This window comes from Rhinatrema bivittatum, chromosome 15 (assembly GCF_901001135.1).
Source record: "Rhinatrema bivittatum chromosome 15, aRhiBiv1.1, whole genome shotgun sequence".
NCBI lineage: Eukaryota > Metazoa > Chordata > Amphibia > Gymnophiona > Rhinatrematidae > Rhinatrema > Rhinatrema bivittatum.
The window spans coordinates 24713155-24835050 of record NC_042629.1 but is presented as its reverse complement, the minus strand read 5'-3'; the positions used below and the strand labels follow the sequence as shown (position 1 = coordinate 24835050).

Here is a 121896-nt window from a genome sequence, read left to right as displayed (position 1 = left end):
TGTCAGGCCCGGCGGGCATTTTTCACATTCTTCCCTGACCTTATTTGGGCATGGAAAAAAAAATGGAATTCCAGACTGTGCCAGGGCTGGCGTATATTACCATGGGCCTCTGTTTAGAGAAGAGCAAATACCGTCAACGTCTCTGAAACACATGGCTAAATATGGCTCGCGTTAAGAGCATTGATTCCGGATTCTGGCGGCAGCCTCTACGCCCCCTGTCACCCAGGGTCCGACGCAGAGACAGAGGGAGCTGCAGGGGTGCTGAATTACAGCGCGTGGGTGGCGGTGCTGCTTCGGAGAGAGCGACACATCACGCGTGCATTGAGAGAAAGGAGAGGCCCATGCTGCTACAGCTGGCGCTTTGGAGAAAAAAAGCAAAACTGAACAGTGGAGCAGATGATGGTGAGATGAGCTGGTTTTCATGGGTACACACAGAAAGGGCCTTTCGCTTTCAGATTTTCGTTTATTCTTCCTGGGAATTTTAATGTTGTTGTAACAACAACAAAAAAAAAATCAGTAGAAAAATGACATTTTTACTGATCCTGTGTGCTGTAAGGAAATAATTTTTCTACTGATGGTTTTTTTTTTCCTGTAACATTGAAATTCCCAGGAAAAATAAAAAGAAAAGTGAAAAAGATCCCTAGCTATAGAGAAATCAGAATTCTGGTAGCCCCTTCTGTCCTGGAGAAAGCCAGAGTCTTGGGCACACTCCCGGCCCTTTCCTTGCCCTCACCTCTGACCTTCCCATAAGAAAGGGGCTGCGGTGGCCAGCAAAGGGGGTAGCAGGGCCTGCGAACTCAGCCGAAACCAAGGGCAGCGCTGCAGGGTCTTCTCCTGCTGCCCCCTTGCGAGTTAATGCTGAGCCAGCGGCACCAGGAAGCGGGATGTGAACGTTTGTTTTATAACCTAAACCAGATTATTGTCCCGAGGTCCTGGGACACCGCGTGGAAAGGCAGCGGGGGTTTTTTTGTACGCTGTGATGTAATCCCTAGTGGATGGGAGGGAGCAAGGGGCACAAGAAGGCGGGAGAGAGGGGGGGGGGAGTTACTGAGGCCTGCAAAAGGATATTTTATTCCAACACACTACATATGTTCCGATGTTTCTCTGTTCTGACCTTCCACGGTAACTCTGCCGCAAAGGCATTCCTGAAACCAGTTCATGTGGGGAGCTGTGCTTTGGCACTGTTGGTCTGGTTTAAGAAGTTATGAGGGGATGGTGGTTTTTTTTTGCTTACGTCCCAGATTTTGCCGTAATTATTGATTTGGGGGGGGGGGGTAGATGGAAGGGAGATGGCAGTAGCAGCCAGCGACGTCCCACGGTTGCCGCCCGCTGCAGATTTTTAAAGGGGGGGGGGGGTAAGCCAGCAGTTAAGAAAAGGCGGGCTTCTGCGAAGTCTGAGAGAGCGAGAAACAAATCCCCTGTAGTAAGGACCCAGAGGTGCCTCCCTGGGACCTTTGCACCTCGAGCTCCTGCACGGGCTTCCTTAGTGCAGCGCTGAAGAGCTCCTGCTTCATGCAGGCCATGCCCAGGCCTGTGGGGCATTTTCCATATCCACTGCTATCTGCCCCCACCCCTCCCAGGGCGAAGCTGCCGGAGTCCATCAGCCCCGTCTGAATAATAAGCAAGCCTAACGAGAAAGGACAACGATTCTTATTGGGGGAAAAAAACATCTTTCCACTGCTGGTGAAAATCCGCCTTCTCTCCTCCCGACCTCAGATACATTTACTGTCATTTTCAGAGGAGGAGCAGATTCAGAAAGAATAAAAGGGAAAATAGAAAGTAATGGGTTCAAATCCCCATCCTCCCCTCCCCCTCCATTGACCTTGCTTGTGACCTTGTCCTCCAGTGCCCGCTTAGATTGCAAGCTCTTGGGGCAGGTACGGCACTGATGCTTGCAAAGCCTGAATACAGCACAGAGGATCTTCACATCCTCAGGCAGGCAGCACACTGACGCTTGTAAAGCAGGAATACTGCCCTGGCAGCTGAAGAATGAAGCAGGAATGTTAAAAAAAAGCAAACCAAACCGTGATGAGTAGCTGTATTCAAGGTGCTCACTGATTATTCCTATAAGTGTCCAAATATGATGAGCAAAAAGCAAGGGAGACCTTGGAATAAGCCCCCAGAGAGGATACAATACAGCCAGGGAAAAGACTTGCAGATATTTCTGGAGAATCTAGCGAGCGCTGCTGCTTTAAAACCTGATTCGAAAGAAGATGCAGTTTGACTTCAGCCAAACCAAAGGCAAACCTGTTATTAGGAGAGGATTAGTGCTTCAGAAGTCATTTGTGGGCTGGCGTGTGAATGTGAGTGCTGTGCAGAGAGCCATCCTCTTTCCAAATGTTTGCAAGGGTAAATAAGACTTGTGCCTCTCCTGCGACAATTTTACTCCCGCCTCTTAAAAAGATTTTTATAAAATTGCACAACGCACAAGTGTCGTCTGCCCTCTTCTAGAAACACAAAACCAGACTGACTGCTGATAACGGCAGGAAGGCCCCCCTCAGTCTAGTCTGCCCACACTCCCGCCTTGATTTCTGAGTTTCCCCTCACTTTATTTCTCTATGTGCTTGTCCCATGCTTTCTTGACTTCTGCTACAGCCGGTGCCCCCTCTAGTCCTAGGGGAATTCTGTGCTACTGCGGAGTGCAGAATTTGCACAGAATTGCCAAATTCTGCACAGAAAATGGCAAAGATGGAGGAGACCCTGGCGTGCCTCAGGTGGAGCTTGTCCTGCCTGCAGCGAAGATGAAGGCACAGGTGAGAGTGATGTGTGGAGAGGGTGTGTGTGTGTGCGTGTGTGCGAGAGAGATTGTGAACCCAGGGAGATGAGAGAGAGCATGTGTGAGGGTGCTCGGAGGGGGTGAGAGAGCATGTGTGAGGGTGCTCGGAGGAGGGTGAGAGAGCATTTGTGAGGGTGCTCGGAGGGTGGTGAGAGAGCATGTGTGAGGGTGCTTGGGGGAGAGAGAGCATGTGTGAGGGTGCTTGGGAGGAGAGAGAGAGCATGTGTGAGGGTGCATGGGTGTGGGTGACAGAGAGAGGGAGACTATCTGAGGAGATTGTGAAAGAGTGTGTATGTGTGTTAGAGACTGGGAGTTGGTGTGTGTGAAAAAGGGATTGTGTGTATGTGAGGTGCTTGTTTGTGCGAGAGGGAGCCTGTGTGAAGGGATTGTGTGTGAGAGAGAGCCTGTGTGAAGAGGTGTGTGAGAGAGAGGCATAGGTAGCCTGTGTGAGGGTGTATGCATGAGAGAGAAAGGGAGCCTATGTGGGTGTATGTGCAAGAAGAGACGGACCCTGTGTGAGGGGATGTGTGTGTGTGTGAGAGAGAGAGGGATCCCGTATGAGGGGATGTGTGTGTGCGAAAGAGTGAGGGAGCTTATATGAGGAGGTGGGTATTTGCACTAGGGAGAGGGAGCATGTGTGTGTGAGAGAGGGAAAGAGGAAGCCTGTGTGAGGGGCAGTACTGAGAGAAGGGTCAGTCTCTGGGAATGGAGAAAGAGTGAGCTTAGAAGTGGAGGGGAGAGATACTGACAGGTGGAGGAGTTGGAGCCTGAGAGGGCAAAGTGGCCAGGAGAGTATGGAGAGAGAGTGGGACACTCTTACAGTGAACTTCTAGGGAAATTCTGCTCCAAATATTTAAAATTCTGTATCTTTAAGTAAAAGCTTTTCTCTGTACTAATTTAAAATGTAATTACTTAAAGACTGTCATATATATATTGTGTTATTTTGACCAATAGAAAGTATGCAGACTTTTTAAGTTTTTCTGTGCAGACTTTTTCATTCCTTTGCACAGAATTGCCCCAGGAGTAGCCCCCTCGATTTCCTGCCTCCGAGTCTAGCCCCCTTCTGGCCTCCTGCCACTTCTGGAACTTCCTTTCCACTGCTCGGCTTTTGTCCTGTCAGTGTAGGTTTCATGGAGCAGGGACTGTCTCGGATGTGCATCTGTACAGTGCTGCCTATGCCTAGGAGCCCAGCATTATGGAAATGCTAAGGAGCAGCAGCATAATTCAGTCTGAGAATTAATACGCAAACTCTGCACAAAGCCTGGTTTGTAATGCAGACTTTACAAAGAATTGTTGTCTTTCTGACAAAGCGAGTCTCTCGCGTCCCACTCCGACATTCTCCCAGTCCCTTATGAAACAGAAAGGAAAGCAGATGGCCAGCCTGAAAGTGTAGCCAAGAGGAGGGTTTGCTGCTCCATAAATCCAGATATTCGCTTCCTGTATGAAGAGGTGAGCACAGCAGGCAGGAATAGCTAAGACGGTGCCTGGCATAGATCCTGCCAGCAACTCGTACACTAGTTCAGCTCCAAAGTATCTTTTCCTTCCCCCCCCCGAGAGAAACTACCACATAGCTGGCAAAATCCAGGAAAGAAAGGATCTTAAATATCTAGACCCCACTTTCAGAAGCTTTTGTTTTTCCCTTTTCACTTCCCAGGTTCACAGAAGTGAGCTCTGAGCTGACCCTCGGACATAATATCCCATGAATGGATGGATTCCACCTATTAAAGGCCCTGTCCTTAAAAACCAAAAAGCATTCTGTTATAAGGACATCCCACAATCCTGCACTTGCATGAAGTTTCCTGTTTTGGGCTTCCTCCTTTTCTGGCCTGGGCTGCTCTCCCTCCCTGGGCCTGCTCTTCGTGCAGCCTGATCCGGAGCAGCAGTCGCCTGCTCTTCGTGCAGCCTGATCCGGAGCAGCAGTCGCCTGCTCTTCGTGCAGCCTGATCCGGAGCAGCAGTCGCCTGCTCTTCGTGCAGCCTGATCCGGAGCAGCAGTCGCCTGCTCTTCGTGCAGCCTGATCCGGAGCGTCGGCAGGACTTGGCCCTTCCCTAACAGTAGGGGCCTGGGAGATTCATCCTCGAGGAGCTCCACCAGAGCAGCTTGGGTGGAGCTGCTGTCAGCTCTGTCGCCTCGGGAATATAAATATAAATCCGAACAGGAAGGATTGGAAGGGTTTCTGTCTTGTCTTACTTGGGCATCTGCTAGAAAAACACTTTTTGCTGGCATCCGAGCAAGAGCTCTTTGCCTGTGGTTGCATTGCACCCCCGCCCCCCCCCCCCCCCCCCCCCAGCATTCCCGCGGAGGGAGAAGGTCAGAAGCGACCGTGCGCTTCCTAACGTGGCCTCATCTGTCCGCATGCTGACTCCTTCCTGCCTGATCTGGCCGAGAAGCGCTGAGATTATGGACCCCGGGCCCGCTCATTCTGCCTTCAGACTGCTGCTCATTACAGTCAGCAAAGGTTCCCAGCAGAAAAGGCCCTGAGCCGCCCACAGAAAGATCAAATTCCTTGGGCTCCGTCTGGATGCCTCCATCAGTTCCCCCCCCCCCCCCCCCCATACCGGGCCAGGGCCAGTGCAAGAGCATGTGGCACCTTTAGGCAAAGCTTTGGCCCTGCACCCGCTCTCCCAGCGGCAGTGACTTCAGTCGAGATCAGCGCTCCCTCCTTTGGCACCCCCACCCCCTCGGAGCCTGCTGCTGGCAGGATTTTGCCACCGTCCCCCTAAAAACTTTGATGCTCCAGGTGAAGGCCTGGTTTGCCTAATGGAAGCAGCGGCCCGGAGCAGATTCTCTTTCCCTGGCGAGAAACTGAGGTGGAAGTAAAGCTGGGCCCCTGTCATTCGGACCACGCTCTTAAATCCCTCTGGCGCTGTGCCCTCCATGGTCCTGGTTTGCAGACAGGGGGGGGAGCCCGTGCGCAGGTTCTGATGACGATCTCCACAGCAGCACCCCTGACTAATTTAAACTCCAGATGCTGGGTGTGACCAGGAAGGAAGGAGCTTGTGAAATCTTCACACAGGAATATCTCTCCAGGATGCAACAAAAGCAAACAGAAGAGAAAAGGGGAATGTTAAGATGGGTATTAACAGCCAACTAAGTATCCTAAAACAATATTTTAGCCTGGCGCTTCCACTTTAAATCTGCCCTGGCTCTCCCTTTCTCAGGATATCCAGGCGGGCGCCAGGAAATCTGCTCTGGTTGCTCTCTCCCCTCCCCCCTTTAGATTAATACCAGCAGCATGAAGTAAGGTTTAGCAGCGACTCGCTCCTGAGCTTTGACAGAACTTGGCAGGCAGAACTTCCACAGAGCGGGGAGAGAAAACGCGGGCTTTGGAAATCAGAGAGGAAGACGGGCGGGAATGACCCAACTGTGCCGACCATCTGCTCCGGGAATAAAATAAGAAGGACCCAGTAAAACATAAGACCCAGTGAGGCTTTCCCCCTGTGTTCTGTGGTTCGCTCTGTGTCTGCAGATCGTGGTGACTGCTGAGTACAACAATCTGTCCTGGAATGGTTCTGACACTGCCGTTAGATAAATATTGATAAAATAAAGTGGAAGGGCCTGGCACAGTCTGCGCAGTCTGAGGAGCTCTGACTTGTCCAGGGTTTCTTCCCATAGGCACAGACTGGGAGTGGACACTTGATGGACTCGGTGCTAAGTGTTCTGAAGGAGGGGGTCTGGTCATTCATTCCCCACGCTAGGGGCTGAGATCACAGAGGGACAATACAGACCCAGCAACCTGATGCTACAGGGATGGGAGTACTCTAAGCAGGATCACCTGAAGGGCTCGGACCAGGAGGAGGTCACCCCTGCTATAAGGAGGCAAAGAGCATTCATTACCTCGTAAAGAGAGTGGACGTCTCGCCGGTCCTAGGCTGGACAAGATGCACGTGAGACTATATACAAAATTCTCAAAGGCGTTCTTCACCTCCGCTACTTAGCCCCACCCATCTGCATCCCCTTCCTCTCTCTACCTCACTAAGGGGCCGATGCAATCATTTTTGCGGAAAGCGGGCGCTGACTTTTCCGCGCCCGCTTTCTTAACGCACGCATGGCGTCCGCAAGGGGGGGGGTGCCATGCAATATGTAAATTAGGGGGGTAGCGCTAGGAAGGAGGCGCTAGGAGTGAATGCATGCGGAGTGAATGAGTAATAGGCTCCTTCACATGCACTTTGCACATGCTGAGCACTATTACATTCACTCCGCGTCCGACGCAGGTTAAATAGGCGCTACAGGGGGGTGGATTAGCGCCTATTTAACCCACGTCGGAGTGCAGGTTGTACAGTGCGGTCGGCCCCTAACCCCCCCATCCCCTGTCCCTGCCTGCTCTTGGGACCCGGGAACCCATGCCCTGCCCCCACTCCCCAGTCTGGTCTCCCTGCTGAAAGTTTCATTTTCAACTCCTCTTAGGCCCTGCCTCTCCCACCTCAAATTTCACCAAAATCCATCTGCTGGTTTCTGCCTGATAGGAGGTCACAGACAGTCAGACATGACCTGCCCATTGGTTTGTTTTCCTGCAGTAAAGAATGTTTAAAAACAAGTTAAGGAGTCATTAAAACTGCAGGAGGACCTCTGTGAGGCCTGGAGACTGCGATTCTAAATGGCAGAGTCTTTAATGTGGAGAGGTGCAAAGTAATGCAGGTGGGGAAAAATAATCCCAACTACAGGTGCACGATGCTGGGCTCCGTGGAAGGATTCAACACCCAAGAAAAGGACTACTCAGTCCCTGTGGACAACACCTTGAAGTCTCCGGCTCGGTATGCGCAGACTGTCAAAACGTCAAACAGAATTATTTGGAAAGGAATCCAGAACTAAACTAGGAATATCATAATGCCTTTGTGTAGATCCATTGTGAGCGAGTCCGGTCGCTGCATCTCAAAAAAGACATAGCAGACATACGGGCCGATACAGTACAGTGCTCCGGCGGAGCGCACTGTTAGCCTCCTATTATTGGATGCGTGTTTTCCCTTACCCCTTATTCATGCAAATACATGTTGATGGCCCTATTAGGTTTGCATGCGGGATACAGAAAGTAAAATGTGCAGCCAAGCCGCACATTTTACTTTCAGAAATTAGTGCCGACCCAAAGGTCAGCGCTAATTTCTTCCAGCACCGGGAAAGTGCACAGAAAAGCAGTAAAAACTGCTTTTCTGTGCACCCTCCGACTTAATATCATGGCGATATTAAGTCGGAGGTCCCGAAGAGTAAAAAAAAAAATTTGAATTCGACCCACAGCTGTCGGGCCGAAAACCGGATGCTCAATTTTGCCGGCGTCCGGTTTCCAAGTCCGTGGCTGTCAGCAGGCTCGAGAACCGATGCCGGCAAAATTGAGTGTTGGCTGTCAAACCCGCTGACAGCCGCCGCTCCTGTCAAAAAGGAGACGCTAGGGACGCGCTAGTGCCCTTAGCGCCTCCTTATACCGCCGGCCCTAATTAGCATATTTTTCTTTACTGGATCGCGCGCCCAGGACACTGGCCTGTGGGCTCGCCCGCTCTCCCGCGTTTCTTTCTGTATCGGCCTGATAGAAAAGATACAGAGAGGGGTGACAAAAATGATAAAGGGGATGGAAAAGCTCCCTTATGGAGAAAGGCTAAACAGATTAGGGCTCTTTAGCTTGGAAAAGAGACGACTGAGAGGGGATAGGATTGAGATTAATAAAATCATGAGCGGGGTGAAATAGGGAAGATTATTTACCCTTTCAAACACTACGACTAGGGGACGCTCCATGAAACTACAACCGGCAGATTTAAAACAAACGGTAGGAAGTATTTTTTCACTCAGCTAGGATGGCACGAGACGGGTAACACCCGACCCATTTATTGAGACGTGAGCCTTCGAGGGCAGAGTCCACCGCGTCGATCAAGCTACGGAAACTGTTGCGAGAGGACGTGCTCAAGGCAACTAAAGTAATGGGTCGAAAAGAGGACTAGACAAGTTCCTGAAAGACAAGTCCATATAAACGGCTATTAGCCAAGCAGACCTGGGCAAGCCAGCACTTATCCCAGAGAAAGGATCAACTCCTGGAGATCCAGCAGGTACCTCTGACCCAGACTGGCCACGTTTGCAGGCCCCATGAACCTTGCTCTGACCCAGCATGGCACTTCTTCTGTTCTTAGGCCAGAAACATGAGACCTATTTTAAAATGTTGTTTCTGATTCTCTAAGGACCGGGAGAGAAGTGGTGAAGGGGCCGGTGAGCTGCCAGTCCCATAGGCAGGTGCCCTCTCACAGCCACACACAGTTCCCACATTCCAAGCCATCAAAAAGATTAAACTGAGGTCTTAAACTCCCCCGCACATGCACGCAAGTCAGAAACACCCCTTATAATAACAAAAAAAAATAAAAAATCATAATTAGACCCTTGAAGGTTTGTGCTAATGAGGTTACAACACTCAATTACTCCTGGAGCCACTCCCAAGAGTGATCTCATGACACCCACCACCCACCCCCCCTCCCCCATTCTCTGCATCTCATGACTTGAACATCTCAAGGGGGAGGGGCCTCTTGGAAAATCTTAGGCCTGCTGTTGCAGCATTTCTTTTTCTGTTTGTCCTCTCCCTTGCTTTATTTTCTCACGGTGGCCCTTCCAGGACCACGCCACATTTAAAGGGAAGCTGTTTCCCAGTGCACAGATAAATCTCCTCCTGGTCTCTGCTTGTCATTAAGCAAGTTGTGTCTGGCAACACTACACACATGTTAGCTAACCACAGAAGTGCAGTTAATTGCCCTGGGTTTTATGGCTGTAGTCAGAAATATTCCCTTTGAAAAAGGTATGAGGGAGGCAGAGCAGGACACCTAAGAGTATAATGGGAGGGCCTTGTTGGTTGCTCGCAGGTTTCCTTCACCCTTGTGCTAATCCAACCTTCTGTCCAATACGCACATCTGTACATCTCCGTGGCATTACAGCAACTACTTTCACTAACGTTATCGCTGTTTCGACATAGGACATCTCCAGCCAGGGTGTTCTTAATAAGCTATTCCAATCCTTGGAACGTTTGGCAATAGTAAGTTTGAGGCAGGAAGAATAGTTTGGAACTTGCTCCAAAGATTGCTGTAACTAATGTCCTTCTGTTCTGCCCGTTTTTGTCTCACATGTTCTTGTATCTTTGGGCCAATGCTATTTGAAACCAAGAATACATTTTTCAGATGAAGCTCAGCCCCAGATGTCCAAGACGGTACATTTCTCTGAAAAGCTCTCGTTTTCCTCCATGCATCTTTCTTTGTTTCTGTCCAGACCCCCGGATCTCTCTTCCTTACTGTTTCTGTTCCCTAGTGCTGAAGGCACAGTTGTGGATGAAGTTTGGGAGGGCCTGCTCTCTGCGATGGAGCTCCCACATCCATGCCCACACAGGGATGTCCCAAAACAAACTATCCCTTCCAGTCTCCTCAGACCCCTGCACATGTACGGACAATCCGGTGTGGAAAGGACTCGACCCTCCATTGCCTTGGGTACAGACTTATAGGGAGATTTATCAAGCCATGATAGGGCTACAACATGCATTAAACAGGGTATACTGCACAATATAGTGCAATATTCAGTTCTGAAACCCACTCATATTACATGACATTTGCGTGCATGAATTTTGCAAATCCGTGCAAAGCAGTTCATGCTTATCTAATTCAATGTTAAAACAATAACACATAAGAACATAAGAAATTGCCATGCTGGGTCAGACCAAAGGTCCATCAAGCCCAGCATCCTGTTTCCAACAGAGGCCAAACCAGGCCACAAGAACCTGGCAATTACCCAAACACCAAGAAGATCCCATGCTACTGATGCAATTAATAGCAGTGGCTATTACCTAACTAAACTTGATAAATAGCCGTTAACGGACTTCTCCTCCAAGAACTTATCCAAACCTTTTTTGAACCCAGCTACACTAACTGCACTAACCACATCCTCTGGCAACAAATTCCAGAGCTTTATTGTGTGTTGAGTGAAAAAGAATTTTCTCCGATTAGTCTTAAATGTGCTACTTGCTAACTTCATGGAATGCCCCCTAGTCCTTCTATCATTTGAAAGTGTAAATAACCAATTCACATCTACTCGTTCAAGACCTCTCATGATCTTAAAAGGGGAGCTGTTCCATCCCCTTTATCATTTTGGTTGCCCTTCTCTGTACCTTCTCTATCGCAACTATATCTTTTTTGAGATGTGGCGACCAGAATTGTACACAGTATTCAAGGTGCGGTCTCACCATGGAGCGATACAGAGGCATTATGACATTTTCCGTTCTATTAACCATTCCCTTCCTAATAATTCTTAACATTCTGTTTGCTTTTTTGACTGCTGCAGCACACTGAGCCGACGATTTTAAAGTATTATCCATTATGATGCCTAGATCTTTTTCCTAGGTGTTAACTCCTAATATGGAAACTAATATCATGGAACTACAGCAAGGGTTATTTTTCCCTATATGCAACACCTTGCACTTGTCCACATTAAATTTTATCTGCCATTTGGATGCCCAATCTTCCAAGCCTTGCAAGATTCCTCCTGTAATTTATCACAATCTGCTTGTGATTTAACTACTCTGAATAATTTTATATCATCTGCAAATGTGATAACCTCACATATATATATATATATATGTGAGGTTATCACATATATATATAAACCGGTATGATGTTGCACACGAATGTCGGTATATAAAAAGCTATAAATATATATAGGTTCCTTTATATATATGTTCATATATAAATGATCCTTTCCAGATCATTTATATATATATTGAAAAGCGCCGGTCCAAGTACAGATCCCTGAGGCCCTCCACTGTTTACCCTTTTCCACTGAGAAAACTGACCATTTAATCCTACTCTCTGTTTCCTGTCTTTTAACCAGTTTGTAATCCACAAAAGAATATCGCCTCCTATCCCATGACTTTTTAGTTTTCTTAGAAGCCTCTCATGAGGGACTTTGTCAAACGCCTTCTGAAAATCCAAATACACCACATCTACCAGTTCACTTTCATCCATCTTTATTAACCTCTTCAAAAAAATGAAGCAGATTTGTTAGGCAAGTCTTCCCTTGGGTAAATCATTGTTGACTGTGTTCCATTAAAACATGTCTATGTGCTCTACGATTTTGATCTTGAGAATAGTTTCCACTATTTTTCCTGGCACTGAAGTCAGGCTCACTGGTCTATAGTTACCCGGATCGCCCCTGGAGCCTTTTTTAAATATTGGGGTTACATTGGCCACCCTCCAGTCTTCAGGTTCAATGGATGATTTTAATGATAGGTTACAAATTTTAACTAATAGATCAGAAATTTAATTTTTGAGCTCCTTCAGTACCCTAGGATGCATACCGTCCGGTCCAGGTGATTTGCTACTCTTTAGTTTGTGAATCTGGCCTACTACATCTTCCAGGTTCACAGTGATTTCATTCAGATCGTCTGACTCATCTCTCCCGAAACTATCTCCGGAACTGGTATCTCTCCAACATCCTCATTAGTAAACACGGAAGCAAAGAATTAATTTAGTCTTTTTGCAATGGCCTTATCTTCCATAAGAGCCCCTTTAACCCCTTGGTCATCTAACGATCCAACCGACTCCCTCACAGGTTTCTTGCTTCGGATATATTTTAAAAAGTTTTTATTATGAGTTTTTGCCTCTAAGGCCAACTTCATTTCAAATTCTCTCTTCGCCTGTCTTCTCAATGTTTTACACTTAACGTGACAATGCTTATGTTTTATCCTATTTTCTTCAGATGGATCCTTCTTCCAATTTTTGAAGGATGTTTTTTTGGCTAAAATAGCCTCTTTCACCTCATCTTTTAACCATGATGGTAATCGTTTTGCCTTCCTTCCACCTTTCTTAATGTGTGGAATACATATGGACTGCACCTCTAGGATTGTATTTTTAAACAATGCCCATGCCTGTTGAACACTTTTAACCTTTGAAGCTGCACCTTTCAGTTGTTTTCTAATTATTTTCCTCATTTTATCAAAGTTTCCCTTTTGAAAGTTTAGTGTTAGAGCTGCAGATTTACTTATTGTCCCCCTTTCAGTTATTAGTTTAAATTTGATCATGTTATGATCACTGTTGCCAAGTGGCCCCACCACCGTTACCTCTCTCACCAAATCCTGCATTCCACTAAGAATTAAATCTAAAATAGCTCCCTCTCTTCTTGGTTCCTGAACCAATTGCTCCATGAAGCAGTCATTTATTACATCCAGGAACTTTGTCTCTAGCAAGTCCTGATGTTACATTTACCCAGTCAATATTGGGGTAATTGAAATCTCCCATTATTATTGCACTGCCAAATTGGTTAGCTTCTCTGATTTCTCTTACCATTTCATCATCTGTCTGACCATTTTGTCCAGGTGGATGGTAGTATACTCCTATTACTATACTCTTACCCAACACACATGGGATTTCTACCCATATAGATTCTACTGAGCATCTAGTCTCTTGTATGATCTTTATCTTGTTGGACTCTATACCCTCCCGGACATAAAGTGCCACACCCCCACCAATTTGATCCTCCCTATCATTGCGATATAATTTGTACCCTGATATAGCACTGTCCCATTGGTTATCCTCCTTCCACTGCCAAATTGGTTAGCTTCTCTGATTTCTCTTACCATTTCATCATCTGCCTGACCATTTTGTCCAGGTGGATGGTAGTATACTCCTATTACTATACTCTTACCCAACACACATGGGATTTCTACCCATATAGATTCTACTGAGCATCTAGTCTCTTGTATGATCTTTATCTTGTTGGACTCTATACCCTCCCGGACATAAAGTGCCACACCCCCACCAATTTGATCCTCCCTATCATTGCGATATAATTTGTACCCTGATATAGCACTGTCCCATTGGTTATCCTCCTTCCACCAAGTCTCTGAGATGCCAATTATGTCAATCTCATCATCTGCTGCTATACACTCTAACTCTCCTATTTTACTTCTTAGACTTCTGTCATTGGCATACAGACATTTCAAAGTGTGTTTTTGGTTTGTATTAACAACCTACTTTTCAGTTGTTAGGGATAATTTGGAAATCATTAGCTTCAGTGATTTTTTTACATATAGGCACATGGACTATGTTTGCTTTTAATGGAACCTCTCTATTGGGATGCCCTAACTCTCTATTGCCCTAACCTCTCTATTGGGATGCCCTAACTCTCCTGTTTCATTAGTATCCTTCAAGGATACATTTCTTCGAACCATGCACTGCTGAGTGACTGTCAGCTTTTCCCCTTGTTCTAGTTTAAAAGCTGCTCTATCTCCTTTTTGAAAGTTAGTGCCAGCAGCTTGGTTCCACTCTGGTTAAGGTGGAGCCCATTCTTTCAGAAGGGTCTCCCCTTTCCCCAAAAGTTTCCCCAGTTCTGTACAAAGCTGAATCCCTCTTCCCTGCACCATCCTCTCATCCACGCATTGAAACTCTGGAGCGCTGCCTGCCTCTGGGGACCTGCACGTGGAACAGGGAGCATTTCAGAGAATGCCACCCTGGAGGTTCTGGATTTCAGCTTCCTACCTAAAATCCTAAATTTGGCTTCCAGAACCTCTCTCTCACATTTCCTATGTCGCTGGTGCCCACATGTACCACAACAGCTGGCTACTCCCCAGCACTGACTTAGACATTTTTCAGCCACGTTATTTTATCTATAACTTTATTAGAAATTTTATTCTATCGGCGGGAGCACCAAGATCCTAAGGCAGGTCTTGATGCTCCTGTGATAGAAATAAAGGGCCATGCAGCCCAACACGTGCCTCCCCCCACCCCCAAAAAAGTGTAAAAAAAGTAAATGGGGGGATCTTACTAGACCCCCACCCCAGGGCTGCCCCACAAAAAGTTTAAAAATACAACAAAGTTTGCCTGCAGTGAGAACCCAGGTCCCTGCCAAACCCCTTCCCCAATCCAGCACCCCCTCCCCCTCCTCCGTCCTCTAGAGGCAATAGAAGCCCCCAGAGCCCCCTTTTCATTTTTAGAAATTGCCAGTAGGGGCCCTCACCCTCAACCCCCTCCCCAAAAAACATTAGCAGCTGCCATAGAGGCCCTGCCCCCACCCTCTGCCTCCCTCCTACCTGTTTGTGGCGCCAAGAAACCTTTAGCACCACTTGGTAGGGTCAAAGGCTGTTGGTCGGTACACATTTTTTTTTCAAGTATATTTGGAGCCTAGCAAATAAAAAGAAGTAATTTTAGAGCTATTCCTAGGAGTATTCAGACTCTTTTAATGAGAAACGTTTTAACAATCTGTTGGGCTCCGCACACAAGTTTTTCGCTTTGAAGTTTATATTACATCCATGCCCCTTTCCTAGCTGTGGGGGAACGGGTTCGGGAGGTACCGTGGGCCCCGAGTCCGGACAGAACCCGTTTGTTTTCCCCCAATAACCGGAGGGCAGCTCGCATTTCAGTTCGCAGACTTGGTGGGCTTTGGTTTCATGGCTGCCGGGGCGGTATCCGGAGCCTCCCCCTGGGCGGAGAGCAGCCCAGATGTGCTCGGCCCCTCAGCTGGAGCCGGACCGGGACCGGGACCCCCTTCAGCCCAATGAAGCCCCGGCTCCTTCTTTTTAACGAGCGCAGAAAGTCCCAGCCCTGCCCTCTCCCCCCTCCATCCCTCCGCCTGAAACTTGCTGGCTGTAAAGTTTGGGGCCGTGCAGGGGGGGCGGGGGGGGGGGGGGAGTGTGCGGCTGGCTCGCCCCTCCCTCGCTGCGGGGGAGGAAGAGAAAGGAGGGAGCCCCCCCCCCCGCCCCTCTTTCTCCGGGAATCGCTAGGGCTGGAGTTAGGGGGAGGGGAGAGGAGGCGCTCCCGGGCGCCAGTGCACGGGGAGAGCGAGGAGGGAGAGCTGCTCCGCGCCGGCGGCTGCTGCCCTTCCAGGTGCAGCGGAGAGGTTGGTGATGGAGGGACGGGGGCATTAGGGTGCGTGGGTTACCCCCCCCCCCCCCTGGAAGTGGGTCCTTCTTCTTGGATTAACTTCGGTCCCTCGGAGTCAGCCTTCCTCCCCCTCCAGCAGGTAAGGGGGGGGGACGGGGAGGGAGCGGGAGGAGTGGGGGTCGCAGTTGCCCCCGCCCCGGGCTCCTGGAAAGCTGCAGGAGGAGACTCCCCAGCTGCGGACGCAGCTCCCAACCTCTGGCCGAGCTTCGTTCCCGGCCGATTCAGGGTAAAGTCCCAGGAAAACTGCGCAGCCAAATGCAGAGGAAGATTAGTGGCGGTGATGGAGCTCCACAGCCTTTTATTTGTTTGGTTTTTTTAAGTGCAAATGTTTTGTTCTGGTTTTTTTCTCCCCCTGCCGGGTCATAAGCAGGGAATGGCCCGATGCAGAGCCCTGGAGGAGGGAGGGAGGACCAGGGCAATGCATTGCATTGCTGCCTTCAGCTCCCCCCAGTTTAACCCCAGTGCACCCGCTCTCTCCGCCAGGGGGGACTTTTCTCTGGAAAGTGTGGGGCTGCTCTGCCAGATGTGAAACTTTTTCCCTTCTTTGTCTGCTAAGCACAGCTCCTCCCCGTTTGACCATCTGTGTAACAGCTGGTGCCAGCTCCCTGGGCCTGACCTCCCCCTGTGTTACAATCCCACTCCTAGGGGGGAGAGGGGCTGTTTCTAAACTGCCCCACCACAAGGGTAAGTGCCTACCTCCAGTGGCCGTGGATTTGGCAGCTGCTTCTGGTTTAAACGTTGGGCCCCTTTTTCGCTGCTTCCCAGATGTGCATCGCCATATCAGATCTTCCAGAGACTCCTTCCCAAACCCCAAGGTGGTTTAACTCCTACAAGTAGTTTTAGTGTATCTCTGGCTTATTTGTTGTTTTGTTTTTTTATAATAACGAAGAATGTGTTTGAGCTAAGAAATTGAAGGTTGAAAACATAGTAATGACAGCAGGTGAAGACCAAATGGTCCATCCAGTCTGCTCAGCAAGCTGCTCTTGGTAGTAACTGCTGCTCCATGCAGGTTACCCCCATGTCTTCTGTTAAGGGTAGTAATTGCCTCTCCGTTGGGTTACCCCCATGTCTTCTGTTAAGGGTAGTAACTGCCTCTGTTGGGTTATCCTCATGCCTTCTGTTAAGGGTAGTAACTGCCTCTCTGTTGGGTTATCCTCATACCTTCTGTTAAGGTTAATCACTGCTACATCGTGCAGGTTACACCTCAAATTAATGGAAGTTACTCCATGTTTTCACTTCCACCCTCGAGCCATCCACAATGTCTATCCCATGCCTTGTGTTCCATCACCATTCTCGTCTTTACCACTTCTTCCTGGAGGAGGAGATTTGGTTTTCTTTTTATGTAGCACTTTGCCTGCCTTAATTAGAAAAGGACTTTTATGTCTATGAAAGGGAAAAAATCTTTATTGGATAAGGTCTATTAGGTATTGGTACCTGTTGAAAATGCTTTTCTTGTATTTTAAGTTTCCTTATTGCAGGAAATGTATTTTGCTTTTTCCTAAAATAGTCTCAAGCTGGATTACATTCAAATTGATAATTAAAATTACAATAAGGTTGATTCTTAGTTTACAATTAGCAGATACACATTGAACATGAAGGTGTTAATAAATATAATCGCATGCTTAGAGATATCAGCAGACTATAGTGATCATCTGGGTTGTAGTAAACCATTGGGGCTACCTGATGGCTGGAGAGCAAGGACAGAGAGAGCTACCAGGGCAGATGCATTGAAATAAGGCAGGCACCTCGTGTTAGACAAAGGATATGGCTGAGGACATGGTATCTTCATCAGGAGATTTAATAGTTAAGAGGAGGAAGGGGGTCGTGGAATTTAAACTAATTGCCCCGCCTTCCTTTCTTCCTCATAAGGGTGGTCGCAGCTGGGTCCAAAGCTTTGGGGCATTGCACCTGAATGCATGAAGTCTTGTACAAGTTAGTCTGGCAAATATGCCAGAGGAGGGCAGGAAAGGAAGGCCATTTGAGAGGAGTGAAGTTCTCTTGTGGAACAGAAGCTGGGGGAGAGAGTCTGGGGTCAGTTAAGGCATTTAAAGACCATGTAAAGAGCTTTTCGACAGGGAGCCAGTGTAACTGAGTTAAGATCAGTAGCTTTGGCCCCTACCAGAATTCTAGTAACTCTACTCTGTAAGAGTTGGAGGTGTTTGATGTTTTGTGAAATGCTGTTAAAGAGTGCTATAGCTAGTGATTAATGCTTGTATTATGGTTGCAAGGTTGTGTTTGTCAAAGCAGTTGTGCAATTGGCAAATCTGGCACATATTTTAAAGGAGGTCCTTACCATCTTTGAGATGTGGATTTTCATTGTAAGGTTGTGATTGAGTTGAACTCCTAGGCACCTTCTTGAGTTATTAGGTTGTAAGGAGGTTCCTAATATGGAGGGTAGTGATAGTAGTGGGAAGCCTTGTCAACTTAAACAGGGGGGGTTCAGTTTGTGTCTTTGATTTTTGAGCCATTCAGTTACTGCTGTAAGACAATTGGTGAAATTAGTGATGGATAATGCTCAGTCCGATCCTGGCAGAGTTGGATGTCATCATTAAAAAGGTTGCATTTGATACTGAAGAACCGGATGAGGTCATAGATTGGACGAATGCAAATGTTGAAAAAGATGGGAGCAAGTACTGAACCTTGCGTTATTCTATAGGTGAGCTCTCCGAGTGAGAATGATTTGTTGGCCCATGAGATGACCTGTGTTCTGTTAGATAAGATTTAAACCATTTGAAGACTATGCCTTCAGTACCAGTGTCGCTTAAATGTTGCATCAGGAGTTGGTGATCGTAATAGGACAAGGATGGAGTCACCACCTTGGTTTGTATTCAGGTGGATGCTGTCAATTATGACAGGACAGTTTCTGTTCTGTGACCTTTCTTGAATCCATATTGAGCAAGAGTCGGAGGTAGAATACTTTTTCTACTAGTCTAGATAGAAAGGGGAGACTTGAGGCTGGACGAACGACTTATTTTGGGTTCAACACCAGGTTTGATTATGGCCTTCTTTTTAGTGAGAGAGGCAGAAGGCCTTGGGATAGCATGGCATGTATTATATTGATTGGCCAGGTGGCTATGACTTGTCTTGACCCACAGATGTATTTGGGAGGTAATGGATCTCTGTCAGGCAAGTGGATCCCCTCATCTTCTGGAGGATGTTTTCTTTCTCTTTGGGGAGATTTTTCTGAATTCAGACGTTGGAATACTGTCTGGAGAGAGTTGAGCTGACGGCGCATCCTATGTTGATTGTTTCCTGTGGAATCCTAAAACATCCTTTTTTTGCCCTGTGAAATCTTTGTGCGGGGTAAAACCTTTCCATACTCTTTATTATTTATAGTCTTATGGTTTTGCTATTTTTAAGACTGTATTTCCTCTTTCACGTTGTCATTGTGAACTAGGCTGAACTTAAATTGTGCATCAGGACTCCAGAGTTCAAATCTTGACTCTTCCGTGCACCTTCAGTGTGACCAGGACCAAGTCACTTTGCTTCACCCCAGCTCCGTGTGCCACCTCTGCTGCCGGGTACTTCCCTCTCGGGCCTCAAAGGCTGCTGAGAGGGAAATCTGTGAGACTGTCACCCCACCCCCAAAAGGTGGTTGCAGATGGAGTATGCCTGGCTGCTGATATATCATTAAGAGAGCATATTCAGGGTTGGTATTAATATTTAGAGTTCTTGTGTTAATTGGGGAGGATGGGGGGTTTTTTTCCCATAAAGATCACTATGCTGTAAAATTCAGAGGTGTGCAAAAGTTATGCATAGGTACAGTGTCGGCTATCGTATGAGCAGGCCCAAATATCTTTCATTGTAGGGGGGAAAAAAAAGTGCTGCTGGCCAGATCTCTCAAAAGATTTGGCCATTTGTGCTTCTCCGGAATTTTGCAGTGTTTAATTGGATTTAATGAGAGTGTAGCATTGTCAGCTGAAGAAAAAGCGAAACCGTAAACATTCCCAGCTGTTTTCCGATGCCTGACTGGCTCAGACTCCCAAATAACTGCGAGCGTGAGATTTCCGCAGGGAATGGAGTAGTGGGGTCAGTCTTGTTCCCCGCTTTGATCAGAAATTTAGAAAGGTGACTATAAAACCTGCATAAATAAGGAGAAAACGACACAGACACCTGAACACGTGCGTGTACATTTATCCTTCCTGTCCTCAATATAGGGGCTGAGTCAGTAAAGCCATTCTTAGTCTATGAGGGAAAGGAAAGCTTCAGTGGCTCCTGCCCTTAGATTTTGCCTCCTGGATGGAAGGGAAGGGAGCTCATTCTGTCACTAAAATACCTGCCATACCTTAGTTAACCATTAGTTTCACTTGTGTGCAATGGCAGCATCACACAAAATGTAAGTTAGATATGGCTAGTTAACTGCAGTGAGATGCAAGCCCTTGGGTGCTACCTAAAGCAATGGAGTTGAGCTAATCAGTGATCAAGCCTGGGTGTGGGAGGGAAGGGTGCAGCTAAGATTAAACAGATTTGAATTCCCACTGCTGCTCTGTCCTGTCTGGATAGATTTGGTGTGTCTGGAGCCCTTTATCTGACGCACTGACTCCCTTATCTCACTGCTGTCACCAGGTGGGATCTTCCAACTCTTTCCCCGGAAAGTCCCCACCTCTGGTTCTCTGCAATATCAGGATGCAGGAATGCAACAGCTGGAAAATCCGTGACGCAGCCGTGTTCGTGGGGGGTAGGGGTGGAGGGAGGCGTGAGCTTAACCCATGCGATTCAACAGCAAAAGGTTGACGCAGAACCCATTTCCTGATTTTGCATCATTTTACTGTGAGGAAATCAGCCAATTCAGTCAATCCCCCTTCATGGAAGACTCGCGGGAGCAGCTGCAAATGGCCAAGAGCTCCCCTAGGCCTGATCACGTCTCGAGCCCTGCTACCCATCCACTGAGACCTGCTGCTTTCTTTCCTTCCTTCCTTGCTCGTAGTCTTGGGGTACCACAGGAGGCAGAGCACTTAACCTCGCAGCCGTATCGGTTTCATTTGTTGATGTCGTCTTCTGGGTCCCGCTAATAAGTGCTGTGCCCCCGCCGAACGGTTCCCAAGAGACGGGGGGTGTGAGCGAAATGTGGCAGTGCCCCGGGGTCTCCTTTCACGAGCACGGTGTCTAAAATTCCTATTTCCTGTCATGAGCTCAATAGAGAAATAAAATGCAGACTTTTACATTTTTGCAGTGGTTGCTCGTTCCCTTGGCTGCGCCTTCTTGTTTGCTCGCATGTTTGCAGGTGCAGTGGGCAGAGGATTTGGATTTGGCGCCGGTGGCGTGTCAGCCATGTGGTGCTGGTGTTGCTGCTTGCATGTTGCTGGTCTGGCCTTGCTCCTTTTTTCGAAGGGTTGTAGAACGACACATCCCAGCCATGTCTGTGTAAGAGATTGGTCCACATTCACAAGTTTTACCTTAGGTTCAGAGGTTGAATTTGAGATGTTGGTAGGGTTCAGTGATTCATTACTTACTTAGGATGTGATGCCATTGCACAATACAGGTATGCACAGAAAAAAAAAATGTTTTTCCATCTATTTGTTTCATTTTGTATTGTCGTTTCATTTTATTTACAACATGCATACTTTTGCCAGTATTTTTATTTATTTATTCTCTTTTTTTCTATACCGCTTATCAATCTAGGTGGTTTACAAATTTTACATACATAAAATTTTAAAATAAAATACAGTAACAATACAAAATAATATAAAACATACAACATGAGTAAGCAACTTGACCTTCCCCTCTTCAGCCTTGTCTCTTTACCTTTTAGATATCATTATACGCCTCCTTAAAAAGCCAGGTTTTAGCGTTTCCTAAATAGCCTATGCTCTCTCATTAGCCGTAACTCCTCCGGCATTGAATTCCAGAGTACTGTCCTGCCACTGTAATCGCTTGTTCACGCACCATGTTCAAGCTGGCCCCCTTCACTGAGGAAGACCGTTATTCACAGACCGTAGTTCCCTTGGCGGCACAAATCAGTGTAATCTGGATCTCAACCATCCATTTTCCAGTTTATAGAGTACCTTATGGATTATTACGAACGCGTTAAAACGGATCCTAAAAGATACTGGCAAGTACAGGCACGATATGTTCATTCCTCCCCACTCCACAAAGTACTCTGGCCGTGGAATTTTCTAACAATTGTACTGATTTAATCTTGTACTTTGGCAGTCCTAGAAGAAGTAAAGTTGCAATAGTCAATATAATTTAGTACCATCATTTGCTTAACCAACCGAACATCATCAAACCCCAAATAATGCACATTCTAAAATGATTCGACATTTACGAAATCATTTGCCATGCCCATATAACCTCTCTTCTCAAGTCACTGCGTTCGGTACCCTATCCACTTCAGCGTAGAGTTCAAGCTTCTCTTACTTGCCTACAAGAGCCTTGACTCTGCAGCTCCCCGTTCCTCTCCTCTCGTTGTTCCCTACATCCCACCTCATGAGCTCATAAGGCGAGCCATTCTTATCGCTGCCCACCATCGCCAGCTCCCCTATGCTTGCAATAGACTTCCTTAGCTGATGCGTCATGCTCCTTCTCTGGCCTTATTCAGATCCATCCTAGCAACTCGCCTTCTCGAGGCTGCCTTTAAACCTTAACCCCTCTTCTCCTGATCGTATCCTTATTAGTTTCAATAAATAAATCATCCATGAAATGCACAGTGCCTCTTATTTGTTCTGTATGTTTGACTTGTCTAAATAATAAGCTTTGCACAGAAGGGACTGCTTCTTCTGTGTATTTGTACAGTGCTGTGTATAAAAGTAGTAATAGGAAAGGGAACTGCAGGCTGTCAGTCCCGGTACAATTGTATATGCCAATACAAACAAGTAAGTGGAAGGCATCTGCGGTTTTAGCTGGGCAGTGCATAACTGGAACCTACTTGGCTTGGTTACCTTTAGTTAATAATGAAATAAGTCCAGGAACAGTCCAGAGTTTATTTGTAGTGCTACAGGATGTCCCTTTTCAACAACTCTAAACTCTTTCTGGGGTGTTTGGTTAATGCATTATTCTTTGAATCTTGTTAAGAGGCTGGTAGTGGGTTATTCTAGTCATCTGTCTGCATGGGGGAAAATAAATGACCGCCTGACATGGGTTTCCAGACAGGGCCAGTGCTTCCATTAGGCAAACTAGGCGATCGCCTAGAGCAGCACAATTTTGGGGGCGGCAAATTCCCACCAGCACAAAGCCCAGGAGGGAAAGCCAATGCTGCCAAATAAGGGAGCGCAGTGCTGGAGCTGCCACCAAGAGGTCAGTTGGGGGTGGGGAGGGTGCATGACCAAAGATTTGCATACACTGCCTCCATTGTATGCAAATCTATCTCATGCATATTCATAGTTGATATCCTGAAAACCTGGCCTGTTTGTGGCACTCAAGGACTGGAGTTCACCATCTGTGACCTAGGGCATCAAATACTCTTGCATCGGCTCTACTTCCAAGCTGATTGGCAGAGCCCTGGCAGGGGTGGGGGTGGGGGAGGAGAGCCCCTCTGTCTAGTCGGCACCATTCATTCTCTCGCTGCCATGAGCCCAGTGTGCTGCATGCACATGTGGCTTGGCCCCTACACGGCTTGATCAGTTCTTTTTCTTCACCCTTCACACCCAACCCAGGTCATCGGAGATTAATTTGCTTATCTGGTTATGCTCCTGTCCTCCGTATGTACAAACCCAGCAGACACTTATGATCTCTACACAAATGCCTCCTGGACGTTCCATCTATCCGCTTAGCTAGACTTAATATCACCAGGAAACGAGCCTTTTCAGTCGCTGGTCCCCTCCTCTGGAACTTCATACCCAACTCCCTCCGTCAAATCTCCAATTCTAAAGATTTCAAGAAAAATATAAAATCGTATCTATTCTCTAAAGCTTTCAATGTTTGTTTCACAACTTACCTAATCACAGTCAGTCACAAGCTACTCCATCTTTTATTTTTTTTAATCGCTGTTTTTAGTATTTTACCTTGTTTTTGCATCTGATTTTCATGTATTTTTTAACTGTAAACTGTTTTGACCAATTGGCATTGTAAAGGCAGTATACAAACAATTTTAAATAAAATAAATCCAATAAATGATCCAAATGGCTTCCATCAGTTTTGCTGGTATTCACAACGGGTCAGAAGGACTAGGCTAGGACGCTACATGGAGACTCACAGTCTGCTTCATAAACTCAGAAACCAAATGTCCCCTGGGTAAAAGTGTTTTGTTTGACAGTTCAGCAGTGTCTGCGGCTATGATTGGTGCCGGCTTTACTTTTCACCTGGGGCGTGCATCAAATAAATGAAGCTGCCCCAGTGGGAAGATGTTGCTGGTTTCACTGGGTGTTAAATTGATAAAAACAAGGTGGGAGGTGGGGACAAGGGATATGACTGCTCAGCTGACGAAGGAAGGGGGGTGGAAGAGGCTTCTAATACTGAATCCCAGAAAGAAAAAAGCAGATCTGGCAATCAAAATGAGCTCCTGAAGAGCTAGTAAAGCAGGCGTGTAATACGAAGCTGAGTGTGGATATCATATCACACCCTATCATACATCCTCTCTCGTCATGCCTTGCATATCAGCTGCCTTCTGGGTTAATGAGTTGACGGAAAGAAGAAGGACTTTAATCTAGATCTGCATGGCTTCTGGAAAGGAGATGACCTGGTTTAGTGTATGCAGGATTTCCATGCTTTGTCTGTGCTCAGTTTTTCTGGCTAAATCATTCCCCCCCCCATTATTAACTGTGTAAGAGTCATAGTCATTGTTTCCTGCACATGACAGAAGTCGTCTAGACTCATCCTTGATAATTGTACAATAAAAATCCGAGATTGCAGCCCTCATAGAAACATACAAATAGGATGGCAGATAAGGAGTTTGCCATCTCATAGATAGACCCCGGCTGATTGCTGGCTTTCCTGTCACTTCTTTGCCGCCTGGGCTTCAGCTGTGCTTATCCCAGGCTTTGTCTAATTCTGTTACTGTTTCTGTCGCCACTGAATCCTTCTCCAAATAATGTTGCTCCTGAGTCTTCTCCCTTTTGAGTCTCATACCAATGACTTCTGGTTCCAGAACTTCCTTGCCAGCGAAAAATATTTGTTTCTTGAGCATTATTTACATCTCTGAGGTACCAGGATATATCATAGCGCCCCTTCCTTGCTGCTTTCATAAAGGCTGTACATATTGAGGGATGAAGTCTCAGTTTATAAGGCTTTGGCGCAGACTCTGTACCATTTTGGTAGCCCTTCTCAGGACTGCCTCTACCCTGTTTAGTTCCTTTTCTAGGTACAACTTCCCAAACTGGACACAGCGTTCCACGTGTGAGGTCTCACCAAAGACGTGTACAGAGGCAAAATTGCACTATTTTTATAGCGGCCGTGCCTTTCTTTGTGCTTGTTGGCGTTCCTCTGGCAACGGCCATCACCTTATCGCAGCGTTCTACAACCTTGAGATCTCCCTTGGGATAATATCTCCACATGGGGTTAGTTTTGTGTATACTATGACTGGCTCGCAAGCATGTCAGATACAATCTCAATTGTTCAGATTTACTGCAAATGTTTTTCTTAATATTTGCATCATGCCAAAGACAGCCTCCTCCTGGAGTTTATAGGATGTAATATGTATATGCTGCATATCAAGGGTTTCCCTTGAGAGTGTTTTGGTTTTTTTTTTTATCAAGCTGGTGGCACTCAATACAACTGGGACTGTGTCTGTCTTTCTGTCACATTTTCTTGGGTTCTGATTGCATCATATGGTACTTGGGGGCTCTTTTCTTTCTCCTTCTGTTACATGGAAGGGTCTCTCGCCTGCTTGGTGCGCATCAGTATCTCAGCTTCACTACCTTGTGCTGTTTCCTTGGAGGTCTGCATTCCAGATGCATTGACTATGAGCTTCAGGCCACTTGACCCTCCTGTGAATATTTCAGGTCCATCCCATACCAAAAGCTTATTGCAGGTGTTCAGTTTGCCCCATTCTGTTGTTAATTGATGTTGCAACTCTTCATGTCCGTAGCACAGGAATTTGTTCCTTCCCCCGTTTGTGCAGGCTTTGCATTTTGCTAGGTCCACTTAAGCAAGTGTCTCATCCATTCAGCGGCCATCCTTTGAATAAAGAAGGTCATTCCAAATAGAAGCAGCTTTTCCTCCTTTCAAAGCCTGGCAGCATGTGAAAAACCAACAACTTGATACTGGATCCAGCTGTGGGAATTTTGGCAAATAAAAAATCATTTTGTTCTGTTTGATCTGCTTATCAGAACAATACCTTAGATGTGGAGCTGCAGAAAACATTGATCTGGAATGTCGGCATTCTGGGAGGACTTGCAGAATTAATGAATACATTTGGAAGGTTCAGGCCGTCATCGGTTGTATGGAGAGTAACAAGTGCTTGATCTCCATGGTCCAGGAAGAAAACTGCAGTTTAACAAAGTTAGACAAAGGTTGCCTTTATAATGCTACTTTATATCATGATGGAGACTGCAGTTTTTCATGAGCATGTCACAGGAACTCCCACGCTTCCGATTTCTCTGGTCTCTTTTTCTGACTTGCCATTGGCTTCCTGATCTCCAAATTAGTAGAGTCCAGGAAGGGTTGGATTTCTACTGAGGGCAGAGAAGTCAAGCTCGCCAGAAAACTTAGGGATAAGATGATGGGATTCTGTTTGTTTTTGCTTAATTACATATAACTGCTTAGACCTTATACAAATATTTTTAAATACATATTTAAAACCTCTGCTTCCCTCTTCCTTTTAGCCCAGCCATTGCCACAACACTCCTTGGCTTAGAGGCCACGCACTGCATCTCTTTTTGGAACATCAAGTAAACGTGCATTCTGAATCTGGCCACTAGATGTCACCATTGTGTGATAGCTGAGACCTCTCCCCTTTTCCCCCACTCCCCCCATCTGATGGTTGTGCACGTTCTCTCTGCAGCATCCCCAGCCCTGAGGGCCAGGGAAACAGAAGCTGGATTTGGTCTCCTGCCACTTAGCCCTTGGATGGCCCCATCTGAGCCCCTTTTTGCTCTCATACCGCTGTTGCTTACCTTGTGCTCCACTGATTAGGAAGCTGGGTAGTTTTAGAGGTGACTTTGCTTGCTCAAGTCTGAAGGAATTTTTCTTTTGTTTACAGAGCGAAGGAGGGGACGTTTAGTGTACAGCAGAGCCAATGCAAACTAAGGGCCTGATTCACTAAGGTTTTTCTCCCATTCTGTGTCTACGGGTAAAGTCCTTGATGAATGAGTCCTAAATTAGATTTAGCTTCTGAGTGGATCAATTTTGTTTTAATTTGTGCAGGGCAATAGACATGCAGCTACTTAAATTGTTACTGTTTCTAAAAGAATTAAAAAGGTAAATGTTGAGGTGTATGTATAACATTCTGGGTGTGTAAATAATATTTACTAAATATATATTTTACATGTAAGGCTGGTGATAGATCTGTAGATATTTCTGGCCCAGAATAATAGCAAAGCTGAGGGACCTAGATGATGATCCAATCTGCAGGCAGCACCTTTAGTTTTTGGATGTAAAATATTTGTTGCGCAGGAGGTAGACCCTTGAGCCAAGGTGGGGTTGACGCTACCCGCAGGGCAAGCCCTACGGGTCCCCACCGTCGGTAGGCGGAGCTGGATGACTGACGGAGGCCGGCTGGAGCTTTGCCAATACCAGCCCTCGTTCCCCACAGGTTGAGCCCTTGGGTACCGGGGCCAGCTGGAGTTAGGTGGGCCTCAGTCCGAGGTCTTCTGATGGACGAGGAGAAGGTCAGCCAGGGGCCAGCAGCGGTGAGGGTAGCGAGTCTGATCTGGACAAGGCAGAGTCCCAAAGACCCGGACGCCAATTGGAACGAGAGGCAGACAGGGGGCGCCCGAGCAAGAGCAGGCCGAAGCCTGAGAAACCAAGTTCAGAAAGAGTACAGTAGAGGCGTCATTGAACAGGCTAAAGTCAGGGCAGGTGTCAGGCAAGGTAGAATGGTAAGGCAAAGCAGAGGTCCAGTCCAGGAGATGATCAGTAGCGCGGTCAGGCAAAGCAGAGGTCCGGTCCAGGAGATGATCAGTAGCGCGGTCAGGCAAAGCAGAGGTCCGGTCCAGGAGATGATCAGTAGCGCGGTCAGGCAAAGCAGAGGTTGGGTCCAGGAGAAGATCAGTAGCGCGGTCAGGCAAAGCAGAGGTCCGGTCCAGGAGATGATCAGTAGCGCGGTCAGGCAAAGCAGAGGTTGGGTCCAGGAGAAGATCAGTAGCGCGGTCAGGCAAAGCAGAGGTTGGGTCCAGGAGAAGATCAGTAGCGCGGTCAGGCAAAGCAGAGGTTGGGTCCAGGAGATGATCAGTAGCATGGTCAGGCAAAGCAGAGGTCGGGTGCAGGAGATGATCAGTAGCGCGGTCAGGCAAAGCAGAGGTTGGGTCCAGGAGTCAGTCTGTAGAACAAGTAGAATAACACAGGAACAAGGGAGAATACCGGAACTAGGATCAGGAACACGAACAAGACAGGAACCAGGAACACGAAGGAATCACCAGAGGAATCAATGAAGTACACAACCAGCGTGGAGACTTGTTGCAGAGGCAGCTAACTGTGGCTGCGCCCGCCCTTACATACCGGGACCCAGTGACGTCATCATCTGGGACCGCGGGTTGGATTCCCGCCGTGGCCCCTTTAAAAGGAGAGAAGATGTGCATGCACCTAAGGAGGGGCGCGGGGAGGCCTGCCACGGAGAATGGATGTCCGTCATGGAGACAGGAGTACCGGGGGTGGCCCGAGGTCGTAGGCTGTGGCCCATGGCCACAAGAGAAGTGGAGCCAGACGGTGGAGCAGGCAAAAAAGGGTAAGAGGGCCTGGCCGGCACATGCAACTATATTAGGGGGTGGTGAGAAGAGCAGAGTGGCTGGGTGTTGGATTGAGTATGGGATTTTGTCTGCTCATCTACCCCAGAGGGCAGACAATTGAGGAGGCATAAAAAAACCAAAACCTGCCTGGATATCCTACAAGCAGTTTGCACCCATGGCTGGCAGCCGGGGATACCTTTGCAATGCACGTGGGCCGTCGGTCTTTTTCTGCTCTCACCTGCTATGTTACTCTCGGCTGGGACTCGAGGCCACAAGGCTTAACTGGCTAAGGACACTGCGGAAGTCAAGGGGGTCAGCACAGCACAAACAGAGCAATAAGAAGTTTTAAGGGAGGTGTATGCTGTAAATAATGATTAGCCAGACCTGGCCTCTGACTCCTGTAAATTTCCTGAAAATCCCTAAAGCCCAAGGCTTAGATTGGTGCCTGCTAGGTTAGCGAGCTGAGATAATACATTAACTGCCCAAAATATAAAGGAGCAGCCTCCACCTAAGAGATCTTGGCCGTAGTTTGTCACCATGTTTGAGAAGGATCAGCACAAATCGCTGAATTACTATGAAGAGATGCAACCCCCAAATCCCAGAGGAATTGCAGTCCATTAAAATAGTGAATTATTCTAGTTCTTAGCCGTGTGGCCTTCTGCAGTTTGTTGATCATTCCTTCAGATTTGGTTTTGCTTGAAGCTGATGTTATTAAGATGCCTTTAGAGGAAGCCGGGCAGTGTGCTTTCAGAAAAAAAACCAAATTACCGGAGGGTTTCTGTTACTCTGCTCAGTTCAATGCGGGCGGCTGCACTGGTGCACGCACCCACAGCGTAAGCAGAAGGATGCATGGAAGTGTGAGTGGAAGCCACCCCAGGGCCGCAGCTTTTTACAAACTGAATACTGGAAGCAATTTGTTACTACTGAGGGGCCATCGGGAAAGAGCTAGGGGCAAGGGACGGGGTCACACACTTTTGATCCTCACACCCTGCTCCTTGGGTCTGCCTGGAACTGGTGGCACTAACAGCGGCAACTTTCCCAGCCCCTGGGAGGAAGGGGGTCCCGACCAGCCCGCGAGCAATGCCAGGTACCAAGGGGGAGCCACGGTTCCTGCATCTGTCCCTGCAGGGCTGGAGATGGGAGGGAGGTAAAGTTGAGGAAGACCCCCCCCAAAAAATGCCTGTGAGTGATGGGTGGAAACTGGGGCCGGTTCCGACTGAACCGGAAGCCCAGATGAGCAGGAGGAAATTTAGCAAGGAAAGAAAAATGATAGATTCACCAGTTTTAAACGAGTAGCCTGCTTTCTTCAAGCCTTGCAGACCTGGTTAAGCTGAAAGGGACCCGGAGACTTCAGAGCCGGAGCCGGGCAATTTTGGTGCCTATGGCCAAGAGAAAAACTGCGCCCTCGCCCATTACACAACACAGGGCACCACGAGTCGGGAGACTCTGCTGAATGTTTGTACAGCGATGCCCATGGCCAGTGCAAGGGTATTAGAGGCCCTAGGAAACCTTACAGCCTTGCATCCCTGCCTCACACACAATTACAAATTCTGCATTTATAATAACAGATTTTACATGAAAAAGTCTTCTAAGGCAGTGGTCTCCAACCCTGTCCTGGGGGCCCACCAGCCAGTCGGGTTTTCAGGATAGCCACAATGAACATGCATGAGAGAAAATGTGCATATTATGGAGGCAGTGCATGCACATTTTCTCTCATGCATGTTCATTGTGGATATCCTGAAAACCCGACTGGCTGGTGGGCCCCCAGGACAGAGTTAGGGACCACTGCTCTAAGGGAAAAATATCACTTACAATATGTTTATTATATTTTCATGCACTGCTGAGGTGCCAACCAGAAAACCCTGCAAAAAAGCAAGGGAGACTTGGAACCTATAAGGTATTAGGCCTAATGTAATGCATCTCGGGCATGGGCATGACCCTCAGAGAGCCACGAGAAAAAAGAATTTCTATATCAAAACAGCACTAACTGCCAGCAACAACCCTACCTATGACATACTACAAATATTACACCAGGCCTAGAATAATAATACATCCCCTATTAAGAAAACAGAACAAGCCAAGCTACTATTGAGCCTTACATAGAAATTACAAAGTAATGGAATAACTAATTTCAATCACACCCTCAAATACAGAATAGAGATCATACAGTATAAGTAGAAATGTACAGACAAAAACTGAACTGGAAGCTGCAACAAGCAAAGAACACCCAAAAAAACCTAACAATAAAAAGGTTGTAAAATATATCTGAAGCAGAAAGCCTGCGAGGGAGTCAGCTGGACCGTTAGATGATCGAGGGGTTAAAGGGGCACTTAGAGAAGGTAAGGCCATCCCGGAAAGATTAAAGGATTTCCTTGCTTCCGTGTTTACTGAAGGGGATGTTGGGGAGATAATGTTTCAGATGAATTGAACCTGGAAGACGAGGTAGGCCAGACTGACTAGCACTGGACTACGTCTGGCAAGGTGCACTCCTCCTCCTTGAAGCAGTGTGGCTCCACCAAAATTGATGGTGTGGTAGGCACAGCCTTAGTAAGTGGGAAAAGCAGCGCGGCCCCACCAGAATCAGCAGCATAGCCAGCGGGGCCGCGCTACTTTTCCACTTTAAGGCCACGCCGACCATGCTGTTAATTTAGACGGGGCTGCGCTGCTTTTCCTTTTACTGAAGACCCCCTGGCCGCACTGCTTTCGTTGGCACACGGCAGCGCTATGGCGCCTTTTGGTAGTGGTGCCTATGGCCACATTGGCCATAGGCACCACGCTACGGCTCTTCCCGGAGTGGCTTGTTTGTACATCTTGAATACTGTGTACAATTCTGGTCGCTGCATCTCAAAAAAGATATAATTGCGATGGAGAAGGTACAGAGAAGGGCAACCAAAATGATAAGGGGAATGGAACAGCTCCCCTATGAGGAAAGACTAAAGAGATGAGGACTTTTCAGCTTGGAGAAGAGACGACTGAGGGGGGATATGATAGAGGTGTTTAAAATCATGAGAAGTCTAGAACGGGTGGATGTGAATCGGTTATTTACTCTTTCAGATAATAGAAAGACTAGGGGGCACTCCATGAAGTTAGCATGTGGCACATTTAAGACTAATCTGAGAAAGTTCTTTTTTACTCAACGCACAATTAAACTCTGGAATTTGTTGCCAGAGGATGTGGTTAGTGCAGTTAGTGTAGCTGGGTTTAAAAAAGGATTGGGTAAGTTGTTGGAGGAGAAGTCCATTACCTTCTATTAATTAAGTTGACTTAGAAATTAGCCACTGCCTTTACTAGCAACGGTAACATGGAATAGACTTATTTGGGTAATTGCCAGGTTCTTATGGCCTGGATTGGCCACTGTTGGAAACAGGATGCTGGGCTTGATGGACCCTTGGTCTGACCCAGTATGACATGTTCTTATGTTCTAATACAGCCTGGATGCTGGCAACAGGATCTTTTTAATCCTTTAGCTCTGTGAGCAGATCGGCAGAGGCGAGCTCCACGATGCTCTATATTGGGCCCCTTCCCAGTGAGTCTGCTTGAGTAGAACATGGCAGCATAAACATCCCACAGTCCAAACTCACAGATCAGACTGCCCTGGACTAACTTCATTTAATAGAACAAAGCAATTGTCCCCTGGTCTTGCAAAAGGCCGAGATTGTCAGCAGCACAGGGTAGAAACTGAAATATGAAAAGGGAAGACAAATCCCCAGAAAGAAATAAAGGTTTGCCAAAGGGTGCATTCCATGAAGTTAGCAAGTAGCACATTTAAGACTAATCAGAGAAAATTCTTTCACTCAATGCACAATAAAGCTCTGGAATTTGTTGCCAGAGGATGTGGTTAATGCAGTTAGTGTAGCTGGGTTCAAAAAAGGTGAGAAGTCCATTAACTGCTGTTAATCAAGTTTACTTAGGGAATAGCCACTGCTATTAATTGCATCAGTAGCATGGGATCTTAGTGTTTGGGTAATTGCCAGGTTCTTGTGGCCTGGTTTGGCCTCTGTTGGAAACAGGATGCTGGGCTTGATGGACCCTTGGACTGACCCAGCATGGCAATTTCTTATGTTCTTATGAAACGTATAAATACATTATTCTCTGGTCTAGTGACAAATGAGTAACCAAATGAATTGGCTGAAATGTTGGGGGGAAAAGTGATAATGAGAAAAGCAATGGAGGTATAACTAAAGGAAAACCATGGAGAGGTGCCAAAGGGAGGAAAAGCATAGGATTTCTCCAGAAACCTTGCATATAAACCCAGGAATGTTGGGCAGAACGGAAAGGATTTTGGGTGCATTAAAAATGAGGTAGCTTCTCTGATGCTGAGTCCAAGAAGGTTTATGTGAGGTTTCAGCCTGTACTGGGTACTCGCACTTACAGAACCGCATGGTAGAGAAGAAATAATCACATCAGCATGTGCTGAAACTTCATTGATTACATGAGCAGCGGAGATCTCTCTGCTCAATTGTTTATAAAACTGTTGATGTCTCCCGTACCCCCAGCAGGTTCTTAATGAGCACAATTAGCTGCTCCTGGGTGTAGTGTAAGACAAGGGAGATGGAGAGAGGGTACAGGGGTGAGGCTTCATGTTGGTTCATGCACCCCTGGGGTACAGGTGACTTACTGCTTACATAATGGGATTCGGTGACGCTCTCCTTATCATTTTTGGAAATGCAGGGTAGCCCATGGCCTTGCATTGGAAGGGTCAGGCCTTCATTGCGATTGGAATGGTCCAGATTTCCCCCCTCACTCTCTTAAAAAGCGATTCCATCCAGTGCCGTGCACATCACTTGGGATTTATGGCCCTATCCATCATCCCAGTTTTGCTGTGTCCTAAAATGCCCCTTGCTGTTGATGCCCAGCCCTACCATCTGTATAATGGTGAGGCTATTGAATCCCACGCTCGCCAGTTCCCATCTTGCTGAAATCCAATCCTAAGTGATGTGGCTGTAGGGATTGGCAGTGGTTTACAATTCAGCAGGTACCTACAGAGCAGCTGTAAATTGCAGCGTCCTGTTATTTTTATGTTACCCGTTTTGATCCTGTGCATGTCTTAATTGTAATCTGCCATGAAACTACCGTATTTGTGCAAAATATAAAATAAAGACAGAAATGCCCAAGATTTTCAAAGTCTTGGCTCGGGAGCAGTGCTGGGCACTGCCTTGAGGAAGGACCTGGGTTGGGTTCTCTGTTCCTCAGGATGACTGGGCCTAGAGATGCTGCGAAGGTGGCACTCACAGCCCCCGAGGTGGAGGGAGTGCCGGTCACTGTTCACCTGGAACACCCAGAGGCTGGATTTGGGGTTCTGGAGGGAGCCGTGGTCCCCAGCCAAGGACTGTCGTTCCGGGGGACTGGGCTAGGTGAGTTGGGAGTGGGATACAAAGTGCAGGAGGAAAGCAATTGCCGGCTAGCTCAAGAGGCGGCAGCCCCTGTTCAGCTGCAAGCCGAAATGTGCAGCAGGAAACTGCCCAGACAAAAAAAAAAAGAAAAGGTATTTCTCTAGGGTGGCTGCCAGGAGTCTGTTAATTTGTAAGCCTAGGTTGAAGTCATTACCGTGACTGCTGATTTATCGGCATTCTGCATCTCGCATCCCGTTACAGGGTAAATACTTGTACGCAGACATATTCAGAGGCAAAGTCACTTTCAACATCCCCCATTACTGCTTGTTTTTTGCACAACAGCTAAAGTTTGTGTTGAATCATCAGATGTTTCAGCCATGAATCACTGCGGGGTTATAAATCCGAGGGTGCCCAACGCAAAGGAGAGGCGTATAATTTATGAATGAAATATGGCTGTAATGAACCACAAGGGTGTATTAAAATATTTTAATATGAAAAGAATACAGCCTAAACATCTACGTATACCATGCTCGGGCTGAACGCTTCCCTCTGCTCCATCATGCATGGGCATGGAGAGGAAATGTGTTTTATTCCCCAAGGTGTTTAGTTGGGTAACTAAGCAGCTCGGGCCGGATGAAAAAGCAGCGTCCTTAGGGGTGTGTTTAGGTCGGGGCGTACACAACGGGCCTGCATTTGGATTTTCAGATGGAAGCACGGTGCTTTCTCTCTGTTCCTGTGGATAAATCTCTGTAACGTATGTGAGTACCTTGTTTTGTGCCTGCCTACCTTTTTTTCTAATCATTTTTTCAAAGGGAAACTCCCCATGTGTGTCTTTGGAAACCGTCTGCAAAGTTCACTGGTAAAACAAACTACCTCATGTGCTTTACCACCATGCAGGCTACTGAAAACGATGCCCATAGTATTAGATACAGTGTGCATGCAGCAAAAATAAACCCAAATGTTAATATTTTCCAAAAATGTTTTGATTGTAAGAGCCAAACGGGGGAACTCTTATTTCCCTGATGATGATTTTGTTTAGTTTTGCCTTTTTTGCGCTCTCTTCTTCCTCCAAGCTCTCACTTCGCCTCCTCCCTTTCTCTCCATTCCCCTCCCCAGCCTCTCTCTCCAGCCTGCAACTTTCGCTGAGGCAGGGCTGGTGGCAGCAGTGGTGTCTTTCAGATTTAGGCAACCTGATGCCTAGGGATTTTTCCAGCCCTGACAATAAATGTGCAATTGTAGTTGGTTTGTCAGAAAAATAATCAAATGTATGTGCATTTGTGTTGTTTACAGATATCGGCAAGATTATGTCGGACTACGGTCTCATCCAAAGCTTGGATTTCAGAAATGCTGCTTTAGGGAAACAATCAGGGATGGATGCTCTTGAAAATGATCTCCAGAATATCATGGACACCCTAAAGCAAAAAAAGTACCTGTACACCTCAAGCCCTCAAAGTCAAGTGAACGGGGACTCCTTGGATTCTTATTTCAGTTTGTCGCAGTTTGCGCCTCCGAGCTCCAGTACTTCTGCGAGAAGCGCCCTGCCCGCTTCCAAACTCCAGAGCAGCAATCAGTTTGCATACGATGGCTCCCATCAGGCAGAAAAGACTCACTCCACAAAACACGCAGCTCCCGTTGCAGGTCCCACGGTGGACCATGGCTTCAGCCTGGCAAAAACGGATTTTGACATTCATTCTGGCAGAGGGCTTGACCCCGCCTGTCGGCTCCTGGATATGCCTCCCTATTCCAAATACAGTCCCAAGAATAAATCGCACGACAATGTATTTTCGGGGATGTCGGAGGGGCGGAAGACCTCGGGCTCTCTCCTAGCCATGTGGAATGGCAGCTCAGGGAGTGAAGCGATCCTCTTGCCTGTTGGCAGTTCAGGGGCAGCGAGCATGCCGTCTAGCCCAAAACAGATCCGAAGAATGAACGTGCAGGATAGTCAAACCCTTCAGCCGCGGCTGGCAAAGCACAAGGAGGCTACCGGAGAGACTCCCCTGAGCTTGAGAACCAGGAAATATTCTGGCGGTTCCCTGAGTCACATGGGAGTTTATAGTCGCTCCCTGCCAAGGCTGTACAAGTCCATGGAAAATCAGGCCGCGCTCTTAAGTTTACCACCAAGAAGCTCACTTGGGAACTCCAAAAGGAAAAATCATGGAGAAAAAGATCTACCTCAGAATGTTCTAGATACAGATAATTACCTTCACTTCACCACTTCTAGCTCAGTGCCCACATCGTTTGCAAACTCCACACCTGATGGTACTAATTATGCTAGTTCCACACTTAGTGTTCCTGGAAGTCCCCGCATAGCCCGGAAAATGCTCTTGACGTCGTCATCTTCATGTGGGAGCGACGACCTTGATGTCCACGGACTCTTGGGGACCAGCCCTGGCTACTCCTTTTCTCCTGCAGATGTCGACCGAACATTTTCTGTAAGAAGAAACCTTTCCAGTTCTATGGAGTTTAACAGAGGAGATCTGGAGAGCCCCCAGCACCCCCAGAGCGCACTGTCTCCTTGCTTACGTGAGAGGAAGAACAGCATTGGATCGCTAACGGGCAGAGAAGACTTGATGGACTATCACAGGAGACAAAGAGAAGAGAGGCTGCGGGAACAGGAGATGGAACGGCTGGTAATTTAATTTTTCTCTTCCCTTTATCTTAATGCTGAATTATGATTCTATAAATAGTTTATATTCAGTAAAGGTATATTGTCTCTAGAGTTGATTTACCATACCCTGCATGTATGGTATAGGGATATATTCTAAAAAATTCCCAACTAAATCTTTAAGTAGTGAATCAAGCCCTACCCCAGGGGTCCTTTCAGGGGGGAAAAATACCCCAGATCCTTTTTGGTAAAGATTTCAGAATTCTGACAGGGAATGTATCCTTTCACTGACATGTGACATGGGAGGGACCAATTAGCTGCCAAAAGGGAGCAGTCCAGCTGGAAGAGGTAAGGTCTTCTCTGACTGGGGTTCCCCAGGTGAGGGGGGATTTCAGCAAAGGTCAGAGGGAAGGGAAGGAGAGAGATCCCCCAACCACTTATTTTTAAAGTGATGGAGGAGAGTGGTTTATACATTCATGGGAGGGGCGAGAGGGGGAAAGAGTGAGAAGAGGAATGACTAGCTGGTGGCTGATAACAATCAATAAGTTCTGCTTGGCAAAATGTTCAAAACTTTAAAGGATTGGGGGAGAAGAAAACTATGGGGGTATATTATTTAGTATCTTTGTGTGTCTGCATTAATTAGCTTTCACACACAAAAAAAAAAAAAAATCAGCCTTTTAACCTAAATTCAGAAATTCCCAAACCTTATCAAGAGTTTGATCATTCCCTTGTAGGTCACTACCAGATAAATAGTGAATTCACTAATGCATTTAAAGGACCCTAGTTGTACGCATTCCCACTCCCACAGCAACCTAAAACTTAACTAGGAACTGAACAAATTTGAGTTGAAGGCAGCAGCCCAGCAGCAAGAGGGGGGCCTCCCAGTCTTTTGCATCGAGTGTCACATGTATGATTTTTTACCCACCAGTGAGAAACCGTACATGTGCATGCGATGCAAAGAGCTCCTGGCTCTCAGAGAATGAGGCAGGCAGAGCTTCGGAGTCTCAATGTGAGGGTGAGATGAATGGCAGACAGAGAGGTATATAGATGAGACCTTCAGGGTCATAGTAGCCAAGTCCCAACTCCAATCTGGCAGCCCTGGTGCTGCCTTGGAGGAAGAAGAAGGTCTCATGATGGGAGAGCATCAACCTGGTGCAGCAGGAAATGATCCTGTAGCAAGGACCTGCTCTCCAGGTGATGCATTGTCCTCTCGCACCGAGGATGGGTCTCCAGGGCTACTGCCCAGGAGGGAAGGGTTAGGTCGGCCATCATAGTTGTTGATTCAGTTATTAGGAATGTAGACAGCTGGGTGACTGGTGGGCGTGAGGATCGCCTGGTAACATGCCTACTTGGTGCGAAGATGGCGGACCTCATGCGTCCCCTAAATAGGATTTTAGACAGTGCTGGGGAGGAACCAGCTGTGGGAGGGAGATTCTGGAAGCCAAATTTAGACTCTTAGTTGAAAGCTGAAATCCAGAACCTCTAGGGTAGCATTCTCTGAAATGTTCCATGTGCAGATCCCCAGAGGCAGACAGAGCTCCAGAGTCTCAATGCATAGATGAGATGATGGTGCAAAGAAGAGGAATTCAGTTTTGTAAGGAACTGGGGAACTTTTTGGGGAAGGGGGAGTCTCTTCCGAAGGGATGGACTCCACCTTAACCAGGGTGGAACCATGCTGCTTTAAAAAGGAGATAGAGCAGCTTTTAAACTAAATCAAAGGGGAAAGCCGATAGTCGCTCAGCAAGCAGCACATGGTTTTGGAGGGATGCATCTTTGAAGGATACTAATGAAGCATTAGAGTTAGGGCATCCCAATAGAGAGGTTCCAATAATAATAAAAATAGACCAAGGGCCTATAATTAAAAACTCATCTGAGCTAAAATATTCCAATTTATCCCTGTCGAATGAAAATCAGAATGTTAAATAAAACACACACTTTGAAATATTTATATGCTAATGCCAGAAGTCTAAGAAGAAAGATGGTAGAATTAGAGTATATAGCAGTGAATGATGACATAGACTTAATTGGCATCTCAGAGACATGGTGGAAAGAAGTTAACCAATGGGATAGTGCTATACCGGGGTACAAATTATATCGCAATGTCAGAGAGGGGTGGTGCTTTATGTCTGGGATGGCAAAGATACCAGATTCTTATGTCCTTTGCCAGGTTCTTATGGCCTGGATTGGCTACTGTTGGAGACAGGATGCTGGGCTTGATGGACCCTTGGTCTGACCCAGTATGGCATGCTCTTATTAGGGATGTGCAGACAAAAAGTTTTCATTGCGTTTGTGATACGTTGTCGTTGAGGGTCGATTCCGTTGAATATGGAAGTATGGAGAAATCCATAAGTTGTGGATCTGTCCATACGTTTCCCGGTTCCCTAAATAAAAATTTAAACCCCCCCCCCCCACCCTCCTTAATCCCCCCCCCCCCCAAGACTTACCAAAACTCCCTGGTGGTCCAGCGGGGAGTCAGGAAGCCATCTCTGCACTCGTTTGCGATTTCCTCATGGCACCGATAGCCTGTGTCACAGGGGCTGCCGATGCCATTGGTCAGCTCCTGTCACATGGTCACCGGCGCCATCTTGTGCTCCTACCACGTGACAGGTAGGTCATGTGGCAGGAGGTCGCTCCGGGACCCCCGTTGGACCCAACCGGAACTTTTGGCCAGCTTGGGGGGTCAGGAGGCCCCCCCAAGCTGGCCAAAGAAATAGGTCTGAAATTTCATTTTTTATTTCAAGTCATTTGTAGTCTTTCATTAAAATCATCTGTGTACCTGAAGATCGGAAGATGGCCAATATAACCCAGATATTTAAAAAGGGCCCCAGAGGTGATCTGGGAAACTATAGACCAGTGAGCTTGCTTTCAGTGCTGGGAAAAATTGTGGAAACTGTTATAAAGAATAAAATCACAAAACATTTAGAAAGACATGGTTTAATGGGATACAGCATGGATTTACCTAAGAAAAGTCTTGGCTCACAAATCTACAATTTTTTGAAAGGGTGAATAAACATGGAGAAAGCTGAACCGGTAGATGTGGTGTATTTGGATTTTCAGAAGGCGTTCGACAAAGTCCCACATGAGAAGCTTCTAAGAAAACTAAAATGTCAGGGGATAGGAGGCGATGTCCTTTTGTGTATTGCAAGCTGATTAAAAGACAGGAAACAGAGTAGGATTAAATGGTCTGTTTTCACAGTGGAAAAAGGTAAACAGTGGAGTGCCTCAGGGATCTGTACTTGGACCGGTGCTTTTCAATATATTTATAAATGATCTGGAAAGCGGTACACTGAGTGAGGTGATCAAATTTGTGGGCGACACAAAATTACGTAGAGTAGTTAAATCTCAAGCAGATTGTGATGAATTGCAGGAGGACCTTGTGAGACTAGAAGATTTTGTTTCCAAATGGCAGATGAAGTTTAACATGGACCAGTGCAAGTGATGCATATAGGGAAAAATAACTCTTGCTGTAGTTACACAATGTTAGGTTCTATCTTAGGAGCAACCACCCAGAAAAGAGATCTGGGTGTCATAGTGGATAATGCATTGAAATTTTTGGCTTGGTGTGCTGTGGCGATCAAAAAAGCAAACAGAATGTTAGGAATTATTAAGAAGGGAATGGAAAATAAAATGGAGGATGTCATAATGCCTCTGTATAGCTCCATGGTGAGACCGCACCTTGAATACTGTGTGCAATTCTGGTCGCCGCATCTCAAAAAGGATGTAGTTGCAATGAGAAGGTACAGAGAAGGGCAACCAAAATGATAAAGGGGATGGATCAGCTCCCCTATGAGGAAAGGCTGAAGAGGTTAGAGCTGTTCAGTCTGGAGAAAAGACAACTGGGGGGGGGGGGGGGGGGAGTAATAATAGTAAACCGTTATGATGGCTTTATAATGAAGCCGAATGACGGTATATAAAACCTGTTAAAATAAAATCATGAAAGGACTTGATCAAATTAATGTAAATCGGTTATTTACTCTCTCAGATAATAGAAGGACTAGGGGGCCCTCCATGAAGTTAGCAAGTAGCTCATTTAAAACAAATCAAATAAAATTATTTTTCTCTCAGCGCACAAGTTAAGCTCTGGAATTCATTGCCAGAGGATGTGGTTACAGCAGTTAGTGTAACTGGGTTTAAAAAAGGTTTGGATAAGTTCCTAGAGGAAAAATCCATAAACTGCTATTATGGTAATTAATAAACAATAGTAGCTTGTGATTTATCTAATGTTTGAGTACTTGCCAGGTACTTGCCATTTGGATTGGCCACTGTTGGACACAGGATGCTGGGCTTAATGGACCCTTGGTCTGACCCAGTATGGTTCTTAAGTTCTAGACCAGGAGCAAAAAGAGCACATTTTTTCAGTTTAGTGCTTTTTTTTTTACTCCTGGTCTATTTGCATGTAACTGGCATCCTGCATTCCAGGAGAACTCGAGTTTTCACGTGCACATTAAATGAACCCCCTGCTAAAATGTAACTGATTTTAGTATAGGCCGTATTACATCAGCCCCCCTGTGCCGGAGGTCCGTTCTCGGCAATCTACCTGGATAAAAACCTTTGGACCCTGCTTTCATATTCTCTACTGCTGCTTTACAAGGCACCAAGATTTGCATGTGGAAACTGATAAGACTTAAAAAAAAATAATAATAATTAAGGTGTTGTTTTTAAAGACTACAGTCCTTGTGGCATCAGAGCAACTGAAGCAACGCGATGTTTCTCGAGTGGCTACCCACTGTTTCTGCAAGCCGGTCACTTCAGTGGCTCCCATTTTATAATCAAAGGAGAGAAAGAGGCTGATTAAGAAAAGGAAGAGCTTTGGGAAAAATAAAACATGTTGTTCAGTAGTTAACTGGACTGAAAGAGAATGCAACGTCCCGCGAGCCCTGACGGAGGAGAGGATAACGTGCTGTGGGACGGGTGCACCCGTGCAATGCCAGCCCAGGGGTGTGCTGTAAGCAACGGAAAACCAAAATAATCTGTGCCACCGCCTGCCGGATCTATTAAAATGAGACACCTGGTCTATGAATGAAGCGACAAGAATAGCAAATGTCAGCAGGAAGGGCTTCCTGTGCCCTGGAATCTGAATGTCACTCTCCGTGTGCTGAAGCAGCAGTGGCATTACCGTGTGACCAGACACCCTGCTCGCCTGCCAGCCGGGTCCAAGCTCCGGCGTTAATTCCAGGGCCGAGCTCGGGTCTCAGTACGTAACAGGTGCTGCCAAGGACTTTGCACAGATTGCACCACAAAGCACCCGGCAGCACCCACTATAAAAACCCTGGCTCAGGTCCCTGAGAATTCAGCCCTGCAGGTATGAATTTCACGGTTTTCTTTCATTCAGGGTCGGTTGAGATTCTAATTGATAGCCCCTGCTACAGTGATTTCCCCACTCCTCTCCCCACCACCAAGTTGCTCTCTTGGGAAGTAGTAGGAAATGTTTTCTTCAGGATTATTTGAAAGAGAGAATTGCCCAGACTAAAATATGCAAAGAACGTCATATGCTATGGGCCAGCATCTTTCAAATGAGCTAGCCACAGGGCTGGTGGAAGCATTAGGCAGGCGAGGCTGCTGCCTGGGGGGGGGCGGCAGGACTGGACGGGGCTGGCACCCGTTAGGGTCTGAGCCTTCCCAAGAGTGGTAGGGAACTCTCAGCGCGCGCCTCGCTGCTTCCTCCACCTCTCGCTCTGTGCCCGTCTCCCAGCTTGGCTGAAACGGCAGCCACGCTCCCAGGATTTCACCTGTGGTGGTGGTGGCCGGCAGAAATGCTCCCTGCTGCTCTCTCAGCACATCCCAGGTCCTGGGGCTGGAATGGGGAGGGGAGGGGGAAGGAATGCTCCTGGGGCTGGGCGGGGTGGAGAGAGGAAGAGGAGGGAGGGGGTGGGGGAGGCATGGCTGAAGTTTCACCTAGGGCATCTTATACCCTCGCAGCGCTTCTGACTAGCCATGTAGTGTTGCAGCGATACGGCAGTGAGTAGCAAGTTCTCAGATAATCCTCGGGTCCTGCTGTGTCTGGGAAGTGCATTTTGGCTGGATCACGGTATTTCTCTCTGGTTTGTCTGAGGTTATTAAGTGGCGTGAACAGAAGACCGGGGAGGAGTGCACTGGAATGACTGCAGGCTGTGGCTCCTTCCTTGCAGCTGGAGTGCCCCGAGTCTTGGATTAGACCAGGTCGTATCTAATGAATTTGATGCATGGTGAGTCCTTTGGGTGATTAGTTACGGGCTGTGCTGGTGGGAGGGTGCTGGTGCTGTAGCTGCGCACTTTACTACCGAGGACGCCTATGAAGGCCAAGGGTGGGGAGAAGTCTGTGCAAATTAAATCGTGCTCAGCAACATTTCGGTTAGTCAAGTTTAAAGGTAAAATCACGAACGAGAATAGATACAGAGCAGCAAAAGCAAATTCTGGGTCCTATTTCCAGCAGTGAAGAAAAATTGTTTTTAAGAGTAGAAAATAAGGAGCTGTTTCAATGGCCAAGATTTCCTTATTCAGGTTAGAAAGGCTGACACTTAGCTTTGCTTACATCCAACTGCCTAGAAATTCATTTTAGATTATAAGGCAGCCTGGAAAATTGTTAAAGGATCTTGGTGTCCTTGAGGATAAGACACTGAAATCCAAAGCTCAGTGTGCGGCGGGGGTAAATTAAATAAATAAAAGAAATAGATCTTCAGTAATTATTCAGAATAAAACTCGGAGCACGCTGACTCCTCTGACCTCTCCATGCCGCGGCCGCACCTCGAGTGTTGCTTGCATGCGGTCCTGCTCTCGCATCTCAAGAAAAGAGCAACCAGAAACGATAAACGGGGATGGAGCGGTTTCTTTATGAAGAAAGTCAAAACCAGTTGGAGAAGAGACGGCTGAGGAGGGACAGGGTAATCGTGCGTGGTGTGGATCGGTATTTATCCAGTCCAGTAGTACTGAGACCAGCGGACAAGCCTTGAACAGATCTAAAAGAAGGATGTGGTCAAGATGAGTGGCGTAGCTGGGTGAGTTCCTGGAGGGCAGGTGCATTAACCATTATTAGTCCGGTAGATATGGGAATTGCCGCCTCTTCAGAGAGGGAAGGAATCTGCCCATGAGGCTCTCGGGGACCCCCAGCTGAGCCGGTTTGGATGCTGGGCTTGATGGGAGGGGGTGGTCTGGCCCAGAATGGCCCTTCTTATATTCGGTGACAGCGCAGCCTGCTTCCTCTTCAGAGCGGCGAGTTGGAGGGACCCTCGTTATTAGAGCAGCGAGCTGAGACCCAGAGAAGCCCAGGGTCCTCAGCTCGCCCATCTTCCTTGTGAACCTGGATAAGTCACTTTGCCCTCCCTTGCCTCAGGTAGAAATTTAGGGATACGTTTTACTAAGCCACGGTTTGTGAATCCTGCAGTAAAATACAACGAGGGAAAAAAATACCACAGCCAAGCAGCCCCGAGGCACATCCGAGAGCTGCCATGAATCCCGCCAGGTGTTAAAATCAAGGGGGCGGTCTATTGGGAGCCCTTACTCCTCCTTCCCCTCCCCCGCTGAAGGATTTAGGGGGCAAAGTGGAAACGAATGAGGCAAAGGAGCCCCCTCACTCATTGGGCTCATAATCATGCAGCAGGGGCTTGCAGGAGGCAGTGGGGAGGTGCCCTGGGGCCCCATGGCCCTTTTGCGGCCTGAGCCCGGGAGTCGGATATGCATTAGCATCCTGGTGCTGCTGGGGAGCGTCACTGCCACCTCTTGAGCTGGAACGAACGTTTGATCAAATAAAGTGGCTTGAGAATTTGCATCCAGTTTTTGTTTGATTTGCATCCAGTTGTTCTAGCAACGAGCTGATGCATTTGCATGCAGATCAGCTCATTTTAATACCCACATTGCACTGTTTTATTTAGGGAATGGATAATGTACTAAAGCCCTCCTGTACCCTCAGAAGAGTTTAATTTCTCTGGGGGGGACAGGGAAATGTCGACTGTATCTGATTGTAACTCACCTTGTGCTACCCATAAAAAGGTCTGAACTCAAAAATAAACTAGCAACGCAAATGAAGATGGCTTTCTTTGAATAGGCAAATGGGACATATGCCAAGAGAATTTAAAGAAACTCTTGAGCCGTTTAGAAATGATGAACTTACCTTTGGATCCCTTTTGAAGTTGAGATCGTGGGGTCTCCTGGGCTGTAATTAGGGATTGTCCTACAGTGTTGTGTGGGAAGCCAAGTCTTTAACTCGGGCACAGGCAGGCTGAGGTCTCCGCTTATTGGATTTCACCATAGGTTAGTTGGAGCCATCCTACCGAGTGTCCTGCTTCATCATAGGAGCCAACTTTTCAAAACAATTGTGTGTGTGTGTGTGGGGGGGGTTAACTCGACAGAATGTACCCCTCCCTGGACACAGCGAAGGACTTTGCTCAGTATTGGGGATGCTCGAGCACCCATTCCACCCACAGAGCTGGCACCGACGTACTTCTTAACCATGCAGGAACCTTCTGGAAACTTTCATCGCTTTCCACACAAGCAAAGATTTATTTGCCTGATAATATTTTGGTCTCCAAAAAAAACCAACCCCACACAGATGCTGGTCATGGCCCATGATGTTCTGGAAAATGGGAAAAGAATGTGAACCTGCTGTCGAGTTTAATTTATACGATGATTTAAGGTTTGTCAGCAGCAGATAATCTGTTCCCTTCAGCACCCTTCCTTCCCAGTTCACTGCAGCTATCCTACGTATGCCTAGCTCTGCAATGGATATAGAAGTAGACTAGGCAGGTCCCCAACTGTCTTCAAAACTGAATTTAGAAAAATAATATAAATGTGTAATATCGCTACCTAGACCACTTGAAGAGTGTAGGATCACTGGAACCATTCACAAAATTGACCGTGTTCCTTTAAAATTAGCAGTGTTGCGTATATAGTTTCATATTTTAAATTAAGAAAGCCCTTTGCCTTTGTTATGTAGTAACTCAGTAATTGACAGCAGATGAAGACCCACATGGTCTATCCAGTCTGCCCAGCAAGATGTTTAGGGTTGTAACTGCCGCTCCATGCAGATTATCCCCCCCCTGCGGAAATGTTGCATCTAAAGTTAACATGGTTAACCCCCATTTCTTCATTTCCATCCTGTAGGCCTCCTCTGTGCTTATCCCATGACCATTCTCGTCTTCACCCCTTCTTCCGGGAGAGCGTTCCCGTGCATCCACCACCCTTTCTGTGAAGAAACATTTCCTGGTCTTGATCCCAAGGCGATATTGTGACCCTTAGTTCTACAGCTGCCTTTCCATGGGGGAAAAGTTTGATTTTGTGCATCATTAATTCCTTTCAATTATGTAAAGACCTGTATCCTATCTCCCCTGTCCCTCCTCTCCTCCGGGGTAGACATATTTAGGTCCTCCACTCTCTCTTCTCTTGGGTCTTTCAGTGCCCATCCCTCATCGTTTTGGTTGCCTTTCTCTGGCCTGTCATGTTCAGCCACCTTATGAGTGTTTACATCCAGTTTTTCAAACACTGCAGGACCCATTTCTCTTATGGGACACCAAGGATTTTCTTCTCCGGTGCTCTCATTGGGTCTGTAGCCTCTCCCTTTCACCCCAGCTTCAGGCTTCTGATGCTGGTCAGCAACCAAAGCCAGGCAGTTACTTATGGTGGGGAGCACCATGGGCTTGGCTTATGAAGCTGTCATGTACAGCTTTTGTATTCTTGTCGTTTTCCTCCGAATCTCTTAACAGCTCCACGAAACGCGTCAGTAACATTTGGTGCACAGAGATGAAGCTTGCATTGTTTGGTGAAACCGATCTATAAGAGGAGCTCCAGCAGTGAAGGGGTCCACGATCCTCACAGGCTGCAAGCTTTCTCTGCAGAAGTCCCGGCCACCAGCACTCCAGGGAGCAGGAGCTTAAGTCATGATTCGAATTCAGTCGCTTCACTAACTTTTGACTTGGTCCTTCCACTCCCATGATTTTTAATAAGCATTACATTTTTTCAAGGGGATTGCTAGCATAACAGCAATGCTTCCCAGGTTGTTTTTACTGTCCGCCTATCAAAAATTATTTTCCCCACAAGGAAAGTTATTTTTTTGTTCAGATAAAATGTGTTTGAGCCAGGGAAAGGAGCGAGTTTGAACCCGCTGTGTTATCACGAAACATGTGTCAACCAGACTTTTGTAGCATTTGATTTTCCGATTTCTCAGTAATGGGAGATGTGATGCTGTCTGCAGATCTGAGGTTGGTCTTGATGCCGATTCTGGCTGGGGCCACTCATCTCCTCTTATCTTCTCAATTTGATTAGCCCGCTGATCTTCCCCAGATGGTTCCTGCCTGCAGTCACTGGGCTCTGCTTTCACTGACAGGCTGCTGGATTCCTGGGATGTTTAGACTACATCAGTCAGGGATATGGTACTTGTACAGGAGTAGAAATAAAATAACGATCATGCCCCCGAGAATTTTGATATTCTGCAGACAGTTGAGAGAGGCATTTCTTTCAAATGAACATTTGTGGGACAAGGTAAAATATTTATGTTGGTAGACTACAGCTCGGTCCGAACATTTTGGCACTGTGCTTCATAAGAACTCCTGCTGTAAAGGCGTCCTTCTGATGGGTGAAATTCACTATAAAAGCCCTCCCCAGTGAGGGCCTGAACTTGTTAGCTCTCAGATACTAAGCAGAGTCATGACAGGCCGATAGGCAAGACCAGCTGCTGACAATAAAACGACACAAGTGTCATGGTGAGGCCTTGATCCCCTCAACACCCAGAATCAGGAAGAACAAGGATAAGAAAAATGACAACCAAAATGGCTGCTTGGTCTTTCACTAAGGGTTCTGATGTGGATTCGCTACAAACTATTACTATATGTCCTCATTCATTTATTTTTTTTATTTTCAGGCAAACTTCTCATTTCCAGAGGTCACTTTGCAAAATGAAAGTGGTTTTTCCTAGCAGGACCAGACTAGTTAACAAGACCCTTTTGTTCCAGCTTCCTTGACACTCACTTGACCTCTTGACATTGCTTTCTCGAGCGATAGCTTTTAATGCGCACCTCTGCCCAATTCTTGAACTTAGCCATTTTCTGGGAAAATCTCCCCTTGGAACAATTTGTAGAAGTTTTTGTTTAGTTTTGGTTTAAAAATTATTTTCTGAGGAGTTAATTTCTTCCAGCTTCAGGAAGGGGAACAAAAGATCCTTGAACAAAGGATGTACCATCTCTACACGGAGTAAGAAAACTGATACACAGGACTTTTCCACACTTTTTCCTGAAATGTAGGTCTGCCTTTTTGGCTCGTATTAATTACAGTGTCTGTTTATAAGACACAGGCTGGGAGGTAGTAATGCAGCAATTTTGGTATCTAAATTAGGAACACTAAAATGGATTTCATACGATGTGCCTGAAGATTTTAAAATGGAAGAGCTAAAAAACTAAGTTCTTGTCTTTGTTCACAAAAATGTGCCAGCAGTAGTGTAATTTATGTCTGAGATGGATTATTTGAAAGGGAGAGGAGGTGAGGCAGGAAGACTGCAGTAAACCTGGCCTTTTGGACCACAGCATTTTCTCAAGGGGCCTCTGGGTTCTTCCACTGGGCTACTCTTTAATCCTTGGCCATGTTGATCAAAGGGAGCCTAACCTTGGGTTGATCCTCAAAGAAGGGTCATGAATGGCTAGTGCTTGAACCGGAGACTAGAAACACAGTTGAAAGGGTTGAGCATGGGACCAGCGGGTTAGAATAGTGCTCAGCTCTGGAAACAGACACCGCTTTCTCCTGGACCCCTTATGTGCCATAAGAAGATGGCAAGATGGAGCCATTCTGTCAGGGAAGGTAGAAAGGAAGGTTCTTTTTGGTGATCCAGAGCTTCATTACTCCCGGATGACTTTTGCGGAAGAGAACCGGAAAGAAAGAGATAGCTGCAACTCCTATATTTGACTCTTGGCTGCGTTTGCTCCTGCTGGGATAGTGTTACAGACACAGTTGTTCTCAACACTCTTGCTTCGAAGCCAATTGGAATTTGGAAGCCAGAGGACCTTTTATGCATCAGCAAACTTTTATTTATTTTTTTTTAAACCCCTGCATTTCTAGCAGGTTTTATTACTTTTTTATGCGTTTTCATAGATGGGCACCAGCACTGACATTTAATCCCAGAAGCTCTCTGCCATGAGGATTATTCCTGCCTCCTCTTTGCTTAGCTGCGGGGTGAGTAGTGCTGAGATCGTGAAGGGTCTTTACGTAAAGAGACAAGGCTGAACATGGATCTGCGGCCTGCAGAAAGATTGTGCGGGCACAGATTTGCTGCTACAGTGCTGCTGGGTTTTGTTTTTCATGTAAATTATAGCTTAGTGCTGACTAATTGTTTTTCTCTTGTTTTTAGTTTTTATGCCTGCAGGCCTGTTCTAGGTAGTCACAAACAGCAGGCGTGATCAGGAAAAGCACTCCTTTTTACCACTGATTTTCAGTATGCACAACTCTGATCCTCTCACCTGAAGTTTTTGCATTGGCGATTTTCAACTAAGGTCCAATTCGACCAAGCTTGGGGCACCATTACCAACTGATCTCGATTCTCCCTTGCAGTTTTTAAACCTTGCCCATAATCCGGGTGCCCCCCTGTCAGGCAGGGTTTATTGGATGATGCAAAGATCCTGGAGAAATCCTTGATCCGGCACCGAGAGCCCTCAGTTTGCAGCTATCCTAGGCTATGCATGTTGACCCGGATGCCGGATGCTGGCTTTGATCTTATCTCGGAACGATGGTATAGGAACACCTAAATAAATAAATAAATGGAGATGGCCCCCTTCTTTGATATTTCCTCCCCGCTCACTCGGCCCGGTCGTTGCTGCGACTCCGAAGCTCTGCGACAGTGGACCCTAAATGAATGTGCTGTGCCCAGGGCTGCCTTGCACAGAGGCTGGCGAACAATGAGCAGCCTTCACTATTTACAAAAACCACGTAATCATCCCCTCGTTCTCCCAGGGCTACGTTTGTCGCCCACTCTGTATGTGGAAGGAGTAGGGGAGGTGCTTCCTCTTACGCCTTCACTACAATTCCTGTTTCTGCAAGAAGAGAAGACCAAATGCTCCCGCTTTACTTGGCCCCAAACAATTTAGGTTCAGGGTTTAATAACTTGTGTTTGAGCCAATGTAAGAAATATTCCGAGATTAGGCGGACAGCACCGACCTCACAACTCTTCCTCCCTCTTGACCCCTGCCATGAAAACAATGTTCCACCATGTCCCCCCTCACCCCCTTACTCTAGGGCAGTGGTTCCCAGCCCTGCCCTGGGGACCCCCCAGCCAGTCGGGTTTTCAGGATATCCACAATGAATATGCACATTTTCTCTCATGCATATTCATTGTGGATAGCCCAAAAACCCGACTGGCTGGGGGGGTCCCCAGGGCAGGGTTGGGAAGCCGAGCTCTTTAGAGGCAGGAGCGCTGCCTAATTGCTTCTGCCCCGCTTGTCCGCACAATTCAAAATGGTGCCGGCTGTCCCCCAGTATCCACTCTGCACGGGTATTGAGGCACACGGCATACACTGATGGCAATTAGTAGCGGCCGGAAAATGCACAAACGCGACAGGAACATGCACAATGCCTCAGAGAGAGTGAGAGCTTGCAGTGCACGCGTTTTCAAAACCTCTTCTCGGATTTGAGCGTGCAGAGCAATGCTGTTGGTTAATAGCCGCTGTTGTCGATGGTGCTAATCTAATAAGAGACGGCCAACAGCATCTGTTAACCAATTACAAGACATCTACAAATCCATATTTCATGGCATAATTAATGTTGGCTCACCATGCCACAGGGTCAGACATGTAGATTAAATAATTCGTTTTCTCCTTAGCACAGTGAATTTTCTGGGGGTTTTTTTTCAGATTTTTCTTTGTTTTATTTTCAATTAATTGGTATTTTTTTTGTTTCAATTTAGGAACGACAGCGTCTGGAGACCATTCTTAACCTGTGTGCGGAATACACCAAACCTGACGTCGACCCTGCCCTCAGAAAAGTAACAGACGTTCAGAAAATTAATAAGGAGCTGGAAAAACTCCAACTGTCGGACGAAGACTCTGTCTTTGAGGATTCTCAGGTGGGGCGGGACAGCAGGTTCCAGGAGTACTCCAGGTCTCCCGGCAGCCCTTCCGCCACCTTGGAGTTTGGAAGCTCACATCGGAGCGCCTCCGGTTTTTCTGTCCCTCGAGGAGCACGGACGGAGGAGTACCTTGGTAACATGACCCGGCTTTCACAGCTCTCCTCCCCTCTTCTGCTGAAGGCCTCCAGCGCGTCCTCATACTCAAGTGCGCCAAAGGTAATATTTTTTTTTTTACAGACAGCAGAAATGAAGTACGCTGCTTAGTTACTTGTTTGTTACTTCTGTTCTCTAACTCCTAGAAACACCCCTTGCCTTATTCTTTCCCTTCTGAGTTTCGTTGAAGCTTTGTATTTTGTTCTCCCAAGAGGTCCCCCTACACAAGGCCTTATGATAGCAGAAGGTAGAACCTTCCTGTGTTTTGCTTTTTGTCCAAATCTTGACTTGGCCTTCCTATTGAGGACCATGACTATCATGTTACCAGCACTGCATGTAGCTCAGGTGATTTGTTTCTTTCCCCGTGTGATCGTGCCGTCACGTGGCAAATGGACAACTTCATTCACTTGTTCCATGGCTTAAGTCAGAAGAATATTCACCCCGATTTGGCTGAGCTTTGACATCGGTTTCCTATCTTTATTCGGCAGCAAGGCTCATCATGCGTGATGTCACATGATGAGACAAACCACGAATGCCCCATTCCTAGGCTGATATAGGAAGCAGCCCTGACTCTGTCAGGCAGGGCACAGTAAAGTAGTCTGAAGCTGGATGCCTGGCAGGCAGAGAGGTATATTTGCCTCATTTTTATATTTTCAGAGGACAGTTCTCAAAGTATTTTATGCAGGTAAAAAGCATATTATCTGGGTTGTCTGGCCATCTGAAAACTACTTTTCCCTTCAACATGGCTCCTTGCAGCCAACGTTTGGCCACACCGAGAGGAGGAGTCCTTCCCCGTGGCGAGTCGAGGTCTGGAGGGACGAAAGGTAATATGCGTAGAGGACGCTTTCAAATCTCAGGGTGGACGTTTCCAGCAAAAACGTACCCACAGGAAAAAAGCAGCCCCACCTGACCGTGTGTCCTTTCTACCCGGGGCAAATTTCTAGGCAAAAGCAAGGTGTGCGCGTTCCCTTTAAGAGCTGATGCAAAGCCCAGGGGTAGAAAGCACGCGCAGTCTTTGTCGCAGTGTGGATGTACAGTATGAAGCATTAGATTGTGTGTGTGTGTAGGCCACGTTTGTGGCTGAGACCTTCAGAATTATAGACTACGGTGCATCAACGTGAAATTCGTTATTCGTATGCACAGCAGCTCCAGGCTTAAAAACTGGAAATGATGAGGGTCATTGGCGTGCTTCCTTGGGCTCACAGGCCTGTGGGTACTTTGTACCTTATTTATCCAGGGGAAGTGCCCCATGGTATTTCCCATTCACAATCCTGTGGCAGGCCAGTGCCATGGGGAATTCTTTATGCTGCGTACATCGCACGTGCAAAATGCGATCCCATGCGTGCACTTTACTGGGTCTTCCTTAACCTCGCCCCCACGTTGTCCCTTTTTCATGTCTTGGGGAGGGAGGGGGTGCAATTTTCCAAGGATTTATTTTCTGTGGATAAAGCTCCATTTGCCCTCAGGAATCCCTTTGATGATTGTTCCCACCGCCTGTTGGTCCTAGTCACCTTTTGCACTCCCCAGTTCTCCCTACGTCCTTCCCCACAAGGATTTTAGGCTGAATATTCAGGCACTCGCAAACCTCCCCCATGTTTTGTGCATACAAAAGCTCTCTGCACTCCTGAGGCTTTCTCGTCTTCTGCTATTTGTGACTCATATGTTCCCCGCAGTCGTGCTCGCTGTTCTGTCACAGTTACAAGAGCAGAGGTTTTCCTTTTGTAAACTAGAAATTCCACATCTGATCCCTGTTGGTGATGGAGGCTGAAATCCAAGATGTGAGATCAGCATTAAGTAACCAGCCCAGCAGGAGAGCCGGACTTCTCTGCTAGGGTTACTTCAGCTGGTGCTTGCACAGGGTACCATAGGTTGGGGTGCTGAGGCACGAGGGCAGTGCTTACCGCTGGCCCAGTATGCACTGGAACTGCTGGACTGGGAGTCCAGTGAGTCTTCCCGGGATTGACATTTTGGTGTTGTATAGTGCCACACATGTCAACACCACAGAACTAGGTGGCTGCTCACAAAACAGTAGCCCTGGTGTGAATCTATGTGAAACTGCAAGATAATTCAAGTTTACTTCATGGAAAAAGAAGAACGCGTTCAGTGTTGTTCTGAGGGCCCAGATGTGTGAAAACGTTTCTTTTCACCACCCCATTTTGTGTCTGTGGTAAACCAGTTTGGTAGGTTCCATCCTGACTAATCTTGAATACATCTGTTTTCGAATATCCTAAGGGACACTTATCTATCGCAGAAATTTTGTAATGGCAAGGAGTTTCTTTAATGGTTTGATTTTGTGTTGCATATAATCAGTACTACTGAGTTGGCAATGCCACACATCTTCCTTTCCTGAGAAGCCCCCCATTGACTGTTTCCAGTGGAGTTAGCGGAGATGCACAGATGATTCAACTGGGTCAAAAAGGATGGGAATTGACTCAAGAAACTGACATGTTTTTTGAAAAAGGCATATGTGTGATGTGGCGCTCTTGTTTCATTTGCTGTTTTAATTGTATGATTTATATTTTATTGCTTGATTTTAATGTTATATGTATTGTAATTTTATGATTGTTATCTGCACTGGAAGATGTTCTCGGAAGCTGAAGAAGATAAGATTTTAAAATAAATAAAATGAGATTTTCCGTGTGACCTGTGTTTAGGAAAAGCATGTTTTGTCTGCAAGCTCTTACAAGTATCATTGGTTGTCAGTTGTTATGCCTTTTTCTATCCATATTTACAAATATATCCTTATATCCTATATATCCTATCCATATATCCTTTCCAATTACAAAAGACATAATTGGCAGAACTGGGGGTTCTTGGATCAATTGACAAGTAGCAAAATGAGTTTTAATGCTGGAGTGAAGCAGAAATATCCATACATACAAGCCATTGTGATTGTTGGTAATTGCAGGCTGCTGAAAACACAGCTGATGAGCAGGGAGGACAGGAACTGACTCGTTTGGAAGAAGAGCGTGTATTAATTCTAAACCGGCTGGAGGAACTGGAGCAGAAAATCAAAGATTTAAACAACCAGATGGAAGAATCTTCAAGAGAGGTACAGTAGCAGATCTTTCCACTGAAGATCCTGCATTCTTTTCAAATGTGTTCCCAATATATTCCAAATGTTATGGGCCTATATAGACTGTGCTTCCAGGATGCAGTGTGCGAGATTTAGTGAAGGCGTGGTTGGCGATCGTTCCTTAATAAGTAGGTTTTGTGTAGGAAGGGATTTTGTTCTCTGTATTCTAATACGACGCTAGATCCTGTGCACCTGGAAGAAAGCTCCAGCCTATCAATCAATACAGCTTTTTCCGTTTTGGGGGGGATTTACGTAACATTATGTCATAGACCTTCTTATAAGTCTATTGGCAAAGCCGCTCTTCCTCCACGTAACCCTTCATCTGACAAGCAAGCATTACATCTTTGCCATATGTGAGCACCACTTTGATTAGACCAGCATTAAACTGAGCCTAGCGGAGGGTTTTAGACTGGTTTGGTTTGACTGGAGCCAGCGTGATGAGCTTGTCTTCAGATGGTTTGGTGTCACTTGGCATCCACTACTGCCACAGATGCTACCTTCAAAGAGTCGCCTTTGATCACAGCTGATTGGTTGAATTGATTTTCACGTCACTACAGACCAATTCAGCACAAAATTTAAAGTTCGGGAAGTCAGCAAAAAAAAAAACCAAAAACCCCAAAACATCAAAGAACTTAAAAAATCAAAGAATCTTGATGAGCAGTTTTCAAAGCATTTGCATTGGAACAAAGAACTGGTAGACCTGGCACCCGTTGTCAAAATGCATGCATGCACTTTAGCTTTCAAACTTGCTGTGGCTACCAAACATCATCAGATTTTTTATTTTTTCCCGGTACTTTATTCTTGGGGGGGGGGGAAACATGTACATTTGAAAGTTCAGCCTACGCATGAACGTTTCCTCCCCCTACCTGAACCCAGTGCAGGAGCGCCTCCTCTAAATTCCTCTGAAAATAGCCCGCGCTGTGGGACGATGCACTTGTTCTTTTAGCTGCATTAGGGGATCGCTCCGGCCAGGCAGCCGGTTTATGCACATAAATGGCGATTTGTTGACCATTCAAATGAAAATATCTGTTTTGGGGCGGGGGTGGATGTCGAGCTGACGTTCTGTTTTTTACACGAGTTATTATAAATGATGGGATTCTGAAACAGATGATGCACGATGTCAGCAGCAAACAGATTTAAAGGGGGAGGGGGGGAAGCCCCCTAGTTAGCCAAAATAGTTGTGAAGGCTTTAAGGAGGGACCTGGAAAATGGTTTTGTTTCCGCTCGCTTGTTCTTTTGGGGTCCTAGGTGGACATGGAATGTGCGTTGCTAGAAGGGGAGCAGGAATCCGAGGCTGTGCAGCTCCAGAAAGAGAGAGACGTTCTGGATCAGCTCAACAAGAAGATCGCCGAGCTGGAGAGAGACGCCGTGTGTGAAAAAGCAAAGGTAAGGGGGGAGGAGAAGCTGCAGAAGCCGTTAGGGCCTCTCCGCAGATGCATTTTATTCTCAACCAGGCTAAGAGCCCCATTTTGCTGAGGGCCTGATTCCTGCAGGAATGCACCGCCCTGGGTGGTTAATGTGAGGAAAAGTCAGAATCTGCATGCAAATCTGGCTGATTTTTTTTTAGGATTTTCACGCATGTAAAACTTGCTTATGACTGAAGGTTTCTGTCTGTATTGGGCCCTAAATTAGGTCTCTCATAGGCCCCCGAACGGAAGTAAATCGCTGCTGAATAAAAAGAAAATCCAAAGAAAGTGTGCTGTATTTAATAACAGCGATTCAGATGGTGTTCGGGGTCACAATGCACGACGTCGGGGAGGTTAGACCTTTCTCAAGGTCGCACCATGAAAAAAGGACAGGGCCTGGCCAGCCCTATCTGTGCAAGTAAAGGTGAAGGAGAGATGTCCAAAGCAGCAAACGCCAGGGTCAGTTTTAAGGGGTGGGTTTTGCTGGAACAGGATGAGACAGCAGCAGATCTGCACATCCCTTGCTGCTGCACCACTGGGGAAAAATGGAAGGAGAACTGGAGATTCGAATAAAGATGTAAAAAAATAGAAATGTACTTGCATTTAATATTCGGCTCCAGTTTTTATAGCGACTGCAAAGCGGATTCTGCTTTTAGATTCCTCTGTGGTGCAGCGGCAGAGACGTGCAAATTGAAGTGATTATAATTACCAATCCCGGTGCCAGTTACCACACAGTGAGGCGCTGTGATCCCTTCAAAGGTGTGCGGGGGAAAAAATAACGCGAAGCTCCACTCGTAAACTAAAGAGGCCTCTATTTTCCGGTGCTCCTGCTGTCTGCGTCCGCTCTCCACGCATGTGCGTTGTGGATTAAAAAAAAAAAGCCAAAACGCCTCTGTCAGAGTCCACGTCTTCCCTTTGACATGTCCTGGAAACTTGGTGTGGACAGGGCACCAGAGAAATAAGTTATTAGCAGGTTAGACATGCCCCACACAGACGTAGCAGCCTCATAAGCTGCCTTTTTCCTTTGCAGAATTTGCTAAAAATGAAAATATTATTTAAATGCTCTGGATATCAAGATCCTGCCTTCTTTTCAAAACTTTCTATGTTGAAAATCCTGTTTTGTTTTGTTTTTTCTTTTAATTGAAAAGATTTGCATTTCTTCATGGTAAAAATGACTAAATAGTGAATTAGTCTCGAGTGTTGATGCACAGAAAGGTATTATATATACATTGAGGGGGATAATTTTGGTAATTGCTCGCATTGTTCTAAAGTCCATAGGAGGTTTTCCCGCGGACCCTGCACCAATTTTCAAAGGGAAAATACGCACGTGGTTTCTCTAAGAAAATTATCCCAGAAAAAAATGCCTGTGCACGTTTCCGCCCTGCTAAGGAGTGCGTGGAGTTTCTTGGGGAGGGGGAATAGCACGCAAGCTTATGAAAATTCAAAAGCGCCCATGTAGCTCCCAACCCCTCCCAGAACGCCCCTTCACACTGCGGGTAAAAGCCGGTGCATACGGGTCGCCATGCATATACTTCAAGCGCCATACCAGAGCGGGCAGTTTTGTGAAAGCCCATTTCTGCGGCAACGCTTTTGAAAATGACCCCGAGGAGGGGCAATTTTCAGAGTTTTTGCCCGTGTAAATAGCCCATCTGAAAACTTGCCCGCCCTACGTGCAGGCAGAAGCGCGCGCATTGCTCCGAAGGCGCGTGACTTTGATGCGGAGGCATCCCTGGGTTGGGGTTAGGTAAAGGGAGAGAGCTGCATGCCTGGGTTGTGATTTTCAAAACTCTGTGCATGGTTTTTGGTTGGAGGGGGGAAAAGTTGCTGTAGAAGAAGTTGGGCGCCAATCCTTTGCAGGCACTTTGTCCTTGGGCATTTCTCAAAGTGGAAGCTCGTGCACGCCGTCACCTTCCAAACTGGGTACCCTGTGCACGTGGACTCTCCAGCAGCGTGGGCAGATTTTGTTAATTTGCCTCTGAATGTGTTGTAATTTCATTCTGAAGAAGAGAAGGCGCAGTGCATCTTTTAATGTACAGTCGGAATGTATAAGCGAATGAAATATTTTATTTTGTAGGGAGGCCTTGTTTGCATTGCTCGAATTTTGCTGTATTAAATTCCAGCCAGAGAGAATCCACTTCCCTCCCTTCCTTTCCCTCTCCCGTTTGCTGACAGATCCTGGTATTTTTAGCCCGAGCTGCTCGGGCGATGTCCCGGCCTCAGCCTTGGTACCAAAGGGATGCAGCAGCGTCTTCCGGAGGTTGCTTGTTATCCTCTGCACCTGTTTGACATCAACACCCTGGCTGCGGATCCCTGCTCGCTGCAGCTGTTCTTGGCTGCCTCCTGAAAAGCCCATGAAAACGCTGTATAAGAATAGTCCTAAGCTGAATGCGCCAGCCGGCCATTGCTTTGCTTAATAGATAATAATAGATAATGAATAGGAATCCTGGACGGCGCAGGTTAGAAGCCAGAATTCTTAGCTACCCTGCAAGCGTTGGCAGAGCTCTGCTAGAGGTTTGGGGTTTTTTTGTAGGACTTTTGCTGGAGATCTGTTCTATACCTGAAATGGATTCATAGCGGCTGAAAATGTTGGCGATGTCACTGGTGCAAGGACCAAAATGTTTAAAATAGCAGAAAAGGCTGAGGATTTGGGGTATGGTGTTGCTTATCAGATGGAGGAGGATGTTAGAGGTGTCTTCTGCTCATGTCTTACGCATGGCTAGAGGAGGAGAACTGACAAATGACGGTGACTAACCGAAAGGTAAATGGAAGCAGGAAAGCGAGAATTGCACTCAATGGGTAGGACTTCAGAAGTCGTCCCAGTAGCTTGCTGGTGAGTCTTGCAATTCAGAGGGGCCTGAGTTGTATTTCTCACAGGTTAGGATCCATAGCAGGAAGTGGTGGGTGCTGTAAAAACTATTGGTCCTGGGGAATGGGTGGCAGAGAGTCACAGTGGGAGCTGTAAGGATGACCAAAGAGCAGCATTGAGCTGGTTGAATTCCAGCGCTCGGCTTATGTATGGGCAGCGGATGGGATGGGATAGAATATGGGGGAAGCACTGGAGATGTGCCTTGCTGATGCTCGGGTGGAGAACCGAGTGGGAAAGGAGTTAAGAGATTAAGTCCTTGTTTATCTGATTCCTGCGTCTTTTCTTCAGTAAGGGCCTGATTCACTGAGCTGGTTCTCCCATCCTGGGGGTCGTTGTCTACCAGTGCACATACATTTCAAATCAGTTATGCGCATAATTTCCTCCACTTTTGGAAAGGGTCAGTAAAGTTCAGACTTTGAAAATGACCCCAGCAAAACATAACCGCACCCTTTGAGGGGTGAAAATGTAAACGGAGACCCCCCCCCGCTCGCTGCAGATAAACTGTTATGCACCTACAGACAGCCAATTTTGTGAAAGACCATTTCCATGGGAAAAGCACGGTTTTTACTTGCAGAATCGACTTTGAAAACGACCTCACCCATGCCCTTGACGAATCAGGCCCTGAAGGCGGAGCACCTTTGACGGCTTCGTGTTCCAGAACCTTTCGAGGCAGGGACAGATCCCCCCCCCTCCCCCCCCTCTCGCTGTCGTTTTGAAGGATTCTGCCTCTAGTTCTGGGACAGACCAGGGGGTCTCGCTCTGCACTCGCTGGCACTGTTTCAAGGACTTCCTTAAATAGCACCAGACGTTCTTTCTCCTGGCACAGTGTGACACCTGAGCATGGTCCCGGGCTTCTGCAATAACCTCATGGCTGCTCCTCTGACAAAGTAATCCTAGACCGGAAGCTGGGATGGCTGCGGACCAGGTTTAATTTTATTCAGTGAAGCGCATGCTCTCTGCGCTCAACATTTCGAGGGTGAGCAAGCTGAAGGATAGCTGCAAACTGCCTGCTGACTAACAGGATTTGCTCTAGGAAGAGAGGAGAACCTTACTGAGAGCCATCGCAGAAATAGTATGTATAAAGGGCGACGCCATCAAACGGAAACATTTTAGGTAAATGCCAAACCCTACACAGAGCTCTGTGCTAAATTTCTTAGTTAGAGCAGCCAAGCTTAGACATAAAGGGGCCATGCCTTGGTACTGCATGCTGAGGTTCCTCCTGCAGCGCCACTGCGCCTGGGTGCAGGCAGAAATCTTTCACGGAAGGACAGAAGGAGGCGCTGTTTCCCAGGGTACATCGCGGCGTCTATGGAGGAGGATGAGAACGGCAGAGACCGATTTCCCCAACGTGCAGGTACATAGGCTTTGACTTGAACGTCCTTTCACGCCTTTCCCACCGCTCCAGCTGCGAGCACGGATACGGGGAGGCTCGGAAGGACTGCGGCCAAGGCAGTGGAGTAAGATTCACCTCCAGCCGGTATCTGTCTGCCGGCGTTCTCACCAGGATGAATTACAATAAATCCATGCTCGATATGATGTGTCGCGCTTCTTGGCATAATATCCTCAGCCCTTCTATCATGCGGGAAAATCTAGAATAGGGTAAAAGTAATTTCAGGAAAGAGATCCATTTTGCCATGAAGATTGTTCATCTGATTTCCAACAATTTGCCTCTGTTTAACGCTTCTTATTTCTCCTTATGTATTTTTATGATGTGTATTACATCTCAGTAGTGTTTAATTTTAGTTGGGTTTCTCTAGTATGGCTATCTTTTTTTCTTTGCTCTTGCATTGTAATTTTGCTTTTTTTGTCATCTTCCAGCCTTAAACTGGATCCACGCCACAGTCTGATCCCCAAAAATATCCGTTTTCATCCCAAAACACGGAAATCCACCAGAGGCTTTTTTCTACTTAAAATAATGAGCCAGATTGGCCCAATACTGTCCTGACTATTGCAATGGCTGCAGCCACCTAATTTTGTAGGCAAGTCTCCTAATGTCTTTGCTCTCTAGCCGGGAAGTCCCATCACTGGAATGTAACTACCTACTGGAACGAATTCCCTGCCACAAAATCAGGGGGCAGTTGTATGCAAATGTATTATAATCTGCACTTGTGACTCTACTTAGTTTTTCCATGTTCCCTCTTAAGGTGCAACTATTCGTAGACGTCTTGTGAGAGGGTGAGAAGAGGAACATGGGGATAAGATTCTGGTAGTGAAATAAGAGGAATGGCGTCTATTTGTGTTAAACTGAATAGTTTTAGAATGTGCGTGCTCATGCATACTGTATATACACGCGTGTCTATATATGTATGCACCCAAAAAACAAATCGGTAACCGATCCAGTGAGCTGTGTAGCAGTGACGACAATGAGAATCGGATAAAAGAAAGCCCTTTATTAAAACGCCCGACTCTGGCCGAGTTTCGCTCTTTTTGCACAGAGCTGCCTCAGGGGCAACTAGAAATGGACATATAAATAATTAATATACATATATATGAAATAAAACAATATTTAACATAAATGAATAAAAAACTGAATATAAAAATATATTAATTTGAATTATGTCATAAAATCATTGTATTATAAATAACATAAAATCAGAAAAATTAATACATATATATGTGTTTGGACTTATGGATACAATAACTTAAAAGACAACATGTATATATGAAAAAATAACTTAAAAGACAACATGTGTATATGAAAAAATAAATAAAATGCAGTGTATCAAGGAGTAAAAAATGTGACAATGTAAAAATGCAAGGAATTGAGAGGTGGTGATCCTGTGTCATATACAATGTATGAAACTATAAACAACATGGAGTCAATAATGGTTTTTGAATAATACAATCATTATATATTTCATGCTTACTTCATTCAAGCAGGACTTGGAAAAGTCAATATCGTATTAATTATCCTAAATATGAAAAAACAAACAAAACAAATGAATATATACAAAAATCAAAAAAATTAAAAGTGAAAAAATGAAAATGACATGAATGTAAATGGCTGTCATGAAAAAAGGAAAAGTAAAAAAATAAAAAATGAAAAAAATCAAAAGTGGATTGTTTGAAAGAAAATGTTGGAATAAAAGATGAATGATTAAAGAACCAAAATGACAATGGATGGATAATTGTTAATGTGACTAGAAAAATCTACCTACAACGCAGATGGTTTCACTCTAAAGCAATTAAACTTTCAATATATATGAACTGTAATAAACAAATGATATAAAATGAATGTAGTGTGCTGAAAAACATACAAACGGCTCATTCAACTACTACTGTATGAGCTGCGATAACTATAGTTAGAAAAGTGCTTAATTTTCAATTGCCAACTTAAGATTAATTAAGTACTTACAGAATACGAGAAATGTATGTGTGGAAAATCTATATTATGCTTAGAGATGGCTTATTTACTGACAGAGGATCTTTGATATAAAGCATTGTAAAATCTGATTGCTCGGATGCTGTCTAAACCACCTTGAATATGATATTTACAGGGAAATACGCTAAGCATAGTAAGTAGTAAAATTATTGCAAAATAATGTATGTTGAAAAATTGTACTATAAGCTGGAATAAAACTATTAAAAAGCCTTTTGATTAAAAATCTAACTGTCATCTTTGTCAGGTTAATTGGAAATAATACATGTTAAAATGAAAAAAATGTTTGATAAACATGAGTGAAAAACCAAAATGACAATGGATGGATAATTGGGAAAATCTACCTACAGCGCGGATGATTTCACTCCAAAGCAGTTAGACTTTCATTTGTTCACGTAGCGATGCTGTGTGATGTCAGTAATGAAATTGAATGCATTGACTGTAACTTTCATTTGTTCACGTAGCGATGCTGTGTGATGTCAGTAATGAAATTGAATGCATTGACTGTAACAAACAAATGGTACGAAATGAATGTAGTATTCAGAACGGCAAAAAACATAAAAACGGCTTATTCAACTACTATTGTATGAGCAGCTCATACAATAGTAGTTGAATAAGCCGTTTTTATGTTTTTTGCCGTTCTGAATACTACATTCATTTCGTACCATTTGTTTGTTACAGTCAATGCATTCAATTTCATTACTGACATCACACAGCATCGCTACGTGAACAAATGAAAGTCTAACTGCTTTGGAGTGAAATCATCCGTGCTGTAGGTAGATTTTCCCAATTATCCATCCATTGTCATTTTGGTTTTTCACTCATGTTTATCAAACATTTTTTTCATTTTAACATGTATTATTTCCAATTAACCTGACAAAGATGACAGTTAGATTTTTAATCAAAAGGCTTTTTAATAGTTTTATTCCAGCTTATAGTACAATTTTTCAACATACATTATTTTGCAATAATTTTACTACTTACTATGCTTAGCGTATTTCCCTGTAAATATCATATTCAAGGTGGTTTAGACAGCATCCGAGCAATCAGATTTTACAATGCTTTATATCAAAGATCCTCTGTCAGTAAATAAGCCATCTCTAAGCATAATATAGATTTTCCACACATACATTTCTCGTATTCTGTAAGTACTTAATTAATCTTAAGTTGGCAATTGAAAATTAAGCACTTTTCTAACTATAGTTATCGCAGCTCATACAGTAGTAGTTGAATGAGCCGTTTGTATGTTTTTCAGCACACTACATTCATTTTATATCATTTGTTTATTACAGTTCATATATATTGAAAGTTTAATTGCTTTAGAGTGAAACCATCTGCGTTGTAGGTAGATTTTTCTAGTCACATTAACAATTATCCATCCATTGTCATTTTGGTTCTTTAATCATTCATCTTTTATTCCAACATTTTCTTTCAAACAATCCACTTTTGATTTTTTTCATTTTTTATCTTTTCCTTTTTTCATGACAGCCATTTACATTCATGTCATTTTCATTTTTTCACTTTTAATTTTTTTGATTTTTGTATATATTCATTTGTTTTGTTTGTTTTTTCATATTTAGGATAATTAATACGATATTGACTTTTCCAAGTCCTGCTTGAATGAAGTAAGCATGAAATATATAATGATTGTATTATTCAAAAACCATTATTGACTCCATGTTGTTTATAGTTTCATACATTGTATATGACACAGGATCACCACCTCTCAATTCCTTGCATTTTTACATTGTCACATTTTTTACTCCTTGATACACTGCATTTTATTTATTTTTTCATATACACATGTTGTCTTTTAAGTTATTTTTTCATATATACATGTTGTCTTTTAAGTTATTGTATCCATAAGTCCAAACACATATATATGTATTAATTTTTCTGATTTTATGTTATTTATAATACAATGATTTTATGACATAATTCAAATTAATATATTTTTATATTCAGTTTTTTATTCATTTATGTTAAATATTGTTTTATTTCATATATATGTATATTAATTATTTATATGTCCATTTCTAGTTGCCCCTGAGGCAGCTCTGTGCAAAAAGAGCGAAACTCGGCCAGAGTCGGGCGTTTTAATAAAGGGCTTTCTTTTATCCGATTCTCATTGTCGTCACTGCTATATATGTATGCATGCATGTTGTAGGCTTGGAATACCGGCTGTCTGCTTTTCCTCGTGTGTAGCGATGGATGATATTCTACAGTGATGGTGGGGCCAAGGCCGTTGGGCATGTTTGTTACTGAGCATGAACTCAAGGTGCTTGAGAAATGTTCTGTAAACCAAAGCAGCTTAAATTCCTTCCTAACAAGTCCTGATTTTTCTGTTCTGCACGTTCTTGCCGCATTTGTGCAGAGCTTTTGACGAGCAGCTCTGCTAGAAGATCCACAGAATGCTCCGGCTGGGACCGCATGGTTCTGCCCATATTTGGATCCACAGCCCTCAGTGCGTCCGTGCAGCTCCCGATGGGAGGTGTAGTGCTGGGGGCAGGCCGCTGCAGTGCCTGCCTTTGGCAGAAGCGCACAAGACCCCCCGCTGACCACTGTGATCACCGGCGCAGGAAACTCACAAAGGAGGGGAGGAGTCCAGAGGGATAAATGAGAGGACTTCAGGGCATGAGTGAATGTATTAAAAAAAAAAAAAAAAAAAAAAAAGTCATCTCTGGGAGAAATGCGGAGCTGCTGCCCCTTCACTTCCAAGACTGGCAGTCTCTCTTGATTTTATATTCTCCCTTATTGCATTAGGGCAACCTTGTCCTGCAATCGGGAACTCCAGAACGTGAAATATCAGACTTTCATGGGTGGCTCTGTGCCTCTGCCTCTAGCAGGCGGTTTCTTGTGCCCATGGCCTCTGATTCTCCCATAATAGGGGCTCAGCCATTAAAACCCCTTAAACCTGTGACGTTTTGTAGAAGAACTTTCAAGATCACAGGGGGGTTCCCCCTCCAGATGTTAAAAGGACTGCTTAACTTCTTTGCATTTTTTTCTTCTGTTTGAGAACGTTGTCTTTCCTCCCTCCCTCCCTCTCTCCCCTTAATCCCTAGAGGCTTGGTACAGACCTGTTTTAGAGCTAAGTGCAAAGGTAGACGCTGACTAATGATGTGCGACCAGGTTCCTTCTCTCTCCGCAGACTGGGAGGGTTCCCCCTTCACAAACCGTGTCAGAGCTAATGTCTGACTCAGAGGCCCAACCAGCTTGTGGGTTTTATCATCCGCTCTTTCCTGGGTGCCTCACTTAAAGGGGAGTGAAATATCGGCAGGCCATTCTGGAAAATTGCACGGAGGATTTATTACGCTTCCACTGCCTGTGACCAGTTTGAATGGCTTCGTGGGGAAAGGGTCATTAGTGGCTCGGGTGGCCTAATGAATGCAAACTCCGTAGGTTTATCCTGCTTCTCAAACTCCAGTAGCTTTTAGTCTTGCAAACTGCGTAGGAGCAGGAAACATTTCTATATACTCTCCTTGAAAAGTGGACATTGGGAAATTGGCATAAACATCCCACTTCCTCTGGTGACACTGGCGACAAGTAAAGTTAACATGTACAAAAAAAAAAAAAAGAGATTTCAATTTTGTAGAGAGAGATTTTTCTGAATTTTCAAAGATGTTTATGTGGGTCCACGACAAACCTGTGATGGTATTTTAGCCTCGGACTCCATAAGGAGGCTAAACGCACTCGGGCTGCGTGTGTGCCAATGGTTTCATGAATGGATGGACCAGCATAAAACGCAGCACTTGTGGGCATCTTCTGCCTAGAAGTGGACCCGAGGAGCGTTCAGGCCTCCGTGGTCCTCCACGTTTTTAGAGCTGGAGCAGCCCACCCAGCACCGCGACAGAGGGGATGCGGGGATATACGAGCTGCACAAAGTTATACAGATGCTAAACATTAAACAAGACAGCTGCAGGGGGCTTACCAAGAGTCTTAATATTTCTGTCACAAGCAGCCTGTCCGGTGGGAGCTGAACCTTTCCGCAGTTAATGTTAGTGGGAATCCTCCCCACGTTCAGACATTCACTCCTGTAGCCGGCTGAGCATTAATCCAGCGAATGGAAACCGCTTTGCTTGCTTTTGTCGCCTTTCAGCGTCTGCTGGTGTGACCTGCTCCCCCGGGCCACTTCAGGAGTCATTACTAATGTTTTTGTCACCCCCCTCTGTTGTCTTAACCGCTGCTAACAGGCTCCTTCGTTTTCTGATTCATACCTCAGGAGAAATTAAAGCTTGATGCTGAGAGGGGAAAGCTAGAAAGGCTGCAGGAGCTTTACTCCGAGCAGAAGACCCAGCTTCATAATTGCCCCGAGTCCATGAGGGAACAGTTACAGCAGCAGCTGAAGAGGGTCAGTAGCAAAGTTTTAAGCATTCATCACTAGTTTATCATTTTACTTTTTTAATACTGCGCTTTGCTGTGCCAGACCAGATTAGGAGGCAAGAAAATTTTATATCAAACGGTAACTTTTTGTATTGGACTTGACTGAATGCGCCGCTTAACGAGCTTTTGCGAGTTAACGCTTCCTTCATCGAGTGAAAACACAGTGGACAGAGGCGAAGCCATGTTCAGGTAGTGTCGTCCTGCTCGTGATGAGGGCAGCGTAACTCCGAAAAGCTAGTCAAGCAGGCTCTGGTCAGTCCAGTAAAAAAGGGATTGCCCCTGCAGTAACTGAATAAGCAACCCTGCCAGCTCAGACCCGTTTCTCCTGTGACTCTGGGGCAGGGGTCCCAGCTGGAACTGCCCCGGTGTCTTTAGAAGAGAACTTAGCATAGAAGAACAAGCAGCTTGCCCACGGATCCATGCAACTGATACCAAACAGAGCAAGGCAAATCAGCAAATCCTAAGAATTATACAGGATGGGCAAAAGGTCTCACACAGTATTGCCTTAGTGCGAAACCCTAGCGCTGCGTGGCCACCCTGACCCGGACTGCAGTTCTGTCAGGCCCGCTCACGGGGGACGGGGGGGCAGGTAAGCCTAGCACGCTCGTGTACAGCACGGAGTGTGTGTGTGTTAGGAAACGGCGGGGGGTGGCCTTTGACTGAGAGTTTTACTGCAGAAGTAGGAGCTGGGGGGAGGGGTGTTTGTGCATGAGTTTGGGATTTTCTCTGGCGATCGATCTTTTTGGTGCATCACGAGGGAAAACTTTGGACTGTCCATAGCAGTTGATTTTTTTTTTTTAATGCACTTTATGGGGGGGTCCAATATTCAGAATATTTGCATTGAGACGAAGCCTGCGGGTACTTTTAACCCACGGACTTCGTCCTGATTTTCAAAGCAGATGGCTCCGCGCACTTGTGCCCCAGGTGGAGAGCGCCTGCAGAGATGGGCAGCGACCTTTTTTCTTTTTCCTGGAAAGCAGTGTGAGCAGGGTTGAAAGGGCACTCTCTGCCCACTCCTCACCTCCCCCAGGCCTGCCCTCTGGGATCCATGTGCTGAGGGGGGAGGGCAAGCTCCAGACGGCATCCCTGGGGTCTTTAACCCGCGATGATTGCTTCATAAATTGCCCTCCAATGCATTGTTTTAAAAGTCTTTGGACTCTTGGATAAGACGAAACCTCGAGGAGTTTCCTTACACAGAAAAAAAGATGTGAGCGGTGTTAACGGGCTGTTTCCCACCTGAGCACAGCGAGACCTGCGCAAAGATTAGATAAACTCGCACGGGCACAAAGGTACCAGCTGGTGTCCATCTAAAAACGCCACCTCAGCACAGAGATGGGGGTGTTTTGGGCGCTGTGCAGAGGGGGATTCAGGGTGTTTCACACTAGGGAAGTGCTGTGTGAGACTTTTGTGGCTCCCATCAGACTTATTACCTCTCTCGATTTCTCCAGGACATCACATATTTGAGATCCACCCATCTTTGTAAAACACACATCGCAAATGGCAGACTAAATTACGTCCAGCTTCCGGTCCTGAGGATCTTCCAGGCTGAGGCCCAGGGAGACGACGGGATTTGTGAGTGGCAGGGGTAGAAGCAGGATTTGAACACGGATCTCTTGGCACCCAGCCTAGTACTCTAACCACTAAGCTAGCCCCGCTCCTTTGTTATAGGTTTCAGGAAGTCTTGTTCATGGCCGTTAACATCTTTGATCTTAATGATAATCACTTGCATGTGTTGCCTTTGCTGACTACTAAAGTATTCCCCATTCGTGTCTTGCTTGCACTCAGGACCACTACCGGATATTTATGCGTTCACTTGCACATTGACAATCTGTTATATATTTACATTTTTTTTTTCTTTTGCTTACGTGCCAGAGCCTGAATTTCACAGGTCTATGAGAAACATGTAGGAAAAAGATAATACCTTAGACATGCAGAAGGTAATTTTGTAACACTGCACATGATTTAGCTGGCAATTATGAACATAAGTTACACCAATTTTCAAAGCAGTTTTACATTCATAAATCTTCTTTGAAAATTATCCTGGTAAAAGTACATGCACACAATTATACCTGCTGTTTGCACGTAGCTTTTTCCAAGAGAATTTCCATACTCAGCGTTAGTAAATTTTCAAAAGGGGAAATTTAGGGGCTCAGCTCTCAAAGTTAGGAGAATCTGCCTCATAGGTATAATTTTAATCTGTTTTTTCTTTGTTTCATTCTGGTTTTTTTGTCGCATTTTGTATTTTATTTCTTTATAAGCATCAAGCGCATAGAAAATGAAACGAATAGACTGTGCTGTTGCAAGCTGTGTGCACAGTTCGTGCACATGTTATCTTGTTAGCTGATTTCTAAAGGGTGATTGCTCAAGTTTTCTTGCTCTCCCTGAGGGTGAAAATTTGGGGTCAAACAGTGTATGTACGTGTGAAAAAGTAAATGCATGCGCACTATTTATTCCCCCAACCTAAACGCATAATAACCCCTTCTTTTTAATTCACTTAAAGCCTGCAAGTGCTTTGATCCATGGTAAGGGGATCAATTTTCAATCAGGGCAATCTACTTGGGTAACTACCCATTTACCTAGGTAAATTGCTCTGGAATTTCTCTTCCTAATGGGTGTAATACAAGCAGAACAAAACAGAAAAAGATGGACACATGTGTGGCTTCTTATGGAAAGGCATTCCATGGTCTTTGCAGTCGGACTCCTCTTGGATTACTGCTGTGGATCTCGTCTTTCTCCAGTTTGGGTTTTCAGACCATGGCCAAGTAAGGTGTATTGGGAGGCCTTAGGCTTCTTGCATGATCTTCTTCAGTAATTCCTGTTTTCTCCAGTTGCGGTGAAGGGTAATGCAGGTCGATGCTGGCAGCCATCGTTTTTCTGAGGCTCTACCTGTGCCATCAGCCGGTGTACCCAGATCTTTGCCACAGTTGTCCATTAAAAAAAACCATTGGGTCACATGCATGCTTACCCTTATGGAAATGTAATAAAACTGATAACATCTGAGTGTGGATCTGTTAAAGGCTAAAAGGACCTAGAGTATCCACTATAGTTATAATTTATTCAGATGTAGTGAGACTAATGTGAGAGAGAGACGTGTAAAAAAAAGTGAATGACACTGCCCAATTCTGGTGATGGACTTATTTACTGAGCATCATTTCCCAAGGTGCAGCAGTAATCAGTCAGTTTGTAAACTTTACTAAAGACCCAGTTCAAACCCCATCCAAATCCATGCTTTTGGACTTTAATCACCACAAACGTCTTTCTCTCTCTCTCTCTCTCTCTCTATGAATTAAAGTTTGCTGATGAGCAAACTTTCTACATTGTTGTAAAGCTAGATTAGCCTGGGTAGCAGTTTCAGGACAGGTAGTGGACTGTCGGCTTTGGCGTGAGTGAAAATGTATTGATGCAGTGCTGCTTTGTGTTCTGTAAAGGATGCCGAGCTCCTGGAGGTGGAGAGCAAAAGTTTTGAAGATCTGGAGTTCCAGCAGCTGGAGCACGAGAGCCGACTGGATGAGGAGAAGGAGACGCTGACCCAGCAACTCCTGCGGGAAGTGGCAGAGTATCAGCGCACCTCCGTCACCAGGAAGGTACGCACACTACCCTATAAGCCAGGGTGTTTACCTCCTAAAAAAAAAAAAAAGCTATTGTTTTTGCATAAATGTTGATTTAACAGTACACTTCTGATTAAAACTCCTGCTTTGATCTAGTGGCTTGGTAATGATCTACAGGAAAGAAATTACTGTGACACCAAACCTATGGCTAATGCATCGTAAATCCCTCTGAAACCTGATGGACATGAGGCCACCTTTTGATGAAAAACAAGTTTAACCAACCGATCAAGAGTTTAATTATTGCCATCGGCCACTGGACTATGGACCTTATTTATGAAGCCTCGTAATAGAACCATAAAGTTTGGTTTTGCACAGAAGTGTAAATAAATAAAAGTTCAACAAGTGCCAATTATTCTCCCCCCCGAGGAACTGAAAATCTTTGACTCTCTGTAGGATCATGCACAGAGTTTGCTGCTGCCTGGCAGAAGTCCTAATGAGTGTCTCAGGAGCAGAAAAATATAACTCGCTATCCAGCTAGAATGTAGCTCTATAAATTGAGGGCATTCCCGGGGCGGGAGGCAGGCGTTCCGGGGAGGAGCAGAGTTAGCCGGTTAACTCTAGACGCACCTTAGGGCAAGTCTAAAGTTAGCTGGATACACATGTCCAGCTAACTTTAACTTAGCCGGGTATATTCAGCAGCGCAGCCACATCACTGAGTATCCCTTTTAAGTCTGTCTGGCTAATTTAACTAGCCATTCAGCGGCTGAATGTTGACCCCCTAAATGTTTGTATGGATGTCTAGTACATCTTATGGACTGAAGGCTCCATCACAGTATCTACCCTGCCTTGAAGTGTGGGGCAGGCAACGTTGAGTTGCTTGATTCATTTTTTTTGGAGTTTACGCGTCAATTTTACCCTTGCGCTATTTTAAACAATTCCTAACAAAGTCCTGTGCCCACAAAGCAGAGTTTAGAAATCTTGGACTAGAGTGCAAGCAGGTTCTGAAAGGTTTTATTTAAATGTTCTCGCTATAGGTCCATATCGTAAGGAGAACTCATAGACCACAGAGGTGCGGGGTTTGCTTTAATAACTGGACAGAAAGTAGAAGCATACTGATCAAGTTCATTGTTCTGGCACCCTAGGGAGTTCAGGTGACAGGGCTGAACAGATCTTGTCACAAGACAATGGTGATAGATATATAGATATATACCTGTATCAGAGAGAGAGATGTGTATGTATATTCGTATCTAAGGACGTATCATCCGTGGGGGTGTTTGCAGATGTGAATGTAAAATGCAGAGTTATGGGTCTGGTTTTACTAGAACGGGAACATCCCCTGTTATGAGCGCATCTCAAGGTACAACGCGGCACTTGTGCTCTGCTTTCAGGAGAAGATTGGTGCCTTGAAAAAGCAGACCAGTCAGATTGTCCAGCAAGCCCAGAGGGAGCAGGATCATTTCTTGAAGGAGAAGAGCAATCTGATGTTAATGCTGCACAGGGTAAGACCCGGGCTTCCTGGTGTTTGTGTATGGAGGGCTCCAACATTCCTGCTCTGTCCTCTTCCAGATCTTTCCAAATGCTACTTTTAAAACAATCTGTCTGGCGATTGTGTCTATCAAAGCTGTCTGGCATATTTAAAATATTTTTTGAACGGTGGCTCACTTTTTGTCTAGTTATTGTGTGCATTGAGGACGATATACACTCATTTAATTCCTAAAGCACATAAAGAAACTTTGGGGAACAAAATATGAAATGAATGTGTGAGCAAAAAAGATTTCAGCAGATTTCTGATTTCTGTTCGCTTTCCAGGATTTTCCATCAATAGCGAATTAGAGTCCAGTGTAGAAATGTGATTGAAGGAGGATTAAGTAATCTGGATCTCCTGCTCACTCAGGTTCAGTCTGCCAGTTCATGACTGGGGTCTGGATCTAGATCAGCGGTCCCCAACTCTGGTTCTCGAGAACCAGCAACAGGTTTGGATTTCAGGATAGTAAACACGGACCAAATGTATGCAAATTATAGCTCATGAATATTCACTGGCAGATTCTGAAACTCAGAGCCATTAGTAGCACAGCTGGACTGGAGATGGGACCTCTGATCTAGAACGTAGTAAGATCTAGTTGTGAGAGCCTAGGAATGGTAATCAGCAGCTCTAAAGGTTAAATTCCCATTCTGCCACTGACTGCGACGTTATCTACCTGTGCTTCAGTTTGTGCATATATAAATGGCTAATAATTACAATGATGTGACTCTCTTGCCCCTTTATCCTCAGAAACTCCTGTGAATTGCCCTTCCTTGCAATAGTTGTTGTGCTAGCCTCTCTCCAGGGGTAGCTGAGCTTATGCACCTCCAGTCTATGCTCAGTTGATCACTAAGGGGGTAATTTTGTAACAATCCACATAAGAAAATCAGCAAATAGACATATGTTACACCGATTTTCAAAGCAAACTTACATGTGAATATTCTCTTTGAAAATTACCCCCCCCCCCTCAAAACTGCCTGTGTACAATTACACCATCTAATTTGTATGCAGGAAATTTTAGATGACATCATACTTTTGAACATCCAGACCACCCTCTCTCTCTGCCCCCGCCCCCCCTTACCCGAGAACAGGACACCCGCACGGAAGGATGACCCTCCTATCAGGCAGACAATTCACTAACAAGCCATTTCCACATGTAAAGCAGAATTTTATCCATGGGAATGCCTTTGGAAATGACTCTCCCAGTGCATTTGGGATCCTGTATGGATGAAAGAAGAAATAGAAATCCCTCTCATTGAAATCTGCAGCGGGTGTGGGTCCTCATTAATTCTGCTCACGGTCCCATCTGCTTGTAGCAAACTCCAGCTTGCTGCTGTAACTCGGCCCAGAATTCTTTTGTGGGGTTTCAAAAACGTTTTTATTTTAGTAAAGTGCTGTTTTATAAAGTGTGTTTTTCTGCTGCTGACAGGAGAAGGAGAATCTCTGTCATTTGGAGAAGAAATATGCCAATCTTACAGGAGGGAAAGGATTTCCTGTCAACCCCAGCAGCCTAAAAGAGGTAACCAAGGTCATGGCTTGCTATCCTGTCCCCTGGATTACAATCGTTTGATTTCCCCTGCAACCATGTTTATATGAAAGGATGACTGGGAGTCTTTATCTCACATTTAATCGGGTACTGTGCTCGCACTTACCAGAGAGAGTTTATTCCTTACTGACGCAGCAGTGGACTAGACGTGGGACGTTTTGTTTTTTTTACTTTTCGATGGTCACGCTTCCCGTTCTTTAATAAATCGCTTGCATTTATTCTGGAGATGAGATTCTCAGTTGAACAGAATTCCTCTTCCACCGCAGCAATCCGGGGGAGCAAATGAATTCCTGTTACAGGAAACCGAGGGGGTTAATCCAGGGGCACTCAGAACCGCTTACTGAGCAGGAACCTGGGGCAGCCCTAAACCTGAACTCAGATCTTATTTCTCCACCGCTAATTATGTCAGACTCCGGAAGAACGAGCTTTTTAAGGGCTTTAGTTTCCTTGCAAAGTAAAGACTAGCCGTGAATACATGTATTAAGGTGTGGAGAAGATTTTTCTCGGGCACTGGGGTACCCTTATTTTTAGCATTATACTGTTAGGTTTTCTGCACGTGGCCACTCGTTGTCTTGAGTTCAGAAACCTGTGCTGTCTGGATTTTGTTTATTTTGCATTCTTGCACATCGTTCTTCGGCACTCTTCTGAGTAGCCTGGGAGACTCTTGCTGCAAGTTTAATTGCATGAAATGCCAGTGCCCGGTTCAGAGAAAGATGGTAGCATGGCTGCGTGTGTACACTCCTGCAGGGTGTGCACTGAAAGTTCGATCACCCAGCTCAAATATTTGAAATTCTATCTAAAGCAACAAACCTAGTTTAAGAATTGCAATAAAATCTTTTGTGGGTGGGTGTGTGCGACTTGGTAGTATGACATGTTTTCAGCGTACTTGGCCAGGTCACTCCATTGCTGTCATTAACCAGTTGGTGCGTGATCTCTGCATTGGGTTTTATTGCTTAGTTATGATAAAAAAAAGTGTTCCCAAAATACTGTGCTTGATATCACACTTGCACTGGTTATCAATCAGGCTCAAAAGCATGTATTCACCTCTTTATCAGACAGACCATTAGTAACAACCTTTTCACCATGTCTAAAGGTATTGGGTCGGCTGGATACCATAACAGCCTGCCTTTCAATTTTGAAGAGAATTCTGGTGAGTAGCAGCCTCTAAATAAGATGGAGCGTTAGTGCCACCTTGTGTCTGGGATGGAGACTGCAGGCATCTTTGGTCCTTCCCACAGGAGCAGCAATGCTCCGGAGCGCTTGGTTTTGGAGGGGAGAATACAGCGATCCAAAGTAATGTGGCCAGAACTTTCTAAGAATTAGTAGATAGATAAACATGGAAACATGGTAATTTTCTTCATTATGGGATGTGAATTCCACCCAGGTGGAAGGGTATTCCACGTGCATTTGATAAAACAAACAGGGGTTTGTCTCGAGGAAGTGTCACTATGCAGGCTATCAAATCCTCTTTAATCTGCCCTTTGTGAACAATTCATATTTTTAATTTTCATAACTGTCTGTCTGCAAACCTCAGCAGTTCTGCTTTCCGGTGTAAGAACAATTAAAACACAGTGTGGAACGAATGGACAATTTTTCTTTCAGCTTATTTTAAGTTTTGCTGTTTTTTTGTTTTTTTTAACATTTGCCTTCTGAATTTCAGATTTTCCTGCTTAATGAAACTTCGATTAATACCCACAGACGTTGGAGCTGTGTCACGCTGAACTAACCCTTCTTACTGCCGGAGGTTGTTAATTCCCTTGCATGACCTGGCCCAATCACGCTTCTTTCTCCTTGTTAACATCTGCATTCCTCCTTTTAGGGCTGTGTCAGTGTAAGTGACCTTAACGAATCGTGCGACAGCCCCGAGAGCGTTCCCCCTTCCACTCAGACCCCCACCGATGCGGGTGCTGCCACCTCTGGGCTGCTGGGCCACTCCCAAAACAAAGAGGTTTGTCCGCGCGCCTTTTCTTTATAGCACGTTTTCACCGGGCACGTTTCAGAGGATGGGTGCGGTTTACAGCGAGGGAGAAACGTACTCCGAGAACAATTTCTGAGTGAAAGTTGAGGAGGAGGCATTCGCGTCTTATTGATCTCGCTCCCCAACATTTTGACTTTTTTCAGGGGGGGGGCCTTCATCAGAGGTTATGATCAATAAAAGGTGAATGTTTTTTTATTTTTGTTTTTATTTGATTTTGTACCCACATTTGGATTAGCGCCTCTGCTCTTTTTAGGTGAAAATTACCTGAGTGTCACTCACTAACTGCAAATTCAGAAATTCGTACCTTAGTCATGAATTTTGTTTTAAAGGTTTATTTGGGCAAATATGACTAGAAGATCAGGAAGCAAGCATTTGCATATAATCTCTTTTAGAAAAGAACATTGTTTATTTGTGTAACTCGCATCCTTTGGATGCACAATGCAAACAAGTTCTGTCTTTGAAATAATATTTGGACAAACGGGAAAAACTTGCATGCCCCTCTATTCATTTTCTGTTATTGCCTTTGTTCATTTTGTCGCTGTAAATTTGCTAGGGAAAATACTTTCTGCAGATCTGTTTTCCTGCAGATTTCTCACTATAAAGCGTCCTATATCGGCTTTCTCAGTGCTTTGACCAGTAGTTTTGGGTGGTGCGCTTGACCGATTAAAATCAGAGCCCCTAGAAAATGAGAATTTTCCTAGATTGCATTTTTCTTTTTGGTGTGGTTTTTAACAAGGGCAGGCTGGTAGAAAAACGTGGTGTGTGTTTTCTTTTTCCCGTGAAGCTGCTGGGCTCTGCGCTCTGTTCTGGTTGCGTGTCCTTTTGCACTCTTTCTCCTTTGCCTGTGCACTGGCCTGAGCTCGTGCTTTCCTATGAACACCCTTCTCCGTTACCGGACACTCCTCCACCTCTTCCAGTAAAGAAACACCGCAGGCAGCGGCAGGTAACCTACAGCTTGCAGAGTTTGTGCCAGAAAAAAAAAAAAAGCATGATGGTACACTTTTTTTTCATGCATCTTGGCTACTTTCTAGGGCTGTAAATGTATATAGTTCAGTTAGTTAAAAGCTTTACTGAGCTTTCCCTAAAAAACGGTGAAGACACAGGTTGAAAATTATGTTCTGCTTCCATTGGAACAGGCAGTAAGAGGTTTCAGCTTTTCATGCTTATTCCAGCTGTGAAAACCCACTTGGCAATGGTAACTCACATTATATAATAACTTGGAAAACAAATATGACATTTTAAAATGTTTTCCACCCACAGACTCGTAAATAATTTGTCTTAAACTCACCAAAAGGTGAATTTTAAGACCTGCACGTGGAAGCACGCGTGTGCATTGGCTGCTTTGCACGCATAAGACATGGTGATTTTATAACATATGCGCGTACAGTATAAAATCAGCAATGCGTGTGTACATGTGCGAACAATTTGACATTGATGCGCACATGTGTGGGCAAATGCCGTCTCAATCGCGTAAGTGGGGTGGATTTTAGTAGATACATGCGCTGATGCAATTACCTGTGTTCCCAGTTTGTTCCCAATTCGCCCCAGTAAAGGAGAGGACTTCCTAAACCCCCCCAGCTAATTAGCCTCCCTCTTACCCTATTAGCCCCGACCCTTAAAACCCCGCTGATTCGCCTGCTTATTTTTGTTTAATGACTTGCAGAAGTAAAGTGACGCAGGTAGGGTCCCTGGCGCGCGCTGGCTCCATTCGTATTTCCTGGCACGCTCATGCCCCAGCCCACGCCCACACCCTGCCCCCTTCATAAAAAAAAACCATTTTTTACTCAAGTACTGTGAAATATATGTGCGGCCCCAGGCGCCTCTTAAAATCCGCTCGGCACTCGCTGGGCTGATACCCACGCATGTCTCCTGGCTTTGGCGCGCGTAGGGCTTTTAAAATTCACCCGTAATTGTTTAGGGCTTGTCGTCTAACCCAGATGTCCTCAAGCCCCTCCCGTGTCCTTGCAGAAAATCAGCATTTCCCACCTTTCCTGCAGGGAGTGCAGAAAGCGAGCATTTCTCTGATTAATCTGTGAGCTAGAATGGTTTATAAAACTTCCCAACTCCACCACAGCATTGACCTCCATAGACCTTTGAGGAATTTCAGCCTCATCCCCCATGCCTAGCAGAGGCCTCCAGATCCCAGCCTCCCCCCCCTCCCCCCCTCCATGCCTAGCAGAGGCCTCCAGATCCCAGCCTCCCCCCCCTCCCCCCTCCATGCCTAGCAGAGGCCTCCAGATCCCAGCCTCCCCCCCCTCCCCCCCTCCATGCCTAGCAGAGGCCTCCAGATCCCAGCCTCCCCCCCCTCCCCCCCTCCATGCCTAGCAGAGGCCTCCAGATCCCAGCCTCCCCCCCCCTCCCCCCCTCCATGCCTAGCAGAGGCTCTGGGGCCCTAGCAGATATCTCAGAGGTTGCCTCCTCCTTTGCGTGTACTGCAGTGACCCCAGTTACCACCGCATGGGGCTTCCGTGTGATTATTGCATGTTCTTGCTGTGAAAGTGATGATGGAACCGTCCTTTAGATCTCACTGTTTCTCTCTCTGCCTTGAAGATTTTAACGTTCTGCATGCTTCGCTTCCTTTTTGCTTTACAATAGTGAACCATAATATTGAAAAAAATCACAATCCTTTTTTCCTGCATTTCTGGCGAGGACGCAGGCCCATCACTGACCCTCGCCTTCGTGGGAAGGCAAAGAACAGGTTTCAGCAGACTTGTCGTGGGGGTCCTAACGCTTCCTTCAGATTAGCACTGTGTGAGGATGCAGAGGTTCCCTGATTCCTGAGTTAGGCTTTCTGCTCCCCGGGCCGGCCAGGAATGTCGCCGAGGCCACGTTCCCAGTCTGGGCAGGGGAGGCCGGACGTAGGGCCTACAATAGCTGGAAGCGTTGCTGGTGCATGCCCCCCCCCTCCCCCACCAGCCCAAGACCATCGCTGCATTGACTGGGCTGAGTGAGATGGGAGGAGGGAAAATCCCTGGCTAATTGCAAATGAAGGCTTGTGGCCACTTAGCACGAAAGAGGCTGAGCTGGGAGCCCAAAGGAGCAAGAGGGATCTGCCAGATACTAGCACTGTACATAATGTCCTGCCTGAGGCATTGCAGAAGGAAGGCCCGGCATACAGAGAACTGCTTACATGCAGAACCGTGTTCTCCACAGTTGGCTTGTAGCGATGACTCCCTTGTTCTAGTCTTTTCTGGGGTGCTGGCGCTCATCTCTCGCATGTTTCCCACGCCGCAGAGCACGGGGGCGCGCGACCTGCTCCGCGCCCCTCACACACACACAGCCGTGCAGAGACGGCACATGGGCCGGAGATGTCCCGGGACGAACGGACAATGTGGCCGACCTCCAGCCCGGCCAAGTTTAACCACAGCATGCGCCATACAGCAGTCCACCCCCTCCCCACGCCAATTAAGACAACCGAGCTGTAAAGCCTCACGTGGGGATGGGTAGCGTGTGCAGGAAATCGGGCACAGCACTTTAATTTTAAAAATTGCTTCAAGAACTGCACGAAGGTAACTGTGTAAATAGTAATCATGTGGCATTAACACGTGCTGCACTAGATAGGGTTACAAGTGCAAGGTGCCTGGCACTTACCACTTCCGTGTCCATGTGGGGAGGTTAAGTGGCTTGTTTGGTGGACCACCCCTCCCCCACACCACAGTGGGGGCAGATGAGGGGGAACTGTAATGGACTCCCCATATTCAGGCTGAAGCCAACACTAAAATACCAGCCTAGAAAAATATGCCAAAGAATTTCCTGTCAATCTTATGGGGGAGGGGTGGCGAATGAGAAATGTACAGTAATCTCATTATTGATCCTAGTAGTTAATTTCCAGATTTCATTGCACCCACGGCTGAATTATATTCTGTTTTGCCTGCACTGCCTGAGACTGAATTCCTCCTAACACGAAGCTTGCTTTACAGTAATGTCGGTTAACTTAAGCCACATAATCCCAATGTACCAAGAGTGGTTGGTTTTTGTTTTTTTTTTATAAATTACGTTTTCAAGCACTTCAGAAGCCTGGAGGAAAGGAAGAAACAGCACAAGGAAGGCGCGTATCTGAGCGACACTTTACCACGCAAGAAGACGAGCGTGGCGGTCTCGCCGTACTTCAGCAGTTCCACCCTGGGGCGCAGCATTACCCCAAAAGTAAGTAAGACAGCTTTTGGAGCTGCATCTGCGCTCCGGCTCCTGCCATGCATGGAGCTTGTTTCTAAAGGGGGCGACCCTGCTCCGGGTGCGGAATGCTCCGGATTTGTAGCTGCAGGGGGCCCGTCTATAAATCCTTTTCCGTCTGTTTTTTCTATTAAATGCAATCTCTCGTCTTCAGCGAGTTACTGGCTGCTGGCTCATTTGCTCTGCTCCTTTGTGTGTGTGTTTTTTCTTACACAGCCTCACTTACCCCTCGGACAGAGCAACAGCTGCGGCAGCGTGCTGGCCCACAGCCTGATGCCCAAAGATGCAGACTCTCGCAGGACGCATAAAGGTGCGTAGATGGCGGGGTTAACGCAGGTAGACGGGCGTCGCGTTTGGAACCTGCTCGGCAAGGAGGCAATTTGCAAAACTCCGCAGGCACTTGCAAAAGTTATGCGCATGCCTGCCCTTTCAGAATTACCCTCCCCCGGGATCTGCACCTGAGTCTCCCCTCCCACCCCGTGGATACTTTGACCCTTCAGAACAGCGCAGGTGGATAGGAAAGCGCAGTTACTTACGCGCCCCTGGGACGACCTCCCCTCAGCGCGGCTAAAAGCACGCTTGTTCCACCCACAGGGATGCGGGCGCAGTTTTCAGAAAGCCCTCTCTCCCCTGTGAATAACTTTTGAATATTGTTCTCCAAGCTTCCTGGCGTGCACTCCTGCCGCCGTCGCATGAGGCGCAGCACCACATTAATCTACCTTTTTTTTAGAATTGCTTTCAAAAGGCGCTGTTTTAAAAAAAAAAAAAAAAGGCTCTGCCCCCAGTGAGCGATCGCAATCCGATCCTGCAAGCACCTCCAAAACACAAACGGCTGCGTGGCAAATCCTCCTTCAGCGTGGCCAATAGTGAGTTCAAATCCCATCCAGGCCCATAACGCCCATTATGGCTGAGATCGACTGGAGTGACTTCAGCACCTGCTAATGTGTTAACTGCCCCTTCAGACAGGTCCGAGAGGTCAAATTTCAGCAGGGCAGTGAGCGGGACGCTAGCCAGGTAACTTCAGCCGAGATATTCTGCTGGATTTACCGGGGGTGAGTCTGCCGCTGAAGATGTTTCCCTAAAGTTACGCCGGTCGTGTCTTGTCCAGCTGGGCAGCGCTCAGCATCTGCAGCACCCAGCAAGTACACCCTGCCCGCCCTCATCCTGTATACCCGGGCGAAAGGCGGCCGGGGTAATATTTCCTCCGTCCAGAGTGGGAAGTTTATTTTGCAGGGTTTGTTCCGGTAACTTGAGTTACCCGGAGAAACCCCCTTGATTATATCGACACTGAAGTATCCGATGAACCACTGACGTGACGGGGAGAAAGTGTGCGCAAAACAGACTTTTGGGGGTAAAATTGTTTTGCATTAAAGACGACATTGATCCTTAATAAATAGAATGGATGATTGATTTTTGAATCTCTTTCATCTATTTTTTTTTTTTTTTTTATTCGTGAAAAACCCAGGAAAATCTAGAAAAGGTATGTGCGCTCCCATCCTCGAGGCTGGCCGTGTGTGCAGGGCAGTGCCTGCCTGCTGATAGCCACACAGTGCTCATACGTTCTGCACTTTAATCTCCATCCTTTTTTTTTATGACTAGTGTACAAGTAACTTTTTTTTTTTTTTTTTGGGCTGCAGTGTGAATTGCTAATTTTTCTTTTTTTTTCTGACAAGTTTGTTTTTATTTTTCTCACTTTTTTTTTTTTTATTTGGACTGCCTAGCGTGCATGTTTCCTGCAAAAGTCTCTTTTGTTTTAAATAATTTTAGCATGGATTATATTGCTTAAGCTAGAAGATCAGTGGTGTGATATCTGGTATTCGCCTAGGAGATGTAAGTTTGATCAGACTGCTGAAAGTTCAGTGGAGAACCTTTTGCTCCTTCCCCTTTCAGCACTCTCTCCATCCCCCCCCCCCCCCCCACCCTCCCCAACACCACCACCAACTTACCAGGGCGAACTCCAGCCCCCCTACCCCTTTCCCACTCCTGTCTCCAGCTTTGGGTGTCGTCTTCCATGCTGGCTGCCCGTCCTGCTGCCTCTCTCCTGCCCCACGGCTGTGGGATCCCACCCTGCACACAGCACACGTGTTGTGCGCCGGAGATCAGCCCGTTGGACCCACAGGCAAAACAGCGCCATCAGATGGATGGCGCTGTTTTGCACCCTTTGAATGTCGTGGGGACCACAGGGAGTGTGGGAATCCGTGAAATCTCCCCATGCAACTCTGCCCCACCCCCAGCCCTGGTCCCACCCTTCGTACATGCATTCACTGGATGGAGGGGCAATTCACAAATATTCTTTGGTGCTGGGTCAACACACAATTTACTTGTGTGAAAACCTTTGCACGTTGCCCTGGAAATGGACTCCAAGGCAGAGACGCGCCCCCCCCCCCCCCCCTCCCCGGGTCACAGGGGATAACATGGGCAGTGCCATGTGACCTGGCAAGCCGAGCCATAGAGGGAGCGAGAATGGAAATTGCAAGAAAGAAGGTTCGTAACCAAACTGGACGACCTCCTATTTTAAGTAGTTTGTCGGATAAAGCTTATCCAGACAATTTGGAGGCGTTCCAGCTCGCCGTTCTGGTCACGCCATAGAACAGTCCTAGAGTAACTCAGATAAAGGTATCCAGTTAGCTCCAGCTTTACGGATATAATTGGGACAGTGCTCCGCTGAATATCCAGGACAGGTTTTCTGGCTAACTTTAGCAGGTGACTTGTCTGCTCACTGAGTCTGAACCTCACACCAACTTTCTGGGGGTTAATTTTCGTTCACTTTGTAACCAGTTTACTATATAGCCTGTTGAGTTACGTGTAACCGCCCCGGGTGCTTCCTACCCGCCCACCTCATATCTAACCCGTAACGGCCACGGGTGCTTCCTACCGGCGTGCCACGTATCTAACCCGTAACGGCCACGGGTGCTTCCTACCCGCGTGCCACGTATCTAACCCGTAACGGCCACGGGTGCTTCCTACCCGCGTGCCACGTATCTAACCCGTAACGGCCACGGGTGCTTCCTACCGGCGTGCCACGTATCTAACCCGTAACGGCCACGGGTGCTTCCTACCCGCGTGCCACGTATCTAACTCGTAACAAGGTGAAGCATGCGCACACTTTCCCTTATTTAAAACTCTTCACTGGTACAAAGGACCACAAACTTTGCATCTTCTTTTTCCTGCAGGTAGATTTTCTCTGGAAAATGTCATATTGTTCTGGAGAGGGCAATGTTTGCACCTCCAGGGGAGGAGGAGGCAGGCCTGCAATCTGATTTTGAAAGGGAAGCTCCCTGCAGCGTTTCCCTTTCATTAACCTGCAGGCCATTCAGTGCCGCAGGGATCCCATCAGCCCACAAGCTTTGTGGATGCAGAGCAGGCAGGGTAAACTTGCAAAACTGAAGGTGGGAGAATTTCAAAATGAAATCTGTTCCTTCCCCCCCCCCCCCAAACACACACACACACACATATATATACACACACACACACACACACACACACACACATACATATACACATATACACACACATATACACACACACATACACACACACACATATATACACACACATATACAAACACACATATATATACACATATATACACACACACACACACATTTATACACACACATATACACACACACACACTTACTCTTCCTGCAGGGAAACTGCTCACACTGTTCACAATGCAATCCAATGTTCAAAGGTGCTTTCTCTGTGGGTGAGCACCCATTTATCCACTCTGTAACCTGCCCCCTTTATACCTAGATCAAACAGCCTGGGTGACATGCAGATGATTCATCCTTGATTCCCAGTATGACACAAAGAGAGAAATACCTCTGCTGAGAGCGTAATGGGCCCCTGAAACCCACTCCTCATGGAGGCTACAGGGGTCAAAACAGTAGCAAAATTCAAGCAGGCATGGGATAGACACAAAAGGGACCTTAGAGGCGGGAGACCTCAGATCAAGCACAAGCCATGGCAGCACAGCGGGCGGTTATCCATGGGCTGAATGAGTGGACCAAGTGGTCCTCTTCTGGCGACATCTTTGAGTTTCTAAAAGGAACCGTTCCCTTTTGGTAGGACCCCCCTCCCCATAATAACTCTACCTCCTGAGAGGTTTTAAAGTGGTAAAAAGATCATCTCTCCATCATTAGAAGCTGACACCCCAGTCTTCTTCTGTTTCAGAACGATGAAGTATCCTCCCATCACCTGCTCATTTTTTTTTCTTTTAAACGCTCTCCAATGTTTTTCTCTCTTTTTTTCTCTTCTTGCAAACAAATGGTGGAAAACCCTTTCAAGCAGCAGCCAGTCCTGCCAAGAGCCCGAGCAGAAAAGGTAAGCAAGTAAAATGTAAGAAAGTGAAGCACTGTGATTTAAGGACTCCTCTTTCTAAGGACATGAGTGCAGATCCCGGGGTTATCTTTCCTACGTATCTCTGCATTTTAGTGGAAAGGAAGCCTGTGCTCTTAAACTTTACTCTCCCTCCCCCTGTCTGACAGGAATTAACAAATGAAAGCATTTAAAAAAATATTTTCTACTAACGTCTTCTAACAATAAGAGAGCCCTTGGGAGAAGGGAGGGCATTATTATCTCATAATTGCCTTGCTGTTCTGGGATGCCCCTTTCTCGATACATCTAACAGGTCAGCCTAGGACTCTTAACTCAAAAACGCTATTGTTTTATCTACTGGCATCTATGTAATAAAAGCCAGTGACTGTCTGTCTGTCTGCCATGCTCCCATAAAAGGAGTCTGACACCATAAAGTCTTTCGCTAACTAATCATCTTTTGAACCTAAGCCGCTCAGTCAGGCACCCACACTGCAGGCCAATGCCTGAAATCCCCAGTTTTGTTTTTCCACCACAGACAGAGGAGAGGCGCCCCCAGGGGAAAGGAGGCTCTGTGGGTGTGTGTGTGTCGGGGGTGCTGGACTGAAGGGGGTAATTGAATCTGAGGAAGGGGAGATTAAGGTTAGAAGAGACTGATGAGGTGGAAGGAGGGAGTTGAATCTGGGAGGGCAAAATTGAGGCTGCAGGAGAGTACTAAAGCGGAGGGTAGTTGCTGGGGGCGGGGGAATACTGAGGGTAATGATTAAGATTTGGTAGAGGGGGAGGAAACTGAGGGGGGAAAATGGATTGAGCAGGGAGGGGGAGAGAGGTCTGGGGAACGAGCGCACACAACGCACACGCAATGTAAGGAAAACTTACTCTGTGTAGATTCCATGAAGTAGATCTTTCCATCCTTAAGAGGGAATCGGACTGCGTATGTACTGCACCATAAAATTGTCTTCAAGTCCTGTTATTTATGATGGGCATTCTTATAGGCAGCAAATATTCTCCTGCTATTCATAGAACTGGATGCTTGGGTGCATAGGGAGAGGAAAGGTCCAGCAGTAAAAGGGAGGTGATATTGCCCCTGTATAGGTCCCTGGTGAGACCTCACTTGGAATACAGAGTACAATTCTGGAGCCCGCACCTTCAAAAGGAAACAGGATGGAGTCTGTCCAGAGGGTGGCTGCTAAAATGGTCAGTGGTCTTCATTCTAAAGCATATGGGGCTAGACTTAAAGATCTAAACCTGTATACCCTGGAGGAAAAGAGGGATGGGGAGATATCACTGAGACATTGAAATACCTCCAAGGTTCTATGCAGAGGAGGTTCTGGAACGAGGAGTCATGGGATGATGGAGAAAGCGGGTAGTAATCCTAGGAAATATTTCTTTAGAGAGGGTAATGGATGGATGCATGGAACAGCCTCCCAGTGGAAGGGGTGGAGTCAAGGACAATATCTGAATTCAAGTGGGCGGGAGCAGTGGGGATTATAGAGCTGAGTAGCTGGCGTGGATGGGCAAACGATAGGCCGTAATGGTCTTTTTCTACTATCATGTTTCTGTTATTTTCAAGATATCTTGTACATTCCACCTAGCGTTGGTTTTCATAAAAACTCAAAAGGTCTTGTTGTGTCATAAAACAGCTTGGGCATGATCTTGATTCCAAACGGATTGCCACCAAATGGTGAATCTTGCCGTGGGCATGTACAGCACAGAGTAAAGCACTAGATCTCAGAGCAATACGTGGCTTTACAAGCATGCATATAGCACATTTATTACAAGCGTGCACAGAAACCATATTCATGCTTTCATGTTCCTTAACCACTACTGGGGATTCCGTATAATTCTGTGGAATAGCAAAGCTGCTAAACTGAAGAGGCTGACGCTCTCTGGCTTATCTCCTAGGCTATCATCACCAACAGTTGTGTGAGGCACAGAGGCAGAAGTCGCCTGAATTTTACAGCAGAACTGCATCCGAATCAAATGTGTATTTGGACAGCTTCCATTACCCTGACCACACCTTTGACTCCTTAAGCCTGGACAGCTCTGACAGCATGGAAACCAGCATATCCGCCTGCTCCCCAGACAATATTTCCAGGTGAATGCTGTTAATACCAGAGCTTTCATTGCACTGGGGGAAAAAAAAATATCCTGCTAGTAGCAAAGTCCACCGCAGCTAAAGAACACGGGTGACGAGAAGGGAGCAGAGAATTCGTTTTGGGGGTGAAAGACTTGACCATAGCTGTGTTGTGATGGACGAGAGCTTCACTTCCTTACACCCAAACAGCAGGGCAAGACTTAGATAGAACATGAACGGAAAACGTAGTTATTCCATCTGTAAACTTCTACGGCAAGGGTAGCCATTTTTACGAACTTGGTTTATTAGGTTGGGATAAATATTAAGACACACTAAAAAACATTCCAACAGCAATACATATGCCAGGCCTCGCTCTCTGATATCTGCCTCCTTTAAAAAAAAATGCAGAGAGCTGGATTATCACCATGTGATACATTTTAGTAGTTGCTGGTGAGACCCCCATGTTCATGCACAGTAGGCGTTTGTTCTTTCATTCACAAGGCAAGAAGAGAACACCTTCTCTGCTGATAATATCCAGACCCTGTGAGTAGAGAGCATGTGATGCATTTAGTAGATATGAGCAGGACAGGTTTAATCCCTATAAAGAATAAAAGTGATGTATGGACCTAGGACTTTAATGCCTCTGTCTCTCTCCAGTGCCAGCACTGCAAATGTTGCTAGAATAGAAGAGATGGAGAGACTTCTAAAGGAGGCGCAGGCAGAGAAGACACGACTGCTTGAATCCCGGGTGAGAAACACATGTCCAGAGAGGCAAGAAATAAAAAAAACTGGTCAAATCTAAAGATATTTGTACAGATATAAAAAAAAAAATGTATAGGGCATAAAGAAATAAGAAATGCAAACCTTGTATTTAAATTTAGAGGTCCAATTTAAGCCGCCAGCTGGCTAGCAAACGTTTCCAGCTATGTAAAAGTTAGCTGGATAAGTTTATCCAGCTGACTTTAGGACTGCTTTCCAACTGTCCTAAAATTATCTGTGTTAGATGGATAGATAATGCTGAAAAGCAGCATATATCCAGCTAACTTAACCCGCTAAGCAGCCCTGCTCTGGCCCGCCCCTGACTTATCCTGCTAATTCTTAGCCGGATGAAAAGGGAGCTGGCTAACTCCAGGGCGATCGAGCCCATGGGATTGACCTCTTAAATTCTAACTTGCTGTGCTGCTTCTGAAAGAGAAAACAAAAGTAGCATTTTTTTAAGGGGAAAAAAATTAAATTTCAGTGATGATAGATTAATTACATTTGGGCAGATACAGTACAGGGCTAACAGTGGAGCGCACTGTTAGCCCTGGGTTTGGACGCTCGTTTTCGATGCGCTAGCTTTATTCCTTATAAAATGTGCAGCCAAGCCGCACATTTTACTCTAAGAAATTAGCGCCGACCCAAAGGTCGGCGCTAATTTCTGCCGGCACCGGGAAAGTGCACAGAAAAGCAGTAAAAACTGATTTTCTGTGCACCCTCCGACTTAATATCATAGTGATATTAAGTCGGAGGCCCCAAAAGTAAAAAAAAAAAAAATGTATCTGCCCGTGGCCCGCGGGTCGGAAGACGGATTTTCAATTTAGCCGGCATCCGTTTCCGAACCCATGGCTGTCACCGGAAAAATTGAGCGTCGGCTGTCAAACCCGCTGACAGCCCGCTGCTCCTGCCAAAAAGGAGGCACTAGGGACGCACTAGTGTCCCTAGCGCCTCTTTTTACAGAGCGGCCTGTATGCACGCCGGGAGCTCTCCCACAACTTTTACTGAATCGGCCTGCTTGAGCAGTTTCTTTGATTTTGTGAGATGTGGAATATCGACTGCTTCCTGATATAAAACTTCCACAGCATGGGAGAGAGCAATTATTTTGCACCCTGTAGCTCAGGTTGCAAGAGGCGTCCTTGTACTTTAGGGATCAACAAACAGAGCAGTTTGGGGGTTCGAGTATCCTGCGGGTGTTCAGAAAATTCATTTGTTAAGCGAGAAATCCATTTTCGCTAGCCTCGTAATCATGTTGGCATTTACTTAGGAACGCGAGATGGAAGCGAAAAGAAGAGCTCTGGAGGAAGAAAAGCGCCGCAGGGAGGACCTGGAGAAAAGGCTACAGGAGGAGACGAGTCAGCGGCAAAAACTGATCGAAAGGGAAATCAAGATGCGCGAGAAGCAGAGAGCGCAGGTCGGTCTGCCCCCCCCCCCCCCCCGGGGGATTTTTGCAGTATATAATTCATTCAAGATGAAAATGCACGGGGGGGGGGGGGGGCAAGTCGTCCATCTTTGGAAACCTGTGCCCTGAAATCCCCAGACCCCAGTGAAACTGCAAGTTCAAAGCGGACTCAGCGTGGGCGGGGTGTGGTTGAGATGGAAGGTGGCGTGGGCACTTTTATTCCATGGACACCGGGAGCGGTTTCCAGAAAGCTCTGCCAGGCGATAAAATAGCAGTCAGTTTATTGTACCTGCATGCACGATCTCCCTGTGAACCTAAGCCACGGGAAATGATGATGTAAAATGTAACCTGCGACCTGATCCCGCCTGACGCCTTCTCTGAAGGTAGCGAGGTGCCCGGGCCCTGTAGGGAGGGTCATTTTCCAAAGGCCAATTAACGCATGTAAATCACTAATTGGCTCTTTAAAGCTTCCTCCCTCCCCCTAATTAGTACATTAGCACTGACCTCTTCACATTGTCACCTGAGAATATATAAAACAGCTTCCTCTATTTCGCAGTCCTTCAGTTCAGTCTTCCTCGTGCTCTTCTGTCATTTAGGGTCGGTCAACTCTCTGTCCCCCTCCCCCTCCCCCTCCCCCTCCCCCTCCCCATCTCTCTCTCTTTAGAGCTTGTGGCTAGCTGAAGAGCTGGTCTGGGAGCAGAGGAAATAATTAGCTATATATACCCCAAGTCGCATTTAAAGCTGTCCCTCTGGACAGACATTGGACATTTTCTAGTAATGCAGTATCTTTGGTAAGGGGATGCAGCACTAGTTATTGATATACTCCGAGGACAATGAGTATAACTGGCACTAATACTGTAGCCCTATGCAAATGTATGTACATACGTTCACGTGCAAATGTTTGGCAGGCCTCCTGCGTATATGCCTTCATAGTCTGAGCAGACAAATGTGCTAAATACCAGCTACACTGACACTGCATTGTACCCAGTCCAACCACTTACACTGTCACTTCTGGAGGTCAAAGAAGTGTGAGAGCGCAGGCTGGAAATTATGTTCATATTTTTAGAAAGCAATAACTCCCCCTTTCCCCTTCCTCCCCCTCCCCACCCCCCTATTTATAAAGCAAAGATAAACAGTTTTGCCTGTAATCACCTTCCTTGTGGCATTTTTGGAGGCTCAGAACCTGCAAATGAAGCCCTCTGAGGCCACGTTTCAGCAGGCGAGCGGTGCAGTAACACAGCCCCTGTCCTGCGTTTCAGGCCCGTCCTCTGACGCGCTACCTGCCGGTCAGGAAGGAAGATTTTGACCTTCGGAGTCACATCGAGTCGGCTGGTCACAACGTGGAAACCTGCTACCACGTGTCTCTTACAGAGAAGACCTGCAGGGGCTTCCTGATCAAGATGGGAGGCAAGATCAAAACCTGGAAAAAGCGCTGGTTCGTTTTTGACAGAAACAAGAGGACCTTATCCTATTATGCAGGTGGGTGGTACGTGTAGCATTAACTGCCAAACTGGGTCACGCCGAAGGGCCATCCAGTCCAGAATTCTGCAGCTTTTTGGTTGATACAGGTCACCTTTCTGGATAGGATGATTACCCTGGCAAACCCCTTCCCCTCTGTCTCTTTTCAGACAAGCATGAAACCAAGTTGAAAGGTGTGATATACTTCCAAGCCATTGAAGAAGTCTATTATGATCACCTCAAGAATGCGCACAAGGTAAAAGGAAAATGATAGTGCAATCAACTCTTTCATATTGCGATTTCATTTTTAATGAGGACTGAATAAAGGAAAATCAGCAATCGGACCCGGTTATGTTTATGTCCAAAAGATGCACAGACCCTTGGTCATTCTTTACGCTGGCTTCCTGCATTTGCATTAACACGGGAAGGGTGTAGCCTAGTGGGTAGTGCGGTGGACTGCAAACCAGGGACGTTGCGCTCCAAATCCCACTGCTGTTCCTTGTGACCTTGGATAAGTCACTTCACCCCCTCTTGCTCGGGTACAAAACTTAGAGCCTGATTTACAAAGCCTTTCTCCTATTCTCCTAAGACAAGCAGGATGGTAGTCCTTACACATGGGTGACACTGGATGGAGCCCGGCATGGGAAACATGTCAAAGTTTCTAGAACTTTCTCTAGGCACACTGAGCATGCCCTATACCACGCGTCCACGTGGTGTCCCTCTTCAGTCTTTTTTTTTTTTTTGCCATGGAGCTGTTGCCTCGCGGTGAAGTGAGCTCATGGCTTTTCTTTTGAAAATTGCCGTGGAAAAGTTTTCCACCAATTTTTTTTTTTTTTTTTTGCATTTTTCTTCAATGTGAGTCCCTCTCCGGTTATTTTTAGCCTCTTAGTCAGGTTTTTCAGTGGTTTGGTAAGATTATTTTTGCCTCCGTTCCCCCCATGGCAGCTGTGCCTTGGTGCCTGCTGGCATTGGTCGCCTGCTGTCCTTGACTTTTTCCCCCTTTGTTTGTATCAACATGGCCTCATCCGTTTTCTGTCGATGCCCCCAGTGCCCCGAGGACTATGTTCATTACGGACCCGTATAATGTGTGTATCCTCTGCCAGGGGCATTGCATGTCATCCAAGGTTGTCGCTTGTGTGACCAAATGATCCCGAAGGGGCATCACGCTCAACTTGACAAGATGGAGAAGTCTTAGGATTGAGGAAGTCCGAGACATCGGCATTGACGGCATCAGCATCAATGGACACCGAGCCCTCGACATCAACAAGGCCTTTCGTCCCGTTGATGCCGCCAGCAGATAGGGGCGCCGGGAACCGTCCCATGTCGGTCTCTTCCAGGTCAAGGACATCAGGTTTATCGTCATCGACCTCGGCAACAGGGAAAGACCGGGCCGAGCACCAAGGGAAGCTGAGGAAGCATCGGCACTGGTCATCTTTGATGCATGGTATCGGGCTCGGGTCAGCGCCAGCGCAAACCGTGAAACCCCCAAAGTGACCCCGTGGTGAGGAGTGCCCATCCTCCATCGATGCCAGGGGTCTGCAATGGTCTCCACCAGTCCTGGGGATATGAAGAAGATCTGGCCACCCCTCCTGCCACCCAGTTGATTTTGGCATTGGCAACTTTCGAAGAGGAGTTAGCGTGCAGTGTCCATCTGACAATCGAGCAGGCCTTGCGGGGCATCAAGCCAGTAGCACCAACTGTGCTAATACCCGTGCTCTTCCTGCTGGAACAGCTCAACATGCTCATTGGTGTGTTACCAACCCAGGTGGCGCCAGTTCCTGGGAGGCCATTGATGTTTGGTGGGGCACCATTGCTTCCCCCAACTGATCTGGTGCTCATTGCCGCTTCTTCCAAAGAGGCCAACAGAGGCTTGCAGCTCACCCCCCCCCACCCCCCACCCCCCATCCAGCTTTGCCAGTGCCACCAGTCCCAATGCCTCTGGATGAAAGCCAAGCACCTAGGGCCATATCACCTGTGGATGATAGTGAGGATGAGGCTCTATATGACCCCTGGGAGGATGACTCTGTGGAATCCTCCTCCAAGGACTCAGAGGGTCTCCCCTCAGAACATTCTCCTCCAGAGGAATGAAGGAGGTCTCCACCGAAGTACCTAACCTTCGCAGAGGTTTTGTGCGGGTGATGGCAGAGGCCACCCCGTTTCACTTAATGACGGAGGAGGATGCCAGGCACAAAATGCTGGAAATCCTTCAGTTCGTGGAGGCTTCTAAAAAGATCGGGGCAGTCCCAGTACATGAGATCTTTAAGGAGTTGCTGATGGGGATCTGGGAGCACCCCCCTCAAAGTATCTCCCATAAACAGGAAGACGGATGGGGTTTACCTTGTCCAACAAGCTACCGGATTCAAAAAGCATCAGCTAGCACACCAGTCGGTGGTGGTCAAATATGCTCTCAAGAGGGTCAAGTGCTCTAGGGCCCATGCCTTGGTGCCCCCAGGGAAGGATCATAAGAGTGATGGATGCTCTTGGGAGGAAAGTGTTTCAGAGGGCCATGCTTATTGCCTGCATCGCCTCTTGCCAATACTCGTGAAATCTATGGAAGCAGATGGAGGAGGCGGCCGAGCAGCTGCCTCAACAGCAGCAAGACACCTTCTTATCACTAGTGCGTCAGGAACTGGAGTGTGGAAAACACAAGGTTCGATCAATCTCCAATGTTTTCGAGATGGCAGCAAGAGTCTCTGCAGCGGGAATCGGTCCCGCAGAATGGCATGGCTGCAGAGAATCTCAGATCGGAGGTACAGGAAAGACTTGCTGACCTGCCGAGCACAGGACAGAATTTCTTCAGAGATAAGGTGATGGACACGGTGGCCTAGTTGCGGGATCATCATGAGATCCTCCAGCATCTCTCCGCCAGCACTTCAGACCTGCCCACTTCAGCCAGGAGATCTGCGAGGCAGGGTCAGAGGAGGTCTTTCTACCACTGGAAGAAGTAGTATCCTACCGCCCCTCGCTCCCATTCGCAGAGGGTGAGCTCTCGCAGCCGTCCTTGGCAGCAGAGAGCTCCCAAGCCGCAACCAAACCCTGGGACGGGTTTTGACTGGATCATAGGGTGCATGAGCCAGTCACCTGTACCCGAGACACTGCCCCCCCCCCCCCCGCCCCCCACCGTTGGCCCAGTATAACCTTGGACTAGTGGGTTCTGTCTGTTGTCCGTCAAGGGTGCCAATTAAACATATTGGGTATCCCACCAAATTCTCCTCTGTGTCCATTTTGGGGACCAGTAGTGCATCAGAAGGTACGGTTAAGGGAACTCTCTGCCCTCTTAATGGCCAGAACAGTCAAACCTGTCCCACCAAGGCAAAGAGGGCAGGGATTCTAGTGGTACTTCCTGATTCCAAAGAGAACAGGGGGACTCCGTCCCATCCTAAACCTGAGGGCCTTGAACAAGTATCTCAAAAAAGAAAAGTTCAAGATGGTTTCCCTGGGCACCTTGATTCCCCTCCAGCAAAAAGGGGACTAGTTATATTCCTTCGATTTAAAGGATGCGTACCCTCTCATCAGATCTTCCCAAGTCACATGAAGTATCTCAGATTTGTGGTGGGAAAACAGCACTTCCAGTACAGAGTGTTGCTGTTCGGACTAGCATTGGCCCTATGTGTCTTTACAAAATGTCTAGCCATGGTGGGGGCGTACCTCCATAGGCTGGAAGTGCATGTTTTCCTTTACTTGGTCGAGCGCCTCTCAGGCAGGGGCAGATCGATCCATGCGCATGGAATCACTAGAGTTCATCGATCCATGCGCATGGAATCACTAGAGTTCATCATCAACTACCCAAAGTCCCATCTCAGCCCGTCACCTCAGTTGGATTTCATAGGAGCCCTGCTAGACATGGCTCAGGCAAAAGCCTTCCTGCCACACTCCAGGGCAGGCACCTTGGCGTCCATAGCAGCGGTGATTCAACAGAACCAGCAGGTGTCAGCTCGGCACATGTTGAAGCTGTTGGGCCACATGGCCGCAACCGTTCATGTTATTCCCTTGGCATGCTTACACATGCACAAAGCCCAATGGACCCTGAGGTTGCAGTGGCGCCAAGCCAATCATAACCTCCAGGCCCGCATCCAAATCTCTCCATCTCTCCGGGACTCTTTGTCCTGGTGGCAGATTCTCTCAAATTTGAAACGGGGAATATCTTTCCAAACTCCCCCTACACAAATTGTACTAACCACAGTTGCATCCACCTTGGGGTGGGGAAGCTCATTTAGAGGGGCTGCGTACCCAGGACCTATGGTCCTCCCAGGAAGCACGGTGTCAGATCAACTTCCTCGAGCTTCAGGCAATTAGGTATGCTCTATGGGCTTTCAGAGATAGACTGTCCAACAAAATTGTCCAGATCCAAACAGACAACTAAGTAGTGTGTTGCGCCCGTCGGTCGCAGACACCTGCAACCTTTGCTGCTCACCTCTCTTTTCCCTGCACCAGCGATTCTCAGAGCCATGGCAGCCTCAGCCTGCAAACGCTGCTTTCCCTGGCATCCCCGGGACGGCGTGGGCAAACCCGTGCGCCATCTTGAATCGGGGATTACCTAGAACACGCGCTAGGCCCTCTCTTATTCACGTCATGGCGGGAACCTCGGGGGCGTCCCTTCTGCATGATGTCACCCGCCAAGTGTATTTATACTATCCAGCCTATGCTTATTCCACTCCTTTGGAGACACTTCACTACTCTGAACTGGTTCCTGAACTCCTGGACTTAGAACGCCTTAGGTACCTGCTCTTCAGGGGCCTTATGTTCTGGCTATCCGTTCCTCGGAGCGCCTTCCTGCCTGGAGAATCCATTTATCCTTGTTTTGGATCCTGCCTGTTCAACCTTGTGAGTGCTATTCTCGCTTCTACCATCTTGCTGACAGAACTGCCGGTGTACCCCCGTGCCTCAGGCCACTACCGTGCTTATCCCAGCTACCTTTCTACACTACGGAGTGAGTACCATCATCTACTTTGCACTGCTGACCTCCTGCACCTCTCTGAACTACTACTCACAGATCCTCGGCATACCCCGTGCTGCGGGCCACTACCGGATCTACCCTGAGAGGTGTGTCATCAAGAGAGGAGTCTCCTGGCATACCCCACTCTGCGGGCCACTACCAGGGATATCATTGAGCAGTCTTACTACTCTGGACTGTGTTTTCTCACCAGGCTGTGGGTACTACCCACGTTTCCAATATAATAAAGTCTCTTGCATCTGTGTCAGTCTCAGCTGAGGCCACGCCTATCGTAGTGAGTCCCCACAGGGCTCCTCCCTGTGGGTGGAGTCAGCTCTCATTACGATCTAGAGTCCATAACTATACCAGATTATAACACAGTGATGTGATATGTCAACAAGCAGGGAGGCACAGAATTATATCTCCTGTGTCAGGAAGCGGTCCAGATCTGGTCCTGGGCCCTGTCTCACAGGATGGTTCTCAGAGCCATGTATCTGGCCGGAAAGGAGAATGTGATAGTGGACAGACTGAGTTGGGCTTTGAGACCCCATGAATGGTTGCTGGACCAGGGGGTGGTGAATCGGATTTTCCATTTTTGGGGAAACCCAGATGTGAACTTGTTCGCATACCTCAGCAACAAGAAGGTGACTCAGTTCTGCTCCCTGTACAGGTTAGATGGTGAGCCAGTCTCGGATTCTTTTGTTCGCCATTGGGGCAAGGGTCTTCTGTAAATGTATCCTCTGGTGATGAAGACTCTCCTGAAGCTTTGAGAGGACTGAGAGACTATGATCATCATAGCCCCTCATTGGCCAAGACAGATATGGTTTCCACTCCTTCAGGAGTTGTCCTTCCGGAGACCGATCAGTCTGGAGAATTTTCCAGATCTCATCACGTAAGATCAGGGCAGGCTGTGGCATCCCAATCTCCAGACCCTGTCACTCACAACCTGGATGTTGAGAAGCTGATTCTTCAGCTGCTTGATCTTTCAAAAGATGTGTCTTGGGTCCTAGTAGCTTCTAGAAAGCTTTCCACTAGAAAGTCCTATGGACTGAAGTGGAGGAGGTTTTCCATGTGGTGTGAGCAGAAGACCCTGGATCCGTTCTCTGCCACATACAAAAACTGCTTGACTACCTTCTACACCTTTCAGAGTCTAGCTTGAAAACCAACTCCATTAGAGTTCATCCAAGTGCAATTGGCACATACCACCAAGGTGTAGATGGTCTCTGTCAACCTATAGTTGTACGCTTAATGCTGGCCCTGCTTCAATTGAAGTCTCTCCTAAAGCTTCCCGCTATGTTTTGGGACCTAAATGTGGTGCTGGCTCGGCTGATGAAAGCTCTCTTCAAGTTGCTGCACTGCTGTGACCTGAAGTACCTGACCTGGAAGGTCATATTGATAACCCTGCGCGGTCACTTCAGCGCGCAGGGTTATCAAGTTCCAGACCATATTGACTTACCCATCTTTATACTAAGTTTTAACATGACAGGGTGACTGACTTCCATCTTAACCAGTCAGTCGTCTTGACAACATTCTTTCCCAAGTCCCATTCGCACCAAGGCAAACGAGCACTGCACAGTTTGGATTGTAAGAGAGCCTTAGCCTTCTATCTGGAGCAGACAGAAGCCCTTAGAGCAGGAGTCGGGAACCAATGGCTCGCGAGCCAGATGTGGCTCTTTTGATGGCTGCATCTGGCTTGCAGACAAATCAAACTTATGAGCTTATGGCGGCGAGGAGCAGTAGCAGCAGCGGCGACGAGGAGCAGCAGTGGCGGCGGCGCACGGGAGGGAGGGAAGGGAACCCCCCACCCCCGAGATCTTCCATCTGCTCCATCTGGGCTCTGACCGACGGCCCCCAAATGCGCCGTAGATCAGCTCTATGGCACATGCGTGAGCGAGCACGTCTGTCAGAGCAGAGCGTGCCTGCAAAAAAAAAATGGTGCTGGGAGGAGCAGAGCGTACCTGCAAAAAAAATGGTGCTGGGAGGAGCAGTAGCGGCGGCGAGGAGTAGTAGCGGCGGCCATGGCGGCGGCGATGCACGCGCGAGGGACAGAAGGGAAACACACCCCACCCCCCCCCCCCCCCGAGATCTTCCATCTGGGCTCTGACCGGCCCGCAAATGCGCCGTAGAGAGCAGCTCTACGGCGCATTCGTGGGCGAGCACCTCGGTCAGAGCAGAGCATGCCTGCAAAAGAAAAATGGCACTGGGAGGAGCAGTAGCAGCGGTGAGGAGCAGTAGCGGCAGTGGGGTGTGACTGAGGGGAGGGGGAGAGAGGAGAGAGTAACTGAGGGGAGGGAGGGAGGAAGGAGAGAGTGACTGGGGGGAAGGAGGAGAGAGTGACTGAGGGGAGGGAGGGAGGAGTGACTGAGGGGAGGGAGGGAGGAGAGAGTGACTGGGGGAAGGAGGAGAGAGTGACTGAGGGGAGGGAGGGAGGAGAGTGACTGGGAGGGAGGAGAGTGACTGAGGGGAGGGGAAAGTGACTGAGGGGAGGGGGGGAGGAGAGAGTGACTGAGGGGAGGGGGGAAGTGACTGAGGGGAGGGGGAGGAGAAAGTGACAGAGGGAGGGAGGAGAAAGTGACAGAGGGAGGGAGGAGAAAGTGACTGAGGGGAGGGGGAGGAGGAGAGAGTGACTGAGGGGGAGGGAGGGAGGAGAGAGTGACTGAGGGGGAGGGAGGGAGGAGAGAGTGACTGAGGGGAGGGGGGAGGAGGAGAGTGACTGAGGGGAGGGAGGAGCAGCGGCGGCGAGGGCAGCAGCGAGGGGCGGTGGCAAGGAGCAGTAGCGGCAGCGGGGAGTAACAGAAGTCACATGACTGAGAAGTCACATTAATGGTAAGAAGTACTTTATTCATCATTGGTTAGCAACTGCATAACAACGTTATTAAAAAGAATTCAGAGACTTATTGTACTTTAAAAGTGTTGGTCTTACATAAAATGCACACATTTACTTGTATTTAGTTTTAAACATATTGTATGGCTCTCACGGAATTACATTTTAAAATATGTGGCGTTCATGGCTCTCAGCCAAAAAGGTTCCTGACCCCTGCCTTAGAGAGTCCACCTAACTTTTCATTTCCTTTGATAGGAATAGATTGGGAGTTGCCATTGCCAAACAGACACTATCCAATTGGCTAGCAGCCCACATCTCCTTCTGTTATGCCCAGGCAGATCTGCGTCTTGGGAGTCATGTCAAAGCTCACTCTATCAGAGCCATGGCAATGTCTGTGGCCCATTTGTGATCAATTCCCATAGAGGAGATCTGCAGGGCTGTGACGTGGAGTTCTCTCCACACCTTCACATCTCTCTTCTGTCTGGTTGGAGATGGCCGACATGACAGTAGGTTCGGCCAATCTGTCCTCTGGACTTTGAGGTATAGAACCCAACTCTCCCTTTCTAGGGCCCATTGTTTGGGTTCAGACTGTCTCCCTCCATGTTACCAACAGCATTATGGTTGTTGTGCCCTTTGGCACTTGGTTGGTGCTTGTTGGTTCCCTTTTTTGTTGGGGAGCAGCCTGTAGCTAGAAATTCATCCATATGTGAGGGCTTCTATTCTGCTTGTCCTAGGAGAAAGCAGCGTTGCTTGCCTGTACCAGGTGTTCTCATAGGACAGCAGGATGCTAGTCCTCATGAAACCTACCCACCACCCCAAAGTTGGGTTTCTCCTATTTTTTGTTTTAATTTTTATCGTAATTTTATGTTATGAGACCGAAGAAGGACCCCACATGGACGCATGGTATTGGGCATGCTGGGCTTGCTCAACGAGCCTAGTTAACGTTCTAGACACTTTGACATGTTTTCCATGCTGGGCTCCATCCGATGATGTCACCCATGTGTGAGGACTAATATCCTGCTGTCTTAGGAGAACACCTGTTACAGGTAAGCAACTCTGTTTTTTATATCTATGGGGAAAATGTTTAGTAAATGAGACCCTTAGATTGTGAGCCCTTTGGGAAGAGAGGAAATACCTACAGTACCTAAATGTAATCTGCTTTGAAATGTCATAAAGATGGAATATAAATGAAATAAATAAAACACTCTGATTAGAGTCAACAGGGGATGAATACCTGGATAATGGGTAAGGCTTATCAGGGCAAATTTTTAATTCATCTATAGTTTTATGCGCGCAACCTTTTGAAAATCCGGCCCTAAATATTGAAGTTGGAGTTTCCATCATCAACTGTTGGGACATTTCCTCAACTCAGAACAATCAGAAAAAGAAAGCAAATGGGATCATTTAATTGCAATCTCATGTAATAACATGAAGCTGGAGTGGGGACGGGTTCCAGAGCAAACATAAGGAGGATTTTCTTCACAGAAAGGGAAGCATATGAATGGAACAGCCTTCCACTGGAGGTGATGAAAGCCAAAAGGGCAACAAAAATTCAAGCAAACTTGGGAGAAGCACAGGGAGCGAGGGTAAAGCCAGAAACTGTGTGGGATCTTGGCAGATTTTGCAGTAGGAGGAAAGAATAAATGGGCAAGTTGGAGCTCATTATTTCCTGTGCTGTTGCATGGTTCCTCCATTTCTGTCATCGTGGGGAAGTGGCACCAGTCAGTAACTGCGTAGCACATAGGAAGATCTTCAGTTTTAGATATTACAAAGTTATCCCTGAACATGAAAACAGCTTCCGAATTAAACATTTTAAATGGCTCTTGCCCATACACACATACCTTCATATGAACTTTAATTTCATTTCTTTCCTTCTGTTCCAGAGCCCAAACCCACTGCTCACATTCAGCGTGAAGACACATGACAGGATCTACTACATGGTGGCACCAACCCCGGAAGCTATGAGGATATGGATGGATGTTATAGTTACGGGGGCAGAAGGCTATACCCACTTCATGATCTAGTGGACAGATGTAACATGTTTGCTACAGGGCCCACTGCAATGCATACAATAATAGTATTAAGCCATACTCAGCCAAAGTTCAAAAGCTACAGAATAGTGGCAGCCGACTGCTGCAAAATGTAAAAAAGGTTCATCAGCGTAAGAAAACAGTATATGAGAGCTGCTAGAAAAGGGAGAGGTGCTTTGTAATCAATAATAATGACATAACTGTGGAGTTTTAGTCAATTTTTCAGACTGTTTAGGAAAAAGAAGTTATCTTTGAGAAGTGTTACGTCCGTGAAATTGTTACTGTGTACTTGGCAAACCTGACAAACTTTGATTGTTGAACACAAATATAAAGTGTTTTATATATATATATATATATTTTAATATGTTATATTGAATGACCTTCATTGGTGATATAGCCATCAGTTTTTTTGTATTCTTATTACGTGAATTTTTTTAATGCTATATTTACCTTAGTTAGGTGCCACAAGAAAAACCAAAGATTTATCATTGTTTTGAAACACGTTACACTGATTTTTCTTGTTTTTAATAGAAATAAATATTTTATTGCAATTTGCAGTAAATTCCAACAAGTCTGCAGTTTTCTAAAGTGTTTAAATTTCTGTTTGCACAGGGAATGCATTAACGGGTTTGCCCATATGACATGATAAACTGCAGTACTTCTAAAATAACCACACGTGTCTTGTGCCTGTCTTATTGTTTTTTTTGGCAAGGATTAATAAGTTGTTGACTAGAACTTCCTAAATTCAGGCTAGTCCTGGATGTTGTTTTTCAGAATATTTTTCAGCTTAGTGATCTGTAAATACTTTGCGTGTCTTTGTATTATTTTAACTGAAGAAGTTATGAAAGATGTACATAATGCAGCCTTGGAAAATCAAAAGTACCTTTTTTTTTTTTTTAAACAAAGAAATTACATTTGCATTTGGGTCTTTTTCAGATATTGCTGATCATATGCCAGAGTACCAGAAGGTGACATGTCTGGTTCATTTTAAACATAGGTATTTCTTTGCTAGTGTATTTGTAACGTAGTTAATCTAAACATTTCTGGTAGCTGCGGGAAAAAAGAATCTACACGACAATAACTCTGAAACAATGAAGAGATGCCACGTGTAGTAGGTAGAGGTTTTGTGGGATGTGATACGATGCCACATGAGTATCAAATGCTTCTGTCAGGGAGGTTCTGCACAGCATCACTCTGGATGAAAAAGATTTCAGGTTTTAATTTTCTGTAGTTGCACGCCGGACTGAAACTTTCAAGTCACAAAAATCTGTAGAATAGCAGATTTTTTTCAGTCATGGGGATACTTTTATTTTATCCCATTTGCCTTTTAGATCTATGTGTAATTCTACTACTTTTTATGATTTGTAAAGCTCTACTAGATAACATGCAGCACTTTACAGATGCAAAGCCATATTTGTTGACTAGTTTCTTGCCCCAAATCAATAAAAAAGGTGTGATTTATCGCATGTGACACATTATTTGACAAAAGAACCGGTAGTCACTGCTTGCAAAATCCACAGATAACCTGAAGGTGTGGGTGTGGGGGTTATGGAAGTCACACTAGTACCATCTGCAGTACTCATGTGGTTGAACTCTGTGTATTGTGTGAGCTGGGTGTTAACTCGCATCACAGCTATGAAAAGTAATGTAAAAGTCGATACTCTTGAGAGCAAGTCCTTCCCTACATGTGCAATCCTTGAGATGCATCTGTTTTAACCCAAGTAAATCTATTGCTTGTATTTGGCCCTTACCTGCTTCAGGAGAGGTTCTACATCTTGTGTGTGTTGTATTTCCACATGATGCACTATGTTTGCTCAATAAAAGCCTTAAGTTACTCTCTTTTCATGAAAAATATTGTCTCTTCATAAAAAAAGGTATGTTTTCTCCTTTTATGTGGGATGATTTAGAGTCCTGTGCTAAGGCCATTTGATGTGCACAAAACAAAAAAACATTGCACTAGATTACTAGCATGCATGCTAAAGCAGGCTCCAACGTTATGTACATAATGGGAAAACCATATGCAAATTAGACTTTGGGGGCCTGTGAAAGCCTAAAATGTAACTTGCCTCGGACAAGGTGTGATGCTGGAGGAAGCCAATGCCCTTGAGTCAAGACATATCTGAGCCTGGATTCAGGACCCTGCATATGTAGGGGGCTCCACTTTCTTACCCTCCCCAGCCCGCTCCTCGCTCTCCCTGTTTTTGGATCCTATCTGAATTGGAGGGGAGACCTTCAAAGTCTTTTGGTCTTAGGGCCCAAGATAGCACTGCTCAAGGCCTCATCATATACCTCTTCCTTTCCCTCTCTGCTCCTCCGCCTTGGACAAAGTATGCATTAGCCCAGCTCCAGGGGCTAAAAGGACCCTTCACTTTGCACATCCATTCTTTAAAAACAAGTTTCTGTATTAGTTTGGATGAAAGATGCTGATAGGTTTACAAACATTTCACATGTCTATTCTTTCAGGATCAAACCCATGCACATCAGGCCTGATAAATTCAGACAGAACCCTTGTGTGGCTGAAGCACAGGCAAGCAGTGTTGCCAGTTCATGTAATAATGCGTGGCCCTCCCCGTTCCGTCCCAGTGCAGTCCAGTCTCCGCAGTGCTATCGGGGCTGTGTAAGAGCAAGAATACAAGGCTCAGAAAAGAGGAGAATGGAAGCAGATCCTTCTCCGTGGGGTCACTTGTGAATAGCTGTGGACTAGGAGCTGAACTGGAAGTGCCAATTTATTCTGCTTATAAGGAAAGGCTTTCAGATGGTAAGACTAATGATTTCCATTTTTTTTTTTTTAAAGTTTCCGTTTTGGGTTTTTTTTGTTTTAATCTTCAAATTCATTTTTTCTAAGGAAAGAAGCAACTGCTGAAAATTAACTTGACTCTCCTACTTTCCAGTACCAAGGAAATTAATCACTTGCTCATTAGTTTGCTTATTCTATACAATTTCATATTTGTGCAGGACATATAAGACAAAGTAACAAAACAGAGCCGCCAAAAAAGAAAAATGACCTGAATGTAAACCGATGTGATCTCAGATCAAATGTCTGTATATAAAAATAAATAAATAAAAATGTCCCAATGCTATATGTAATACATGGTAAAAAAAACATAAATACCTGAACAAAATAATGATCTGTAACAATAAACAAGTGATGGCAGAAAAAAACCATTCTGGCCTTTTCCAGTCTGCTTATCCACAATACCTACTCAGCTCTCCCTCCAAAATCCTGTGTTTATTACAAGCCCTCTTGAACTAGAAAAGAGTATTTATATTCAAACAACCAACAAGGACTGACTTGCACATGCTGGGTAAATAAAATAAGCATGGGAGTAGCTTGCTTATTACAGCAGTTACTACCCCAAACCAGTTAGCTAGGTACTTCACTTAGATGCAGCTCCAGCACTGCTATCTACATTGATGGCAGGGGTGGAAGGGAAATAGAACCAAAAAGTTACTTAAAAGGGACAAGAGATAAGTATGAAAAAATGTGTGAAAGCTTGCTAGGCAGAGTGGATGGACCCTTTGGTCTTCTTCTGCCGTCATTTCTATGTTTTTATGAACTCTGATTCTGTCCTTGTCTCCACCTTTACAGGGATATTATTCCTGAGTCTTTCCCAGGGCTTCCCCAACCTGTCGGGGGACCCCACAGCCGTTGTTTTTTTGCATCTACTGAGTGTCCACAGAATACAAATTTATCTCATGCATATTCATTGTGAATATCCTGAAAACCCAAGTGGCTGTGTGATTCCCAGGACAGGTGTGAAGAGCCCGGCTCTACCCAATTTCAACCTCATCTCATGAGCCTTTGTTCCAGAGGAGGAGTTCTCCTGCTCCTTTCAGGTGTTGGCCATTCCTTCCTTGCTCTGGGGTCCGGAGAGCTCTCAGGCCCTGCTTCTCTGCCATAAACAGGTGCTGGATCAGGCGCACGCGCCGGCCTTTCCCGCGCGAAGCTCACGTGATGAGACGACACAGCTTCCCCTACCTTTCCCCGCCTCCCTAGAACCGGGCGGTATAGGCTGCCTCCGCCCTCGCCCCACCCCTTTTCTCCTCTCGATCAGAGGCGTTCTGGTGACGTCATCGGGCTGCGCCGCCGTCGCCGCGTTGTCAGTGAGCGCGCGTGGGGCAAGGGGGCGGGAGGGGAGATGGCGGCTGGCCGGGCGTTGCGGCGACTGCTGTCGGGCTTCGGCCACCCAGCGCTCCCAGGTCAGATCCGGGGAGGGGGAATGCACGCACTGCCGCAGGCCGTTTCAGAGATACGGCGCACTCGTCCCTATATCGGCGGGCGGTGTTGTCCTGTTGTTGGGAAAGAGTTATGGGGGTGCGGTCATAAAAACTTAACTTAATGTTGGAGGGATTTTTTTTTTTTGCTTTCCAAAAGGTAAACTTATTAACACTGAGGCTTTCAAAAACTTTATCCTGCTCGCTTTCCCCTGTAACACTCCTATACCCGTGTGAGAGCCACTTCTGCAGCGCTCCTCCAGTCTCTTGTTTCACAGATTTGGGGGTAAATAGCATACTCTTGACACACGTTTTGGTTTTCTTCCGATGAACTGTTTCTGTCCTCACTTTTATCAGGCTACAGACACAAGTCCTCGGTCCAGTACCTCAGTCGACCAGACCTTCCAAAGCTGGCTTATCAGAAGCTAAAAGGTAAAAATCCAGGCGTCCTCTTCCTGCCTGGTTACGCCTCAGATATGAATGCTCAGAAAGCAACCGCTCTTGAGGACTTTTGCAAGTCTCTTGGTCATTCTTTTGTAAGGTAGGTTCTGTGAAGATTTTTTTTTTAAATGTTTTTCTTTTCTTTTGTCAAAGAGCTGAAAACTCTTTCTTGGTTAGTCAATATCAGGAATAATCTTAAGAAATGTTTCTTTATAGAGAGGATAGTTTGATGGAATGGATTCCCAGTGGAGGTGGTTGAGGCAAACAGTACCTGAATTCAGGAAAGCATGGGTTAAATACAGGGAATTTCTAAGGGCGTGATGGGCATTATAAAATTAAATTAATTGGGTGGATGGGCAAACTAGATGGGCCATATGGTATTTTTCTGCTGTCATGTTTCTTTGATTTTGGAAAGTTAGATTTGCCCCTGAAACAGCCTGCTGTAACTGGCTAGCTTTTAATTACTGGTTTCTTAACCACTTAATCACTCTTGTTGAGACTCAAAAAGGAAGAAAAACTAAATTGATCCTACAAGTAGTTGTGCATTTATGGTCTGTAGCTAGGTACACCTTTGCAGCACAGATGGGAATAAATGTGCATACTGGAAGGATCGGTTTCTGTCACCTTCTATGTATATGTTTATCAATATGAATGAGCAAGTAGAAGATTTGGACACTTGCCAATGACAAATTTAACTAAAACCCGCAGGAGTTTGTGTTGGTTTCTGCTGTGTAACAGGATAAAATTGGTATTCCAAGTTCTCTGGTTGTAGTAGCATATAATTGATGACGTCCTAAGATTTTGTCTGTTTTTCAGTTTTGATTATACTGGCTGTGGCAGTTCTGAGGGTGAGTTTAAAGAGCAGACTGTGGGAAAGATGAAGAAAGACGTTCTATCAGTGTTGGATGATGTTTGTGATGGACCACAGGTATTTAAACACAGCATGGACTTCAAAGAAATGCTTAATCAGACTTGTGGCTAGACTTAATCTAAATGTAGATACTTTAAGAAATCCATGTTATATTGAGCATTTGTGTAAGTATTTTTCTGTGAGATTTTAAATTGTGACGCATGTGCTTGCTGACAACTGCAAACCTTGTTTTTGAAAGTGGCCCTATTTAAAAATGTATGTATTCACATTAAAGTATTGTCATGCTTAAGTGAAAAGAGTGGAAGTTTATAAAACCTTTGAACAGTCTTCATTAATATGATCTACAAACTTTTCTTGGAGCTGGACAATTATTTATATAAAACTGTGTGTTCAGTGCCCCTTCCCCACAGAGCTTACAATGTTTTTGATTATAGGAAGTTTGTGGTAGATAAAGAAATGGAACTGGGGAGATGCATTGTTCTGTTCTCTACCCATTTTACTGCCCTGCCGGGTCAGTCACTGGATGTAAAAACTGACTCTATTTTACTTTTTCCAAGCATGAGATCTAGGGAGGAGAGGCTGCTGGTAGCTAAAAGAGGGAGCAAGAGGAGGTTAAAAAAAAAACAAACCCTCTGGTAAAAGAGGCAATCAGAATAGTCTCTGGACTACTGATTTGGGGGGGGGGGGGGTTATTTTTTGGAGTCTACTGGTGTCAAGTTATTTGTTGTAATGTCACACACAGTGGTGACCTGAAATATGGAGAATTGTTGAGAAGGAAAATCTGTGCATAGTAAATAACCAAAATGGCCCACCCAGTCTGCCCAGCAAAGTGTTGAGGGTCGCTCAGAATGAGTTACCCCCATATAGAAAAGTTCATAGGTCACCCAGCTTGGTTGGGGTTCCTGTTCATCCCACACTGAAACATATTTCCTTCTTGGCAGTGCAGAAACACCATAGTGGATAATGAAATATGTTAGCTGCAGTGTTAATATGGCACTCTACAAAGCAATTACCCTGGCTGTCAATTGAATTTTATTGATGTGCCCTGTACTGATGTATTTTAGGTTATTATTGTATTTGTTTATTATGATGTATTTGATTATTGTATGGTATATGTTGCAAAGCACTTTGGGGTAACTTTGGTTCAAGGAAGGCAGTCTCTAAGTGTAACCTGACTAGGATATGAAATTAGTGCTCTGTCTATTTTACTTTTTTTTTTTTTTTTTTTTTTAAGTGTAGGATTGCCCCTTAAAGTCTTGTCTGGAGTTAGTATTCTTTTCTGATTGCTTATAAGCACATCATGTGCATCCAAACTGGAAGCCTGTTTTTTTTCAATGTATGCACATCCACCTCCTCTGGGCGCCCTATGCATTAATCAAATAAGCTTCTGCACTAAAAAGGATGCACTAGGGATGCCCGATGCCAAGGGCGTCCCTAGTGCATCCTTGGCATCGGGTGTCCAGAAGATGTGGCTGTTCAGTAGGAGCGTCCATTGTATCCCGTGGCAGCTAATTTACTGGCACAATGTACACAGCCTGGAGCAGGTATATCCTGCGCCCAGAAGGGTTTTTTTTTCCGCCAAATCTTTTTATTTTTTCATGATGCTTTATATTTTTGTTTTTTTTAGTTGAACCTTTGTTTGGCAAGACTTTACTCCAGCTCTGGGCGGGCGTTACCATTTGACGGGTTAAAAAGTGCACATCAGGCACACAGCGATTTTCTTTTTTTTTCCCCCATTGGGGGGGTAGTAGCTAATAGCCTCATCTACCTGGCATTTACACGCGATGAGCGCTATTAGCTACGTCGTTGTCTGGATGTGCGTTTTGAACGCACTGCTCCCCTTTTTGCATCAGGGGTTAGCTTAGCACATCCAACCGCTTGTTAACCTATGCTGGGCGCACTTTATTACATTGGTCCCATAAAGGGCTCACAGCTTCTTTTTAATGTCCTCAAAGACTGATAGCCTGCATCCTCAGGTCTTTGATGCTAATCTAAAGTCCCATGGAAGTTTTGACATTAGCTGTGCACATCTTGGTACCAAGGCCTGGTTTTTGTTTTGGTTTTTTTTCGGGGGTTTTTCAACTGGGAACCTGGCGATTTTTAACCTGCAGCCTTCTGGCTTCTAACTAGGGACATGCGTACTGAGTTAAAGAAGCAGCTCCCCTAGCTGAGCTAGTGGGAGGATCCTACTACCTACTTTAGCTAATCCCGTTATTAAACTGCTGTCACAATAACAATACCAAGCTCTGCAGGTCCAAAAATTCCTCTTTGCCTAGAACTGTGTAGTGTTTTGTCCAGATCATAATGTACTGAGCACTAATTAACTTTGCTAGTAAAATGCCCCTCTTTAGAAGCACTGTAGTAAGCTCTGTCTGTATTCTCTCAGATCCTGGTAGGCTCTAGCATTGGTGGCTGGCTCATGCTGCTTGCTGCCATAGCCCGGCCAGACAAGATAGCAGCTCTTGTCGGGGTAGCTGCTGCCACAGACCACCTTGTCACATCTTTTAATCAGCTTCCCGTTGAGGTAACATTCTGCTTGCTTTGATTACATAATAAAATTCTAACCTAATTTATTAAAAAATGGAATTTACTAACTAAAATTTTGCTCCAGTACAAATCTTATTTATTAATTGAGCGTATTGTAGTCTATTTTTTAATTTTGAGAAAGCTGGGGAATGGGGCAGATCTGATATCCCTGACTTTGGATTTTGCGCTCTTCCCAGAAATGTTATATAAATCTTCCATCCTGTGTGGGATTGTATTAGTCTTCTGTGACAGGGAAATGATGGTGGTAGAAACCTAGGCGTTAGGATAAGGAAAAGATGAGAAGAAAACTAAAATATTTTGTGACACTGTTAGGATTTTCTCACCAAGCATCACAAGCTGATAATCTTGTCATTCATTTAAAATTAAAAAAAAAAAAAAAAACTAACGCTGCTTTATCAGTGCCTTTTTTTGGGCCAGGATCAAAAATCTTCCATCACCTGCTAGTTACTATAACTCTTAAGGTACAGGTCATCGCAAGGGCATTGCCATGACAACATTTTTCCCTAAAAAGGTATAGGATAGGTATTGTTTTCTGAGCTTTTTTTTTTTTTAATTTCCATGAAAATCACTATAAAATCACAATGTTCCATGTAAACCGATACGATATGCAAACGGTTTATAAAAGCCAATAAATAAACAAAAAATGTCTGCTTCCTCCTTTAGCACCTTTTTTTTTTTTTTTTTTGTAGCAGCGATGGAATCCTTCTGTCAGTCCATCTAGAGGCACAATAATTTGTTGCTAAATTGGACTGATCAGTTGGAGACTTAATGTGGAAGTCAGCCATGGGTCTAGCGTTTACCCTATTCAGAATGACTGGAACTTGGGGAGGTCTGAGCCATTTTCAGTAATGTTTGTCTTGACACTCTTGTTTCTATAGTTCAGAAGTTTACATGAGCAGCTTAGAATGTAAAATATTAATGTAATTTGCTCCTGTAAATTGATTTTCTTAGCACATTTTATTTGCATCAGTAAAGAAGAAAAATGCTGATGACACAAAGTATAATTAGTGATGTTTGTATCAAAGTGTCTCGGGCGAAAGTGAAACAAATATTTACTTCAAAGTTTGCTCTGATCCAGAGTTAAGACGAAAACCACTTTTCACATTTCTTCCTCTGCAGGTGAAAAAAGAAATAGAAGAAAAAGGGGAATGGAAACTGCCCTCAAAGCAAGCCACAGATGGGTTTTATAATCTCCCCTACAATGTGGTTAAGGAAGCTGAGACCCACTGTCTTTTGGGCAGCCCTATCCCCATAACCTGCCCCCTCAGACTTATCCATGGCATGAAGGATGAAGACGTGCCGTGGCACATCTCTATGCAGATCGCTGACAGAGTCCTTGGTGTGGATGTCGATGTCATCCTGCGTAAACACGGCCAGCACCGAATGAGTGAGAAGGATGACATCAAACTCCTGGTGTACACTATTGACGATTTGATAGATAAGCTGACAACCATAGGCTGAGTGGGCCTAGGACTGGGAAGGAGGAAAAATGCATGAGCTTTTTACATCAACCTTTTTATTTTTTTTTTTTTTCTTGGGTTTAACCAATGCCCCTGTCCTAAGGAGACTCAATCCATTTTCATCTGTGAGAGGAAAAAAGGGGTCACAGACTAAGAGGCTGAAGCTTTAATGTGCATCTTGTGAGAAAGCACAGCAGGACTCCTTTATGCTTTATTTGCACAAATGGTAGAAAACATGTGATGGTGACAATGATGCTTTGGGTATGCATCGATCCCTCGAGGAGTTGGGATTAATTTAGTTTTCCTGTCCTAACCCCCACGTTTACCTTTCTTATAGTTGTGCCAACCATAACATTTTACTAGTTTGAACTGTATAGCACAATAAAAATTCAGCTTCTGCTACATTTGAGTTGTGGCTTTGTGCTTCCAAGTTTGTGTGTTATCAGAAAGGAACTCAAACGTGATTTGTGGGAGAGCAGTATCGCAGGCTGAAGGGGACCTTTTAGAAGATCAGCAGCAATAAGGAAAAGGTTTAAATACTGGCGTTACTCAAAATAACTTTTCCACATGTCTGTCGCAGTGAAGATTATTTGCAGAGAGAAAGTTTAAGAGCTGTAGGGTTACAGGAAAATATAAAGGGCCTTTGCCAATTGTAGATGCACTGGAAGTTTATTTCTGAACCTCTCTGAGGGTAAGTAAGGAAGTTGACAGTTTTTTTAAACTAATGGGAAGTTTTTATAAATCTTCCACGTGACGAAGACACAAGTACTATATGAAATATTTCAAGAATGGACTCTATAACCTTACAACTAAGGTTGCGGATGTCGGAAAAGTCCTCCACTGAACATGATGTAAATATAAGCAGCCTACCATGTGTGACTTACAGTGATTATATGTGGGTGCCATTAGTTTGTTTAAATCCCACTTGTCCAATTGCTATATTGGTAACATCATAGAAATTGAAAATGGCTGTGTGTTTGCTTGCCTGCTGCACGAGTTGGCTTCAGGCCTGTTGTGGCTACTGACCATCCCTGTAAAGAGGAAGAGGTGGCAAGGTACTTATGTGATACTCAGGTTTTCTAGCTGCTGGCTTTTACTAAGCTGCATGGACAGTGGTTTAATGTTGATTATAGGCACATTATATTCCAACTCTAAACCCCACTGAGCTGTTTCTGTAGGGAAGTTTCCATTTTAGACCAGGTACTAAAGCTGTGTTGAGACTATCAAGAGCACCATAAACCCAAGTACCAAATTACATATTGAATATGATTAAATTACAGTAGATGAAGTTAGTGTTCCTGCTTTGTATGAGATGGCGAAGCTCCTTCCAGCTGGAGCAAACAATTTTATATAATTCTTAGATAAGTAAGCTTTTAGTATTTTGCTTCATTCATTAAGCAATGTAATAGAGTTAAGCTCCCTCACTTTGTTTAGGACCAGAAAGAACTGCTCTAACCAGTAACGAATGGTCTCTGTCTTTTTTTTTTTGTACTGGATCAATAAAAAGCTCTGAATGTCTGCAGGGAATTCCCAGTAGGGCACTGCTGGTCTCTTCTTTCAGTTCTGCTCTTTGCCATCCAGGCAAGTTATCTAATGTAGTATATATCATTCAGTGCAGAAAACCTGAATAAGCAGGCTGCATGGGGGAGACAGGCCAGACATTAAAGGCAAGAATTGATTCATATGGACAAAGATCAAATGCTACAAGGCAGACCAGACCTACACCTTTTGGGAACCAGACCCACTACATCAATGACCTTAATGAGCAGGATAATCAAAGGAAAACTTAAAACCATCCTGGAATGCAAGACTTTATGAATATAAAATGGAACTGACCAAAAGGACTTGATAAAGACCTAGGTTTCCTATCACAGGTCAGGCCCCAACATTATCTTGCCTGTCATCTTCTGATCACCCATGAAATCTCCCTCACCCCCTTCCTCTTCCCCCTATCATTGGAATCTTGTTTGGTTCACTTACTGCAGCCACACTACTTTATAGTTCCTGGTAAATGTCATCTTTTTCTCATTTGAATTCTGACTTGAAGAAGAGAGAGTCAAGAAATGTATTGTTAATCCAATAAAAATGTATTACTGTGTGTATATATATAATTTTTTTTTTCGTTAATGTTTAGTTCTGGGCAGGACTGGAAATTGTTAACAGCAGTCACAAGGATAGGTGAGAGACTGGCTGGATAATAAAAAAGATGTGGTCTATGAGCTTTCTGGACTACACAGATGAAAGGGGCCTGTATGGTCAAGACAGGTCATGGGTCATGGTATTTCCTGAGTAGTTTTGTGTTAGTGAATGACAGCAAATCAAGAACAAAATGTTCCATCTTGTCTGCCTAACAAGTCTTCTTCCTGGGCAGACTAGATCTACCATTTTGTTCAGCTCTCGCTCTCTCTCTCGTCAGCAGATTTGTGTGGATTATAAATGAGACAGATTGTTCCACACCATATGTTTATTACAAACCAGTATGCTCTTAAAGTCATTTTTCTAAATCACAATTCATTATTTCTCTGCATATTTTGTAAAATAAAATTAAAAACTGAAAAATGTTACTTGCATAAGTATTCAACCCCTTCAGACTAGTACATGGTAGAACCACCTTTTGCTGCAATAACATCTTTAAGTGTGTTGTGATAAGTTTCTAGCAGCTTTGCACACTGGGAGTGATTTTTGCCCATTCTTCTGGGCAGATTTGCCTCTGTATCACTCCATGGTGAGACCGCACCTTGAATACTGTGTACAATTCTGGTCGCCGCATCTCAAAAAGATATAGTTGCGATGGAGAAGGTACAGAGAAGGGCGACCAAAATGATAAAGGGGATGGAACAGCTCCCCTGTGAGAAAAGACTAAAGAGATTAGGACTTTTCAGCTTGGAGAAGAGACGGCTGAGGGGGGATATGATAGAGGTGTTTAAAATCATGAGAGGTCTAGAACGGGTAGATGTGAATCGGTTATTTACTCTTTCAGATAATAGAAAGACTAGGGGGCACTCCATGAAGTTAGCATGGGGCACATTTAAAACTAATCGGAGAAAGTTCTTTTTTACTCAACGCACAATTAAACTCTGGAATTTGTTGCCAGAGGATGGGGTTAGTGCAGTTGGTATAGCTGTGTTTAAAAAAGGATTGGATAAGTTTTTGGAGGAGAAGTCCATTACCTGCTATTAAGTTCACTTAGAGAATAGCCACTGCCATTAGCAATGGTTACATGGAATAGACTTAGTTTTTGGGTACTTGCCAGGTTCTTATGGCCTGGATTGGTCACTGTTGGAAACAGGATGCTGGGCTTGATGGACCCTTGGTCTGACCCAGTATGGCATTTTCTTATGTTCTTAGGTTGTTCAGGCTGGTTGGATGATGTTTATGGACTGCAATTTTCAAATAGTGCTGCAGTCTCGATTGGATTGAGATCTGGACTTTGACTTGGCCATTGTAGAACATTTACCTTTTTGTTTAGCCACTCCTGTGTTGCTTTGGCCTTGTGCTTGGGATCATTGTCCTTCTGAAAGGTGAGCTTTCCTAGCATGTAGCTAGATGGACTCAGGACCAATGTGTTATGCTCCCCTGCCAGCAGATGGAGAGAGTCAGGTTTCAAAGTTGATGTTACCCTAGATACATCCCTGCAGTGACCTCAGCCCTTCAGTATTTCTCCAGCAGATGGTGGACGTACCTCTCCCTATGGGGATTGCTGTACGTTTTGGAAGGAGAAATTCTACATTTAAATTGGAGAAAAAATTGAGCCCCACTCTGTGGTGAGACCTAAAGGTCCCTCCCCCACTTGAGAATTCCTGAGGTGATTTCCAAGATCCCTTGGAGGTGTGCCTTGGTCCCATAGCTGGTTCCTGGCCGGACTTTGCTGCTTAAGCAGCTGAAAGGCTGCGGATGCAGGAAGCCAAGTGTGGTGGTGATGGCCAAATCCCTCCCCCCCCCCCCCCCCTTCAGCCGGAGACCCTCTCTGTACTCAGCTGGTAAGCACTGAGCCCAAGTATGTTTAAAAAAAAATTACCTCCCGATTTAGAGACATTTGGAGGGGTTGCAGGAAGACTTCTTCCGGTCCCCTTGCTCGACGTGCCGTACCAATGACGTTCCTGATCCCATTGGGGTAAGGGGAAGTGGGCTTCCTAGCAGGTAAAGCTGGGTGCACCACCTATGCATGTGCCTCACTGCATCCCTCCTAGGTGCCCAAAATCTGTGCGCATAAAATTTTAATCGTGAGCCGAGAGAACACATTGTTACTGCCGCCAATGTCTCCGGCAGCCAAGAAACATAGGCGCCTTTCTCTTTGCGCTGCTTGTCATATTAGGGCTTCACAGTCTGATCTGCATTCCAACTTATGTCAGCACTGTGAAGAAGCACAGGGAGAGTTGGCCTCCCTGGACTTTGCTAAGCCCGGCTCCTCCCATTCAGAGGATGGGTTAGCCACAGCCTTAACTGGAAGTACCCCGCATCTGAGTGCGCCCGGGACGGTCATCCATGGGAGAAGGAAATTCAGCGGCACCTACCCCAGTAAATCCTGGGCTAGGCATGGACCCAGCTGCCTTCTCTTGAGTAGAATTTTTGCAGAACCTTCAAGCCTTTGTACAGGCGCAGTCTGCTACCTCGCTTGCCCCTGTCCGGCCGGAACCTCAATCAGTAAACACTCTCTCTCTCTCCCAGTCTTATCGGCATGCCTCACCTGGCAGAGACTCGGATGGCATGGACAAAAAGGAGGATACAGATTCCTTGGAAGATGGGGAAATTTCCCCTGCTTTAGAACCATCTCGGACCATGTTATAGTTTTTCAATAGAATTTAATTGCCGGCCCTGTTTCCCAGACCCTGAAGATGCCTGGAGTTCATGGGGTGGACACTATGACAGAACCAAAGAAGAGCCCCACTATGATTTCCCTACAGAAAGCCTCTTGCTTCTTTCCAGTACTGACAGCCATCCAGGAGTTGATTGACCTGGAATAGGATGCCCCAGAAGCAAGTTTTAAAGGGGAATGAGCGTTAGAAGGTCTATGCTCACCGGATCCAGCAGTGAGAGAGTGTTTGCGTTTTCCTAAAGTGGATGTGCTGGTTTCTGCAGTCTCTAAGCAAAATACTATCCCAGTGGAGGGAGGAGCGGCCTTAAAGGATGTGCACAATAGATGGATGGAGTCTATCCTTAAACAGGCCTTTGACACTAGCAATGACCTTACAGATTGCTTCTGGTGCCCTGGTAGCTCGTTCGGGCCTCCTCTCTCAGGAGGTGGATGACTCGGGGGTGAATTCCAGAGCGGTTATGGAACCCGCTGCCACCTCTTCAGCTGACTCAGGGCTCGAATCTAGTCCATATTTCGGCCAAAGGAGTAACCTCAGTGGTGGTGGCCAGAAGACAGCTATGGCTGCGAAATTGGTTAGCAGATGCAACCTCCAAGGCAAATCTTACAAAGATACCCTTTACAGGATCACACTCTTTCAGAAGCGAATTAGAAAAACTGGCCGGTTCCCTGACTTCCAGAAGATAAGAGAAAGCAGTTATAGTGCTCCCTCGCCTATGAGGGGTCGATCCAGGGGCTCCCAATGCTTTCACCCCTACAGAAACTCTTTCAGCCCTCAGTTCTTTTGTAGTCGACAGCCCAAGAGAGGGGCAGGTTCAGGTTCATCCCGAATCCCCTAATGAAAATTTGCCAACCCACCCTCAAGTGTACCTCCTTCGACCAGAGGTAAGTCGAGATCACTTCAGACAAATGGGTACTGGAGGTTATACGAGAAGGATATGTGCTGGAATTTCACAGCACTCCTCGGGCCATATTCATGATGTCTCCTTGCCATTCCCAGCACAAGAAGCAGGCAGTGAAGACTACTTTTTTAAGGCTCCTCAGGATGAGGGCTATAATCCCAGTACCTGTGCCCCAGGAAAATAAGGGGAATTATTCAATCTATTTCATCATACCCAAGAACAAAAGGTTCCTTTAGCCCCATCCTGGACCTGAAAAGTAACAACCAACATCTATGAGTGAATCATTTTCGCATGGAAACCCTAGGCTCCGTGATGGCCATACAATCGGGAGAGTTCTTAACCTCCCTGGACCTATCCGAGGCCTACCTACACATTGCAATCTGTCAAGAACACTGTTTCCTACGCTTTGAAGTACTGGGTCACCACTATTAGTTCTGGGCACTGCCCTTTGGCCTAGCCTGGTGCACCCGTACTTTGGATGACTGGTTGATCTGGGTTAAGTCCGTGGAAGAGAGTCTCCGGGTGACCAACGGGGTGATCTCCTTGCTTCAGGGTCGTAAACTGGACAAAAACAGTCTCAAGCCCTCCGTCCTTGGAATATTTAGGAGTCCAGGTTGACACCAAGCAGGGCAAGATCTTCCGGCCATGTGGATAAGGAAGTTGATGTCCCAAGTGTGTCGGTTGATGAGCACGATATGCCCGACGGTGCGGAGCTATCTCCAAATTCTCGGTTTGATGGTGGCAACCCTGGAGGTAGTGCCGTGGGCTAGGACATGCATGCGACCACTTCAGCGCTCACTACTGTCATGTTGGAACCCGCAGTCTCTACTCGATTCGCCTCCACTGACCGATGGGAATATGCTCTTGGCTCCAGAGGTGCATACAGGAAGCTCATCTGAGCAGGGGTGTACCCCTGTCCTCTCAGAACTGGCTGGTCCTCCCAACAGATGCGAGCCTCCGGGGCTGGGGAGCTCACTGTCGGGAACTGATGGCACAGGGACGTTGGACCGAAGAAGAGACCCATTGGAACATCAACTACCTGGAAGCACAGGCAGTCAAATTGGTATGTCTACAATTCAGCCATAGACTCCAGGGTCAAGCGGTCCATGTAATGTTGGACAACGCAACAACTGTAGCCTACATAAACTGCCAGGGTGGAACCAAGAGCCAGAAAGTGTCACAGGAGATAGATCTCCTTATGAAATGGGCAGAAATACAACTACAGATGATCTCAGCCTCCCATATCACAGGAAAAGTCAATGCCAGAGCAGACTTTCTAAGCAGGGAGAGTCTGGATCCAGAAGATTGGGCATTGTCGGCCAAAGCCTTTCAGCTGATAGTAGATCGCAGGGGTCTCCCATCCATGCATCCCACAATGCAAAGGTTCACCAATTCTTCAGTCACAGAAGAGATCAGTGGTCCCTGGGAATCGATGCTCTCATTCAGACCTGGCCAGAAGAAGAGTTGCTATATGCCTTCCCTCCATGGTCCCTGCTGGGCAGGGTCATTTGCAAAATCGAGCACCACAGGGGCTTAGTCCTACTAGTAGCTCCAGATTGGCCCAGATCTCTGTGGTATGTGGACAGGTGGAGACTGCTGGAGGAGACACCCCCCCCCCCCCCCCACCCTCGTGCCTCCCACCACACATGGACCTGCTACAGCAGGGACTGGTCCTTCATGAGGATCCAACTCGATCCTGTTTTTAGTTTGGCCCTTGAGAGGGCTTGCCTGATGAAGCAAGAATATTCTGTGGCAGTAATTGCCACCTTACTCCGCGCTCGGCAGTTCTGTATGTCCCTAGCGTATGTGCTGGGCTGGAGAGTATTTGAGGCCTGGTGCGAAGAACGTGGTGTCCCCCCTCAGGCGGTCAAAATCCCACTAATTCTGGAATTTTTGCAGGACGGCTTGAATAAAGGTTTGACCCTTAATTCCTTGAAGGTCCAGGTAGCAGCTCTCTCCTATTTCAGGGGCGAGGTGAATGCAACCCACCTGTCACCTCATCCGAACCTGGCCCATTTTTAGAAAGGGGAAAAGCACTTCCGGCTACCCTTATGGTGGCTGGTTCCCTTGTGAAATCTTAATCTTGTATTAGAATTTTTGTCAGGGCCTGCCTTTTGGCCACTGTGCACTCTTTCCTTGCATTTATTAACCTTGAAAATGTTGTTCCTGCTGGCTATATAAGAACATAAGAAAATGCCATACTGGGTCAAACCAAGGGTCCATCAAGCCCAGCATCCTGTTTCCAACAGTGGCCAATCCAGGCCATAAGAACCTGGCAAGTACCCAAAAACTAAGTCTATTCCATGTAACCATTGCTAATGGCAGTGGCTATTCTCTAAGTGAACTTAATAGCAGGTAATGGACTTCTCCTCCAAGAACTTATCCAATCCTTTTTTAAACACAGCTATACTAACTGCACTAACCACATCCTCTGGCAACAAATTCCAGAGTTTAATTGTGCGTTGAGTAAAAAAGAACTTTCTCTGATTAGTTTTAAATGTGCCCCATGCTAACTTCATGGAGTGCCCCCTAGTATTTCTACTATCCGAAAGAGTAAATAACCGAGTCACATCTACTCGTTCAAGACCTCTCATGATCTTAAAGACCTCTATCATATCCCCCCTCAGCCGTTTCTTCTCTAAGCTGAAAAGTCCTAACCTCTTTAGTCTTTCCTCATAGGGAAGCTGTTCCATTCCCCTTATCATTTTGGTAGCCCTTCTCTGTACCTTCTCCATCGCAATTATATCTTTTTTGAGATGCGGCGACCAGAATTGTACACAGTATTCAAGGTGCAGTCTCACCATGGAGTGATACAGAGGCATTATGACATTTTCCATTTTATTCACCATTCCTTTTCTAATAATTCCCAACATTCTGTTTGCTTTTTTGACTGCTGCAGCACACTGAACCGACGATTTCAATGTGTTATCCACTATGACGCCTAGATCTTTCTTGGGTTATAGCACCTAATATGGAACCCAACATTGTGTAATTACAGCATGGGTTATTTTTCCCTATATGCATCACCTTGCACTTATCCACATTAAATTTCATCTGCCATTTTTATGCCCAGTCTCACAAGGTCTTCCTGCAATTTATCACAATCTGCTTGTGATTTAACTACTCTGAACAATTTTGTGTCATCTGCATCTCACTTGTCGTATTTCTTTCCAGATCATTTATAAATATATTGAAAAGTATGGGTCCCAATACAGATCCCTGAGGCACTCCACTGCCCACTCCCTTCCACTGAGAAAATTGTCCATTTAATCCTACTCTCTGTTTCCTGTCTTTTAGCCAGTTTGCAATCCACGAAAGGACATCGCCACCTATCCCATGACTTTTTACTTTTCCTAGAAGCCTCTCATGAGGAACTTTGTCAAATGCCTTCTGAAAATCCAAGTATACTACATCTACCAGTTCACCTTTATCCACATGTTTATTAACTCCTTCAAAAAAGTGAAGCAGATTTGTGAGGCAAGACTTGCCCTGGGTAAAGCCATGCTGACTTTGTTCCATTAAACCATGTCTTTCTATATGTTCTGTGATTTTGATGTTTAGAACACTTTCCACTATTTTTCCTGGCACTGAAGTCAGGCTAACCGGTCTGTAGTTTCCCGGATTGCCCCTGGAGCCCTTTTTAAATATTGGGGTTACATTTGCTATCCTCCAGTCATCAGGTACAATGGATGATTTTAATGATAGGTTACAAATTTTTACTAATAGGTCTGAAATGTCATTTTTTAGTTCCTTCAGAACTCTGGGGTGTATACCATCCGGTCCAGGTGATTTACTACTCTTCAGTTAATCTTTCCGCGATGGCCTTATCTTCTCTAAGTGCCCCTTTAACCCCTCGATCATATAACGGTCCAACTGACTCACTCACAGGCTTTCTGCTTCGGATATATTTTAAAAAGTTTTTACTATGAGTTTTTGCCTCTACAGCCAACTTCTTTTCAAATTCTCTCTTAGCCTGTCTTATCAATGTCTTACATTTAACTTGCCAATGTTTATGCTTTATCCTATTTTCTTCTGTTGGATCCTTCTTCCAATTTTTGAATGAAGATCTTTTGGCTAAAATAGCTTCTTTCACCTCCCCTTTTAATCATGCCGGTAATCGTTGTGCCTTCTTTCCACCTTTCTTAATGTGTGGAAAACATCTAGACTGTGCTTCTAGGATGATATTTTTTAACAATGACCACGCCTCTTGGACATTTTTTACTTTTGTAGCTGCTCCTTTCAGTTTTTTTCTATTTTTCTCATTTTATCAAAGTTTCCCTTTTGAAAGTTTAGCACGAGAGCCTTGGATTTGCACACTGTTCCTCTTCCAGTCATTAAATCAAATTTGATCATATTATGATCACTATTGCCAAGCGGCCCCACCACCGTTACCTCTCTCACCAAGTCCTGTGCTCCACTGAGAATTAGATCTAAAATTGCTCCCTCTCTCGTCTGTTCCTGAACCAATTGCTCCATAAATTGCTCCATAAAACCAATTGCTCCATAAAAAAAAAAAAAAAAAAAAAGAGTCATCTATAAAAATCTAACCTGGTCAAGCGTCACGCGCCTAGCGTCACGCGCCGAAGGAGCGCGACAAAGGGGCCTGCCCCTTTGAGCGCCCCTTCGAGCAGCCCCTGCAGACAGCCCAGAAGGACATAGATGTGGCTCCCTGCACCCTCGGACATCTCTAAGCAGTACCACCGCACGGCGTCCTCGGAATGAACAGTGAAACCCCCGGACGACCAGCCCAAGCAACACCAGGCTAAACAAAAAGTCCCTTCCCATAGTGAGGGATCCTTCCTCTAAATGTTTGATGGTTTCCACCAACATCTCACATGACTATGATAATAGCTGGTTCATCCATTATCCTCCTAACAGCAAGTAACCTAATTGGTTATATTGAAACCAATGCGAACCCTCATAAGTAAGCCAGCATCCATCCTGCTTCACGTTCTTCCAGCTCTCTCCCAACAAGCACCATACTGCACCCAGCCAGTGTCATCTCAGCAAGCTCTCAACAAGCATCCATCCTGCAAGCATTCAACAAGTGCTCAGCAAACAAACAAACATCCTGCAAGCATTCAGCAAGCAACCATCCTGCAAGCATTCAGCAAGCAACCATCCTGCAAGCATTCAGCAAGCAACCATCCGGAACAAGCAACCATCCTGAGCAAACAACACTCAAGCAACAGCAAAACAACTACCTCTCAGCACTCTACATTAAAACAAAAGACTCACAAAGACTGCCTTCGCCCCTCGGTCCATCAACAGCACTAACGCAGCACCACTACAACACAAGCACTACACGCTAAAATGTTCCCCACCTTCCCAATACCTATTTTACAACACAGCCTGTCAGCAATAGGAAAACCGAACAGATCATTCATACTACAACACAAACGACAGGCGCTACACCGAAACCTTAAATCATTCACCCCAATTTTGATAACACCCATCACCCAACTCTTAGGCCTCACTGTATTCTCACTTTCACTATTCAATGCACAATCTCTGTCCAAGAAATCTCTAATCCTCAACGACTATCTCCTTGATACCAAACCAGATATATGTGCTATAACAGAAACATGGCTCAAACCCACGGACACAGCAATTATAAACCAACTTCCCACATCAAACTACGACATCTTCTCCATCCCCCGACTGAAAAAAAGAGGAGGAGGACTCCTATTTGCATCAAAAAAAGACCTCGGGTTCATCCAGCACCCATACAACTCAGACTCTAAACTAGAAATGGGTCTCTTCACCTCGGAACAACTACAAATCCTACTCGTCTACGCCCCTCCGGGCCTCCTTGAGACAGACCCCTCCCCCTTAGTAGAGGAAATCACAACCCTCATCAAACTGGACGCTCCAGCAATTATCCTAGGAGATTTTAATCTGCATGTGGACAATCCTACCCCATCATCCAGCTGTGAATCCTTTCTCTCTGCCCTCTCAGCCCTGGGTTTCAAACAACTAGTTACCAAACCCACACACAAAGCAGGCCACACGCTGGATCTTATCTTTATTAACCCAGGCATCAAACATTCTTCACGCCTCAAAAGCAAGAAGGTCCCTTGGTCTGATCACTCACTTATCTCAACCGCATTCTCATTGAACAAACCCTCCACCTCCAAAGGGCCCTCACCATCTTTCCCATACAGAAGATCCTGCTCTACAGAAGACCTCAGCTCCCACCTAGCCTCTCAACTTCCATCCATTGATCTCTCAAACCCGAACACAGCTCTCCGCTCTTGGAAAGCCATCACAGATTCCATAGCCGACAAGCTATGTCCGCTAGCAACCAAAAAATCACTCCCAAACGCCTCCAAAAGACAACCATGGTTCACGGAAGAACTAAGAAAGCTAAAACAAAATCTAAGACAGAAAGAGAGCGACTGGCGCAAATCCCCAAGCACCAATACACGATCCATCTACAAAGCCACCCTCCATCAATACAAGTCAACTACCTCTAAATCCAAAAGGGACTACTATGCATCCAAGATTCACCACTTAATCTTCGACGCAAAAGCCCTCTTCGCCTATGTCTCCAATCTCACCCAAATCATCCCACAGGAGATTCCCAACGACCTAGCACAACCCAAAGCTGAAGAACTTGCTCTTCATTTTCACAACAAAGTCAACAGCCTTCTAACTCATCTGCCTTCTAATCCCACCGACCCTGCTCTTTACCAGTCTCTTCAACAATCATCCCTCAACAACAATGGTCTGGAAACACTTGAACCCATCTCTATCTTAGAGATACAAACTCTTATAAGAAGAATGAAACCTTCCTCCCATCCTTTGGATACTATCCCCACCAAACTGCTCCTGGCCATCCCTGACTCCATCGCTAAAACCTTGTCGGACATCATAAACTGCTCACTCTCCCAAGGACTATATCCTGACGACCTCAAATTGGCCTCCATCAAACCTCTACTCAAGAAACCCAACTTGGATCCTAAAGACCCCAACAACTTCCGTCCTATCGCCAATCTCCCATTCATAGCCAAGATTCTAGAAAAAGTTGTCAATACTCAACTCTCCGAATACATAGAAGAAAACAAAATCCTATTCCAATCACAATACGGATTTCGCAAGTCACTGAACACAGAATCCCTCCTCATCTCCATGTCTGACTTCATATTAATGGGCCTTGACAAAGGCCAATCCTTCCTCTTAATTCTACTGGACCTATCAGCCGCCTTTGATACGGTCAATCATTCCATTCTCACTTCCATTCTGGCTTCTATAGGTATCTCAGGCACAGCTCTCTCATGGTTTAAATCTTTTCTCTCCAACAGAGGCTTCAAGGTTAAGATACAGAACAAAGAATCTTCACGAATGGACGCATCCATAGGTGTCCCCCAGGGCTCCTCACTGTCACCTACACTCTTTAACATTTATCTTTTACCTATCTGCCAACTCCTCTCCAACCTTAACCTCAAACATTTCCTCTACGCCGACGACATCCAGATCGTGATACCCATTAAAGAATCTTACACAAAAACATTGGTTCACTGGGAAAACTGTCTCTTCGAAATTAAACATCTCCTGGCTAACCTAAACCTAGTTTTAAACTCCTCTAAAACAGAACTGCTTCTCATCTCCCCAGATAATAATGCCATCTCTAATCCTCCAACTATCCCAACTACTACACAGGTGAGAGATCTAGGAGTATTAATTGATAACCGGATGAACCTTAAAGCTTACATCAACAGAACCACCAAGGACTGTTTCCACAAACTCCAAGTTCTGAAAAGAATTAGACCACTCTTCCACACTCAGGACTTCAGAACCATTCTACAAGCTATCATTTTTTCTAAGATCGATTACTGTAACTCTATCCTTCTGGGCCTACCTTCCTCCTATACTAGACCCCTCCAGATGTTACAAAACGCTGCGGCAAGATTACTGACAAACTCCAGGAGGAGGGACCATATATCTCCAATCCTAAAAGATCTCCACTGGTTGCCTGTTCACTTTAGAATCCTCTACAAATCTCTTTCCATAATATACAAAACCATCCATCAACACACCCCACTCGACTTACAAGTCCCATTCCAAATTTATAACTCCTCCAGACCAACAAGAGACACACTCAGAGGATCTCTTCAAGTGCCCCCAGCCAAAACTACCAAACACATTACCTTGAGAGATCGGGCCTTTTCAACAGCCGGCCCCCTTCTATGGAACTCCATCCCACCGGACCTTAGACAGGAGCCCAGCCTCCCAACCTTCAGGAAGAGACTTAAGACCTGGCTGTTTAAAAAAGCTTTCCCGGACACCGATTAATTCTATTCAGCCAGATTCTACCACTTCCACATGTAAAAATGTTATTACTAATGTAAATACCTATACCTAATGTTATTCTCTTTCTTTTCTTCTCTCCTCCCAGTTCTATTACCTTGTTATTTGTAACTGCTTCCTTCTACACAAATAGGTTATTG

At 46.0% G+C, this 121896-nt stretch overlaps 2 protein-coding genes across 13 annotated transcripts; both read left to right on the top strand.

Annotated features, from left to right (window-relative positions):
• The first annotated feature begins 202 nt into the window (after positions 1 to 202).
• On the top strand, positions 203 to 100036 carry PHLDB2 (pleckstrin homology like domain family B member 2). 11 transcript variants are annotated; one of them, XM_029579115.1, is made up of 21 exons: positions 203 to 402; positions 35045 to 36384; positions 50212 to 50589; positions 53435 to 53578; positions 54851 to 54988; positions 65473 to 65601; positions 69062 to 69217; positions 70570 to 70680; positions 72133 to 72222; positions 74069 to 74197; positions 75012 to 75170; positions 78233 to 78373; positions 78617 to 78710; positions 79866 to 79880; positions 82694 to 82726; positions 84623 to 84815; positions 85452 to 85542; positions 86818 to 86964; positions 88212 to 88431; positions 88581 to 88666; positions 98051 to 100036. In XM_029579115.1, the coding sequence occupies exons 1-21, from the start codon at positions 342 to 344 to the stop codon at positions 98189 to 98191; spliced, it is 3996 nt and encodes a 1331-aa protein (XP_029434975.1). In that variant the 5' UTR covers positions 203 to 341; the 3' UTR covers positions 98192 to 100036. The 11 variants fall into 11 exon arrangements, with proteins under 11 accessions (XP_029434975.1, XP_029434977.1, XP_029434978.1 ...); XM_029579122.1 differs by lacking the exon at positions 203 to 402 and adding an exon at positions 2574 to 2753; XM_029579120.1 differs by lacking the exon at positions 203 to 402 and adding an exon at positions 15469 to 15616.
• Positions 100037 to 102251: 2215 nt separating this feature from the next.
• Positions 102252 to 108140, top strand: ABHD10 (abhydrolase domain containing 10). 2 transcript variants are annotated; one of them, XM_029578931.1, is made up of 5 exons: positions 102253 to 102397; positions 102770 to 102953; positions 103670 to 103781; positions 106111 to 106248; positions 107391 to 108140. In XM_029578931.1, exons 1-5 carry the CDS (start codon positions 102337 to 102339, stop codon positions 107730 to 107732), a joined length of 837 nt encoding a protein of 278 aa, XP_029434791.1. In that variant the 5' UTR covers positions 102253 to 102336; the 3' UTR covers positions 107733 to 108140. The 2 variants fall into 2 exon arrangements, with proteins under 2 accessions (XP_029434792.1, XP_029434791.1); XM_029578932.1 differs by lacking the exon at positions 106111 to 106248 and having other exon boundaries at positions 102252 to 102397.
• The last annotated feature ends 13756 nt before the right edge of the window (positions 108141 to 121896 follow it).

Excerpts from the sequence above, each read along its gene's own strand:
- PHLDB2 (XM_029579115.1), top strand. The coding sequence starts at position 342 with ATGCTGCTACAGCTGGCGCTTTGGAGAAAAAAAGCAAAACTGAACAGT. Across the intron at positions 53,579-54,850 it reads TGGAAGAATCTTCAAGAGAG|GTGGACATGGAATGTGCGTT; the intron begins GTACAGTAGCAG and ends TTGGGGTCCTAG. Across the intron at positions 88,432-88,580 it reads GACCTTATCCTATTATGCAG|ACAAGCATGAAACCAAGTTG; the intron begins GTGGGTGGTACG and ends GTCTCTTTTCAG.
- ABHD10 (XM_029578931.1), top strand. The coding sequence starts at position 102,337 with ATGGCGGCTGGCCGGGCGTTGCGGCGACTGCTGTCGGGCTTCGGCCAC. Across the intron at positions 102,954-103,669 it reads CTTGGTCATTCTTTTGTAAG|TTTTGATTATACTGGCTGTG; the intron begins GTAGGTTCTGTG and ends TCTGTTTTTCAG. Across the intron at positions 106,249-107,390 it reads TTAATCAGCTTCCCGTTGAG|GTGAAAAAAGAAATAGAAGA; the intron begins GTAACATTCTGC and ends CTTCCTCTGCAG.